This window comes from Schistocerca serialis, chromosome 6 (genome assembly GCF_023864345.2).
Source record: "Schistocerca serialis cubense isolate TAMUIC-IGC-003099 chromosome 6, iqSchSeri2.2, whole genome shotgun sequence".
In the NCBI taxonomy this organism is placed as follows: domain Eukaryota; kingdom Metazoa; phylum Arthropoda; class Insecta; order Orthoptera; family Acrididae; genus Schistocerca; species Schistocerca serialis.
Genome location: NC_064643.1, coordinates 161,574,351 through 161,718,529, shown reverse-complemented (window position 1 = coordinate 161,718,529; position 144,179 = coordinate 161,574,351). Strand labels below are relative to the sequence as shown.

The 144,179-nt window shown below is 43.3% G+C and overlaps 2 protein-coding genes and 1 pseudogene across 2 annotated transcripts in view; 1 reads left to right on the top strand and 2 right to left on the bottom strand.

The window, feature by feature from the left end:
• Positions 1–44,900, top strand: part of LOC126484224 (probable cytochrome P450 6a14) — a 54,656-nt gene extending 9,756 nt beyond the window's left edge. Inside the window, exons 3-7 of the mRNA XM_050107639.1 lie at positions 6,313–6,605; positions 10,592–10,782; positions 21,271–21,492; positions 36,243–36,494; positions 44,728–44,900. Of these exons, the coding sequence (XP_049963596.1) occupies positions 6,313–6,605; positions 10,592–10,782; positions 21,271–21,492; positions 36,243–36,494; positions 44,728–44,900 (1,131 nt within the window). The remainder of the gene's footprint in view (positions 1–6,312; positions 6,606–10,591; positions 10,783–21,270; positions 21,493–36,242; positions 36,495–44,727) is intronic.
• Positions 14,267–14,384, bottom strand: LOC126485283 (5S ribosomal RNA; annotated as a pseudogene).
• A 28,931-nt stretch (positions 44,901–73,831) lies between the features above and the next one.
• Positions 73,832–136,096, bottom strand: LOC126484364 (cytochrome P450 6k1-like). The gene is made up of 8 exons (XM_050107834.1): positions 135,967–136,096; positions 119,934–120,160; positions 110,895–111,133; positions 102,480–102,742; positions 95,877–96,076; positions 87,826–88,047; positions 84,973–85,224; positions 73,832–74,251 (listed from the first exon to the last, which is right to left on the bottom strand). The coding sequence occupies exons 2-8, from the start codon at positions 120,151–120,153 to the stop codon at positions 74,085–74,087; spliced, it is 1,563 nt and encodes a 520-aa protein (XP_049963791.1). The 5' UTR covers positions 120,154–120,160; positions 135,967–136,096; the 3' UTR covers positions 73,832–74,084.
• Positions 136,097–144,179: the final 8,083 nt, after the last annotated feature.

Below are 144,179 nucleotides of genomic sequence, written 5' to 3'. Positions count from 1 at the left end.
CTCTTTTATTCAGCTCTTACTCTATCGCGTCTGATTCGTTGTCTTTTTTTTCTGTAGAGGAATGCACAGATTCTTAGTCCCTAGCATGTTGGTGACATCTATGATGATCTCTTCACTCCCGTAATCAATGTACTACCGAGGCGTTTGTGGTGCATAATAGTGTAGGAAATTAATGTCCAGCCTTTTTTTTTTGTATTGGCCCTCTTGTATCTGTTGCATAGCGGCAATATGCGCCTCTCTATACAGGTGCCATATGTGTGGCTGTTCATGTGTACGGGCTTTGCATGCTGTATTGTAGGTTTTATGGACGGTTATTGATTAGTGTTTCCTTGGGTACTTCGTTTGTTCTACAACGGTGATCAACCTTATCAAGCCGAGTCTGTTCTCCACTCTGCGGATTACTTGTTCTGCGTATGAGGAATGTGATGGAATAACGTGCCTCGTCATTCCCAGTTATTTTGCCCTGCCTTATTATGAATTCCTTGAAAACTCCTACTTGTGGTAAAACATACTTGTTAACCACTTGTTAGGAGCCACTGTTTTAGGCCTTTCGTGGAATACAGTTGTAATTAACTCGGCCACCCGTCCTGGGACTCCGTGTTTTACGCTACAGAGACTTGAGTGCTACTAGTACATATTGTCGAACGCCCTCTATTTGTAAGTCAAGTGGTGAGGTGCCGCCACTGAGATTGAGTCTCTTGGCTTATGGTTGGCGATGTGGATTATGACGTCAAATGTGGCTTGTTTTTTCTTTGATCATTTTAATTGATGAAAGGATAAAATTTAAAAATGCAGCAAACTACGTAGGCGAAAGGGAATACAAACGCCTAAGACACTGACAGGAAGTGCAAATTTGCTAAGCAGGAATGGCTACATGACCAATGCAAGGATTTAGAAACATACTTCACTAGGGCAAAGACACATACCGTCTACAGGAAAATTAAAGAGACCTTCGGGGTATAGAGAAGCACTTGTATAAAAATCAGGAGCTCAGATGATAAGCAGGTCCTAAGCAAAGAAGGGAAAACTGAAAGATGGAAGCAATTTATACAGGGCAATGTTATTGCAAGGAAAGTGGACGTACTAGAAGATGAGTTGAGACTTATTACAATGCGAGAAGAATTTTACAAAGCTGTGAAAGACGTCAGTATAAACTAGGGCCCAGGTGTGCAAGATATTCCCTCAGAACTTCTGGAAGAGCCTTCGATGACAGAGCCATGACAAAATTCTTCTATCTGGTGTGAAAGATATACGAGACAGGCGAAGCACCCTCAGAATTCAAGAAAAATGTAGTAATTCAATTCCAAAGAAAGCAGTTGCTGACAGATGTGAAAATTACTGGACAATCAGTTTATTAATTCATTGTTGCATAATACTAATACGAATTCTTCACAGAAGATACGGGAACACGCTAGGCAATACCAACCCTCCGACTTACCTTAGAGGATTGGTTACGGAAAGACAAACATACATTTATAGCAGTTGTGCACTTGGAGAAGCCATTTGGCAACGTTGACTGGAATACCATGTTTGAAATGCTGAAGATAGCAGGAGTAAAATACCGGAACCAGACGGCAGTTATAAGAGTCGAGGGGCATGAAAGGGAAGCAGTAGTTCAGAAGGGAGTGAGATACGGTTGTAGCCTGTCCCTGGTGCTATTCAGTATGTACATTGAAAAACTAGTACAAGAAACCAAAGAAAAATTTGGAATAGGAATTAAAGTTGAGGGAGAAGACATACAAACTTTCAGGTTTGCTAATGACATTGTAATTCTGTCAGACACTGCAGAGAACTTGGAAGAACAGCTAAATGTAATGGAGAGTGTCTTAAAAGGAAGGTATAAGAGGAACATAAAGAAAAGTAAAACAATGATAACGTAATGTACTCGAATAATGTCCTATGATGCTAAAAGAATTAGATTAGGAAACGAGACATTTAAAATAGTAGATTAGTTTTGCTATTTGGGCGACAAAATAACTGATGATGGCTGAAGTGGAGAGGATATAAAATGTAGACTGTCAACGGCAAGAAAAGCATTTCTGAAGAAGAGAAATTTGTTAGCATCGAATACAGATTCAAGTGTCAGGAAGTCTTTTCTGAAGGTATTTGTCGGGAGTGTAGCCGTGAATGGAAGTGAAACATGGACAATAAACAGCATGGACTGAAAGAGAATAGAAGGTTTCGAAATGTGGTGCTACAGAAGAAAGTTGTAATTTAGGTGGGTAGATCAAGTAAGTAATGAGGAGGTATGAATGGAATTAGGGAGACAAGGAATTTGTGGCCCAACTTTTGTTGAAACGAAGGGATCGGTTGACGGGACACATTCTGAGACATGCAAGGGATCACCTATTTAGTATTGGTGAGAAGTGTGGGTGATAAAAATCGTAACGGGAGACCAAGAGATGAAAACAATAAGCAGATTCAATAGATGTAGGTTGCAGTAGTTACTCGGAGATGAAGAGGCTCGCACACGATAGAGCAGCATGGAGAGCTACATCAAACGAGTGTTCAAACTGAAGAGCACATCAACAATAACAACTTCTTTTCGATTTATATTTGTATTAGGTCACTTTTCACTATGTACAATCGGATTGTTAGTTAATTCACTGGTCGGTATTGGCTATAATCACGTAGGCCTACCAATAAGCTGTGAAGTACTGCACGCCTGGGAGTTATATAGAGCTGAGTGCTGACAGAAAGGGCAATGCGGGCAAGACATTCCTCAGAAGCCACATTCGGCTGAAGAGGGGCTGGGAAGGCAGTTGTCATGTCCTGCAGGGGTGGACATTTACTGCCCTGAGAGAGAGCTGAGCGAGGTGGCGGTACTTTACAACGCTGGAGGCCACAGAACTCTTGTAGCATGGACAGTGCAGGTGGGAGATTGCATTCTGGTAATTTCAGCCCTACGAGGTTGCCGACTGCGTATTGCGTCCACTGTGTAGGCAGAAAATTACAAGTACGCCGCATTGTCTGCAGTGTGACCAACGCACCAACGAGCAGATCATCGGTGCTGTATAAATGCTAGCCATACTGCAAAAGGAGATATGTGCGATTCGGTTCGGCAGATAGGAAAACACTCGCAGTAAATGTGTTGAATTACACCCAATTGTCCACTGAGCTACTTCTGGATGTGCCAGTCAGGGTTTACGTCTTATCTTTCTCACAGCTTATCAGTAGTTGATAATAGAAGCATGACTAAAGAAAAATTAAGACACGTTCATAGAATTTTTCGACCTGGAAAAAGCGTTCGACAATGTAAAATGGTGCAAGATGTTCGAAATTCAGAGAAAAATAGGGGTACGTCATAGGGAGAGAATAATAATATACAGTATGTACAAGAGACAAGAGGGACTAAGAGTGGACGAATGAGAACGAAATGTCGGATTAACAATGGTATAAGACAGGGATGTAGTCTTTTGCCCCTACTGTTCAATCTGTACATGGAAAAAGTAATGATGGAAATAAAAGAAATGTTCAGGACAAGAATTAAAATTCAAGGTGAAAGGATATCAATGACACTTTTTCGCTAATGGATCACGCTGCTGTCCTTAGTGCTGGACGGAATTAACCGTCTAATGAGTACTGAATACAGACTGAGAGTAAATCGAAGAAAGACGAAAGTAATAAGAGGTTGTAGAAATGAGAAGAGCGAGAAAGTTAAAACCAGAATACATGGTCACGAAGTAGATGAAGTTAAGTAATTCTGCTACCTGGGCACCACAATAACTAATGACAGACGGAGCAAGGAGAACACCAAAAGCCGACTAGCACTGGCAAAAATGGCATTCCTGGCCAACAGAAGTCTACTAGTATCAAACATAGGCATTAATTTGAGTAAGAAACTTCTGAGAATGTACGTTTGGAGCACAGCATTGTATGGTAGTGAGACATTGGAACAGAAGAGAATCGAGGAATTTGAGATGTGGTTTTACAAAAGAATGTCGAAAATTTGGTTGGCTGATAAGGTAACAAATGAAGAGGTCCTGCACAGAATCGGAGAGGAAAGGAATATATGGGAAACACTGATAAGGAGAAGGGAGAGGATGATAGGATATATGTTAAAACTTCAAGGATTGACTCCCATGGTACTAGAGGAGACTGTAGCGGGCAAAAACTGTAGGGGAAGACAGAGATTGGAATACATCGAGCAAACAATTGAGGATGTAAGGTTGCAAGTGCTACTCTGAATTGAAGAGGTTGGCACAGCAGAGGAATTCGTGGCGGGCCGCATCAAACCATTCAGAAGACTGATGACTCAAAAGAAGAAACATCAGCATCAACTCTCTTTGTGTCCGTCTAATGAAGGGGAGCCCGCTCTAATGTTCATCCAATCTCGAAACTACATTTAGGGTAGAATCTGTCATTTTTTCATATTTCTGCTACTTTTGGCACCCCTTTTTTTTTTTTTTAAATTGATCAGTTACAGTAGTCAAGTTGTGATTCATTTTGGTAGCTCCCCGATAGGAATAATTGGTTTCATTCGGTAGACTAAAATGAAGTAAAACCATAACACAGCATTTCGTTATTCGTTTTATGTAAGTCCCTAGGTGTAGGCTGTCGATGGCAGGGTCGATTTAATCATTTACAGGTGTGAGGATTCAGCTGCAGAGACAACATTAGCAAGCCACGTATACGCACTGTATGTTACAAAAGAACCATGGGGGTTTACACACGTATGGACAGCAGGTGGAAAAAAGGGGCTGTACTGTGCAGGAATTACCCTTCTAGTGACTGTACTGCCACCGACAGTTAGAGAAAAGTGTTGCAGACTTGCAACTGTAATGATGAGTCACCCCACCACGAACGATGGGAAAAAATAAAGTATAAAACAATTTCGGACGCCCCTAGAATGATGAAACGAAAACATCTGCACTGATGGGCCAAACCGTTGTAATAACGGGTTGGTCGACTTATAGAACGCAATACATCAGTGATTTTGTGTGGCGTGGTTGTGACAAGCCCTCGTTAGGTTTCCAGAGGGACGTGCCGACAGACGCCTACACACAGGTCACGCAGTTCCTGTCAGTGGTCTGAGGACGCGGATAGTTTACGACAGCTTCCCAAATGTATGTCACCAGGTCAGGCTAATTTGGAGGCAAAGACAACAATGTGAATTCACCATGTGCTCCGCTAATCCGCGCAGTACGATTCTGCCCTTCTTACACAGACAGTTGTCCTGCTGAAAGATGCCATAGCCATCGGAAAATACACCAGTTATGAAGGGATGCAGGTGGTCCTCGCCAATGTTGACGTAGTCTACAGCTGTCTCGCTGTTTTCGGTTACTGCCGAAAGTCCTACGGAAGCCCAGGTGAATGTCCTGCGTAGCATAAAGTTGACGTTATCAGGCTGCGATCTATGGTGCACTTCATGTTTGGTGCAGCTGCTCACTGGGATGATGGCGTTTCCAGTCACGACCATCAATCTGGTGTAACACGAAACGTGATTCATCTGACTGTGCGATACGTTTCCATGTCAATGATAATGTGTCCACTACAAACATAACTGACGATGTGGTTGGGTCAACATGGAAGGACGTCGGAGTCCTGTTATACAGAGAAAGCAAACATCATCAAAGTTCTGCGATGAGGCATGGGCGTCCAACGCCTTGTTACCTTCAACCATTTTCCTTGACGGTCACGACAGAGTAGCTCTAAGTGCCGACTAGCTGTTTGCTCGAAGTTCGTTCCCAGTCGGCGGCTGCATACCAATCTTCCCTTTGTTAAAGTCTCTTATGTCAGTCGATATCCCCATTCGCGGCTCTTATCATCACTATTGTGATTCCTCATTTGTCTCTGCCCAGGTTATATACTTTTCTTATTACGACATGTGCCCACAACGCCACCATGGAACTGTCGGTCTCGTTCTGGAAAGTAGTCTTATAGATTTGGCTCAGTCCGTGTACATACTTGGCTGTTTCTGTTAATGAAGTCGCAGGTGTCTATGGCTCGTTTAACGAGGAGGGTGACAGCAAGTTATATTTTCGATGGGGGGAAGTGGAGAGACAGTAACGAACTGTTGACCCTCACAACCAAATCGTGGATCCGTGACAGCAGGTAGTTCACACCCTGGCACAGGTGCAACTATAGTTCGTGTGTCTTTTGATTTTGTACAGTTGGGTGCCATACGGGCCACGACCAGTCTGTTGTCAGGGAAAAATTCAAATGCTCTCCTGTCTGTGCCTGAAATGTCGCATTCATTTCGGTAGAGTTGTAAAATGCTGTTTTGCACAGTATTCCATTTGCGGTCCGCCCAGGTATTGGTGATGAAAAGCTTGACATAGTTACTATGATGGTGCGCCCTCGGCCTTGCAGACGCTAGCGGACTGCGGCCGCGAGATGGGGGAGGTGATGGAGGAGCCCGCGTCCAGAGGGCAGGTGGTCGAGATGCGCGAGCTGAGTGCGCGCTTCACCACTGACGTCATCGCGTCCGTCGCGTTCGGCGTCGAGGTGAACTGCCAGCGCAACCCGGAGGCGGCGTTCAGGCAGTGGGGCCGCCGCATCTTCAAGCAAAACTTCCGCAACACGCTCAACTCCGCCCTCACGGCCATCAACCCCAAGCTGCTCACCCTCACACTGGAGTGCTGCAACGCTCTGTGTTTGACGAGGTACGACGCGGCTGCGCCTGCTGAAGGGGAGTCCTAGCAGTTAGTCGCCGGTCCCACATGACTGCTTGCTCTGTCACACACTCGCTTCATGTCTGTTGTCCGGACTCCGGATATGCGAATTACCGAGCACGACCGCTCTTTGCTGACGTCACGCCTCGCCTCGTCGCACAGTGTTGCACAAATTCAAGGCCATTCTTTCTTTCTCTCTCTCTCTCTCTCTCTCTCTCTCTCTCTGCCCACCCCTCCTCCCCTTTCTTTCTTCTGTTTTTCTCTTCCCTTCCTCCCCTTTATTTCTACTCTCTCTCTCTCTCCCCTTTCTTTCTTCTCTCTGCCTCACTCCTTCACTCTTCTCCTTCTTTCCCTTTATTTTTTTCTCTCTCTCTCCCACTCCCCCTTCCTCCTTTTTCATTCTTCTCTCTCTCTCCCCACTCTTCCTCCCCTTTGTTTCTTCTCTCCTCCCTCATTCCCTGTGCGTTCCTCCCCTTCCTTTCTTCTGTCTCTGTGTGTCCTTTTCTCTCTCCACTTTCTTCTCCTTTATTTCTTCTCTCTCTTTCACTCTCACTCTCTCCCTCTCACTACCTCTATCCCAGTCTCCCTTCCTTCCTTTACTTTCTTCTCCCTCTCTCTCTCTCTCTCTCTTTCTCCACCCTTCCTCCCCATTCTTTCTTTTCCCTCCCTCTGTCTCTCTCTCCTCTCCTCTCTCTCTCTCTCTCTCTCTCTCTCTCTCTCTCTCTCTCTCTCTCTCTTCCTCTCTCTCAGTCTCTGTCCCTCTTAACATAAAAGAAATGTTTCCAAGAGTGCATTGTGGACAGGGCCCTCCAATGAGCTCGCGATTCTGACGATCTAAAGCGCCAATTGGAAAAAAATTGGCACAGTATTCCTAAGGTAGACATTAAGCAACTCTATCAATCAATGACAAGCGGAATAACGGCTTGCAAAAGTGCGAGAGGTGTCCCAACGCGTTATTGATTTGCTCAATTTGTGAAGCTATTTTATTTAATTTTATTTTAATGTTAAAATTTATTTCGTGGTACTTATAAGCTACAGCTAGAAATTCAGGAAACGATCTTATTAATAGCTTATGTCAGTGTGGTCAAGGGTTTCTCACTAGAATGTAGATGAGAAATAGTTGCATTAACAAATGATCTGTCAAAGCAAAACAAGATGACCATGCATAGAAAGAAGATTCTATAGGAATAGGAAACGACAGGTACTGTATTTCAGTTTCTGTAGTAATGTGTGCCATCACCAATTACTTTAATCTTTGCACAATTGAGAGCTCCTTTAATCCGTACAGACACAGACTCTGACTCATTTATTTTACGATGATTCCTCGTCCTGAGAACCAGCGGTATAGTAGACATATAATAAGGTATACCTCTATCTCTGTTATAGACTTCACGTACCTGAAATGCCTGATATCCTGCTGCTGCAACACATTTGATATATATCTTCGATATAACAGTATACTACGCGTATCTCCGATACTCAAGAATATAGTATTAAAGGTGGCCAGCGCGGCTGGTTGAGCTCGCTATTATTACTTGAGTTCTGTCGGGCTAAAATTCACTTTGGCGGTTGCGTAAGCCGCGCTGCGGTTAGATAAGGAAGTGCTGTGCAAGTGACGTTTCTCTTAAGACGGCGTCAGTCGTGGAGCAGCCGCACTGGCAGCAGTATCGACACAGACTAGTGATGCCGCGTTGTTATAGGAGTAGAAGGCGTTCGCGGCTTACTGTATATAAAGCTATTGATAATATTGCTATTAGTACGAAGAATGGAGTATGGACCCAAGTAATTTTGCATGGCACTCCATTCTTTTGCGGACGCGTATTGAATTTCAGGCTTACGAACGCAGACGCTAATGGACATGGTAATGGTTGGTTTACTATGGCCGTAGTCTGTGATCCTAAAATAGACACTGTAGCAGGGCTGGAGACTTTTGTCGATAAATTGTTGCCTATCGGACATTTCAGATATGTTAAGTCTATAACTGACATAGAGGTACATCTTATTATATGTCCACAATGCAGCTGGTTCTCAGGACGAGGAATCATCGTAATATAAGCGAGTCACAGTCTGTGTCATTAGGGCTTAAAGCAGCTCTTAATTCTGCCAAGATTAAAGTTGTTGGTGATGTCACACATTACTACAGAAGCCGAAATAAAGAACCTATCCTTTCATTGCCTCCTGTGAGCTGCAGAAGCATCGACACAGACTGAGCGTGCCACGATCGACATGTAAGAGTGTAGTGTAGAAACAGATGGGAGTGTAGTGTACAACATGTCTTACTGCATTGCTGACAATGTAGGATGCGTGGTAGTTATCAGTCTGTCCAGTGACAACCTGCTTGGAAGTATTACCTTCAATTAAAGAATTCGTCTTCTTCCGCAGTTTTTCAAAATAATGCAACGTGGGGAAGCACTTGTAGCTGTGCTTTATTTTCTTTACTGACCGATTGGAATAGCTAGTGGTTCCTGGAACCCTGTCATTCATAGTCTTATATGCGATTTATTGTTTCCTCTTTTGCCCCTACCGTTTGGCTCTACTGCAACGGCGTTGCATACAGTGACACGTGCCAGATTATGCACAACTTTCCCTGCACATGTGGTGCCACGCTAGGTTGAAAAGAGATAGCAACAAGAACGTTCCAGTTGCACAGCAAGTTGGCAGTCGACACTGAACTGGGGTGGCCACCCTTTCGGAACAGAGGGATGGACTGGACCGGCACTCACGAAGAGGGTGCGTTTCTTCGTCAGTGCCGTGTTGTATCTGAGGAGCCCTGCCAACAGGGCACTTTCACTGTCTGCACAAATGTTCTTCTGATAGCGTCCTTCTCAGGCCATCCTGTGTAATCTACTGATAGCTTACATTCAATTTAGCAGCTGAAATGCAACGATGTTACTGTAAATGAAACACTAAAACTACAGGCTGACAATTACTGAATTATATAAAAAAAACGTAAATTAGTTACAAACTACGGCGTGTATACACTTTATTCGTGCTCCTCCCGGCGGAGGTTCGAGTCCTCCCTCGGCCATGAGTATTTGAGTCGTCCTCAGCGTAAGGTAGTTTGAGTTAGAATAAATACTGTGTAACCTTACGGACTGATGACCTCAGCAGTTTCGTCCCATAAGACCTTACCACAAAATTCCAAATTTTACACTTTATTCGACATTTAAACGTTACTATATATTCGGATTTAGGTCATGACATGTTCTCTATGATTGACATCATTGGCGATGATGTGGGGCAGACGAATAGCGAAATTCTGCATGACCCGCTCAAGTGTCAGAACATCGATGCTGTCGATGACCTCCTGTATGGCTGTTCTCAGCTCGAAATTCGTTTAGGGGTTATTGCTGTATTACTATCCGGAGAATATGATGGCCAATCGAGGTCCAAGCCAGTGGCCTCTGGATACCCCAGAGCCAGAATGCTGTCACCATAGTGCTCCTCCAGGACATCAAACACTCTCCTGCTTCGATTTGGTCGAGATCCGTCATGCATGAACCACATTTTGTCTAAATCAGAGTCAATTTAGATAAAGGGGATGAAATCGGTCTTCCAGAACCTTGGCGTACCGATGATTCCGTGACTGGACATTTCACACCACACAGCCACCCGTTAAAGGTGAAGAGACTTCTCGAACGCGAAATGCGGATTCTCAGTCTTCCAAATGCGCCAATTTTGCTTATTGACGAACCCATCCAAATGAAAGTGGGCTTCGTCGCTAAACAAACCATACTAATTAACATCACGCCCCACGGCCAACCGTGGAGCTTGAACATCCTAACGCAAACCGTTCAAAAGTTATGACGATTTGATTTCGCATAGTTGAATAATTGTCACCCTGTATGTCGATGTTGCAAACTACGGAAAACGGTGTCGAGTTCCATAGACCTTTTTTTTTAAATTCTCTAATTTGCAGCACCGCGGTAAGAACAGTTGTAGATCACTAAAGACAAATTTCCTTGTGCTTCCTACAGTCCCAAGAGCAACTTGACTGAGGTGTCGCACTACTTCCGCAAGATGGTGAGCGACACGGTCAAGTACAGGGAGGACAACGGCGTGACGAGAAACGACTTCATGCACCTGCTGATCCAGCTGAAGAATGTGGGCTGCGTCGACAGCGACCGGCCGGGAGCAAACAAGCAAAAGGACGAGGACGACAAGTTGAGTGAGTGCTTTTCTCCTCTTTTTTTTTTTTTTGTCCTCAACTGTGACTGCTAGCGCTCCAGTAGTACAAAACACGAATGAGTTTCAGAGTATGGGACTTGCCACAGAAGAGATTTTGGATAAAAGATGAGTTGTAGTTAAAGTACGTCACTCTCGTATTACAAAAGTTATACTTGATTAATATATTAGCCGGCCGAAGTGGCCGTGCGGTTCTAGGTGCTGCAGTCTGGAACCGCGAGACCGCTACGGTCGCAGGTTCGAATCCTGCCTCGGGCATGGATGTGTGTGATGTCCTTAGGTTAGTTAGGTTTAACTAGTTCTAAGTTCTAGGGGACTAATGACCTCAGAAGTTGAGTCCCATAGTGCTCAAAGCCATTTGAACCATTTTTGATTAATATATTAGACACTAGTACTTTTCAGACCCCTCCGATTGTGAAGTCTCTTGGAGTATTTCAAGGGTAGGTCGGCAAACAATCCATCTTCCGTGCTATGTAAAAGAGTAGATAAAGATCAATCAAGTACCGGACCACTTAGTTTACTTAATATATAGGACTTAAACAGTCAACGCTACCTATCTTTGTTAAAAAAGCTTCCAGTTTTCAAAAGAACTGATGATAGTGGACTAAAACACTAAAAAGCTTACAAACTAGAGTAGAAACGAGGGAGAAACAAACAGAGGAAAGGGGCGCGCTTACTACGTACATTTTTCGACAGCCTTGCAGACCTAACTGACTGTCAAGTCACTAGAGAGGGAAGCTGCGTGTGCAGGCCGCAACCCTAGCTGTAATTTCTGGAAGCATGTTAGACATGAAGGTTAAAGAACCTTAAAGGCAGATAAAACATCAAAGTAATCGTCAAATTAAGGCAGTTAAACACATTAACTCGACGTTACAAGCGAGTCGTCGTCATTACAAGTCGTTGTGCTCACTGCTGAGCGTTGTGACCTCATTAACCATGCTTCTCTATCCTGGACGGTTACCATCTCCTCTTAGAGCCTGCTGAAGAGGTAGGTAAGAGATGTTCCCGATCTGATCCACCCATCTGCTGTCCGGCCTTCCCATTGCTCTCTTGCCCTCGATCTTCTCTCCCACGACTATTTTCTCTATGGTTTTTTTCATCTTTTCTCACAATGTAGTTTAAGAACTGGAGAATTTTTTGGTTGACACAAGATGAAAGACACCTGGAGATACTGAATTGCTCAATAATGGACATATATGTTCTTCTTTCGGGCCACTACATGCGCAGCTTTCTGCGCCAGCACCAATGCCCTAAGGGTCCACGTTTCCCAATCATAAAAGAAGACGGAAAACACGAGTGTTTCACGAAGCCGGACCCTTGTGTTTTTCGTTATTGCTTTGTTGTCAGATCTTGGTGAGCTTCTTTCTTGCCACTCGCTCTGGCGTGATCCGTCTTCTTACCTCATCTTCTCAGCTTCCATGTGTAGCAAATGGTTGGCCCAAGATAGATGCAAGATTGCACAACTTTCAGTTTCTTTAATCGACCTGTGAGTTGAACCTGGGCTCCTCAGTCAATTATCAGTATTTTGGGTTTTTAGAGATCAAGGTCCAGTCCACATGATAATTAACCTCCTTTACCTTTTATTAGTAGCTCAGCTAGTTCATCTTCCTTGGCAGCTAAAAGCACGGCGGCTTCATCAGCAAATTGGAGGTTGTTAATAGTTTTACCACCAACGTAGACCTTACAGTCCAGCCAGCTAGTCCCAATGACAAGTTCTTTGTAGCTGTCGTACAGATGGAGGTGGGGAAGATTGAACATAACCCTAACACCTTTTGATACACTGAAGAAATCAGACGTGCCAGCTCTTGTCTTCACAGCTGCGAGGTGATTATTCTACGGACTTCTGATAAGCGCTGTCAAGTGTGTTTGGACACTGAACTCTGCAAGCACTTCCGACAACTTATTAGACAAGAACACAAATCTTCCGCGATTTTTTCATTTTTCTTCTGATGTTGAGAATCCGTTCAAAAGTTCTTTTTCCTTCAACCAAACCTGCTTGTTCCCTGGATGTGTCAGGCTGAATGTATGGCCTCAAACCCTGGTTCAAGATGTAGAGCAAAATTTTGCTTGGGTGGGATATGAAAGCAAAAGCTCGTTAGTTGGAGCAGTTCCTGGTTGACTCTTTCTTGTATAGGAGGATGGAGAGACTTCAACTACTCTTCTGACCGCTCCCCAGTTTCCCATATTCTTGAACACATCGAATGCAGCACATAAACACTTTCCTGCCCCATTCCTTTGATAACTTTACTATATATACTGTCTACAAGGAGGAATTTATAGTTCTTGAGATACTGAATTACAGTGTCTGTTTCACTGCGTAATATTGTCGGTTACAAGGTAAGCTGCTCAATTCAAATGGTTCAAATGGTTCTGAGCACTACGGGACTTAACATCTCAGGTCGTCAGTCCCCTAGACTTAGAACTACTTAAACCTAACTAACCTAAGAACATCACAGACATCCATGCCCGAGGCAGGATTCGAACCTGCGACCATTGCAGCAGCGCGGTTCCTGACTGAAACGCCTAGAACCGTTCGGCCATAGCGGCCGGCGGTAAGCTGCTCAACTGTCTGGCTTTCCATACTGTTGTTAATCCCAGAATACATAGCTTTTAACAATACTGTTTCCACCTTGCAATTGGCAACAGCCAAGGAGAAAAAAGAATGGTAACTGCAAGCAGGTTTCGCGAAATGAGGGTTCCATGGAAACTTAATTACGTATATGGGTAGTTCATCCATCCCAGCAATCAAGAACCTCGCCGATTTTGCCTGTCCCAAGAATTCTAAGGCTTTGGAGACTGTCTTATAACTACAAACTAACAATTTTAGAATTTTTTTCCCTCTACTTGTCCCGTGAAACGTTGCGTCCTGCGAAAATTCATGATTCTAGGACAATGGGAATTACTTTATGGGTTTCGACATGTGAGTTTGCGAGTATCAAAATATGTGACAGAAATGGCCTAGCTTTTGACTGTGCTGACATAGATTTTTAACACCGCCAGTGGACTGTAGACCTTAGTATGTGACATAAATTTTCTGAGAGAAAGGGCTCTTAACAGTCGGAAAGATTGACAGACGGACAAGACAGTAATACTATACGGGAACCGGTATCTGTCCGATCCTAGACGGCTGAATAAAACATGCCGCCTTTGTTAACTGTGAGGTCTACATCTGCAGTCCTGCAGTAGCCTAATGAATATTACTCTCTAGCACCAAAATCCCATACGAAGAAGATCCGGCGCACGGATTCATATATAGCACCCAAAAATTAAAACTCCTCCCGAACAGGTCATGAAGGCCCAACGGCTCCCTACCGGCCGCCGTGTCATCCTCAGACCATAGGCGTCACTGGATGCGAATATGGAGGGGCATGTGGTCCAAGCGGTATGTCAGTTTCCGAGACCGGAGCCGCTACTTCTCAATCCAGTAGCTCCTCAGTTTGCCTCACAAGGACTGAGTGCATCCCGCTTGCCAACAGCGCGTGGCAGACCGGATGGTCACCCATCCAAGTGCTTGCCCAGCCCGACAGCGCTTAACTTCGGTGATCTGACGGGAACCGGTGTTACCACTGCGGTAAGGCCGTTGACCACGTATAGCACCTAGGCTGAAAATTAAAGGTATTCACTTCTCACTACTCGCTTTTCAGGGCAGTGCATAGCGGAGTAGATACATGTCTAAGCAATCGACTAATCCCCGTACCTCACTCTAGCTGGCACTGTTCTATCCCTTCAGCTCCCCTGCCACATGCCATTGTCCTCCACACCTTCACGATGACGCTGCATCCCCCCCCCCCCACACCCCCTGTTTTCATGTCCCCTCAAACGTATTTCGTGCGACCTTGGCACAGAATTATCGGTGAGAGATTATATTTGTTGAAAGATGGATCGGCCAAATTAATGTGCTGGCTGCTACACGATGTGTCTCACCCTGTTGTTGTATAGGTGTTAACTAAAGTCTTCACAACGGATTAAAGTGAACTGTTGAATTCTAAATGCCTCCTGTAATGTATTGTGCGGAAAAACTCGAATAACCCCGTAGCCGCCCAGATAAAGATAGATAAGCATCCTAGGAAGCCATCGTTAGGTACACGGGACTGCTAAAATCAGCTTCTGCAGAACATTGTCTGCAGACTACAAAAACACCGAGATTCTCATTACGACTTCCCCTTTCTGGCCTCACCACACGATCCGCAGCACTGATGATTTAATTAACAAGAAGTCTGACACAACTCGAGAAATACGCGGATTCTGGCATTGACGGTGTTACTCAGATCCATAAAACTGCTGTCCAATGTCCTTGAGGTGCATTTGTTGTAGAATCTTAGTGCATATTCTCAGCTCGTGTATATCCTGAGCAAAATAGAAAAGACGCACTACAAAGGAATTATCCGAATCAGACGAAATAGGTAGGTATGACGTACAATTACAGACAAACAAATGGTTATAATTTCAGAAAAATTTTGTGATTTATTTAAGAGAAATAGCTTTACAAATTGAGCAAGTCACTAACGAGATGGTTCACCTCTCTACCTTATGCAAACAGGCAATCGGTTTGGCGTTGATTGACAGGGATGGCAGATGTCCTCTTGAGAGGTATGGTAAAAATTCTGCCCAACTGCCGCGTTATAAAATGTGAAAAGGAAAATCCTTAGGCTCAATCTACATATACTTGGGGCAAATCAAGTGAAACGGAAAGAACGTAAGGATGTATAACCAGACGAGTATAGAGTAACAACAACAACAGAAAATGGTATAATGAGGATAGGATACGCTGTGAATGAAAAAGTAAGGCAGAGACCGAGTTACTGTGAGCAGTTCATTGACAGGGTCGTTCTCATTAAGATCGACAGCAAACCAACACCGACGACGATGATTCACATATACATGCCGACGTCGCAAGCTGAAGAAGAAGAATCAGAGAAGTATACGAGGATACTGAACTGGTAATTAAGTACGTAAAGGAAGCTGAAAATCTAGTAGTCACGGGGGACTGGAATGCAATTGTAGGGGAATGAGCAGAGGAATGGGTTACAGAAGAATATGGGCTTGGGACAAGGATAAAGACTAACTGAGTTCTGCAATAAATTTCAGCTAATACTAGCGAATACCCTATTCAGGAATAATAAGAGGAGGATCTATAATTGGGAAAGGCTGGGAGATACGGTAACATTTCACTTAGATTTGATCATGGTCAGACAGATACTCCGAAATCAGATACTGGATTTGTAAGGCGTACCTACGAGCAGATATAGACTCAGGTCTCAATTTAGTAGTGATGAGGAGTAGGCTGAAGTTTAGGAGACTAGTCAGGAACAATCAATGCACAAAGAAATTGGATACGTAAGTACTAAGGAATTAGAGGTACGATTGAAGTTCTTTAAGGCTATAGATATTGCGATCACTAATAGTTCAGCAGACACTTCTGCTGAAGAGGAATGGACGTCTCTAAAAACGGTAATCACAGACGTTGGAAAGAAAAATCTTAGATCAAAGAAGGTGACTGCGAAGAAACCATAGGTAACAGGAAAAATACTTCAGTTGATCGATGAAAGAAGGAAGTACAAAAATGTTCAGGGAAATTCAAGAATACAGAAAGACAAGTCACTTACGAATAAAACAGATCGAAAGCTCAGGGAAGCTAAGGTAAAGTGGCTGCTTGAAAAATGTGAAGAAATCGAAAAAGAAATGATTGTTGGAAGGACTGACGCAGTATATAGAAAAGTCAATTTAAACCAAGGGTGGTGACATTAAGAGCGCAGTGGAAATTCCTCTGTTAAATGCAGAGCAGAGAGCAAATAGGTGGAAGGAGTACATTGGAGGCCTCTATAAGGGGGAGATTTGTCTGGGAGAAGAAACGGCAGTCGGTGTGGAAGAGATAGGTCACCCAGTATCAGAGACAGAATTTAAAAGAGCTTTGGAAGACTTAAGGTCAAAGAAGGGATACATAACATGAAATCAGAATTTCTAAAATCATTTGAGGAAGTGAAAATAAAACGACTACTCACGTTGGTGTGTGGACTGCATGAGTCTGGCATTATACCATCAGACTTTCGGGAAAAGATCATCTATACAATTCCGAAGATTGCAAGAGCTGGCAAGTGCGAGAATTATCGTACATTTAGCTTAACAGCTCATGCATCCAAGTCGCTGACAAGAGTAATATACAGCAGAATGGAAAAGAAAACTGAGGGTGTGCTCGATGACGATCACTTTAGCTTTAGAAAAGTTGAAAGGCACCAGAGAAACAATTCTGACGCTCCAGCTGATAATGGAAGTAAAACTAAAGAAAAACCAAGACACGTCCATAGGATCTGTCGACTTGGAAAAAGCTTTCGACAATGTAAAATGGTGCACGATGTTTGAAATTCTGAGAAAAAGAGGGGTACGCTTTAGGAAAAAACGGGTAATGCACAGTATCTACGTGAGTCAAGAGGGAACAGTAAGAGTGGTCGACCAAGAAAGAACTGCTCGGATTGAAAATGATGAGCCGGCCGGTGTGGCCGAGCGGTTCTAGGCGCTTCAGTCTGGAACCGCGCGACCGCTACGGTCGCAGGTTCGAATCCTGCCTCGGGCATGGATGTGTGTAATGTCATTAAGTTAGTAGTTCTAAGTTCTAGGGGACTGATGACCTCAGCTGTTAAGTCCCATAGTGCTCAGAGCCATTTTTTTGAAAATGATGTAAACGAGGGATGCAGTTTTTCTTCTCTGTTGTTCAATATATACATCGAAGAAGCAATAACGGAAATTAAAGAAAAATTCGAGGGTGGAGTTAAAATTCAAGGTGAGGGGATATCAGTGATAAGATTCGCTGATGACATTGTTACTCTCAGTGAAAGTGAAGAAGAATTACAGGCCCTTCTGAATGGAATGAGTAGTCCAATGAGTACAAAATATGGATTGAGTAAGTCGAGAAAGACGAAAGTAATGAGAAGTAGCAGAAACGAGAACAACGAGAAACTTAACATCAGGATTGAGGATCACGAAGTAGATGAAGTTAAGAAATTCTACTACCTTGGCAGCAAAATATCCCACAACCGACGGAGCAAGGAAGACATAAAAAGCAGGCTAGCGCCGTCAAAAAGAACATTCATGGCCAAGAGAAGTCTGCTAGTATCAAACATGGACGTTAATTTGAGGAACAAAGTTGTGAGAATGTATGTTTGGTGCACAGAATTGTATGGTAGTGAAACATGGACTGTGGGAAAATCAGAACAGAACAGAATCAAACCATTTGATATGCCACAGAAGAATGTTAAAAATTGGGTTAACTGTCAATAAGAGCAATGAGAAAGTTCTGAGCCGAATCAGCAAGGAAAGGAATATATGGAAAAAAACCGTAAGGAGGAAGATACACAATGGTAGGACATCTATTAAGATATCATGGAATGTCTTCAGTGGTACCAATACTACTGCGGGTTTTAAACTGCAGAGAAAGGCAGAAATAATTCTCTTTCCATTCAATGGAGGTAAGAAACATTTCACTCTTTCGTATTGTCTGGTTATCTATCTCTTTCCAAGCACTAATCCCGACATGCGGGGTCTGCTGGTTAATTGGATGTACCATGTTAATTTGAAGGGGTGGCCAGATGCCCTTCCTGACTCAACACCATACCCCTCAGGAAGGAATGAGTGTATCCCATCTGCCTGTGTCTAGTGTAATCCATGGAATAGTGCAAATGTGTTCAGATGTCCGTGAGTCGTGTAACTGAGGCGGAACGTGGGAACCAGCCTAGTATTCACATAGCTGGATGTGGAAAACCGCCTAAAAACAACATCCAGGCTGGCTGGCCCACCGGCCTTCGTCGTTAATCCGGTTTGCGGATTCGATGTCTGGTTATAACCCTGTTTATTGACTCGGGAAAGCTGGGTCGATTTCTCATCAAATTACACGTTTTCTGTGTTTTATTTCATGAGGTCTCTTTTTATTTTCCTGTATGCAGGATCAGCTAATAGTTGCGGGGCACCTCCGTTGTCCGGTTTGGTGACCACAATACGTTTGTCGCTCTTTATGAAATGAAGACCCTCTCCTTCCCGCACCGATGTGTTGCTTTTGAGCGGTTTCGTTTTCCGTAGGATTCTCAATACGTCCTGTCTTACTTCTACCTTCGGAAGTGAAAACAGGGATGCATCGATACCACTGACAATTTCTTCAGCGAGGGATCTCATAGATTTGGCTGCGGAATTCACACTTTTGCCCACAACAGAGATGTCTCCTGCATCGAGCTCACCCAACAATGACTACTCGTTTTTGATCCAGAATACAGTCTTTTCTGCACACTTTGTACGTCGGTTTCTTGAACATCCCGTTTTGGTTTGTATCTTTTTAACCCCGTAGCCTTGTAGAATGGTTGAACGTTGTACTGTCCCCTTTATCCAAGTCTTGAGGAGAAAGAATTCTCGCCAGTGGTAAATGTAAAGCAATTAAAATAGAGCAGAACTGTGTAAGCTTCTTTCCCGAAGTTCTTCCCTAGTCCTTTTATAGATCGTCAAGGCATGGTTTGTCTGAACTTGACGATTAGTTCTGATGAAATTGGCGATAACGTCGTTATCACGACAACAGGAGAAAAGAACCTGATCATTAAGTAATTTACGTCTTGTTCTTCGGAGGTTCTCCTGCCCTCCAAGAACGGTCTAAACATCTTGCCCATACGAGCGTTCTTTGTTCGTCTGCAGGTTTTCGTAGCAGCCCTCATTGAATGGAAAATAATGTAAGTTGTCAGACAGCTTCAAGTTCCTCTTAAAACTCTTTCTTCACAATCGACGTTTCGATCTTTCTGTTTGGATGGTTCTTCTCAGGGTCTTCTGGTATCTTCAGTTAGCTGAACATTTTCAAGGACGATTATCGTGTTCACTTATAAACGAAATTGCCATTTCGAACGTCTGTTTGTCGAGAGAAAGGTATCACATGTTTTTCAGATACCTTGTACAAAGAAAGGAATCACAGCTTCAAATTCAGCACATTTCCCAGGTTTCGGTCCTCTGTAGAATTTCCGTGATGAAACGACAGCTTGCAGTTTATTCTCCATCGTATTTGGTTTATCCAAACCACACTTAGGCGTACACTTCACTAAACTGATAATTGCGAGTTTGAAACTAATTTCATAAATGCGCTAAACTTCTAAGTTTGTAGATGATTTTCTTTCAAAGTTACCACTCACTGGTGCGCATTAAGTTACTCGGAGAAGATTGTGCCTCCATGACCGTGTAAGATATCGGAACTGAGATCACTATAACAAATATTGCCTAAACGAAACTTCAAAAAGAGGAAACAGTTATATCGTTACCTTAATTACAGGAATTTATTTCCAAACACCAGGGATATTCAAAAAATAATCGTGCAGAGACGACACTGTGTAATTTTTCGCGACTTTTATTCGGGGCAATAAGAGATTTGACAGAAACGAGAACCGTCATTCAAAACATTAAAATGACGAAAACAAGTGGAAGCTTCCGAGAAGAACTTTGCTTTATCAATGGAATTGACTGTTATAGAAAGAGCTTACAAAACAAGAGAGTAATGGTTGAATGAATGTACATTTGTTTAGTATTCATTTGTTTCGACTCATGCGTATTGTGAGAAAGGTGCCGGCCGCGGTGGCCGTGCGGTTCTGGCGCTGCAGTCCGGAACCGCGGGACTGCTACGGTCGCAGGTTCGAATCTTGCCTCGGGCATGGGTGTGTGTGATGTCCTTAGGTTAGTTAGGTTTAAGTAGTTCTAAGTTCTAGGGGACTTATCATCTAAGATGTTGAGTCCCATAGTGCTCAGAGCCATTTGAACCATTTTTTTTTTGTGAGAAAGGTAATATCAAAATTTATGTTCTTTGAACCTTAAAACTAAGAGGTGTATAGTGTTAATGCTTACTCTTACAAATCTTATTTATTTACTTATTTATTGTTCCGTGGGCCCAAATTAAGAAGAAGTCTCCATGGTCATGGAACGAGTCAATACATGGAATCATAGCACGATTGTAGAATCAGATAAAATGAAATATAAAAAACATATTTAGGCGATAAGTCTTATGTTTAAATAAAGAAAATCAACAATGTAACACTGGAATTTTCTTAATTTTTTAGCTCTTCATTTACCAGTTCTTACATTGAAGCAAAATGACATTAGAAATTCTTGCAACGCTGAAATGTCAGTACAGAAAATTTTTCTGGACACCGTGAGATGCCGGCCTGTGTGACCGAGCGGTTCTAGGCGCTTCAGTCGGGAACTGCGCTGCTGCTACAGTCGCAGTGTGACCGACCGGTTCTAGGCGCTTCAGTCGGGAACTGCGCTGCTGCTACAGTCGCAGGTTCGAATCCATGCCCGAGGCAGGATTCGAACCTGCGACCGTAGCAGCAGCGCGGTTCCAGACTGTAGCGCCTAGAACCCCTCGGTCAGATGTTAAGTCCCATAGTGCTTAGAGCCATTTGAACCATTTGAACACCGCGAGATGGGAGAGTGAAAGAATCCCGGCGGACTGTTCCAGGACTGTCCATTGATGAAGTCGCTGCCCAGGCGTTCGTCTTCTTCATCGCGGGCTTCGAGACGTCCTCGACTACCATGAGCTTCGCCCTCCACGAACTCGCCTACCATCCGAAGGATCAAGCGCGTCTGCAGACGGAAATCGACGCAGTTCTGAAGCAGCACGGTGGGCAAATCACCTATGAGGCAGTTAATAGCATGCCCTACCTCGAAAAAGTCGTTGCAGGTACGTAGGAATTTCTGCCGCAACATTTTTGACTCACATCACGCTGGTCTGCCTTGTAGCGGATAAGTGTAGCACTGGTTCTGGTACTTTACACATGAAAACATTTCTGCTGTAGAGTCTTGTACCGTAAGGAATCAAGGGAGAGGACGTTGTTATGGGTGGCCTGCATCCTCTTTCTACAACACAAATGCGCACGTGGATTAATATGGTTCTTTACTTACCTGAAGCTGCTACTTAATTTTAATATTCATATTTAATTTTCATATTCGTGTTACCAGTTCCTCAGCAGTAGTACTATTGCAGACATATCGGTAATCTTGGTACTAAAAACTTTAGTCTCAGTGGTATAGTCACACTTCTTGTCGTTATGCACTGTCGTAGCCTGAGAGAATCAGTGAGGCGCTCCAATCAGCGGGGGCGGTCTAAATACCTGCTGTCGAGAGGGCGTTGGCGGCGTATTGTTTGTCGGTGTGTCTCTGGCCTCTCACGTGATAGGCGCGCTTCATCCAGCGCCTACTATCGATCGTCGAGCTGTATCTTTGCCTACCGGTATGCTGGCGACAGCTTACGCCAGCACAATTTCTGTATATTACCTGCATCTGAACAACTGTATTAGTCTAGGCGGTACGTAAGCATACGGTGAACCAGGACTGTGTTGCGATTCTTCTAGATAATCTAGGAGCTAGTGTCGAATGGTCGCAGATGTAGTCCCTCTTGAGGAAAATAAACGAACTAAATGCAATTTGTTAGCGTATTAGTTCATAAGAAAATGCAATATTTTCGATTAAAAGCAACACGCTACACGGTTTAGGGCATACGGTTTTATTTTTCGTAATCTTTTGCGATTTACGAAGTGGTGGTAAAGCTGCCACCTAAGAGAACAGTTAAAAGTTTTTTTGCTCATTTCGCTGTGTATAATTCGTGCATATTTATACGAGGGGCGGTCAATAAGCAATGCAACAAATTTTTCTCCCTACCAATTTCGGTTCAAAAAATGCGGAATTTGTTGTGGGACGTAGTGGAGTCTACCCGCTTCAGCCCCTATAGTTTCACGAAGTTCGTGTAGGTAGCGACTCTATACGCAGACTTCGAAATGGCGTTTGTAACCTACTTGCGTTCCAAGCAGAGAGCTGTCACTGAGTTTCTTTTGGCGGAAAACAAGAGTATCGCTGATATTCGTAGGCGCTTGCACAATGTTTACGGAGACCTGGCAGTGAACAAAAACATCGTGATTCGTTGGGCGAGGCGTCTGTCATCATTGCAACATGGTACGTGTAAACCTGTCCGATCTATCGTGTGCCGAATAGCATCACGCAGCAGTTACTCTTGAAATGTTGGAACGTGTGGACGCTCTAATTCGAGATGATCGACGGATCACAATCAAACGCTTCGCTGCACAACTGAACGTCTCTGTTGGTAGTGCTGACAATCTCATCCACCAGTTGGGGTGCTCAAAGGTACGTGCCCATTGAGTTCCTAGCTGCCTAACTAAAGACCATAAAGATCAACGAAGGACGATCTATGCGGAATTACGAGGGTGATCGTGACAATTTCTTGTCGAACATCGTCACGGGCAGTGAAACCTGGGTTCATCACTTCAGTACCCCACTCTAAGTGTAAATGGTTGCGCAAAAATACTTCACCTCTTAGGAGTTAAAAAATCTCAGCAAATAGGGAGCATCATGACAGATACAGGGATTAATGACCACAAGGTCCACCGCAACATCCACATCCACCAAAAGTCAATCCGAAATATATCTATTTAAAAAATTCTTCCCAACTGACTATATAATTGCAGACCAGAGGTGTCTTACGTTCAAAGAAACAGTACCTGCAGCAGTAGATGACTTATACCGAATAAATTAATAAAACATGCTGCTGATTCCCCATGGTACACAAAAGAGGTCAGAACACTTGCAAAGGAACGAAAAAAGCAGCCAGATTTAAAAGAACACAAAATCTCCAGCATTACGGATATTTTACTGAAGCTCTTAACTTAAGGCAGACTTCAATGTGAGATGCTTTTAACAGCTTCCGCAACGAAACTCTGTCTCGATATCATATAAAGTACACTATCAGCAACACATAATCAATACCTTCGCTGCGCGATTAACGATGGGAATACGACCGATGTCAGCGCCACCAAAGCGGAGTTACTAAACACAGTTTTCCGAAATTCCATCTCCAAAGAAGTACATATTCCAGAATTCGAATGAAGAACAGCTGTTAACATAAGTAACTTACAATTAGAAATAAATATACTAGGTGTAGCGAAGCAGCTTAAATCAATTAAGAAAGGCTTAGTATAATTAAGCACTTTAAATCAACTAGTAAAGGAAGGTCTTCTGATCTAGATAGTACAGCAGTTAGGTTCCTTTGCAAACATATACAACCGCTCGCCCGTATCTAAAGACTGCAAAGTTTCACAGGTCACTCCAATACTCAAGAAAAGAAATAGAGGTAATTCGATGAATTACAGACCCGCATCACTGACGTGGATTTGCAGTGGGATTTTGGTACATATACTGTGTTTGAAAATTGTGAATTATTTCGAAGATAATGGATTGTTGACACACAGTCAACACGAATTCAGAAAGGAGTTACTGATAGGAGATCTCAAATTGATTCCATGTTTCTAGATTTCCAGACAACTTTCGGCACCATTCCACCTGAGAGGCATGTAATTAAATTGCGTACCCATGGAATATCGTTTCAATTGTACGACTGGATTCGTGGTTTCCTCTCCGAAAGGTACAGTGCGTACTAATCGAGGGAAAATCATCGCGTGAAACGGAAGATATATGTTGCGTTCCCCAAGGAAGTATTATAGGTCGTCTGCTGTTTATAATTCATGTAAACGTTTTGGAAGATTTTTGCAGATAATACTGTCATTTACCGTCTAATAACGTCATCAGAAGACCGAAACCAATTGCAAAATGACTTAAACACGATATTTGTATGGTGCGAAAAGTAGCAATTCCCTCCGAATCGGGCCGGCCGGTCTAGCCGAGCGGTTCTAGGCGCTACAGTCTGAAACCGCTCGCCCGCTACGGGTGCAGGTTCGAATCCTGCCTCGGTCATGGATGTGTGTGATGTCCTTAGGTTAGTTAGGTTTAAGTAGTTCTACGTTCTAGGGGACTGATGACGTCCGAAATTAAGTCCCAAAGTGCTCAGAGCCATCTGAACCATCTCTCTGAATCGGGAAAAATGTGAGGGCATGTACATGCGTACGAAAAGAAATCCATTAAATATAGGCCACTCGTTACATCACACACACACAAATTTAAAGACTGCCAAATTAAACTAAATAACTAGGAATTACAATTACGGACAATGTCAACTGTAACGATGACATCGATGGTGTTGTGGAGGTGGCAAACAAAAGGTTGCGTTGTATTGAAGATGGAACAAGTCTACTAAAGAGACTGCCTACACTACGCCTGTCCATCGTATCCTACGTATTGCTGTGCAGAATGGGATCCTTACCACATCCGATTGACTAAGGACATCGAAAAAGTCCAAAGAAGGGCAGCTCGTTTTGTATTATGTGTCACGGATATGACAAACGAGTTGGGGTGGAAATCATTAAAACAAAAGTTCTTTCGTTGCGGTGAGATGAAATTTTTAGCATCAATTTTCTCCTCAAAATGTGAAAATATGTTATTTACTCCAAGCTACATAGGACGAAAGGATCATCGTAAAAAAAAAAGTGAAATCATAGCACGTACAGAGAGATGTAAGTGTCGATTTTTCCCACGCTCTGCTGCAGACTGAAAGATAGAGAAATAGTCTGAAGGTGGCTCGAAGAACCGTCTGCAAGGAACTTCAGTGACAGTTGCAGAGTACTCATGTAGATGCAGATGTAGATATACCTCCGGACCATTTCCGTACCCTGATGAAGACGCGGAAAGGAAACCGTATTTGATAAACACTCCCTCGCTATTTTCAAACCGGAGCTGCAGTTCATAAACTTGTCAACTTTATTTACGTCTCTGTAAGTTTTCTGGAATGCTTCGGATGTTTCTATGCGAAGCCGTATGGCACAGGAGTCAATAAATTTGACACAGAGAACAGTCCGAAATGAGTCTTACCACTGGGTACATACCGCTGCTCCGCTAAACATTTGGAAACGCACCGTTTGTTTTCGAGATAGAGTTACCAATCCATTCTGCTCCCACCCCTTTGGCGTTTGGACAGGAATGAGAAGTGCATGCAGGTCGTGACATATGGGAGGGATCAGGCAGGAGGGGCGTGAGAGAATGTCAAACAACGATCAAAACTTGGGGAGAGCTGGCGACAACTTAAGAAATTCTGAGAGAAATTTACGAAATTTATACCGATACTTCATACTGCTGTGACAAGAACTACCCTTAACAGAGAACATAAATTTTAAAAAGTCACCTTTTCAAACGTGCCTTGTTTTCCAGAGTGAATTTTTCACTCTTCAGCTGAGTGTGCGCCGATACGAAACTTCCTGGCAGGTTAAAAGTGTGTGCCAGACCGTAACTCGAACTCAGGACCTCTACCTTTCGCGGGCAAGTGATCTACCGACTCAGGTATCCAAGGACGACTCACAACCCGTCCTCACAGCTTTACTTCCGCCAATACCTAATCTCTCACTTTCCAAACTTCACAAAAACTACGAAGCTTCGACTAGCATTCCTGGAAGAAAGCCTATTGCGGATACGTAACTTAGCCACAAACTGGTGTGGGGGTGGCGGGGGGGGGGGGGAGGGGAGTTTTTAGAATGAAATTTTCGCTCTGCAGCGATTTGTGCGCTGATAAGAAACATCCTGGCGGATTAAAACTGTGTGGCGGATCGAGACAGGAACTCTGGACCTTTGCCTTTCATTGTCAAGTGCTCTACCGACTGAAGTTTGGAAGGTAGGAGAGATGAGGTACTGGCGGAATGAAAGCTTCGTGAGTCGTGCTTGAGTAGCGCAGTCGGTAGAGCACTTGCCAGCGAAAGGCAAACGTCCCGATTTTGAGTCTTGGTCCGTCACAAGGTTTTAGTCTGGCGGGAAGTTTCATGCCTTGTGTTGTTGTGACTTCAGTCCGAAGTCAGGTCAGATGCAGCTCCCCATACTACTCGTCCTTTGGAAGCGTTCTCAGTTCGAGAAAAGTACCGCAGCCTACATCCATTTTCATCTGCATACGGTGTTCAAGCTTCGGTATCGCTCTACAGTTCTTAGCTCCACAATATTGTCCACTATCAAACTGACGATTCCTTGCTGGCAGAGGATGTGTACTGTGAACTGATCCCTTCTTCTAGTTATGTTGTGCCATAAATTTCTTTTCTCTTCAGTCTGGTTCAGTGTCCCGTCCTTAGTTACTACGCTGTATTCTTTTGTAGACAGTAATCTTATCGGATATTCATCCATATCTGTTAACTGAGTGTCTTGCTGAGTATTTCGAAGACTTACTACCCTCTCTAATTGCAGCATTCTTTGATGATAGGAGAAAAAATATCTGGTAGGTTGCAACCTTTAAGCAGTCAGTACACGCATTTAATCAGTTTTGATATTTTGTATGTTGTTAATATCTGCAATATTCACTCTCAGTTACTAGTTAATGTTGCTCGTCCTGTAGACATAAATACACTCCTGGAAATGGAAAAAAGAACACATTGACATCGGTGTGTCTGACCCACCATACTTGCTCCGGACACTGCGAGAGGGCTGTACAAGCAATGATCACACGCACGGCACAGCGGACACACCAGGAACCGCGGTGTTGGCCGTCGAATGGCTCTAGCTGCGCAGCATTTGTGCACTGCCGCCGTCAGTGTCAGCCAGTTTGCCGTGGCATACGGAGCTCCATCGCAGTCTTTAACACTGGTAGCATGCCGCGACAGCGTGGACGTGAACCGTATGTGCAGTTGACGGACTTTGAGAGAGGGCGTATAGTGGGCATGTGGGAGGCCGGGTGGGCGTACCGCCGAATTGCTCAACACGTGGGGCGTGAGGTCTCCACAGTACATCGATGTTGTCGCCAGTGGTCGGCGGAAGGTGCACGTGCCCGTCGACCTGGGACCGGACCGCAGCGACGCACGGATGCACGCCAAGACCGTAGGATCCTACGCAGTGCCGTAGGGGACCGCACCGCCACTTCCCAGCAAATTAGGGACACTGTTGCTCCTGGGGTATCGGCGAGGACCATTCGCAACCGTCTCCATGAAGCTGGGCTACGGTCCCGCACACCGTTAGGCCGTCTTCCGCTCACGCCCCAACATCGTACAGCCCGCCTCCAGTGGTGTCGCGACAGGCGTGAATGGAGGGACGAATGGAGACGTGTCGTCTTCAGCGATGAGAGTCGCTTCTGCCTTTGTGCCAATGATGGTCGTATGCGTGTTTGGCGCCGTGCAGGTGAGCGCCACAATCAGGACTGCATACGACCGAGGCACACTGGGCCAACACCCGGCATCATGGTGTGGGGAGCGATCTCCTACACTGGCCGTACACCACTGGTGATCGTCGAGGGGACACTGAATAGTGCACGGTACATCCAAACCGTCATCGAACCCATCGTTCTACCATTCCTAGACCGGCAAGGTAACTTGCTGTTCCAACAGGACAATGCACGTCCGCATGTATCCCGTGCCACCCAACGTGCTCTAGAAGGTGTAAGTCAACTACCCTGGCCAGCAAGATCTCCGGATCTGTCCTCCATTGAGCATGTTTGGGACTGGATGAAGCGTCGTCTCACGCGGTCTACACGTCCAGCACGAACGCTGGTCCAACTGAGGCGCCAGGTGGAAATGGCATGGCAAGCCGTTCCACAGGACTACATCCAGCATCTCTACGATCGTCTCCATGGGAGAATAGCAGCCTGCATTGCTGCGAAAGGTGGATATACACTGTACTAGTGCCGACATTGTGCATGCTCTGTTGCCTGTGTCTATGTGCCTGTGGTTCTGTCAGTGTGATCATGTGATGTATCTGACCCCAGGAATGTGTCAGTAAAGTTTCCCCTTCCTGGGACAATGAATTCACGGTGTTCTTATTTCAATTTCCAGGAGTGTACGATTACTGGGTGTTTTGCGACTGAATTTTAGCTGAGCTCGTTGAGGCAACAAGTATCTTCTAAGCGTCTCAGGTATTTTCTGTAATCTCTAAGTAAAATGCTTCTTTTAGTAACTATTTTATTAACTGTGAATATTTTACTTTGAGACGTTTTCCTTATACGTGTGGAGTGTCACGGCAACACATTTAGGTTCACTCACTATGTAGACTATTTGTAAGGTCTCATATACAACTTCAGGAGTTATTTTTATACGTTATTTACACTTAGTTCGGGAGATATGACGTCATGAACAGTGAGATGCGTGAAAAACTGCCGCATCGTGCGTGGAGTTTAATTTTATTACTTCTTTACTACTAACTCCATTTGCAACACATTCTGCAGACAGTATCCACAAAAGCCATTGAATGTACCTACAAATTATATCACTGGACGATACGTAGATCAGCAGTTCAGGAGTGTCGACGTCGTGAACATTAAGCACAAGACTGAACGCTGCGTGGTGTGGGCGTGGACGCACTGCTACAAGTAAATACCTGGGCAACACCTGGTTTCTCCGCTAGTATTTAAAATAAAGCATATGGTTAGAATATGTTGTGTTGGCAGAAGAGCCAACACCGTGTTACTAGTGGAGGCCGAAATGCACGCGTTGTAGTTCACGCAGGCTGACATGAGGGGGGAAGAACTATACTGACGTGAGGTCTGGAACATGACAAGGAATTAGAATTTAGAAAGCGGACGTAATTAGTTTGATACTTAACATTAATCCATTAATGATGAACGTCGCTCTTGACGGTACATGATACACAATATTATCTGTTCAGAATACATTCATAGTAACTGAATATGGCGCCTTGCTAGGTCGTAGCAAATGACGTAACTGAAAGCTATGCTAAACTGTCGTCTCTGCAAATGAGAGCGTATGTAGACAGTGAGCCATCGCTAGCAAAGTCGGTTGTACAACTGGGGCGAGTGCTAGGGAGTCTCTCTAGACTAGACCTGCCGTGTGGCGGCGCTCGGTCTGCAATCACTGATAGTGGCGACACGCGGGTCCGACGTATACTAACGGACCGCGGCCGATTTAAAGGCTACCACCTAGCAAGTGTGGTGTCTGGCGGTGACACCACAGAATAACTGCGACTTCTTTTACAGACCACTGAAAATGAGTAATGCAATTAGAAGAATATTGTACATAGAACAGAGGTTAGAATACGGTACTAAAAGTTGTCACTGTAGTGTGGATCCTTTCGTAAAATGGCGGAATATGTCTACCTTTTACTTGTAATTATGAGTGATTTGAAAATGATATGAAACACAGATGTTAGAAATTTGACTGACAATGACGTAAAGTCGAAATAAGATAATCGCACGATTAAATAAACCTCACATTACAGCCTACTGCGGACCATGTTTACGTTTGTTAATAGAGAGAAGAAGGAAGTTTGAATAAAAAATGAAATACACTGGTGTCCAAAATTAAAGGAACAAATAGAAATTTTTCAAGGTTGGGTTTCCAGAATAAGATTTTCACTCTGCAGCGGAGTGTGCGCTGGCATGAAACTTCCTGACAGATTAAAACTGTGTGCCCGACCGAGACTCGAACTCGGGACCTTTGCCTTTCGCGGGCAAGTGCTCTACCATCTGAGCTACCGAAGCACGACTCACGCCCTGCACTCACAGCTTTACTTCTGCCAGTATCTCGTCTCCTACCTTCCAAACTTTACAGAAGCTCTCCTGCGAACCTTGCAGAACTAGCACTCCTGAAAGAAAGGATACTGTGGAGGCATGGCCTAGCCACAGCCTGGGGGAGGCTTCCAGAAAGAGATTTTCACTCTGCAGCGGAGTGTGCGCTGACATGAAACTTCCTGGCAGATTAAAACTGTGTGCCCGACCGAGACTCGAACTCGGGACCTTTGCCTTTCGCGGGCAAGTGCTCTACCATCTGAGCTACCCAAGCACGACTCACGCCCGCTACTCACAGCTTTACTTCTGCCAGTATCTCGTCTCCTACCTTCCAAACTTTACAGAAGCTCTCCTGCGAACCTTGCAGAACTAGCACTCCTGAAAGAAAGGATATAGCGGAGACATGGCTTAGCCACAGCCTGGGGGAGATTTCCAGAAAGAGATTTTCACTCTGCAGCGGAGTGTGCGCTGACATGAAACTTCCTGGCAGATTAAAACTGTGTGCCCGACCGAGACTCGAACTCGGGACCTTTGCCTTTCGCGGGCAAGTGCGCTACCATCTGAGCTACCGAAGCACGACTCACGCCCGGTACTCACAGCTTTACTTCTGCCAGTATCTCGTCTCCTACCCTCCAAACTTTACAGAAGCTCTCCTGCGAACCTTGCAGAACTAGCACTCCTGAAAGAAAGGATACTGCGGAGAGCTTCTGTAAAGTTTGGAAGGTAGGAGACGAGGTACTGGTAGAAGTAAAGCTGTGAGTACCGTTCGGGAGTCGTGCTTCGGTAGCTCAGATGGTAGAGCACTTGCCCGCGAAAGGCAAAGGTCCCGAGTTCGAGTCTCGGACGAGCACACAGTTTTAATCTGCCAGGAAGTTTCAAGGTTGGGTTTATTTTGCCACAAAACAATATAAACAGGTGATAGTAAAGTAGAAACAATCTAAAGAATGCAGAACCTCAACAATGGCAATACGCATAACGGTAGACAAAAATGTTCTGCGTTTTATCCAACTTAACTGATTTGCACCCACATTCCAACAACTAGTTAACGTATTTTATAGAGTGCAGCAATCAGTCGTCCATTTTTAGACTTTATTATGCAAATCCAGATTTCAGCTGGTAACTACCCATTCTCAATGCACTATTTTCTATTCTCAATGCATGTACGTCTCTGTTATTCGGGCGTCAGTCACAGTTCTTTGAATATTCTTTGAGTATTCAAAGAACTGTGACTGACATCCGAACAACAGGGACTTACATGCAATGAGAATAGAAAATAGTGCATTGAGAATGAGTAACTACTTGCCGAAATGTGGAATTGTGTAGTAAAATCTAAAAAAGGACGACTGATTGTTGCACTCCATAATTTATAAGTCACATAACAGTTACTGATAGCACCCACTTTCCGAATGGAAGGTAACCTGTGGAACTGGTTAATGTGCTGAGCGTGGGGTGTTACCACGTCTGGCTGTAATACAAGCCTGAAAACGACGGGACATGCTTTGAGTGATGTCATCCATTCTCATGTTGAGGCCATAGCACCCAGTCTTCCCGCAGAGCTGCTCGTAAGTCTTGGAGACTGATTGGTGGATGCTGACGTGATGCAGCCTGTCTCCCTAGTGCATCCCAGACATGAGTCAAATCAGGAGAGCTAGCAGGCCACACCATGCCTGCAATATCTTCCGTTTCCAAGAAAACATCAACCACCCGTGCTCTATGATGTCGAGCATTATCGTGCATCAGATCAAGTCTGGACCAACAGCACCTCGCAAAAACCGCAGTTGAGGTCCCAAGATCCCCTCACGATACGTGACAGCAGTTAAACCCTGCTGATTCACCCGTACAGTTTCATGAAGAGGTGTTCGAGTGATCAACACACCATTAAGCATCCTCCTCGATATCGGTCTCTTTCCACAATGTTTGAATTCCGAAGTTGTGTCCCACGTTCCCTCCAGATGCGAATGCGTCGAGAATCAAATAGAGACTCATCTGCGAAAAGAACATTGGCCCACTGTTCTACGTCCAGGTGGCGTGTTGAAGACTTCTGTCTAGATGTTCCCGTCTGTGAACACGTATCAGACATATACATACAGAAGGTCTCCGAAAATAAAAGCTACTCTTCCGAAGCCTTCTGTGCACTGTTTGTCTCGATACAACGCCTCCAATGGATGCTGCAAAGTCAGATGCGAGTTGCCACGCGGTACTAAGGCGATACCGTAGGCCCTTACGGCCAAATAACGGTCCTCTCCTTTTGATATCACACGTGGTCGGCCCTGCCCTGGTTTTCGGGATACTGTTTTGGTGTCTATGAATTGTCACCACATCCGAGAAACAACAAAACGGTTCACAATAGGCCTTCCGGTAACATCAGTTTGCGTCTGTCCTGCTTCCATTCTTCTCATGGTCCTCCACAGCAAGGTTTTGTAGGCGTCTTCTCTGCGCAATACTGCAGCGTCTGTCACTGTGTACACACCGATTGAGGATATGGGACTAAACGGCAAACAGTACCCCATTTGATAGGTGTCCTGAACGTCATCGATAACGTGGTCGTCCATGGACCGGAGTGCCATACTCCGCGAAGAACACGATTGAGGAAATTTGTTGACATTTTGTATGGTTATACCGTGGTTTGGACAGAACACGGGGAAATAGCGGTTTGTTACTTTAGTTGTGGATACCAGTGTAAAGTTATGTGGCGAAATACAAGTAGTAGAATACACTCCTGGCCATTAAAATTGCTACACCGAGAAGAAATGCAGATGACAAACGGGTATTCATTGGACAAATATATTACACTAGAACTGACATGTGATTACATTTTCACGCAATTTGGGTGCATAGATCCTGCGAAATCAGTACCCAGAACAACCACCTCTGGCCGTAATAACGGCCTTGATACGCCTGAGCATTGAGTCAAACAGAGCTTGGATGGCGTCTACAGGTACAGTTGCCCATGCAGCTTCAACACGATACCACAGTTCATCAAGAGTAGTGACTGGAGTATTGTGACGAGCCAGTTGCTCGGCCACCATTGACCAGACGCTTTCAGTTGGTGAGAGATCTGGAGAATGTGATGGCCAGGGCAGCAGTTGTACATTTTCTGTATCCAGAAAGGCCCGCGCAGGACCTGCAACACGCGGTCGTGCATTATCCTGCTGAAATGTACAGTTTCGCAAGGAACGCATGAAGGGTAGCGCCACGGGTCGTAACACATCTGAAATGTAACGTCCACTGTTCAAAGTGCTGTCAATGCGAACTAGAGGTGACCGAGACGTGTAACCAATGGCACCCCATACCATGATGCCGGGTGGCACGCCAGTATGGCGATGAGGAATACACGTGTTCCAATGTGCGTTCACCGCGATGTCGCCAAACACGGATGGGACCATCATGATGCTGTAAACAGGTTCGTGCAACCAGGTTCGTCGTTGAGTACACCATCGCAGGCGCTCCTGTCTGTGACGCAGCGTCAAGGGTAACCGCAGCCATGGCCTCTGAGCTGATAGTCTATGCTGATGCAAACGTCGTCGAACTGTTCGTGCAGATGGTTGTTGTCTTGCAAACGTCCCCATCTGTTGACTCAGGGATCGAGACGTGGCTGCACGATCCGTTACAGCCATGCGCATAAGATGCCTGTCATCTCGACTGCTAGTGATACGAGGCCGTTGGGATCCAGCACGGCGTTCCGTATTACCCCCCTGAACCCACCGATTCCATATTCTGCTAACAGTCATTGGATCTCGACTAACGCGAGCAGCAATGTCGCGATACGATAATGTGCAATCGCGATAGGCTGCAACCCGACCTTTATCAAAGTCGGAAATGTAATGGTACGCATTTCTCCTCCTTACACGAGGCATCACCATTTTCTGAGCATTGCTGGTGAATTAAATAAAAATTTATTTTCGACAGGAAATCATGTAAATTTCTTAACAAATGCCTTTCCGAGATTGACGTCTGTGATACAGACAAGAGGGAGATTGAGTCAATAATTAAATCACTGAAGACTAAGGACTCTCATGGTTATGATGCAGTGTCTAGTAGAATATTAAAGTACTGTGCTGCACATGTTAGCCCTATATTTAGCCATATTTGTAATTTTTCCTTTAGGAATGGTCAGTTTCCTGAGAGATTAAAGTACTCAGTAGTAAAGCCGCTTTATAAAAAGGGAGAAAGGGATAACGTAGATAATTTTAGACCTATTTCTATTCCATCAGTGTTTGCAAAAGTTATCGAAAAGGCTGTGTATGTAAGGTTAATTGATCATTTTATATCACACGATTTGCTATCAAATGTACAGTTCGGCTTTAGAAGTCGTTTGACAACTGAAAACGCTGTATTCTCTTTTCTCTGTGAGGTACTGAATGGGCTAAACAGAAGGTTTCGAACGCTTGGAATATTTTTTGATTTAAGAAAGGCATTTGACTGTGTTGATCTCACAATATTGCTCCAGAAGTTGGACCATTACGGAATAAGGGGAGTAGCTCACAATTGGTTCACCTCTTACTTTAGCAACAGGCAGCAAAAGGTCATTATTCACAATGTTGATAACGGCTGTGATGTGGGATCTGAGTGGGGTACTGTCAAGTGGGGGGTGCCCCAGGGATCAGTGTTGGGGCCGCTCCTGTTCCTTATTTATACAAATGATATGCCCTCTAGTATTATGGGTAACTCTAAAATATTTCTGTTTGCTGATGACACTAGCTTGGTAGTAAAAGATGTTGTGTGCAACATTGACTCGGTTTCAAGTAGTGCAGTACATGACCTCAGTTCATGGCATGTAGAAAATAAACGAACGTTAAATCACAGTAAGACTCAGTTTTTACAGTTTCTAACACACAATTCAACCTGACGTTTTAATCTCACAGAACGGGCATATGATAAGTGAAACTGAACAGTTCAAATTCCTAGGGGTTCAGATAGATAGTAAGCTGTCGTGGAAAGCCCACGTTCAGGATCTTGTTCAAAGACTTAATACTGCCATTTTCACTATTCGAACGGTATTGAAAGTGAGTGATACTTCGACACCTAAATTAGTCTACTTTGCGTATTTTCATTCACTTATGTCGTATGCTATTATGTTTTGGGGTAACTCTTCCCATTCTAGAAGGAAAATTTTGGCTCAGAAACTAGCGGTTCGGGCAATAATTGGTGTGAGTTCACGAACCTCTTGTCGACCTCTGTTCACGAGTCTGGATATTTTGATATAGGCCTCTCAGTATGTATATTCCTTATTGTATATTCCTTATTGTCGTTTCTTGTTACCAGTATTAGTTTATTTCCAACAATAAGCAGCTTTCACTCGGTTAATACTCGGCAGAAATCAAACCTCCATTTGGATCGGACTTCCTTAACTCTTGTGCAAAAAGGTGTGCAGTATACTGCTGCATCCATTTTCAATAAGCTGCCACTCGAATTCAAAAACCTTAGCAGTAGTCCACGCGCTTTCAAATCGAAACTGAAGAGTTTCCTCATGGGTCACTCCTTCTATTCTTTCGAGGAGTTCCTTGAAAAATTAAGCTGATTCTCATTGTATTTCTGATAGCGTTTGCTTAAATTTATGGACTGATTTTCTTTCAGGTTCATGAACATTTCTTTTTATCTGTTATTACTTTTATGTTGTAAGTTCATGTAATGACACGTTCCATGACCTTGGAGATTTGCTCCTCAATTTGGTCCTACGGAACTTGACATGTAAATAAAAAGTAAATAAATAAATCACAACAACGTTTCACCAGGCAACGCCGGTCAACTGCTGTTTGTGTATGAGAAATCGGTTGGAAACTTTCCTGATGTCAGCACGTTGTAGGTGTCGCCACCCTTGCGTGAATGCTCTGAAAAGCTAATCATTTGCACATCACAGCATCTTCTTCCTGTCGGTTAAATTTCGCGTCTGTAGCACGTCATCTTCGTGGTGACACAATTTTAATGGCCAGTAGTTGAGTTATTCATATCTAAATGGTAAACAGCTACTAGTGTCCAGCTTGGGAATGCTGTCGTGACTGTCAAATGATAGGGAGAAGGCTTACGGAGTCCGACGCCTGTTGCAGAGACGCTGAGGAAGTACCCGCCGGTGATGATACTCAACAGGGAGAGCAACGCCGAGTACCGGATTCCCGACACGGACGTAGTGCTCGACAAGGGCACCCCCATCATAATTCCGGTGTACGGCCTGCACCACGACCCCGACATCTTCCCGGACCCTGAGCGCTTCGACCCCGAGAGGTTCTCCGAGGAGCAGAAGGCCCAGAGACACCCCTACGTCTACCTGCCGTTCGGAGAGGGGCCTCGCATCTGCATAGGTGAGTCCTGCAGCTGTACCAGCTGACCTTCACCTTCACGACAACACCGCCCAAACTTTACAAATGTCAGTTTCCGTCATAATAAAATTGGTTCAAATGGGTCTGAGCACTATGGGACTTAATATCTGAGGTCATCGGTCCCCTAGAACTTAGAACTACTTAAACCTAACTAACCTAAGGACATCACACACATCCATGTCCGAGGCAGGATTCGAACCTGCGACCGTAGCGGTCGCGCTGTTCCAGACTGCAGTGCCTAGAACCCGTCATAATCACCTCACAAGCAAATAACATGTTCAGGCTAGAACAAACATTAAGAGTACACACTCCCGCCATGAGCAGTGTTTAAGTTTGTCTTTAAATTCCAGATTACAAAAAGGGTAAACCTTTCCTCTACGCGAAGGTTGGTTTCAAAATCACAGTGCTCCAAGAGGCACGGTCCTATTGCAGGTACTATGCTTTCGCGTTCGTTCTACCCTAGAACCGACTGAAGCAGCCAGTTATAAGGGGACTTGTAGTATAAGGTGGACTCCCATTTACTGTGCAACATTTACCAAATGATTATCAGAGTGTAAAAAGGCGGTAAACGACCAAAAAATGTCCTGGGACCAACCCACGACCCGCACCTCTAGGTTATCAGACTGGCACTCGCTCACTTCTTTTTCCTCTGGCGTCTAATCGACCCTTTCGTCCGAGCTTACGCTCGCTACTCCACCTCCAAAGGCAGAGTCTCTTAGATGATCTGCACCTGCCATTAGTGGCTCCAGCGTCATCCTCTCGCAAACAATCCTTTATCCGCTCTTAAAACCAAATTTATTTTCTGTCGGAATCAGAACTGAAGGGACAATTCTTGTCTTTGAGAAGTTAAAATGTTTCCCTTTTAACATTATCACCTAGCCTAATTAACGCAGATAATAACTAAAATATCAATACAATATTTTGCTCGATGACTTTCTGTCAATTACTACGAACTGTGACCGTTCTGTCAGAAAATTACGATTCCAATCGCGCAACTACATCCACATCATTTGCGAAGTATTGATGTGGATGTAGTTCCGCTATTGGATTCCTAATTTTCTGCCAGAACGGTCACAGTTCGTAGTAATTGACAGAAAGTCATCGAGAAAAATAGAACTGATATCTGGTCTTGCCCAAGGGCCCAGCACGACATTCTTCATTTCCATGACTGCTTCACAACCTGTGCCGTCTGGGTCCTTCCCACCAACACCAGCTTTTCTGAACTGCGCAGGTGGGAACTCTCATTGAAATGTATTCTATGTTCCCAAGACCGTCCTAGCCTGTTGTTATGAATTACTACATGTATATCAGAACAGTACAAACCGGCGATGGGGGCGGAAATGTTAAGCTATAAAATTACGAATTACTCAATTTTCCTACAAGGTAAACTGGTCCAAGTTCTTCCCCAGATAAATAACTTTGTGCTTTTAACTTCCATTTAGTTTATAAAACTGCAGGACGGAACATGTAGTCGGTCTGTCAACCATTGCCCACAGAGACGGTCTCTCACGAATCCTGACTTACGTCATTTACATTTTCATACGAATAATACAGAACTTTTTTTCACCATTACAAAGATCGTTGGAATCAGCTTGAAGACTTACATTTATTTTACATGTTTTCCGTACTGTATTATGTTCTGCCTTTCTGTTTAAAATCAATGACATTTCAATAACTTTTTTTTGTAATTCGGGCCATTTTTGTTGAAATTTAACGGTTTTTTGTTCCAAGGTTTTAGGGTCAAACATTTTTACCCACACATCCAAGGACTTTTACGATGATTCTGATCTGTGAACGCAGTCGCTTTATTAAATATCGCCATCTTTTCTACAGTACACACAGAATTTCGTAACATTGAACAATGAACTACACATTATCATTATAGCATTACTTGCTACTATATGTACAGTGCGAAAAACGCATCTTCAGATCGCAAATCAAACGGAAAAGCTCTCTCTACATCCACATTTACCTTTCTGGCAGTCAGTTCTTCAGAACACAATATGACTCTTTTATTTCAGAAATGGCAATATTTTTCTTCTTGCATGTGTAAGTATCAGGCAACGGCCTTGCCACAGTTGATACACCGGTTCACGTGAGATCACCGAAGCTAAGCGCTATTGGGCGTGGTCTGCACTTGGATGGATGACCATCGAGGCCGCCATTCGCTGTTGCCAATTTTCGGGGTGCACTCAGCCTCGTGATACCAACTGAGGAGCTACTCGACCGAATAGTAGCGGCTTCAGTCAAGAATACCATCATAACGACGGGGAGAGCGGTGTACCGACCCCACGCCCCTCCTATCCGCATCCTCCTCTGAGGATGACCCGGCGGTCGGATGGTCTCGATGGGCCACTTGTGGCCTGTAGACGGAGTGTCTTTTTTTTATCATGTGTTAATACCCGTCAGCGTATTATCTTCCTATTGTGCCAGTTACATTTTATTCTTAAGATTAAAGTTTACAGCATTAAACACTAAATTCCTGCCATCTTCACAACTACGAAGTCTTCGTTCTTTACAACGCAAATTCTCGTTTTTCGATCCTAAAACGTATACTTTCTCATAATTAAAATTCTTGTTATTCCTTCTCTAAAACTGTAATTTTTCGCCCTTGAAGCTATCAGCGCCATTCAATAATTAAAGAGACAAATTGGTCTGGAGAAAAAAGCGTTTATTTTTGCAAAAAAATACTTCTTCAAATTTTCAATATAATCACCATGAACGTATATGCACTTGTTCCAACAGGCTACAATATTTTTATTCCGGCTGCAAAGAACTCTTTATCTTGATGTTTGAACCAATTTCTCACAAATGTTTTCACGTTCTCATTGTCCTGGAACCTCTTCCCAGGTAAATGTCAATGTCGTGTGACTAGGGCCTCCCGTCGGGTAGACCGTTCGCCTGGTACAAGTCTTTCGATTTGACGCCACTTTGGCGACTTGCGCGTCAGTGCGGATGAAATGATGGTGATGAGGACAACACAACACCCAGTCCCTGAGCGGAGAAAACCTCCGACCCAGCTGGGAATCGAACCCGGGCCCTTAGGATTGACACTCTGTCGCGCTGACAACTCAGCTACGGAGTGCGGTCGCTTCCCAGTTGTTACCTCCATCAGTGCATTAAAAAAATGCAAATCACTTGGTGCTAAATCAGGACTGTATGGTTGATGTGGCAGTACTTCCCTGCCCATTTTGTCGATGTTTTCACGTGTTAGTTGAGCAACATGAGGACGTGTGTTGCCTTGGTGGAGAATCACACCTCTCCTCTGACATCCATGACGTCTCTCTCTCATGGCTGGCTTCACCTCGTTTAAAAGCAAATACTAGAATTATTGACAGGTGAGTTGGTGTGCTTTCACTCCATGATTTGCCTTTTTGATCCTGGCTCATAGTATTGAACCCAAGTTTTATCACAAGTTAAAATTTTGTTGAGGAAGTGCTCACTTTCTCTTTCATAATGTTCTTTTAGCTCTCTGCACACTCTCAACCTTATTTCCCTGTGTAGGCGCATCGACTCCTTTGGGACCCATCTTGGACATGTTTGGCGGTACTTCAGCTTGTTACAGATAATGTTATGAACTGTACCAGTACTAACTTGAACGTTATCAGCTATCATTTCCAAAGTCACACGGTGGTCGGCACGAATAATGTCATCGATTCGACTTTCAAGTGAGGGAGTTAAAATTGCAAATGGTCGGCCAGAAGGTGTCCGTCAGTCACTGAGTCGCGACCATTTTTGAACTGCTCTGCTCACTTGTAAAAATTTGCACGATTCATACAACCTTCACCATAATCTTTAGATATTCTACAGTATATATTCACTGATTTCTCGCCTTCAGCAAGTAAAAAACGAATAACAGAACGTTGTTTAACTAAAGTGGACGTTCCAGGCGGACTCGCAATCTAGAAATGTATTTTGGAGGTTATAAACAAAACATTGTTGGTACATCAGCTGATTAGGGCTCATCCCGGTGATGTCGACTTAATAAAGCCATAAAAGTGCCAAACTTGCGCTGCTAACAGTTTTTTCCCCAGACCAATTTGTCTCTTTAAGTATTGAATGACCCTCGTACAATTAGTCATTCTTCGTTTTTTATATTCTATGCTGAAGACTTGAATATATTTTAGTTTGTCTGTAAAGAAAGTTTCCCGTGAAGCTGGTCATCCTGCCTCCATCGAGTCGAACGAAACTTGCACTTCTTACTGCTTCAAACGAACTATCAGAACGAGCAAGACAGTTCATTGCTGCTGATCCACAGGGTCCCACTCTTCTGGCAGTCAAGCTCATTCAATTCTCTCTTGCTATTTCTACAGCATTACAATTTTTCAACTGTATTCTTGTTCCGTTTCACACAAAAGTTGCATCTACATGTGTTTATAAATGGGTTTCTTCACGTATTTTCAAGTATCTATCAATTGACTTCACATCCCCCACAATTTCTTCCGTTTCACTTAACGTTGTTATTACTTCAAGTTAAGGTAGGACTTATATAGGAAATTAAAAGGACGCACGGATTGAATTCAGTCACAAGCAGGGAAAAATATCTAAAATGTACTTATCCTGTGAATTGTTATATTTTAAATATTGTGACGTCCTTTTTCGGACAGAGGTCCACACGAGACTTATTTCTGCATTACGAATCTCTAAAGTGTTTTCTTGTGTCATCAGCCCATATTCCGTCAGTTCGGTGCTCCATTATGTTCTTACCTCTTGGAAACACACAGGTATCTTCACTGGTTCACCTTTCATACAGCCAGCTGGTTACATGTCACGCCTATCTCTGATTCATCGTCAGTATGATTGTAATTTGGTTTGCTGCTCCTGACCATCCCGTGATCCATTTGCCTCCTTTCCACCCTCTCCTCCCCAGAGATTCCACACGTGCATGTCTACATTGTTCGTCAAGTAGTCCTCAGTTTTTAAAATGATTTTCTCGTGAAAAATTCAACTGTTACTGCCTTTCATCAGTACACAGTGACTGATCGTAGAAGGTTCTTACTAGACACACGGGAATGTTAGTTTTGAAACCTATGTTTAATTTGTCAATACATTACAGAGCATTTATAATCTTTTATTTCTTTCATTGTACCTCCAGTCATTGTCTTCAACATCCCCAATTACAACAGGCCATTAGTTGGCCATAGGATCGTATTGTTAATTTGTGCGATTCCATCTTAATGTGTTGATTTCTCATTACTTATGTATCCTTATTACATTTACACGAACATTCATATTCTGGAAGTCACCGTAAAGTACACGGCGATGGATTGTTCCACACAGTAGTGTTTTCTTCCGTTCCAGTCGTGGGTGGAATGCCGGAAGAGTGGTTGCTCCACGCTCCTCTGATCACTACAGTTCTTCTGATTTTCTTACTAGTTTCATTGGGAGCGACATTCAGAGAGCTGCGACGCGTTTCCATCTTCCTCACTTAACTGATAGTGGCTCATGGGACATCACGAGATCCGAAATCTGAAAGTGGGACTATTTTATCACCGCAATGTTTTACCCAAGAGGATACCATCATCATTAAGCTATGCAGTAGTGCTTCCTGCCCTTAGGATAAATAATGTCTGTAGTTTCCCTTGCTTTCAATAGTTTGTAGTATCGACAAAGCAGTTGGCCAGTGTTACACGGTCAATCGCTCACACAGACTGTTGCCCCCAAAGCTGCTGCCCCTCTTGAGGAATCACGTGACTGACTGATGTGGTTGTTGGCGCTTCAGTTCGGAACCGTGCTGCTGCTACGCTCGCAGGTTTCAATCTTGCCTCGGGCATGGATGTGTGTGATGTCCTCAGGTTAGTTAGGTTTAAGTAGTTGTAAGTCTAGGGGACTGATGACCTCAGATGTTAAGTCCCATAGTGCTCAGAACCATTTGATCACACTCTTTGCTACACACACACACACACACACACACACACACACAAATACACATACACACATTACAAGTGTCAATTGTCTTTCTTTATGTGTATTTTTATAATTATTATTTAAAACTCGATTTCCTTACCTCGGCACATTCTTGTTTCTTGGCGCCCTCAATGTGGCGAGCTCTCTCTCCCAGTTCGGTGTGGTTTTTTACTGTATCCATAATTAAGCTAGAGGCGAGTCACAGTTAGGAAAAATCCTGATCGTACACGTCGTTTAGTATAGCAGTGGAATGCTGATGTACATGGATATACTTAACTACAACGATATCCTGTACACTGACGAGAAAAAAATCTCGCAGCACAAAATAAATAATGCAAAGTAATGAAATTTCGGAATGCGATTGTCTGGCTGACATTCGTAAACGACAAATATTCCAAGATCACAGGTCAATGTAAGCACGAGATAAGCCATTCCAAATCTGAGATGCTGGTACATTAATAACCGATGTAGCCAACAGAATGTTTCATGTAAGCGTGGCAAACGTGCATCAATTGTGTTCTACAGGAGCCGGATGTCAGTTTGTGGGACGGAGTTCCATGCCTGTTGCACTTGGTCGATCAATACAGGGATTGTTAATGCTGTTCGTGGATGACGCTGGACTTACTACGATGATGTCCCATACGTGGTCGACTGGAGACAGATCAGGTCATCGAGCACGCCAAGGCAGCAAGTCGACACTCTGGAGGGCATGTTGAGTTATAACAGCGGTACGTGGGCGAGTGTTATCCTATTGGAAAACACCCCCGGAATGCTGTTCATGAACGGCGGCCCAACAGGTGGAGTCACCAGATTGATGTACAAATAAGAGTCAGGGTGCGTGGGATGAACACGAGGGTGCTTCTTTTGTCATGCAAAATCGCACTCCAGATCATTACTCTGGGAGTAGGACCAGTGTGGCTAGCACGCAGACAGGTTGGCTTCAAACAAAGAACTGGCATCCTTCTAACCAATACACGGCCACCATGGGCTTCCAGACAGAATAAGCTTTCATCAGAAAACACAACAGAGATCCACCCTGCCCTCCAATGAGCTCTCGCTTGACAACACTGAAACCGCAAACGGCGGTGGTTTGGGGTCAGTGGAATGTCTCGGAGTTGTCCTTAAAGTATCCAATTTGTAACAGCTCGTTGTGTCACTGTGGTGCCAACTGCTGCTCAAATTGCTGCTGCAGATGCAGTACGATGGGCGAGAGCCATACGTCGAACACGACGGTCTTCCCTCCCGGTAATGACATGTGGCCGTGCGGAACCCGTACTTTCTCGTGATCATCGCTGTCAACAGCCATGTATAGTGGCTACATTCCCGTCAAGTCTAATACCGCAGGACGAACATGTAGCTTCTCGTAGCCCCATTACATGACGTCGTTCAACCTCAGTGTGGTGCTGAAAATAGCGTCTTTCTCGTCTTTAAGGAATTCTTGACTACTATATGTACACCACGTCCAATCTCAAAGCTTACTAACTCTCACGACCGTTCCAGTGTGTATTAAAGCAAACCTGATTTGCATCCTCATACTGGCGGTACTACCGCCACTCGTATGCGATTGGCACGAAATCTGAATAGACTTCATCTTTCAGATGAAAAAACACTCCTGCCAACTTTCGTTTATGTCGCACAGCTCGTTCTTGATGCTGCGATTTTCGTCTCCGTCAGTGTAGTAATGCTAGGTATTTTCCTTTCACGGCTCCTTGCGTTTCTTAACGCATTCTTGAACTGAATTATTAAACCTGAGTTCTCGATGTTGTTGTGCTCCTGACTGTACATGGTGATCGCTTCTTTCACTAGTCTGTCAGTCACATTGAGGTAAAGGCCAGAATGGCATGTTATAGATGCATAAAAGTATTTCGAGTTTCCTCTCTCGCGAGTGCTTCACGTGTTGGGTTGTATTATACACCAGGGGGTTGTTACGATGAGTATATGAGCGTGTGTAGAAAAATAACACGAACGTGACTTTCGCATATAGGACATTTGGTTGCGCTCGATGTTGGTTACTGTGTGTTAACAGCTGATCTTCAAACAGTTATAGTCTCCTTTTGCTTAAACTGTACGTAAAATTATAGCTCTCGAACGTACACGGGTTTTTGGAACATTTAAAAGATTTTCATGGGCCAGAACAAAGTTGACCGCATTTAAATAAAAACCGACTTGGACTGTTTGTGATCTCATTTTTTTCATGATTCAGCAAGTTCAGATATTACAGACTTCGCATTTCGCGAGACAACACCTGCCTCTTGTTACAAAATGTGAGAGGGTATTTTTGTACTCTAGTAAATGTTTCTTGTTTCAGGCATGCGGTTTGGCCTGGTGCAAACGAAGGTGGGCCTTATAAACATACTGTCGAGGTACAGCGTTGAACCCAGCGAGAAGAGCGTTCGCCATCTGTCCCTGGAACCGAGGACTTTCCTGATGACACCCAAGGGCGGGATACAGCTGAGGCTCAGCAGGAGGCCTGCAGCGTAGCGTCCTGCCACAAGACACCACTTCCTCTGTAAAAGTCTGCCACCCAGAGATTCCCAAAACTGTACATCGTGTATATAATACTGTATTTTTTCGTTACTGAACGCTGACTGATTGTTTTTAATAAAGAGATTGTCGTGAAACCTCTAGCCTCTCGAGTAATCACAATGTCATTCACACCTGACGTACCCCTCGTATCAAGCTTGTAATACTAAACCTGAGAATGATATTCGAAAGATATTAGCTTCACAATTTCCGCCTCCGGCAGCTGAGTGGACAGCCGGCACGGTAGCTCAGCGTGTTCGGTCAGAGAGTTAGCTGACCTCTGTAATAAAGAAACTGAGTTAGAGGATCAACGCTGGAACAAGTGTCATAGGACATCCGCCCCGAACAAATACAACGATCAGTTACGAACAAAACGAGGTCAACTAAAAAAAAAAGTGGTCAGCGCAATAGAATGTCTATCCTAAGGACCTGGGTTCGATTGCCGGCTGGGTCGAAGATATTTTCGCCTCAGGGACTGGCTGTTTTGTAGTCCGAATCATCATCATTTTCATCCTCATCGACGCGCAAGTCACCGAAGTGGCTTCAAATCGAAAAGACCTGCTCCGGCGAACTGTATACCCGACGGGAGGCCCTATTCGCACGACATTTATTTCTTTACAACAAGTATTGTAATCCATTGAGTTGTCAATCTGTGATAGACATGTCTGTTTATATTATCAATACATAACTGTTTTTCCTTTTTGCTCATTACTTTCTTTTACATAAGGCATTTTATTCTGAGTCTTTTTATGGCTTTATTGTGTTCGATGTAGTGTGACCCTTTTTACAAATCCATACATGCTATAGAAGTGGATGTATGTACACCCATGTTCAGAAAAAAAACAGAACACCTTGAACGACCAGAGATGGGACGTTGATATCCTCAGAACATGTACATTACTATCTTCTGCAGAAATGATTAGCATTTGAACCATGTGGAGTTCAAGTCCTTCATCGATATCGCGATGCAACAGAGTCTACCGGTAAAATATGCCTGCGGCGCTTGTTGTCGCTATGAACCGAGGAGAACGGATCAGCGTGACTTGAACAGATATACAGGATGCCTCACAGACGTATGCCCTAATCGTACCGTCAAATCAGTGACTTCGAAAGAGGGCGCTTTTTTGGTATGAGAAATGTGATGCATCCGTCCTGAAAACTGCTTCTCGTGTGAGACCAACTTTTTCGGCAGTGCAACGGGTATGTGCAGAATGGTTCACATAAGGCCGCAAAACACGACGAGACTGGTTAGGTCGCACCATCTACACCCCCCCCCCCCCCCCCCCCCGAGAAGATAAACACCTCATCCGAATATCATTGCAGGAGATGTCTGCGTCCTCCTCGGCTCTGGTGCAACAGTGGAACACATCGTAAACTATCAGCGAAGACAGTTCATAGCAGTTTATTACAGCATGGATTACGTGCGCGCCGTCCACTTCTCTGCCTACCTTTTACGAATGTGCAGAAACATGCTGGACGGCAATCGTGAATGAAAAGACAGGGGACGGGAATGGCATGAGGTAGTGTTTTCGGACGAATCCAGATTCTGTTGGTTCGCCGCAGACAGGGGGAGCGGCATCACGGTGACTGCTTCCGGACAAGACATAACAGCGCCAACCTAAGGCCTTATGGTGTCGGGTACTATTGGCTACAACCACAAGTCACAGTTGGTGCGTGTCCAGGGCAATGTGACCAGTCTGTCCTACGTGAATGACATCTTGCGACCAGTAGCCATACCATTTCTGCACAACAGCCCAGACACAATTTTTAGTAAGACAATGCACGACCACATGTTGCTACACGAACGCATGCCTTCTTGGTGTCATAGCATGTGAGCCTTTCACCCTGGCCAACGAGATCTCCAGAACTGTCGCCAATCGAAAATGTGTGGAATATGGTGAAATGACGGATGTTGCACTGTGTCCCAGTCCCAACCACCACTGACGAACTTTGGAGCCAGGTGAATGCAACATGGGTAACTACACCACAGAACGCCATTCGCACCTTATACGCGTCGATGCCATCACGCATGGAACAAGTTATCAGAACCTATGTCGCACCCTCTTCCTGCTAGGCAACAGGACACATGCTGAACCGAGTTGCCTGAAATGCTAATCATTTCTGCACAACATACTAATGTGCATGCCCTGTAAATATGGACCTCCTATCTCTATTCGTTCAGGGTGTTCTATTTTTTCTGAACATGAGTGTGAGTGTGTATTTTCCACATCTCCTCCTTTTAACAAAACTTGTAAATCTCAAGGAACAATAGTTGTGAGGGAAGAGCCACTTACCACTCATGGTTCAGGGGATATAACGTCATAAACATTGTCATGTATTAAAACATTTCCGCTTCATGCATGACGTTTAAATTTATTACTTCTTTGCTGGTGGGCCTGTTCGCAACATACTTCGCAGACAATATCCATATGCGCCGCTGAATGTACCTACGTAAATATACCATTATTGTACGACACGCAGGTCAAGGGATATTACGGCATAATCACTGAGATCCGTGAAAAAATGCTGCATCATGCATGAAGTTTTTATACATTTAATTTTCACTACTAAGACACTCCTACAGTCGAGTCAACTTAAGAGAAGACCCTGACACCTGGCAACGCTTTTGACAGCGTTCAATTTCGAAGTGCAAACGGCTGTAGGCTAAAACAGTCCCCTCCTACAGAGCTACGAAGAGGCGTTACGATAGAGACATTTACAGCATGGCGTTGTAGGCAGGCGTAGCAGCTGCGCCCAGCATACAGAAATTGTTCCTAACTTTGTACGACTGTTTCTTAATTTCAAACGTTTTTACATGAATACGTGGAAAGAAATATTATTTCATTATTTCACCACGAACACAATTCATATTCTGTTTCCATTTTTAATAGAATGAAGATGCTGGCAATGTCTGCTTTGTCAACTAGTTATGTACACCTATGTGGCAATTGACATGGGTTAGTGTTATGCACACATATACAGTGTATTTCCGTAAGAGCGTGCAAAAATCTAACAGGAAGTAGAGGGTGCTCCACTGAGCAATTCGATTTAGGGAACCTGCGGTCGGGGAAGCCAGCTTATGGAGATAATAGGAATAAAGTCACACAACTGTGTACTTCTTTATTTGCATAAGTTACAAAACTTCCTGGCAGATTAAAACCATGTGCCGGACCGAGACCCGAACTCGGGACCTTTGCCTTTCGCGGGCAAGTGCTCTACCATCGGAGATACCCAAGCACTACTCACGACCCCTCCTCACAGCTTTACTTCTACCAGTACCTCGTCTCCTACCTTCCAAACTTTACAGAAGCTCTCCTGCGAACCTTGCAGAACCAGTACTCCTGGAAGAAAGGATATTGCGGAGACATGGCTTTGCGCCGGCCGCGTGGCCGTGCGGTTCTAGGCGCTCCAGTCCGGAGCCGCGCTGCTGCTACGGTCGCAGGTTCGAATCCTGCCTCGGGCATGGGTGTGTGTGATGTCCTTAGGTTAGTTAGGTTTAAGTAGTTCTAAGTTCTAGGGGACTGATGACCACAGCAGTTGAGTCCCATAGTGCTCAGTGCCATTTGGACATGGCTTAGCCAGCGCACACTCGGCTGTAGAGTGAAAATCTCGTTCTGGAAACATCCCCCAGGCTGTGACACAGGCGCAGAAGATCTTCTACAGACGTCGAAACATCCACATAGGAATGACTCTGGGGAGACGTTCAGACAGTCTGTCCCGAAAGTGGAATGCAAGGCAACAGGACGAGGCTCGCAATGAACCTTAGTAGTATTGAAACTAAGGTGATCGCACGCACAAACCCCAAAACACACTTGAAACTGCAACTTACAGAGCACACGTATTCTTAACGATACCAAAAGTCACCCATAGAATTTCGGATTAGTGCTAAGCAACGGCACACGATGCTTCGTGTGATAACGGATAGTTGTGGACGTTAACTTGATACTACATTAAACAGTACCGCTGAGATCTGAAGACTAAACAGAAATGCTTCACCGGTCATATGTCGGTTATCATCACACACGGAAAGAGTTAGGATGAATCTTAAATATTCGCAGACCAATTTTTCTTGGAGAACAAGACGAGGGCGCTTCTCAAGGACGCAGATTTACCGGAGGGTGACGCTAAGAAATTGTTACCCCAAAGTCCGGTACCGCCTAGACTATATGGACTCCCGAAGGTTCACAAAGAGGGGGTACCATTACGCCCCATTGTCAGCAACATCAGGGCACCTACATATTTGTTGGCCAAATACCTGACGGGAATATTAAGTCCTTATGTGGGTTAATGCCCTCATCACATCCGTAATTCCGTGGATTTTGTTAAACGCCTTGATAGCTGCAGGTTGGATGAGTCAGATATCATGGTGAGTTTTGACGTCGTTTCCTTGTTTACGAGGGTACCCCTGCGAGAGTCACTAGAATTGATTAGTCAGAAGTTTGACGAGAAGACCACTGAACTTTTTAGGCATGTCTTGAATTCCACGTATTTTCTTTTTAATGGAGAATTCTACGAACACACGGAGGGAGTCGCCATGGGTAGCCCACTCTCACCGGTGGTAGCGAATTGTACATGGAGAACTTCGAGGAGGAAGCCCTGTCGTCATCCGTATGGAAACCTACTTGCTTTTTCCGTTACGTGGACGACACGTTCGTCATCTGGCCACATGGTATGGATAAACTCCTTGACTTCCTTACACATCTAAACTCCATACACCCCAACATCAAATTCACTATGGAGACTGAAACGGAGGGTAAATTACCTTTCCTTGACGTCTTGGTCAAGAGAAGGGCTGACGGCAACCTAGGTCATGGGGTGTATCGGAAGACTACGCACATTGATCTGTATTTGCACGCAGACAGCTGCCACCACCCTTCACAGAGGAATGGGGTACTTAAAACTCTAATACATAGGGCGCGCACTATCTCTGACGCAGAGAGTCTACCCCGGGAATTGGAACATCTGAGAACTGTATTTCGAAAAAATGTGTACTCAGAGTGGCAGATTCAACATGCTCTCCGCCCAACCACTGCAGCACAACCTGTTGAGATGGATGAAGTCATGAGGGAGGAGGTAGGCACTGCATTTATTCCATACACAGGCGCACTCTCTGGGAAAATCGCCCGCATTCTGAAGAAACACCGGGTCGGAACTGTGTTTTGTCCTCCAAATAAAACTCGTGCACTGGTGGGGAGCGCCAAAGATGACCTCGGTTTGAGGAAGGCCGGCGTATACCAGATTCCGTGTCAATGTGGCAAGTCGTATATTGGTCAGACGATGCGTACCGTCGAGGAACGATGCCGTGAACACCAGAGGCACACTCCAATGATGTATCCGAGCAAGTCGGCGGTCGCTGAACATTGTTTGTCGGAAAATCACGCCATGGAGTATGACCGCACGAGGATTCTGGTACAGACGTCGAGATACTGGGACAGCGTTGTTAGAGAGGCCTTCGAAATTCGCACAAAAGACGACCTCATAAACCGTGACTGTGGCCATAATCTTAGCAAGGCTTGGGAACCAGCGATCGGGTTAATCAAGAGTAAATCAAGCAAACGTATAGTTGTGACGACCACGGCGGACAGAGCCATCACACCGACGTCATCTCAGACGCCGTCGCAATCTGTTCCACCGCGCGACCGTGGCGCGGGGCGCGGACGACGGAGAGAGCGCGCTGCGGGTGGAGGGTATTTAAATCGGCCGCCGCCGCGACCGAACCCAGTTCCCTCTGAGCAGCCATAGCGTACGGATCTCCGTGCCGGCACGTCCACAGGAGCTCAGTCCGTCAGTTCACCTGATGATGGCGACATGTATGATCGCCGAAATATTGTGCCCGTTGGACACTATAGACCGGCAGCATACCAGTGGATATTTTGGTTTTTCGATGTCCTCCATCAGTCCTGTCCGATGCGCATCCCACACCGCACAGCAATACGCCCGAAGAGGGGGGGGGGGGGCAAGCCTAGTGTAAGCAGTGTCTTCAGTAAACCTGTTGTATCTTCTAACTATTCTGCCAATATATCGCAGTCTTTGGTTCGCTTTCCGTACAACATCAGCTATGTGATCGTTCCAATTTTCGTTATTCGTAACTTTAATCCCTAAGTATTTACTGTAGTTGAGTTTACAGCTTTTAGATTTCTTTTTTTGTGCTCATTTGAATGACTTCACACTTTTCATGATTAGAGTAATTGCCGCTTTTTGCACCATACAGATGTCTGAATCATCCGTTTTAATCATCCGATGACATTACATTACGGTAAGCCTTCTGGGAATCTAAAAATATGGAATCAGTTTACGTTCCCTGTTGATGGCACTCATTACTTCGTGAGAATAAAGAGGTAGTTATGTTTCACAAGAACGGTATTTTCCCAATTTGTGTTGGCCATTTGTCAATAAATCGTTTTCTTAGAAGTGATTCACAATGTTCGAGCTCAGTATATGTTCCAAACCCCTATTGCAAATCGACGTTAGTGATATGGGTCTGTCATTCAACGGATTACTCCTAATACTTTCGTAGGTATTGGTGAGACTTGGGGAACTTTCCAGTCTCTGAGTGAGGGTCTTTCTATGATTGCTAAGTACGGAGCTATTGTAACAGCATAATCTTAAAGGAATCTGAGTGGTATACAACACTGAGCGGAAGCCTTGCCTTTCTTAAATTTAAAGCTGCTTCGTTACACTAAGGATATCTATTTCTAACTCACTCATGTTGAAACCTGCTTTTGATTCCAATTCTGGAATATTTACTTGGTCTTCTTTTATCAAGTAATTTCGAGAAACTGTGTTCAGTAACTCTGCTTTAGCAGCGCTGTTGACAATATCACCATTGTCATCGTTCAGTGGAAGCACTGATTGCGTCTTGCAACTAGTGTACTTTACATATGACCAGAATCTCTTTAGGTTTTCCGCTAGATTTCGAAACAGAGTATAGCTGTAGAAACTGTTAAAAGCGTTTCGCAATGAAGTTCGCTCTACATTTCGAGCTTCTGTAGAGCTTTGCCAATCTTGGGGATACGCCTTTTTTTAAAGTTAGCATGCTTTTTTCGTTGCTTCTGCAATAGTGTTTTGACCTTTCTTGTGTACCATGGGAGATCACTACCACCTCTTATCATTCTATATGGTATACATCTCTCAATTTCCGACGATACCATTTCTTTGAATTTAACCGACATCTGGCCTACACTTTCATTGTCAGATTGGAAGGAGACTGTCTCTTAGCAAGATGTCAAGCAAATTTTTATCTCCTTTTTCAAATGTATTTTGCGTTTATTATTGTTGAGTTTGGATGTTTCGGCAGTCAGTTTAGCTATAATAACCCTGCGGTCACTAATTTCTGCATCTGTCGTGGTGCTCCTTGTTTGGTGATGATTATTTGTTGCTAAGAGGTCAACGATGTACATTTCTAATGGTCTCCTGCTACAGTTGTTCAAAATAATTTTCTGAGAAAGCATTCAGTACGATTTCGGACGACGTTTTATGTACACAACCGACTTTACACATGTATTTGCGCCCACGTATCCAGGGTAGATTGAAGTCACCATCAACTATAGATGTTGAAAGGAGGCTACACTGAGCCACAGCGCCAGAGATTGCGCCAAAGAATTTTATTCCGCCGCCTCCACTGGCAGTGCTTGTTGAGATGTTGCAGTAGCGAGTCGTAGTTGAGAAGTAGCAGTAGGCAGTGTTTGTTGAGAAGTGGTAGTGGAGAGTGCTTATTGAGAAGTAGCAGTAGGCAGTGTTTGTTGAGAAGTGGTAGTGGAGAGTGCATATTGAGAAGTAGCAGTAGGCAGTGCTTGTTGAGATGTAGCAGTGGTGAGTCGTTGTTGAGAAGTTCCCATGGAAAGTGCTTGTTCAGATGTTGTCATATTGTTTTGATGGGCTAGACACCAGATATTGTTGGATTGGGGATGCTGTAATGATCAGAGTGTGCTTTTCGTCAATATATATTGAAAGGTGGCTACACTGAGCCACTGCGCCAGAGATTGCGCCAAAGAGTATTATTAAGCCGCCTCCACAGTGCTTGTCGAGAGCTCGTAGAAGTCAGTGCGTGGGCAGAGCTCGTAGTGTCAGTGCTAGGAAAGAACTCGTAGCAGTCAGTGCTTGTCCAGAGCTCGTGGTAGTCTGTGTTGAGATGTTGTAGCACAGAGTGATTATTGAGACGTAGCGGCAGGCAGTTCTTGCCGAGAAGTTGTGGTGGACACTGCTTGTCGTGAAGTTGGCGTGAGATGTGGTAGTAGGGAGTGTTTGTTCCATGTTTTATCCAGTTATTTGATGGGAGAGATAGCAGATGTTATTCTAATGAAGATATTGTAATGATCAGAGTGCATTTCGTCAATATATATGAAGGTAAAAACCACTATGTTCTTCAGTATAAATGGTATTTAAAATTTCTTGTCTTGTTGAAGAAGAACCGTGCCAGATGTGCGTTGAGTCATACTACCACATACAGAACAGCTACACTTGTGCTTTGTTGGCTTTGTAGATTTTATAGTTGCTGGGGACTTAATTAATTAATTGTGTTAACGAAAACTTTCATTTCATTCTTTGTTGTTGTTCTAAGCAGTCAGATTGCGTAATAATAATAGTCAGGGCCAACCGTTTACGAGACTTGCATAATCGGACTTACAGCTACGAAAAACTAAAAAAAATATTTTCAGTTATATTTAATTAAGCCCCCATGCACGTGGCGACCCTGCCAGGATCGTCCCTTGGAATCTTCTGATTGTAAAAATAGTAGACCATAGTATTGTTGTAGTAATTTGAGTTTAGTAATTGTAGTTTATATTGCATGTGTAGATTTGGTAATTGGCATTCTTCTAATGGTATTTTTCAAAATTTATTTAAATTTGTTGTCTTGTCAACGGGTTTGACAATTTAGTGCAATTATTTCAATTGTTCGATTGATCGTGTTTGAGGGAGTCATTGCATGTGAATGGTATTGTTGAGATAAAGAGTCACCGTGTGTAATTTTCGTACAGTGACGAATTTTTTGTATGTTTTGTAAATGAATACGCGATCGATGAAAAAGGCAAAAATGATGAATAGTGAGAATGACGAAATTGTTGACATGGCGAACTCGCCAACACAGGACAACAGTATGATGAATAATGGAGTTGAAAACAATTTAATAAGTCGGGAAGACAGTCCGGAACCATTTCAAAATTTTTCTCAATCAGAAAATTCACAGAATACGAGATTAACGATAGAAGATTCTGAAATAGTATCGAACACAGATAGCCTTACGGCTATGACAAAGGAAGTTGGTTTTGTGGGAAATGTTAGGGGCGAAAAGAATTTCGAACAAGTTAATACGGAGCAGTTGATGAATGCAGTATTAAATTTACGATCTGAATTAAAAACAGATAGAACAATGGAAACACGGTTTAGATCTGAATTAAAAACACAGATGGGAACAATGGAAACACGGTTAGATTCACTTGGATCACAGTTACGATCTGAATTAAAAACAGGGTTAGACTCAGTAGAATCACAAATAGGAACAATTAAAACTGAGATGGGAACTTTGGAAACACGGTTAGATTCACGAATAAGTACATGTTTCAAAAATATGAAAGATGAATTAAAGAAAGAAATCAGAGACGAAGTACAACCGATTTTGAATTCTCACAATAATAGATTAATTGCAGTAGAGATTAGACAAAGGGAACAGGATAGAGAACAGGAAGAAAGAGATCGCGTGATAGTACAAAAATTTTCAGAGTTAAATTTACAACGTGCACACGATAAGAAAGAAATATTTGAGAGAATCGAGGAATCCGTGCCAAATGACAGATTAAATAACCTAACGCAACAATATGAACAGTTAACTACCAAATGTGTTAATACTGAAACCCGAGTCGCGACACTTACGGAAGACGTAAATAAACAGAAAGAACAAATAGGTGATTTATCGGAAAGAGTTGAGTTCAAATAAACTGACAAGTCTTAGTTTACATGGGGACAGAGATTCGGATGATACAGCTCCATTACCATTCGCAGAAACCGAAGAGTACCAGAACATAAATAAACATGTTGAAAATCAGGGAAAATTTAATGAACGCGTGAAAAGGGAATTTGAGGCTTTAAAAAAGCAAGTCAAACAGATTGAGGGCGAAATTGTAGGAAAAGACAGCAAAAGAAATTTGGAATCACAGATAGCAGAGGGGTATGAAGAAAGTAATTTATTTCATTTTCGAGAAGCAACAAGAGAGCGCCAGGCGCGCGAACTTGATAATAATTGACATTCGGACTGGGACAGACGCGGTAGGTCTTTGTCGCCACGAGGCGAAAGTTTTGACTATAAACACTTTTTGACTGTTCGGAAATTTAAGATCTTCTGCAATTCTATGAATGACATACATCCATGTGCATGGTTAGATCAATTTACGTACGCACTTCCGCCAATTTGCCACTAAGTCACAAACTGGAAATTATGTGCGGCTATTAAAGTCCTCAGGGGATTCACTACTCTAAGTGAATATGTGCCGTAGCGAGCATAGGGCCCCGAGCTGTAGTGGTGCTATTTCCCTTTTAGTTTTCTGTACCGCTGCCTACTCTTTTACTATTCTTTGCATCTGTCAAAACAACTCTTCGACTATCAATCTATCTAGTGAGTAAGTAAACAATAACCGGATTTGACTAATTTACCCAAATGTGATTTTGGAATTTACCGTTTGGACTTACTATATTTTTTGCAGCATTCATTCGTAGCTTAAATGAAATTTTACCTGTTTATATTCGTGACAAATTTATTTCCTATGTTGACGACATTCTTATTGCTAAACGTTCTTGGAGTTGAGCATAACAAAATTTTGGATTCATCATTACGTATTTTTTGCAAAAGTTGGCATTACAGTGAACTTAAAAAAATTTGAATTTGGTCGTTCACAGGTGAAATTTCTTGGTCACATTATTTGTACAGAAGGTATTCTTCCTGATCAAAAAAAAAAAAAAAAAAAAAAATTAGACGCTATTCGTAATTATGCTGTTCCTACCACAAAACGAGAGGTTCGTAGTTTCCAAAATTTTTGTGGAATGATATACTTTCAAAAAAAAAATTTGTGGAATGACATACTTTTGAGAAACTAACAGCTAGATGTAAACATGCGGAGAGTACAAGGATACCGCGCTGTGTTTTGGCGGCGGCACATACTCAAAGCAACAGTCAAGTCTGCGCGCCGCACAAGGCAGTCGTTGACCGCGAACAATTGCTTCCTACGTCACGCGCCTACAGCTGATCGAGCGCTCAGTGCGAATGCACTGACAGTCGTAAACAAATACACAGTTTAATTTCTCCGATTAAATTCAGTATAAAGCTATAGTGACTTGATGAATTATGTTATTAACATTCAGTATTTTTCAGGATACGGTTGTATAAAATATTTAAGACCTTCAGGTAAATTCTGTGTGTCTCCGACGTTAAGACGACTTGCTATCGAAAAATTTTCAGGACGAATGTAATTTCCAAGAAGAAACTAATAAACTAAAAAGGTAACTATTAATTGAGTTTATTTTTCAGGTAACATATTTCCACTTAGGTACGTACTTTAGACGTAATTTGCTGCTCGCGATTACGTGATTCATACTTTGTGCTAATTTCATGTTCTATGAATTTACGTGTGAAGCGACGTGCTTGCGTACATTTTCTGATTTTTGTCAATGTTTTATTAATGAACAGGATTGTTATTTGTATATATTATGCATCGCTTGGCTGCTATGCTTTTTCACTGATGTCATATTTTTTTTAATTCTGTGCCTGCTGTGCTTATTTATTTAAATTATAATTGTAACCTGATTTATTGTGCTAATGTGTTTAGGTATGTAAGTTATACTTTGTGATTTATCTGCTTGCGCCTTCATGTTTACTTATTAAGATGACATATGAACATTTATTTGCTTATGTTGATATGATGCTAATGACCTGTTTATTATGTTAGATAACATATTTGCTGCCTTGCGTATGGATTGCATATTTATACATATCTGTTGTTGTCATAACTACTCTTTAATTTGGTGTATAGAAATGCTGATATACTGTGTACAAACAGAGAGTTTAGGTCACACTATTGGATTAATTATAGATTGTTCGCTTGGCAGAGCCTCGTTGTAAGAATTGTGCTGCATCCACTTGTTGACATTCTGTTCTCTACTGGTATATTTACTCGCTAGTGCTTGTTTTGCTTACGCTCAGTGCCTTATATTTTTAAGATTAGATAATGAACTGCTATAATTCGACGAACGACATTAGTACAAGAAACTTTATAGAAGCCACATGAGCTGAGGTTTTATGGAAGCTGTATAAATTTATGCTAATAGGAAGGAGGCTAACGACATGACATACGAAAAATAGGTTTAGACCATTGACAATTATTATACTGCATTTTTCGTGAGCAATTGAAATAGGAAGTGACACTTGACACAAGAAATACTCCACATGTTTGCTTCTGTTTGCCATAATTCTTGAAGTGGTGTGCACACTGTGAAATATTATGATTATTCACACTCCGTAATCGTACTTAATTACTGAGAGTTATTCGAACTAAGTCTGTTAGAGGTCATGTATGCATTTCTTTGTTTATAATTCATAATGAGCAGAAGATTTGGGTCAGATGGATTACACAGAGGTTGTGTGTTGACAATGTGTCTTCAGATTGTATGGGATGATGAACTGAAGTTTGCACTATGATTTTATCTGTACTTGTTCGAGGAGACTGGCTAGAGGAAAGAGTTGTGTTGGAAGTGAGATGATATTGGCAATAAGGTTCATATGTATCGACGTATTGAAGAGGTATTATTGAGGTATTATTGAGGTATAGAGATTATATGAAGTTGATGATTATTGGAGTTTTTGTGGACAAGAGGTAAGGTAAATGCTATTAATGATAAGGCTTATATGTATCGATGTATTGAAGAGGTATTATTGAGATTATGTGAAGTTGATGATTATTGGAGTTTTGGTGGATAAGAGGTAAAGTAAGTGAGATGCATATTTTTTTTTGTTGGTCTTAATGGAACAAGGAGGATGATGATAGCAGACTAGAACACTAAAGTAGAAGGAAGATAGTCTATACACACTTTGTTAAATCACTAAGCAGTATATACTTTTTTTTTGAAAAGAGGAAGTATTTGCATAAGTTGGCTCACTGACAGTTTTTCAACAACAGTAAATTTGATCTGGCTCCGCAAACATTGGTCTTGACATGATGACTATGACGTTGACTTAACTATTATTGACTGTTATACATTGCTGCCACTACTACTTGATACACAAGATAAACATCAGATTTTGACAGAATTGCATTTACACAGTTAACACTATTCAATTACACAGTAGTACTTAATGTGGACGAAAGATGAATGAGTGTGTTTTGTGTGTTTTCCTTTCCTAATCTTACCCACCTATTTCCTAAATATTATTTTATTTGTTTGTAGTGGCTTGCACTGACACCCATAAATATTATAGGTTTACTGGTATTTGTGTATTTGTAATAGTTAATATGACATTTATCTGATATCATTTTTGTATTTATTAGAATTTATATGTTTAGTGTGTAAAAGCATTTGCATGTGTATTCAAACTATTGTTCATGCTTGAACTGTCTGATTAGTGATGGTGAATATTATGGACTGTTACCTGCACTTTTTCAACGTAATGTGTGACACTTAGGAATGATTAATTTCTGCTGATGAACTGTGTGATCAGTGATAGTGAATATTATGGACTGTTACTTGTACTTTCTCTACATGATTGGTAACACTTAGGAATGATTAATTTCTGCTGATGAACAGTGTGATTAGTGATAGTGAATATCATGGACCGCTCTCTGGACCTGCTCATCACTGCTAGGTGCAACTGATGGACTACTTGTATGGAAATGAAGTCACTTGTTGGTATCTGCACCTGCTCAACATTACTGGGTGCACAGATGAAGCTACTTCTATGGAAATGATGTCACTTGCCGGTGTCTGCACCTACTCAACATTGCTGGGTGCCACTGATGGACTGCTTCTACTGAACTAATGTGACTTGTTGCTGCGTGTACCTCTTCAACTTTACTCGGTGCCACTGATGGACTGCTTCTTCTGAAATGATGTCACCTGATGCTGTCTGCACCTGTTCCGCAATGCTGGGTGCCACTGATGGACTGCTTCTTCTGAAATGATGTCACCTGATGCTGTCTGCACCTGTTCCACAATGCTGGGTGCAACTGATGGACTGCTTCTACTAAAATGATGTCACTTGTTGGTGTCTGCACCTGCTCAACATTGCTGGGTGCAACTGATGAACTGTTTCTACTGAAATGAAGTCACTTGTTGCTGTCTGCACCTACTCAACATTGCTGGGTGCCTCTGATGGATTGCTTCTACTGAACTAATGTGACTTGTTGCTGTGTGCACCTCTTCAACTTTACTGGGTGCCACAGATGGAACTGCTTCTACTGAAATGATGTCACTTGTTGCTGTGTGTACCTCTTCAACTCTACTGGGTGCCACAGATGGAACTGCTTCTACTGAAATGATGTCACTTGTTGGTGTCTGCACCTACTCAACATTGCTGGGTGACACTGTTAGAACTGTTTCTACTGAAATGATGTTACTTCTTGCTGTCTGCGCCTGCTCAACATTGCTGGGTGCAACTGATGGACTGCTTCTACTGAAATGATGTCACTTGTTGGTGTCTGCACCTGCTCAACATTGCTGGGTGCAACTGATGGACTGCTTCTACTGAAATGATGTCACTTGTTGGTGTCTGCACCTGCTCAACATTGCTGGGTGCAACTGATGAACTGTTTCTACTGAAATGAAGTCACTTGTTGCTGTCTGCACCTACTCAACATTGCTGGGTGCCTCTGATGGATTGCTTCTACTGAACTAATGTGACTTGTTGCTGGGTGTACCTGCTAAACTTTACTGGGTGCCACTGATGGACTGCTTCTACTGAAAAGATGTCACCTGTTGGTGTCTTTTTTTTTGTATCAACTAATCATTGAAAGCATTTTATGTGAACATTTGTATAAACTGATTTTTTGTGTATTGTGTGAACTATTATGAAAAGCCACATGTATGAAAAGAATTTGTATTGCCTACTGTATTTTATATATTAGGCTATTGTAAGGTCAGTGCAAAGCCAAAATTTTAACTAATTATGTGATATTTAGGTATTAATATTATCTTTTATTTTTGTCTGTATTTTTGTGGACGAATTTGGTGGTATTTTCACCACCAATGCTGGCAAAAATACCATCAAATTCTGGCCTGTGGAGGAGGGGCATATGAAAGGTGGCTACACTGAGCCACTGCGCCAGAGATTGCGCCAAAGAGTATTATTAAGCCGCCTCCACAGTGCTTGTCGAGAGCTTGTAGAAGTCAGTGCGTGGGCAGAGCTCGTAGTGTCAGTGCTAGGAAAGAACTCGTAGCAGTCAGTGCTTGTCCAGAGCTCGTGGTAGTCTGTGTTGAGATGTTGTAGCAGAGAGTGATTATTGAGACGTAGCGGCAGGCAGTTCTTGCCGAGAAGTTGTGGTGGACACTGCTTGTCGTGAAGTTGGAGTGAGATGTGGTAGTAGGGAGTGTTTGTTCCATGTTTTATCCAGTTATTTGATGGGAGAGATAGCAGATGTTATTCTAATGAAGATATTGTAATGATCAGAGTGCATTTCGTCAATATATATGAAGGTAAAAACCACTATGTTCTTTTATTATTTGTGTGTCTCAAATAATGCATCATTACAGGTTCAGTCAACAAAGCATCTGGCTTGTGTTCTTGTATTAGAGTGTAATTCTGGTTTTCTTGAGTAATTATGGTATTTTTATTTCCTTTAGTTACTTCAGTATAAATGGTATTTAAAATTTCTTGTCTTGTTGAAGAAGAACCGTGCCAGATGTGCGTTGAGTCATACTACCACATACAGAACAGCTACACTTGTGCTTTGTTGGCTTCGTAGATTTTATAGTTGCTGGGGACTTAATTAATTAATTGTGTTAACGAAAAATTTCATTTCATTCTTTGTTGTTGTTCTAAGCAGTCAGATTGCGTAATAATAATAGTCAGGGCCAACCGTTTACGAGACTTGCGTAATCGGACTTACAGCTACGAAAAACTAAAAAAATATTTTCAATCATATTTAATTAAGCCCCCATGCAATATAAAGGTAAAAAATTCCCCTTTTTTATTATTTCAATGTCTCAAACAATAATGCCTCTTGGTCACAGGTTCAGTCAACAAAGCATCTGGCTCGTGTTCTTGTATTAGACTGTATTTCTGGTTTCTATGTGCAATTATAGTATTTCTGTTTTTTAAAATTACTTCAGTATAAATGGTGTTTAAAATATCTGGTCTTATTGAGGAAGAACCGTGCCAGATGTGTACGTTGAATCACACTTCCACACACAGAACAGCTACACTTGTGTTTCGTTGTTTCGTAGGTTTTATAGTTTCTGGGGACTTAATTAATTAATTGTGTTAACGGAAGATCCCTTTCACTCTTTGTTGTTATTCTATGCAGTCAGATTGCGGAGTAATACTAGTCAGGGCCAATCGGTTACGAGACTGCGTAATCGGACTATCAGCTACTAAAATTAAAATTATTTGAATACTATTTAATTAAGCCCCCATGCAATGTATGAGTGGGGTACCTATTTGAAATGACATTCAAGTTTTCTTTGAACTGTTCAGCAACTGCGTCATTTGAGTCACGGAGTCGGTAAAAGGAACCAGTTAATTTATTCGTCAAGCATAACCTCTATCCACAGTAACTCACAGGAACTGTTTACTTGAATTTCACTACAAAAGAAACTACTTCTGACAGCAAAAAAACCTCTAACACAAACTGTACTTCATCTATTCTTTCTGAATACGGTTAGGTCCTTTGTAAAAATTCCGGCTGGACATATTTCTTGCTTTTGTGAGCTTTCTGTGCCTATAATGATTTCAAAGTCAGTACTTTCTGTTAGTGCTTGGAGCTCTAGTTCTTTTCCAACACGTCTACAACAATTTACAGTTACAATATTGATTGTTCCTATGTCTAGCCTCTTCCTTTGTTCCTCCTGCTCCCTTTGAAGCCTTTTCTGTACGTTCCTAAGAAAAATGTTCAAATGTGTGTGAAATCTTATGGGACTTAACTGCTAAGGTCATCAGTCCCTAAGCTTACACACTACTTAACCTAAACTAACCTAAGGACAAACACACACACCCATGCCCGAGGGAGGACTCGAACCTCTGCCGGGACCAGCTGCACAGTCCGTGACTGCAGCGCCTCAGACCGCTCGGCTAACCCTGCGCGGCTACGTTCCTAAGACCTCCAGCCTAAAAAATCGTCCAGTCCCCTCCACACCGCCCCCCGCTTCCTGCGTGTAGTGGGGTCCTGACCTATTTAGTGGAATCCGTCTCTCTGACACTAGTAAATTCAGTTGTCTTCTCAATACTTTCCCCCAACTTTGTCTTTAGAAATCAGCTCTAGAGTCTTCAGTGCTGATTTTCAGTCGACTCTGAAGGTAAAGCATCAGGTGAGACATAAGCAAGGAAAGAAATTTTTCATCTGTCCCTATTCTCTAAGGCCGTTCAGGCCCCTCAGGAAAAGTATCCATCACTGCCTTTTTCTGTCATAATAGCAGGTGAAATGCGTTAGACTTATCTGGGTATCGAGAACTGTGAAAAGTGGTATAGCAGAGCAGTAGAACAGAACATGAAGAAAGTGTCAATACCCTTTGGGCCGTAACGAGCTACTGCCGGAAGGTCATATAGAATTACGGTGAAATCTTGCCTGGAGATTCATTAATTCATTAACTCGTGGTGTTCCATATGTGTCATCGAAAAGATGGGATGTAGAAAGAGGCAGGTATACATTAATATGAGACAAAGACATCATAGCAACCTGTATACTGTATAGAGAATTAATAGCAGACCCTCATTGTACAACTTAGCACAGTTCACACTTACACCATCTAAATTCAATCGAGTAAATGAACGAGGAATCTACTACTTTAAAAACAGTTACATCCTCCTCATTTGTACTGTACAGCTGATGTTTATCTGCTATTATTTGCTTAGCATTTACCTGGATACAATACTATTTTTCAAACAAAATATTTACCCACATACTTATCTACGAAGACAAAATTGTACCAAAATACTCCTTGTCAAATAGCTTTATAACAAACACCGCTACTTGCCATGCAATTAACAGACCTTGTGAATCCCTGAATCTAAATATTAAGGCCAATTGTAGAAAGACTGTCTAATGAGGTAGTTTTTGATTTTCTTTTCAATTGGTAGGACTTACGAGTTAACATGCTGCCTTACGTTGGACCGGAGTGTAGTTGAGTATCTTACTAGAATAGAACATAACTGCTTTCTGAGCGCTCGTCATGAAGACAGGTAACATGAAAATTATTTTTGTGTAGTTCATTACGACTGTGTATATCATAGTTCAGTTGAAGCTTCTTGTTATGACGGCAATAAACATCATTAAGGAGTAAACGTACTGGAAATTCAGTGTAAGAGTTGGAGTGTCTTCACAAAAGCTTCTGCTGAAGAAACCCTTTATTTACTGTAGGGGCGCTTGCCAGTATGCTACTGTATTTCAATTAAACGACAGAAAGTGTAAATAAGAGAACATAATTGTCCTAAGGTTAACACAGAGGGAGACACTTCTAAGGCATAATATGCTGAACCGAGTCCTTAGGAAAGTTTATCCAGTCGGGGTTACCAAACTGTGGACAAAAAAAGCAACGGTGCTATCGTGAAGTTTCCCCTTCTAGGCGCGAAGACGATATGAGGTCACTCACAGCCTTTACGACCAGAGGTTAAGACAACTCGAATATCTTTAAAAAAATCGGCTCACTACCTGAAAAACCATTATCCAATATTTTCGTGAACAAGAAATTGCTACTGACGGAGTCAAATACATCGCAAAAAGAATAGCAGTGCCAATATAGAGGCATTGCATTTGTAAAGGGACTACTTCAGCTCATGACGTGTTTAACTTTCGCAGTCTTGGGCGTACGAATCACCAGATGCCACGTTTTAACAGAGTGGATTTTTTTGTCAGAGGTAAACTTACGTGGGGACCTGCTCGCTGTTTAGTTGACAGTGAGATAAGCGTTACAAAGGCTTTAAAATTTTATCAGTAAACTCTTCCGGGTTAAGTTGCCGTGGTCGACCTGTAGAACTTCTTCTCCCTGACGTTTCGTTCTCAACTACGGAGAACATCTTCCGAGGTGAGTCGACGACTGGCTGCTAGGAGCTGGGGCCGCCGCTTATATAGAGATCGTAGGGGGCGCCACCACACGTCACTTGGCGTCGATGTGCAGCTATCTCTGGCTATCGTCTGTTCTCTCGATTGCAGGCAGTCGATTGTCACGTGATTGATGCAACGTCGACCGCCATATCTTATCCAATTTTAATCCTTCTTCTTTACGATTAAAATTGTATTGATGTTTGTGGATTTCAATTGCCTCTCTATACATACGTGTGTGATAGTGCGACGTCCTCGCTAGCACGTTTGTTTCACCAAATTTTATGTCGTGATCTCCATCCTTAAAAACATGTTCCGCTACTGCCGATTTGTCGATATGTCCCAAGCGACAGTTTCTTTTGTGCTCCGTCAACCGTGTATTGATGCTTCTTTTTGTAGTTCCTATGTAAACCCTGCCGCAACTACACGGAATTTTATATACCCCTGGGGTGGCTAGGGGGTGACGAGCATCTTTTGTTGATCTTACGCATTCACTAATTTTCTTAGTAGGTTTAAAAATGGTCTCTACCTGAAACTTGGCTAGTACTTTTCAAATGCGATCCGTGATATTATGAATGAAGGGAACAAATACTTTTCCAGCTGATGGTTGTTGCTGTCTCCTATTTTTAGGCATTTTTCTATTTGGGTGAAGTGCTCGATTAATCTCGTTTTTCGTATAACCATTTTTCGCAAAGGCCATTCGTAAATGATTTAGTTCTTCTTGTAAGTAGCCTGGTTCACAAATATTATTGGCCCTATCCACTAGTGTTTTTATGACCCCCCTCTTTTGCCTAGGGTGGTGGTTTGAGTTCTTATGGAGGTAGCGATCAGTATGTGTACCTTTCCTGTAGACCTTATGGCCTAAGGTCCCATCCGCCCGTTTGATAACTGATACATCCAAGAAGTTAAGTTGTCCATTCTTCTCCTTCTCCATAGTAAATTTAATCTTTGGGTTGATGCTATTTAAGTGTACCAGAAAATCATTCAAGTCTTCTTCCTCATGATTCCATATTACAAAGGTATCATCCACATACCGATACCACTTCGAGGGGCTTTTTTTGGCCGACTGCAATGCTTGATGTTCAAAATATTCCATGAATAAATTCGCAATTGCGGGACTTAGGGGGCTTCCCATGGCTACCCCATCGATCTGTTCATAAAATTCACCATTGTACTGAAAATAGGTTGAGGATAGACAGTGTTGGAACAAGACTACTATATCAGTAGGGAACATATTGGCTATATGGGAGAGAGCTTCATCAACTGGAACCATCGTGAACAAAGACACTATATCAAAACTGACAAGTATGTCATTAGGACCGACAGTAATTTCCCTCAATTTCTCAATGAAGTGTAGAGAGTTTTTAATATAACTCTCAGTTTTGTCTATGTGAGGTTGTAACAAAGAGGCAAGGTGTCTGGCTAGTTCTTGGGTAGGAGCTCCAATTGCGCTGACTATTGGTCTCAAAGGAACATCAGGTTTATGTATCTTTGGTAATCCATATAATCTCGGAGGATAAGCCTCCGTTTCACAAAGATACTTTTTAACTTCTGTAGGAATTGAAGACTGTTTTATCAGACGATTGGTGGCATTCAGCACCTTCGTTGTGGGATCCTTTTTCAACTTCTTGTATGTGCTGGGTTCCAGGAGATCACTGATCTTCTTGTGATAATCCTCAGAATTCATTAAAACAGTAACATTTCCCTTGTCAGCGGCAACTATAATAACATTCTTGTCTGCATTGATCTCCCGCAATGCCTTCCTTTCCCCTTGAGACAGATTGCTGCTGGGTGGCTTAGCTTTGCGTAATATCCTGGAGGTTTCCATTCTAATTTCATCAGCAGAATATGATGGTAACTGACGAATTCCTGCCTCTATATTAGCAATAATGTCCTCCACAGGAATCTTGGATGGAGTTATTGCAAAATTCCCTCCTTTAGACAGAACAGAAAGTTCTTCCTTAGACAATTCTTTTTCCGATAAATTAATAACCGTTTGGGAATTGTTTGGAACCGGTGTTTCCTGTCGACCCTCTTGTAGACGATCAAACTTGTCCTTCTGCCTATTGGAAGACACTTCTGCACTAATCTCCATAGATCTAAATGTTAAACTGTCCACTTTGTTCCAATGACAAAACTGCATAGAATTGCTAATAAGTAAATGAAGATTTAGCAGTTGGCCATCACATACCGCCAGTCCTCGTCGTGTCTGATGTATCCGCTCACGTAGTAATGCCAGTTCCATACGAGAATAAATACGGTTAGCTTGTGCCGAATGAAACATTCTTCTCACTTTTAAAAACTTGGGAACTATACCGGTATCACGACAGCGTAGCAGAAAAGTGAGTGAGCAAAGTTGTTGACCTTTCTTCTTGCGTAGGTTCTCCAGTCGTCGTACCCTAGTTGACATTTCCTCCCCGTAGAGGCGTCGAATCATTCCATGTAGGCTTTCACGGCCGGCGTCTTTATCAGTAAACTCTTCCTTTTGCTTTTCTTGTAGGTTGGAGGATTTAATGTGTCGCAGTGCGATCAGCTCATCCCTTTCTAGTTCAGTGGTTTCTTAATACGTTAATCACCACTTCGATGGGCATTATACAGGGTGTTCCTTGCACCGTGTACAAACTCTTAAGGACTGATCGATGACTGGACACGCAACCAAAAAGATCTAATGAATTCATGTCCGGAAATGCTTGGCTTCCATGCTGGGGGCCATTTATTTAAACATACTTTGTTAGAGAGACTGTGTAGTGTTGGCAGAAGAACCAACACTGTGTTGCTAGAGGAGGCCGAAATGCACGTGTTTAAACTCACGCAGGCTGGCGTGAGGTCTGAAACAGGATACGTAATGAATGCTATAAAGAAAAGTACGTAGCTGCTGGAATACTTAACTTTAATCCATAATTGGTGTACATCGCTCTTGTACAGATATAATCTCCATTTATATATATACACTGGTAATGGCGCTTTGCTAGATCGTAGCAAATGACTTAGCTGAAGGCTATGCTAACTATCCTCTCGGCAACTGAGACCTTATTTGTCAGTGAACTGTTGCTAGCTACGTCGGCTGTACAACTGGGGCGAGTGCTAGTAAGTCTCTCTAGACCTGCCGTGCGGCGGCGCTCGGTCTGCAATCACTGACAGTGGCGACACGCGGGTCCGGCGTATACTAATGGACCGCGGCCGATTTAAAGGCTACCACCTAGCAAGTGTGGTGTCTGGCGGTGACACCACAGACTGCTGTCTTGCGGCCACAGTGACAGCATGCATGGTTTCCTCCTAGAGGTTGGTACTGTTCCTCATACGTCATGCCCTAGCGTCCTCTCCGACCATAGTAGTTGTTAATGTTGTATTCTGCTCACTTCTCTTGCTGACTAACCTTGTAGTGGATGTAATACAGCGTTGTATACAATGGATTCGAAACTAGAGCTCGCCGTCATGCTCTTTACTTATAGAAAGGCAAACGGTAGCGGGCAGCAAGGTTGTATCAGGAGACCTGTCTCCGCCAACAGCAATCACAGCATTCAATGTTTGCAACAGTGTTTCGCCGTTTGCCAGAGACAGGGTCGTTTCAGGAAGCTGGAAATCATGAAGGACGTACCCGAAATGCGCGGATACCAGACTTGGAGGCAAATATGATTAACACTTTGGAAGGCCCGCCAGTACGGGGTAAGCCAGACAACGGTGTGCAATATTTTCCATTCCAATTGTTACTACCCTTATCACTTACAGCGTGTGTAGGGATTACTAGCGACATATTTTCTACATCGTGAGCGGCTTTGTCACTGGTTTCTTCACCAGGCAAGCACGATTCCGGGCTTTGTGGCATCCATCATATTCAAAGATGAGACCACCTTTACGCTGAATGGTATCTGCAACTTTCATAAGTCATCTGTGGGATAGTATTCAGAGCCCCCATGGTATGGTGACAGCGAATCATCAGCATAGGTGCAGCCGGAATATGTGGGCTGGGATAATTGGCGACCGTATTTTAGGACCAATTCGCCTAACAGGCCGGAACTATCGGAGTTCCTTCCGGGTGACTTTGCCTCCCCTGCTGGAAGAACTGCCATTGATGATTCGAACGGTTGTATGGCTGCTACAAGATACACTCCAGCCCACTTAACATCCGGAAGCGTCTCTACCGTGTCTTCCCTGGTCGATGGATCGGACGAGGGAATAGAGTTGTCCGGTCTGATCATTCATCACGACGCAACCTGTGATATTTCTGCTTATGGATCCATCTCAAAAGTATCGTGTATGGAGTGCACATTCCAGATGTGGAGACACTGGAGCAGCGAATCCATGCCGCCTTTGATACTGTTCGGATGCAGCCTGGCCGGTATGAACGCGTGAGACAGAACATGCTACGGCGCGTACACGCATCCGTTGAGGCACATGGAAACCATATCCAACAAATTCTGTAAATGTGACAGCATGATACAGAGCGTATTAGATCGCAGTCTCCGAAACAATGTATGATTTAATAAGTGGGAACATGGAACTCATGCGTTTCCGGACATAGGACCATTGGACCTTTCTTGTTCCGTATCCTCTCATCGAAGAATGCCTAGAGCTTGTACACGGCAGAAAAAGTCACCCTACTTAAAAATAGAGGAAAATGTTTAGTTGGTGTGTGTGTACACAAAAGAACTTTTAGTAATATATTCCCTTTTTTGAGTTGAAATATGTTTACTTGTATTCAACACACCGTTTATCCACAGTAAAAGTGAGTCTCTTTGTGTCATCACTCATGTTTAAGGACATAACAATGTGTTTGTATCAGTCACTATGTTTGGTCCTTTCTCCGTCGCTGTCCCTCTTATAGTTCAATTCTTTTATCTTGGAGGCTCGCGCATGCCCGCCTACACGCTGGAGATTGCTGCGTTGCCAGTTGCACACGACGCACGCGCCAATAGTAGCAGCGCCATAGTATAGCATAGTTCGCAAGCTTACGTGTAGGGGGGAGCGCGCAGTTCATGAAGTAAAGCCACCACGGCCGCATTAACCCTTTCGCTGCTACAAAGACGTGCTCCCTGCATTCCGCGCTGTCCGCGATTTTGTCACTGCACTGCTCGCCTGTGCAGACACATTGTGTTCCGACTGCTTTGACACTCTTTATCATTCGATTCCACAAAAACTATTTGGCTCAAAAATTAGATTTTTACCTATCTTCTTGACTGATACCTTCCCCCCATAAATGACTTAATTTTGTTTCGATGTTCAACGCAGTTATTATGCAGCATTAAATATAGTAAACCTTTGCACGAAATTTTGAAGAGTTTGCAGAGGTAAAAGTCCATAGAGTATACTTTCCGTATGGTCGATTTTAGTTGCCACAATGTTGAGAATGAAATGTGGACAAGATACCTATATATTTCATGTAATTTAAGTACCACATAAGTGTCGTATGTAATATTGAGAAATATTTCACCTTTCGCGACTGTAACAAAAGTTTTCCTTACACTGGGCACGTTTGGCTTTATTTTAAAGCACTTCAAGTCAATCAAAAGGAAGTAGACAAAATACATTAAACAAAACTGTGGACTTACAAAAACATTAGGACTTGAATATACCGTCTGTCAGTGAAGTGCTCAGAGCTATGTCAAATATAATTTTGTGTGTGGCACACACAAACAGCATTTATTTGCTAAAACACTGATGAGCCAACACAAACGTTGAATATTGTGCTACCGCAGCCCAAAACTACGAAAGGTGACTTGGCAATGGAGGACACAAAATACAGTCCTCTTATGATGCTTCAAAAGAGAGAAACGCGTCTGGTCTAAATAAGTCGCTTATTTCAGTTGCAGAAGAGGGATATATTTCAATACCATTGGTAAAACTGCGACTGTGGAACAAAAACAAGAAATAGAACATGAATACCATTGCGTATGTGCCATACCTTTCACCGATGGAAGTGCTTTAAAATGAAGCCAAACGCACCGTGTGTATATAAAACTTTTATTACAGTCGCGAAAGACGGAATATTTCTCAATATTACATACGACACCTATGTGGTACTTAAATTAAATGAGATATTGTTATACAGTAAATATTATATGAAATTTAGGTATCTTGTCCACATTTCATTCTCAACATTGTGGCAACTAAAATCGACCATACGGAAAGTATACGCTATGGACTTTTACCTCTGCAAACTCTTCAAAATTTCGTGCAATGGTTTACTACATTTAATGCTGCACATCAAAACAAAATTAAATCATTTATGGGGGGAAGGTATCAGGCAAGAAGACGTGTAAAAATCAAATTTTTTGGCCAAATAGTTTTTGTGAAATCGAATGATAAGTGTGTCAAAGAAGTGGGAACACCATGTGTCTGCACAGGCGAGAAGTGCAGTGATGACAAAATCGCGCACAGCGCGGAATGCGGGGAGCACGTGTCTGCAGCAGCGAAAAAGTTAATGAAGAGGCAAAGCACTAGAAATTTCATTCAAGCGAATAAAATTCGTGAAGTAAGGCACTCCAATATTGTTTTTAAATAAAGAAAATATTAAGCACTGCAGAAGGTTTGAACTCATAACCTTTCACTTGGCAGCCCAACAACTTAACCGTTCCGCTACCTCAGCTCATCGAACACTGTTACCCCGTAACGACTGTAACACCTCACGCAACTACTTATAAACACTGTTGGTATGACTATGAATTACTCACGCTTCGTCGAAGTACAATAGGAAATAAACAATTACCGCTGTTCTTTATTGCGAAAAAGCAGTTCGTGAGATTGAAACAAATACCTTTCCTTGCTATAGCCTGAATTAGGAGTCTTATTGCTTGTTTGGTTTAATTAATTAATAGAATAGGAAGCAATTGGTATAAAGAATGCTTTTTCCAAACTTTCTGTAAAAGAAAGTCTGCTATCAAGACATTGCTTTTGTTCTATTACTTTATTTATGACTGAACGTTTCCAAAACTGAAGACACTCGTCCGTGCTCTGCACTACTGTCGAGATCTGGCAACGTCGTTCTCTGTTCATTGGCTGACTGTTTTTTGTGACGTCAGATGCGCAGAACGAACCTAAACTCGGCCGCCAAGATATATGACGCGCACTTTAGCATCTTCAAATTACGGTTGTTTACTCACTTTGCACTTTGGTCTGTGGATAAACCAGAAAAGAGGGGAATCTAAGCGTTTGAAGTGTGGCGTTACAGAAGGCAAGGGTTGCGAAAGATCCGCGCAGAATGTGTGAAGCAAAAAAATAAGTGAAAAACTCTGATTAGAAAAAGGACAGGACATGTGTTAAGACACGATGGAATAGAGTACCTGGTACTAGTCAGAGTCATAGAGGGTAAGGAATGTAGGAGAACACAGAGGCTGTGGTTATCGTCATCATGAGACACTAAATGAATGACTTGTTGATCTATCTCTATTTTCCCGTCCTTCACCGATTTGCTATTCGGCTGTGGTTTCTGCAGTTCATTTTATTGGTGACACTTTGTAACTTGTTTTTATGAAGATGGTACACTGAATAGATAAATATAACAGACAAGTGAGAGCAAACATTATAATACGAAACAAAATATCAATGTGAATAACTTAATTTTGTACTTGGGAAGTACAGAAGCCGGCGACAACTGGAATATAGCAGATATTACAAAAAATAATTGCAGTGACTAAAAAGGCACTCATAAATACGACTGATTTATTAACAAACAACTAACTCAATCGAGAAGCAAGAAATAAATTCATGAAGATATTTATTTGAAGTTTTTTAAGAGTTGGTCCTAAAAGGTTGACTCCAGAGAAACGAGAAAGGGAAAAATTAGATGCAACAGAAATGAGGATATGGATAAGTGCCACGAAACACCCTAACCCGAGAAAAAATCTAATTAACGAATGTTAAATTAATTACTTTCTGTTTTTCATGGTGCAGAAAAAAACTAGATTAACTGTACACCTACCGAGCGAGGTGGCGCAGTGGTTAGACACTGGACTCGCATTCGGGAGGACGACGGTTCAATCCCGCGTCCGGCCATCCTGATTTAGGTTTTCCGTGATTTCCCTAAATCACTCCAGGCAAATGCCGGGATGGTTCTTCTGAAAGGGCACTGCCGACATCCTTCCCCATCCTTCCCTAATCCGATGAGACCGATGACCTCGCTGCCTGGTCTCCTTCCCCAAACAACCCCAACCCAACCCAACTGTACACCTAATTCCACATTTTTTTGGGTTGTCGGACATTATCACCAGTGATTGGAATACATACCACAAAATTTAGGGGTGTTAAGTGTAACTGCTGCTCTTTGATAAGGAGACACAAGAGATGAAATAATGGTGGACCGATTCAAACCAGTTAAAACATTAACGGGTTTGCAAGTAAAAATTGTGTCTTAGACTTTAAGTCCACTTCTTCAGTAATCCTCCAGACAGCCATATAGCCTTTCTTTGGGCTGCACTGTGAAATACCTGTCTCTGTGATTCTTTATAGAGGACATTTATTTTCTCATCAGAGTGAATGTATTGGTACACGCACTTCAAGATCTCTAGACCTTTCGTTGATTTTAAGTCTCTTTTCAGCGTCTGTAATATTGTTTACAACTGTTTTGTTTACTAAACTGCATACCTTTGAATTTCCTTCCTGACCTGTTTCTTTGTAATACGAAACATATCCTGATTTTAAATGTATTTTTTCTCAGTTTTCTACGCACTACTTTTAACGTTATTATGTTCTAAGAACTAACAGTATACAATGATATTTCATCTATTTTGCCTTTGATTGCAACTTGGTTTTCTTACTACTACTGTGACTTCCTCAAAATGGTACGTTAGTAATCGCTTTTCTCCTTTCAAAACATCTTTACAGAACTTCCCCTTCTTTATTTTTACTTCATACGTTCCTGTGTCGAGTACGGTGTTTATTTCATGCAATTGTCCTTTTGCATCTTGCTTACTTTCGGCATTACGATATGCCGCTTGGAGTTACATTTCCACACAGGAAGTTACGCTCTTGGAGATGATGAAATTAATGTTATCCACATGCTCGTAAACGTCTAAAGCGAATAGAAAAATATTATTTCCTTACCTTACATATTATTCCAGCGTTGTAGAAGGTAGAAATACATTGCAACAAATTAATCTGAGATTCAGTCTAGGTCGATCAAAACACAAAGGTAAATCACACTAAGGTGGAGCTTCGTGATGTATAGCACTCAGGCCAACTTGAGTGCAGTTTTTATGCGTTTTTCCACTGCCGTCCAGGAAAATGACGGACTTTATCGGTTCCCGTCCCCTGTCGTGTGCACAAAACATCACAAACATCGTTTATTTATTGCAATTTCATCCCATATGGCCTTGGTGGCAAAGGCGTCATTTGGTTTGACAAAGAAAAATGAATTTTAAAAGTAGTAACAGATTTTTAAAATAAATTGTAAGTACATAAAATCGTGTCATACAGGTATTTCACAAAACCATAGTTCTGTGTCAACCAAATGTACCGGTTTTGTACCATAGCTGGATCTCAACCTTGCAAGTGACATCTATGGGATGGGCACTCATCCAGGAGGCTGTTGTCTAAAGCCGGCACTGGATGAGAACACCTGAAAATGGCCGCTGTGATTTTCCTTCTCGATAATCTTGCGAATAGCAGTTGTAGTAACAATCATCAACTTACAAATGTTTGAGAGAAGAAGGTAGTGATATCTGCACCTGGTAGACTTGTTTATTTATTTACATTATGTACATAAACATAATACATGCTGGTACAGGTACAATAATGAAGATTTCAGGGTCACACAAGGATGTACAGTTGTCGTTCAAATAGTAAAGCCACTATGTAAGCATTTTCTGCGAGTCATAATGCTTGATAACGTACAAAACGCAAAACCACTAATTACAACTTCAGACACGAAAACTCATGATGTTGGACGTGACGATTGTTCTTCAGTGCTGTCCTCCTAGGAACGCTTTACAAACTTAAGATGGATTCCACTCTTAGTCATAAGGATAAAGGACCTAGGATGGTAATCCAGGTTAGTTACTGTCTTCTCTGTGGGTCGCACGCTGTACTTTGACAGGATGTTCACGAGACCCACTTTGGTTTGCAAAAGACCCATCCTCATACCTGAAATATACACAGAAATGTAATTATACAGCTGGATGAAGTGATTCTGAATCAACTGCCCCTATTCATTATTAAGTAAAGGCCTTTCTTTTTCATGTCCCTTAAGTAGGACGACAGGCTTCAGAGAAAATATAACTGGAGCTACATTTCGACATGTAGATACACTTAGTCAGTGAATTCTCTAAACTTGGCAAAACCATCAAACTTTACTATTAGTTTTCCGCAAAGCATATAAGAACAAGTGCCCACATGTAAGATCTCATGAAATTACATAAGACAATAAGTGTCTGCCGCAGTTGTTAGGTCGGTTACTGCCGCTAAAATGGCAGGTTATCAAGATTTAAGTGAGTTTGAATATGGTGTTATAGCCGTCGCACGAGCAATGGGTCACAGTATCACCGAGGTAGCGATGAAGTGGGGATTTTTCCGTACGACGATTTCACGAGTGTACCGCGAACATCAAGAATCCCGTAAAACATCAAATCTCCGACATCGCTGCGACCGGAATTAGATCCTGCAAGAACGGAACCAACGACGACTGAACAGAATGGTTCAACTTGACAGAAGTGCAACCCTTCCGCAATTTGCTGCACATCTCAGTGCTGGGCCATCAAGTGTCAGCGTGCGAACCGAACATCATCGATATGGGCTTTCGGAGCCGAAGACCCACTCGTGTACCCTTGATGACTGCACGACACCAACATTCGACTGTTGATGACTGGAAAGAAGTTGCCTGGTCGGACGAGTCTAGCTTCAAATTGTATTGAGTGGATGGACGTGTACGGATTTGGAGACAACTTTGTGAATCCATGGGCCCTGAGTGTCAGCAGGGGACTGTTCAAGCTGGTGGAGACTTTGCAGTGGAGTGGGGCGTGTGCAGTTGCAATGATATGGGACCCCTGATGTGTCTAGATACGACTCCGACAGTTGACACGTACGTAGGCATCCTGTCTGATGACGTGCATCCCTTCACGTCCATTGTGCATTCAGACGGACTTGGACAATTCCATCAGGACAATGTGACGCCCCACGTCCAGAATTACTACAGAGCGGCTACAGGAACTCTCTTCTGAGTTTAAACACTTCCGCTGGCCACCAAATTGGCTCTGAGCACAATGGGACTTAACATCTGAGGTCATCAGCCCCCTAGAACTTAGAACTACTTAAACCTAACCAACCTAAGGACATCACACACATCCATGCCCGAGGCAGGATTCGAACCTGCGACCGTGGCAGTCGCGCGGTTCCGGACTGAAGCGCCTAGAACCGCTTGTCCACCGCGGCCGGCTGGCCACCAAATTCCCCAGACACCCACATTATTGAGCATATGTGGGATTCCTTGCAACGTGCTGTTCAGAAGCTCTCCCTTTCTACTCTCAAGGATTTATGGAGAGCCCTGCAGGATTCATGGTGTCAGTTCCCTCCAGCACTACTTCAGACATTAGTCAAGTCCATGCCACGTCGTGTTGCGACATTTCTGAGTGCTCGCCTGGGCCCTACACGATATTAGGTGTACCAGTTTCTTTAGCTGTTCAGTGTATATGACAGGCAGCTTGTTAAACCAGGGTCCCTACAGTTCAGAAGTGTTAACCAAAGACTCGTCCCAAGATAAACCGAGGAAACGAGAACGACGGTGACCCAACAACCTAGGCTGCATAAGTAGTGGGGAATCAAACGGTGAGTGTCGATAAACATGTAGGAACCGTGGAAGCACTGAAAAATGACACAGCATCAAACCGCAGAACCACTGATAACCGAGAGCAGGGCATTTCCGGTGAAGTCTGCAGAGGAAGCAAACAATGAGAGCAACCATAGGCAGGAGCAAGTTGTTACTGGGAGCTGGTCAATGGTGACAAACGACGCAGATCAACAACCGTCGTGATATAATAACTCAAAACACGACCAGGCAGGGAAGACCAGAATAATATGCAAGGAATGATTGAACGCAGATCGCAAGACATACAATGGCCACCGTTAACGAGTCCTGAGCGAAGCAACACTGCAATTAAAACCAACAGTTCTCGAGCAAGCAGTGTGACAAGCAAAAGTAGCAGCGTGTGATGAAAACCGGGAAAACCAAACGCAAGTCGGGTAAACTGTCAAAAGGAGACATACATGACTTGAAAGGAAATGTAAACAGAATGAAGCAATTACTGAGAAATGATGAAGGATGTACACGTCACAGGTCCCAAAGTGGCGCTGACGTCGAAGTGGAAAATGAAAGACAAGATCCGGATCCAATGGAATTAAGAACACGAACCCACCTGTGAACATTGGACATTGGGCAGATGAAACGAAGAAATGTCCAACCACGTACTTAGGAGAAATGACACAAGATTGTAAAACTGCAACACTAAATACAGAATAGAATCGAAGACGAAAAAGAAGTTTCAAGCAATGCTTATATGTGGCAGATACACACATCACTCTGGTACAGCTAGTAGTCACATATAGAACAATTGAAATTACCGGGTATGACGAAGCTACCAATACAGGGAGTGCATGCGGAATAGGCGTCCTATACAAACAACGTATTCAGTATACGACACGATCGTTACTCGAATCCCGAAGAGATAATATCAGCATAAAAATTCATGATATGTTAATCATAAAGTATATAAACCAAGGGACAGTGTCGTTCGCAGGAAGAGAAATGAATTTCTCAAGTGATCAGTTGCAATTTTAATAATATGGACTTATAATAAAATTATTATCGAAGGCGATTTCAATTGTGTTTTAAACAATTACGATCAAAGTTCCAATTTCAATTTTTTTTCAAGGACTACACATTTTAATAGAAGGACTTAAATAATTGGACACCCGTATGTAAGTTCATGCCAGTGCTACCAGTGCACCTACATCACCAACGTCGCTAAAATCGGGTTACATAGAATCTACGAGATGTGATCAAAAAATACGGTGAATAAATTTTCTTAGCAGCGGCTGCTGACGCTACAACCATTTCATGTAACTTGTCCGATAACTTGATCCGTTGAGACAGACAGCATCTAGTTGGAGCACGTTCTGACTTGTCACTCAGCGTCCAGCGACACTAGAGTGAGGTTGTGTTTATCGACTCTGTCACGCGTCATGAATTTAACAACGCGTGAACATTAAATTCCGTTTCAAGTTGCAAGGAAATGCCCAAGAAAGTCAAGAAATATTAAAACTGATGTGTAGCGGTAATGATGTAACTCTGAGGACTGTTTACAAGTGTTACGAGCATTTTAAAAGCATAAATCAGTCGGTAGAAGACGAGTATACAAAAAGTGTCAAAAATTGTCCATTCAAGCAGGCGAAGAACTATTCGAGAGCTTACCGAAGAAATTAACACCTTGCACGGTTCGGGGCAAAGCATTCAACTGATGATTTGCAAATGAGACAAATGATTGTAAAATTTGTTCCCAGACTTTTGACTGATGAACAGAAGAAAAATGGTGTGTCAGTTTGCACGGAGTTGAAGCATCGTCTATATGCAGGACCGCAGTTCACATCCAAAATTCTAACTGGAGATGAAACTTGGGTTTATGGATTTGACCATGACACGAAAAACTGATAGGAAAACTGAATTCCCTCGCTCTAACATGCCACGTCAGCCAAAATCGAATATCATAGTCATGCCCATTCTTTTTTTCGTTTTCAGGGCATAGGGCAATCGGAGTTCGTTACAAGGGAAACTATTGTAAACACCGAATTTTGCAAGATCGTACTGCAACGTTTGCGAAACGATATATGAAGAAAGAGTCCAGGAAAATGGGCCAATGGCTTCCTTCTTCATCATGACATTACGCCGCGCCACACTTCGCTTTTGATTTCCGAGTTTTTGGCCGATGAAGGTTTTCCAGTCTGGGTTCAAAATGGCTCTGAGCACTATGGGACTTAACATATGAGGTCATCAGTCCCCTAGAACGTAGAACTCCTTAAACCTAACTAACCTAAGGACATCACACACATCCATGCCCGAGACAGGATTCGAACCTGCGACAGTAGCAGCAGCGCGGTTCCGGACTGAAGTGCGTAGAACAACTCGGCCACCGCGGCCGGCTTTCCAGTCTGGGCACATCCGCCTTACTCACCATGCCACGCGGGATTAGCCGAGCGGTCTCAGGCGCTATAATCATGGACTGTGCGGCTGATGGTTCAAATGGTTCAAATGGCTCTGAGCACTATGGGACCTATCTTCTCAGGTCATCAGTCCCCTAGAACTTAGAACTACTTAAACCTAACTAACCTAAGGACATCACACACATCCAAGCCCGAGGCAGGATTCGAACCTGCGACCGTAGCGGTCGCGCGGTTCCAGACTGTAGCGCCTAGAACCTCAACGGCCACTTCGCCCGGCTGTGCGGCTGATCTCGGCGGAGGTTCGAGTCCTCCCTCGGGCATGGGTGTGTGTCTTTGTCCTTAGGGTAATTGCGGTTAAGTAGTGTGTAAGCTTAGGGACTGATGACCTTAGCAGTTAAGCCCCATAAGATTCCACACACATTTTTTACTCACCAGATTTAGTACCATGCGAAATCTGGCTCTTCTCAAAACTTAAAACTAAGCTTAAAGGAAAACGTTTTGACACTATTTCTGTCATTCAGAGGGCCAGGACAGAACAACTGAACGCCCTTCCAAAAGTAGCCTTCGAGAAATGCTTCCAGTCAGGGATTCAGCGTTGAGATAGGTACATTGCCAGCCAATGAAAAGACTCTAAAGAAGATTAAATCAAATTCCATGTAAGCTTACACTTTGTTTCTAATAAAATTATTTACCATATTTTTGATCACACTTCTTATGTTTTTGACAATGCCAAGAATTATCTGGTGGATAGAAAAATATGGCTATTGGCCAATGAGGTTCCCTGATCACTCAGCTTACCATATCGAACTAAGTGATGTACAGCAGGAAACGTTTCTAGCATATGAAGTATGGCATATGAACACAGATCTCTCAAACCAACCAGATATACAGAAATACAGAACAAGTGCCTACACATTCAAAACAAATATATCTATATATTAGGAACCAAGGTAGCTTGATGTGAAATAGTTTATTTGATGACCAGTTTCGATAGTAACAAGCTTTCAGCCTCAAATCTACAATGTACAGATAGAATAACGTCAATGGAGTAATCTGCATGGTCGTACAACAGTTATACACAAGGAACCATAATACCTGAATAATAAAAATTAAATTCATCCCAGAAACACAATTAGACATCAGTCTAGTCGACATACTGAGAACATGCTCCAACTGTAGTAATACAGTTCCATCCTCGTTTGTCAAAAATATAAAACTTGCTAAATAAAATATCTATAGCACCAACAAGCTGTACAGGAAATACGGCAGGTGATGCGTCCGCGACTACTCAGGAAGACTGGAGCCGCTATGCTGTAGCGCCCATGTTGCGTGGTTTCAAGCTTGGTCGCCAGGTGGTTCCACCGCACCGAGGCAACAGTATAGACAAAAACGTAGTTCCAACTGGACAATAAACACTGACTCGGCTCATACCACAAAACAGATGACAATAACGTAGACCGAGATATTTTCTTATAACATTCTTGACAGTCTGTGATCAGCTTTTTCACAAGGGTTATTGGTGTTAGTACCAAAAAGGCTCAACGCTTTCAAAATCCAAACACTGTGCAGTACTGGTTTCAAAATATGGACACGACTGTTGAATAAAAGGCTAATAGGAATTCTCGCTAAGATACAACATCGATATAAAAAAAGTGCGATAAAAGGATACAATATTCCGAATATCGGGATATAGCACTCCCAACATGGGTAGAAAAGCAAAGTTAGTATTAGCTTTAACGGTTTTGCCAAACTCTGCGAAAGAGTTAATCAAGACTTATTAATTAATGTAATGGGCAAAATGGGATCTGAGGGAAAGTTCGTTAGTATAACACAACAGTACGTCCCTGACACTCAGTTTACAAAATAATGGTGAAACAGCTCGACCAATACTGGAGAAATGAGCTACACGACAGAGCTGCCCATATCCTGTAACTCTTTATGCAATTACAGTAAAGCCATGAAAATCTGCATTCTCTATAAACCCTCAATAGCAAATCCGCATGTCACGTATATGTGGATGACATGTTATCAACAACAAACAAGGTTCTACATACAAAAAGAAGAATCCTACAAAATTACACCAGTGCAACCGGCGCTATCTCAAATCAACCGTTGTCCTGAATGGAATTTTCACTCTGCAGCGGAGTGTGCGCTGATATTAAACTTCCTGGCAGATTGAAAGTCTGTGTCGGACCGAGACTCGAACTCGAGATCTTTGTCATTTTCGGTTCAGTGCTCTAACAACTGAGCTATCCACGACTCACGATCCCTTATCACAGTGTATGAAATGGTAAATTTAGAGCCTTTGCCCGCGAAAGGGAAAGGTCCCGAGTTCGAGTCTCGGTCCGGCAAACAGTTTCAATCTGCCAGGAAGTTTGACATGTTGGCCTACTAGGTCCACTGAAGACTACATTCAGGACACGTTTTTACCAACAAAAGAAAGAAGGGAAGGGTAGGAATGACTATAGCGGGTAACCCGTATGAAACGGCAATGCATACTGTCAGGACAGGACAGCAATGAACGAACACACGGCCAGTGAATTAGACCGACTGCAGAAGACAGCACTTATAAATGCAGATATGCATAGTAAGGTATAGCATATTGCAACACACAACGCTAACTATATCCATCGATACTGCACACAGACTCTTCGGAAGCGCCGGATGCTTTGCATGGAGAGACAACATATTTAAAACCCCATTCCATACGACACATCTGCACCGTCAACGGGCAGCATTTGGACTGCGAACCATACAACCGCAATGCATGACATTATGGATCAACAGAACATTAAAGATTCTTTAAAGCTGTCCAGATTTGATAACGAGCAAGTTATTAAACAGCCTCGAAACAGATGAAAAAGAAAAAAACCCTGTAAATGCGGGTCAAATAAATATATATATGGTTTACGTGAGAAGGTATTACAGTGAAATCAGCTATATTGCAGCTAACGATAAAGTCCGCCGCCTAACCTAGACATTTTTCGACCACATTAGACGTCAACATCGATGCTACACATGTAGCTCAAATGGCTCAAATGACTCTGAGCACTATGGGACAACAGCTATGGTCATCAGTCCCCTAGAACTTAGAACTACTTAAACCTAACTAACCTAAGGAAGAACTACTTAAACCTAACTAACCTAAGGACATCACACAACACCCAGTCATCCCGAGGCAGAGAAAATCCCTGACCCCGCCGCTACACATGCGGATCAGTTGTCTTTTGTTGTGAGGTATTTATCGAAAGATGGAGATCCTGCCGAAAGATTTATCTGTTGTCTCAAATTGTTTCACAAATAGGAAGAATTAGCTAATTCATTAATAAATTTACTAGGCAAGACCTATGCAGGGATCAGTCACACTGCAATGGAAGCAATACGGCTGGTACTTAATCTGGTCTCCAAGCTAGAATTAATCAGATTAGCCCTCTCGCCTTGTCTGTTCCATGAGCGGCTCACTCTCTCTTTACTTGTCAGGGTCGTGCAGCAGAATGTTGTCCTCAATCAGTTTCATTTTTCCGTTTGTTGCAACACTTTCTTCCGTTCTTCGAGACCCGTTGGAATATTTTTCAGTCAGAATTAAATTATTCTGTCTCTGTAAAACTACTTTCATAAACACGCCAGGCAGAGCGACACGATACAGAAGAGATCTAATGCTACAAATAAACTGTTACCAATTGTTGATACTGATATTGGGACTCTAATAAAGTTGTACGATTCTCTGCTTGAATACTTTCGATACACTCGTTCAGTGTACGACACATGTGAAAACACTGGCGTCGAAAACATAACTATATAGGAAATAGTTGAGAAAAAGAAAAAAAGTTAAGAAAACTGAGACGAAACAGCGGACCTTGATACTACTTTTAAAGAAAAGCATGATTTTCTGGTGGATATCTTTCTGGTTATTCCACACAGGCTGATATCTGAACTCGAGAAAAGAAAAAATCGTTGGAAGTGAAATTTGGAGTTCCTAAGTAATTTACTTGAAAAAGACAACACAAAGATTACTTGGAAGAATTTTTGAGTGATGAGGTTATTTATTTTAAAGCATACGGGAAGGGCAACGGATTGAAAACCGCCTCCCCAGATACTCTGAACAGTGTGTTGCGTGAAAGCCACGTTCAAGAAGTGTTTATTAATTTGGAAATGACGCTACAAGTACTTTTGCAAAGCGCTGCTACCAGTTGTTCTTCTCATTCCTCAAAAAAATCAAGAATTATTTGCGGTTACCGATGTTGCAGGATTGAGTCAACAGTCTTGCTGTACTCTCCATGTATTCTGATATAACACAGCAGCTAGACTAGGAAGATCTTGTGCACGACTTTGCTACATTAAACATCATTGCCTGATTTACAGTCAGTTCCACAAGAAAGTCTACACCACAGTTTTAAATGTCACTTCCGCAGCGACATCTTGCTGGTCTCGAATCTGTACACAGTGAGCTTTCACACAGTTTATAGAGATAGACTGTGAGAGTTGAATGTTTTGTTTTGTCGGTTGCAGTTTTGGCTGTTTGCACTTACAGCCAGTTTAAACGCTGAAAATATATGCAATATCAAAAATGTCTTGTGAGGTACGGTAAGAAGCTATATGGTTCGAACAAAAAAAACTGGGTGCTTCAATAGGATAATGATGCGAAACATCGCATCCATCTCCGTACAGCGTGGAAACAAGACAACGGGGTGTCAACGATAGACTGGCCTGCGGTGTCTGTGGATGCAAACCCGAGCGCAAATATTTGATCTTATATGAAAGGCTTATTTCAATACTGGGACAAGTCCATTTTTGTTCATGTTGAAATACAGAGTCCTAAAGTTAAATGAGCGCTGAAAAATCTGCAGTTGAGATACCAGAAATATTCAAGCATAGGGTTTCTTGAAACTTACTGGCAGATTAATACTGTGTGCCGAACCGACACTCGAACTCGGGACCTTTGCCTTTCGCGGGCAAGTGCTCTACCAACTGAGTTACCCAAGCACGACTCATGCCCCATCCTCACAGCTTGGGTAGCTCAGTTGGTAGAGCACTTGCCCGCGAAAGGCAAAGGTCCCGAGTTCGAGTCTCGGTCTGGCACACGGTTTTAATCTGCCAAGAAGTTTAATATCAGCGCACACTCCGCTGCAGAATGAAAATCTCATTCTGGATATGGATTCTTGCTAGAGATGAACCTCTCTTTCTGTTTGGATCATTAATTTCAGAAGCATTATAGACAGAAAAGTGGAAGTAATGGACTTGTACCACTATTGAAATAAGCCCTTCATATTAAGGTGGAGCTTAAAGGAAAGCCAATATATACTTTGAAGCACCTTTCAAATAAAATCAGGACGATATAGACATCGTTACCGAGAGAATATGCAGAAAATCTCGTGAAAAGCACGCCAAAAAGGTGCCAAGCTATAATTGATCATGACGGCGATTGGATTAACTATTAGGTTACTGTACGATTACAAATAACATGTATTTTCATGTAAGTGTGATGAATTCAATATGCTTGTATTTATTATTATTACTATACATTATTATTCGCAGCAGCAGCAGTCGTTGTATTCAGTTACGTACAGATGCAAGTAACTTGGTGGTACATATATGTCGAAACGAGGGGCAGGAGCAATTTTCTCCCTCTCGGCGCGGCAGATAGCTACTTTCTCTCCCACCTGTAACCCCAGACTTTTCGTAGATGATGACGTTATCAATAATGAAGTATTGTCTACAAAAACTTATGCATATATTCGGTCAGATCTTGGCAAGATTTTCAAGTGGTGCACGATTTTTTGGCTACTTCCGTTAAACGCCCAGAAGTGTAAGACTGTGCACATAATACAACTTAAAAAACGACTTATCGCATGGATGCAGTATCATTTAGCTACAGTTGGGATGTGTCAACTCATTCGAATATGTAGGTGTAACAATTTGCAGGTATATAAATGGAATGATCACATAGGTTCTGCATGTCGCTGACTTTGGTTCATATGTAGGATAGCGCTGCAGTCTGTCCACAAAGCAGATTCCTTACAAGACAGTCGTGTCACCCACCTTAGAATATCATTAAAGTGTGTAGGACCATTACCAGACAGGAATAGAGGGATATACCAAACAGGCTGCATGAATGGCCACAGGTTTGTCTGACACATGGTGGGCGCCACAGAGATGATGTAAGATGTAAACTGGCAAACGCCAGAAGATGGGCTCCAACTATCCCGTGAAAGACTAAATAGTAAGTTTCAAGGACCAAGTTTAAGTGATGAATGTAGGAATACGTTGCAGCTTTCTACGTATCGTTCCTGTGGGAACCGCTAAGACAAGATTAGATTCGTTGCAGAGCACACAGAGGTGTTTAGACAGCCATTCTTGTTGGGTTCAATACGTGTATGAAACGGGAAAAAGCTCTGATAGCAAGCATCATTGGAAATACCGCCTGCCGTGCACTTCACAGTGGTTTGCGGCATATGGATGTAGACGCAGTTCGGTAAACGGTGTATGGAGTAACAAAATTTTCCTTTCTATGACTGTGTAGTGAACAACAGAACCCACAGTGTGAGGTTAACAATACGAAAATATGTCAAGAATGGTCGCAGTGTAAATATGTGGTAGCATCAGTTACCAACATAGCTGTGAATATTAGTGCGTGCAGCAGCCGACAACGTACTCACCTATGCAAATGCGTGGTCCCTCCCCGAAAGGCAGGTAGACATAGGGGTGTCGCTTAGCTTTGGCCTCTTCGGAGAACCTCTCAGGGTCGAATCTGTCGGGGTCTGGAAAATATGCGGGGTCATAATGGAGGCCCAGCACAGACAGAGCTACAGGTGTTCCTTTCTCCAGAATGACGTCACTGTCTGGAATCTTGTAGTCTTGGTTGCACTCTCTGTTCAGCAATGGTACGGGTGGATATTTCCTGAGAGACTCTGAAATGAAAAAGAAAAAAAAATGGCAATTATGCTATGTCATACAGATCATAAAAATTCCGTCTTTTGCAACGGAATTTCTTCGAGTGTGCCATTATTGCCCATATCTGGGATGCCTTGCAACGTGCTGCTAATAAGAAACCTCCACCCCTCGTACTCTTACCGATTTATGGAGAGCCCTGCAGGATTCATGGTGTCAGTTCCCTCCAGCACTATTCAGATATTAGTCGAGTCCATGTCACGTCATGTTGCGGCAGTTCTGCGTGCCAGGGGGAGCCCTACACGATACTGGACAGGTGTAACGGTTTCTTTGGCTCTTCAGTGTAGGGTATGCAAATATCGCAGATTATTAAAAATCGCAGAGTATTAAAAATATTGTTTTAATGCTACAAAATTAATGTTTATCTTTAAATGATGTGGGTTAAAAACAAAGTAGCACATCTAAGTGTGGTAGACCAGTATTTCGGGGGGGGGGAGAGGGGGGGGGGTGGGTAGTAAATTGTGTTCCAGGGATGTCACAGAATGGAGGGGCAAACGTGTGGGGTAGAATTGGGAGGAAAGGTAGACCACTTGACTGTGGTCATGCAGATCCCTGCTTCAGAGGTGTGCAGACTGAAGCCCGAGCAGGTAATTCCCCACTCTCTTTATGCCACTACGTCACAACAAACAACTACAGGGCGTTTTAGAATGCTATACGTGGCACTCACAGCACGCCTTATGAATCACTGGCAACGTAGTGCGCAGACATACCCCGGCGAGTGTTTATTTTTCACGAAATGGGTTAACACTGGAAGGAATACAGGTACGAGTTACTGATAATACTAATTCAGGTAATGCATATGGACAGAATTTCCGTATTGTATTGTATGGGACTGAGGACCTACAACCGGCGGAGAGGCTTCATCCCCGCCGTAGCCCGCAGTGGTTCACAACCCCACAACAGGCTACAGCAGTCACACCACCGCCGCCTCACACCGACCCCAGGGTTATTGTGCGGTTCGGCCCCTAGTGGACCCCACCGGGAACGTCTCACACCAGACGAGTGTAACTCCAATGTTTGCGTGGCAGAGTAATTACGGTGTACGCGTACGTGGAGAAAATGTCTGCGCAGCAACTTAGGCGGAATAAGGGGAACCAGCCGGCATTCGCCGAGGCAGATGGAAAACCGCCTTAAAAACCATCCACAGGATGGCCGGCACACCGGAACTCGACACTAATCCGCCGGGCGGATTTGTGCCGGGGACCGGCACGCCTTCCCGCCCGGAAAGCCAAGCGTTAAACCGCATGGCTAGCCGGGCGGGCGAATTTGAGAAAGTCGCTGCACACTGTTGTACCATGCTAGAGGAGAAATTGAGTCTTAGTCGTCCTGTACGATAGCAGTAGTGTTCCCCCTGCAAAGGCAACGTCCTCTACCGAGAGTACTGCCCACTTTTCAGTTTACACACAGACTACACCTCCCCAGCATTTCCTATCCAGTTCTCTTATGGGAGTAGACACTCAGCTAGTCTTTATGTAGTGGAAGTACTTTTAGTTTATCTGTAAAGAAAACAATCCGGTACATTGTTTTGTATACGTTTTTTGTTTGAAATTTGTATATGGAAAAAGAAAATAATTGGTGTCTCTCCTAGGGATCGTCAAGGTGCTTTTTCTCTGTTATTTCAGCTGGTACCTGCAGTTTCGTTTTTGCATTGTATAGCTAAAATCTACCCCACCGAATATTGCTTCACACGTGTTTCATGCGTCACGCACCGTTTTTCCTATAACACATCAGCACACCACAGGGTTAATACAGTATAATTATTGCATCCAGGTTAAATTTTCTGACAAATGCTGCCTATATCAGTGAGGATTGTACTTTGGAAAAGAAAAATTTGCTGCAAGTAGGCTGCGTGGCTAATTTATTACAATAACATGGTAATGTTTAAGGTACGCCAATAAAAATCTGATGGAGAGTAAGATGACATACAAAGATTTTCAGTGTCTTTTTGCTCTCCTAAGAATGTAAAGTGTTGAGAAGTTCTATGGTTACGGGGTTTTAGCACTGCATGGTGGGACAACCAGAGTTCAAATGTCGGTCTTTGAAAACACTGCAGATTGGCGAATTTGTAAATGTGTAAATGTTGTCATTTTACGCACTGTTTTGGCAGATTCTCTGGTTGCTTTCCTTAGATGGGTCGGGAGCAGACATGTATTGCTCCCAGTCTGAATCGTAGCCAACACTTTGCATATATTAACGAGGCTGCAGGTTCGAAACTTTGGAGAGTTTCTTGAAATTTGCTTGTATTATTTGTGAACGGGATTGTTCTTCAAGTAAGACTAAATGTGAATCCCTTCTTCAAGCATTTCAATACGAGATAAATGTTTACATCGAGAGGACTTTCCACTGGTAGCCTTTTAATCTGTGATTTTTCTGCACGTGGGTGAACTGCCTGACTCTCTCTAACTTGTATGCTGACAGTATATGGTGAGAAAGGCAAACACAGTTAGCCAGTTGCTATAAAAACCTGAGACAGGTGGATCTGTTTTGTTCTTATTTATTTGAACAAGGTGTAATAAATGTAATTAAAAGTGGAACCCAAATTGAAGACTGATTTTCCTTACCGGCTACAACCTTGTCGAGGTAAGTCATTTTGCCGATGGCGTCGTAGGATATTTCGCTGTCGTTTTCTTTCAGCACGGAGTCGATTTCGTCTTGCAGCTTGCTCTGCACGTCAGGGTTGAGCGCCAGTTCATGCAAAGTGAAGCTCGTCGCCGTTGAGGACGTCTCGAAGCCTGCAACGAAGAAGACGAAGGCCTGCGCTGCCAAGTCATCCATCGACAATTCTGTGGAAAGGTAAAAGAAAGTTAAGAATCGCAGCTGACTGCACCAAAAATGTGAAAGAGAATAACGTTCGGTTAAGTAATAGCACTCATGCAAATCACAATGTGTAAAAAGTGCCAGGAATTTTTATTGTAGTCTAAAATCACACCTTCAAGCAAGTTTAATCAACCAAATCAGACATGCCACCATTGTCGTTGAGGTAGTAAAAATATCAATTCCTTCATTATTTTGCATTATTCTCCGGAAACTTGTATGATTTTTTAAAACATATGTGAGCAATCAAAAAGAAACATTGCAGTACGGCATTATTGACAGAGAGAGCCCTAGGGGCAGGCACAGCTGTCTAATCGGAAAGTCTTTGTTTCCTCCGAGCATAATGGATTCTTTGCGCAAGGTTTATTTGTGTTTCATCTTAGGCGAATCTGTTGGTTAATTTCGTCTCGCTCAGCGGCTGAGTGCAAGTATTTGAAATGGACGTCACTGTGGGCGACTTGTGTGTTTCTGATCTACGCCAGCTATCCAGTGGGGGAAAGGTTGTTGCGACGAGCTGTCCGTGACTAAGTCACCTCAGGTGACTCCACAATACAGCTGCTACGGAATACTTTGAAATAGTGTTACAGTCCCATCGTATTACAAATCCGAGCATATCAAGGCAATCACATCACTGAGGAGTGTGTTTTGCTGTTTTGATAACAATTTTTTCGTAGAAACTATAGGAGTTACTTTCAGATTGCTTATGAATGGCAGCGTTACACAAACCTTTAAATACTTATATCTCACAGAGACTACGAATTATATTTACAGCCTAAGTGTTGGACGATTCGTGCGGTCCCTAGCAACCAATACTTAAGATCTCACTTCAATATCCATTTTACATTCTGTTCTGAATCATACGATGTTTGATTCGATGTTAATTATGCAAATGTATTAGGACATCAATTTTTCCACAGTTATACTTAAAGTGAACGCAACGTGATATACCTTGAACCTCTACCTACACTGGTGTCCAAAGTTAAAGCAACAAACCTTAATTTTCCCGACCTGTGTCTAGTTCACGAAATAGTCACACAAACTATCAACCAGGTTATTTAAGTTACAGGAGTAACCTGTCCAATTCAGCAACTTTCACATGCTACGTCACATAAAAAAAAATGTGAAAGTTGCTGAATTGGACGGGTTACTCCTGTAACTTAAATATCAGATCTGAAGATGGTTCTGAATGAACCGAAACCGGTCATATGAATAATAAAAAAAAATTGCAATCAAGACGGATTTAAAGTAACATTATAAAATCACTGATTGCTGTTATCCCATAAGACATTATGTCTGTTTTTGCAAATATCAACCAGGTGTCCGTACAATCTTCTGCACGGAAGATGGCATTCGGTCAACAGACAACCATGCCAGCGATGACGCCAGGACACCTCTGAAACGAAGGTAATGTTTGCCAAGTAGCCCCACATCCACAATCGCCGTGTACACAGTCACAGGTGGTACAGTATGGCGCAGAGAAACTCTCTGCCGTGGAGAGCCATAGAAAGAATGGAAGCAGGGCACTCACAAACTGATGTGAGCCGATGGCTTGATGTGAATCGTTCTGTTGCTTCTCGGATGTGGCAATAGTTTGTAGAAACCGAAACTGTATCCCGAAGACCAGGTCAGGGCCGACCACGTGTGACTTCATTTGGTGGTGAAGGCATGACAGTACCGCCTTAGTACTGTGTGGCAACTTGCATGTGAGATCGCAGCATCCACTGGCTGTGTTGTACCGAGTTAAACAGTGTGCACAAGGTTTCGGCAGAGTGGCCTCTTTTGTCGGCAGACCTGTTGTATGTTTGCCTCTGACGCGTCTTCACAGAAGGGAACATCTAGAGTGGAGTCATCAACATGCCACCTGGGCAGTCGAACAATGGGCCAATGCTGTTTTCACAGATGAGTCCTGAATTGGTCTGGAAAGTGATTTTCGATGGATTCGCATCTGGAGGAAATGTGGAACAGGATTTTGGAATCCAGACATTGTGGGAAGAGACCGACATCGACGACGATCCCAAATGGTGTGGGCAGGGATTATGTTTACCACTGGAACTCCTCTTCATGAAATTGTACGGGTGAATCAACAAGATTAAACTGCTGTCATCCGTCGTGACAAGATCTAGGGACCTCATCTGCGGTTGTTGCAAGGTGCTGTGGGCTCAGACTTCGTACTGATGGACAATAATGCTCGACCTTTTAGAGCACGGGTGATTGACGTATTCCTGGGAACGGAAGATATTGCACGCATGTTAGGGCCTGCGATGGTCCTTAACAGGAATGGAAGCAGGACAGTTCCAAACTAATGTGACCCAATGGCTTAATGTGAATTGTTCTGTTGTTTCTCGGATGTGGCGACAATTTATAGAGACCGAAACAGCATTCCAAGACCAGGACAGGGCCGAACACGTGTGATGCCAAAAGATTGGACCCTTATTAGGTCGTAAGGGCACGACGGTAACGGATTAGTACTGCACGGCAACTGGCATCTCACCTCGCAGCATCCACTAGACGTGTTGTATTGAGACAAGCAGTGTACTGAAGGTTTCGGAAGAATAGCGTTTATCGCTGGAGACCTTCTGCTTGTGTACCTCCGATGCGTCTTCACAGAAGGGAGTGTCTAGAGTGGAGTCCTCAATACGCCAACTGGACGGTCGAACAGTTTGTCAATATTCTGCTCACACCTGAGTCGATTTGGTCTCTAGAGTGATTCTCGACGCATTTGCATCTGTAGGGAACGAGAAACACGATTTCGGAATCCAAACATTGTGGAAAGAGACCGATACCGAGGAGAATCCTTAATGGTGCGAGAAAGGATTATGTTGACCACTCGAACGCCACTTCATGAAACTGTATGGGTGAATCGGCTCAGGTACCGCGACGAGGTCTTGGGACCACATGTACAGTTGTTGCGAGGTGGTGTAGTCCCAGACTTCGTATTGATGGACGATAATGCTAGACCTCATAGAGCACAGGTGATTGACGTTTTCCTGGGAACGGAAGGTATTGCATGCATGGGATGGCCTGCTCGCTCTCCCGGTTTGAATCCCATAGAGCATGTGTCGGATGCGCTAGGGAGAAGCTTTGCATCACGTCAGCATCCACCGACCACTCTCCAAGACTTGTGAGCAGCTCTGCAGGATGAATGGGCGGTATTGCCTCAACATGAGACTGATGACATCATTCGCAGCATACCCCGTCGTTGTCAGGCCTCTTTTGCTGACAAAGGGAGTCAACCCCATACTGAGCAGATTAACCAGTTGTCGGAATGTTTGTACAAATCCGTTAAGTTGGAAGAAACGAAGAAATTTTTGTCCACCGTTATGCATGTTGCAGTTGTTTACGTTCTAATTCAATGTATTGTTTCTACTTTACTATCACTTGTTTATTCTGTTCTGTGACAAAATGAAAGCAACCTTGCAAAATTTTCGTTTGTTGATCTAATTTTGGACACCCGTGTATATATATGCGTATTATGTATATATTTTATAAAGTGATTCCTTTATTAGTTGATTAAATATTTGTTGTAATGAAAAAAATCACTCTAGATCGCAAAGTAGAAGATAACTCGTGCTGAAAGATTTCAATGTATCTATATCTTCTCCAGACCAGATGACAAATGTGAATTCTGTCATACAGTTCATCTCCACTCAGTGAACCTATAACTAATTATAGTAGATGTCTTATGGTCTGAAGACGATCTGTGTGGATTGAAACTAGTCTCAACTAATAAATTATCTTTCATTTTGCGATGGAGACTGATTTTTTTCATGATGACTGAATTTATATCGCTATATCCCAAATATGTTATCGAGAATCATTAATTTAATATTCACTTCGACTCTAACAAAGATGTAAAAGTGGCACTTAGTACCTAAATTCTGATAGCATCATTCAATTGAGCACAATGAGCCGTTTCTATTGACCATGTCATCCATAGTGTTCATTCTTTATGTATAATGTTTTATTTGTTATTAATGTTGACCATATGTCCTCAGAATTCATGCTTAAATTGTGCCAAAAATATTATGCCTAGAATACTGTGTGTGGTCTGAAGTGCACCGGAGGAGAGAGGCGTTTCTTTCAACATATACATTGTATCTGTAAAATCTTTATATTTTATGTGCTTCTCCATTGTTGATTTTGTTTATTCTTGTAACTTTTGGCTTGCTTAGAAGAAGCACAAAAAGGTGAACGAACTGTCACTTGTCTTGCTCTTCAGAGGCGTGGAAGAGGCGACTTCTGTATTGAAGATCTTTGTGGGTGGTTTCAGACCAGTGAATTTTAGGTTTTAGGTGGCCATGTGAATACTTTAACTTTCGTAGAGAACTGGAATATTTTGGTGCTAAGCTTACAATTTGCAAGTATTTAGGTCAGTAACCTCTCACAAGTGTCTGGTGATATGCTGCCTTTGGACTTGCTACAGATTAGCATTATAGGATATACCACTGTTTACGGGAATTCTGATATTTTAACTGCACCACTGAACTCTGAATAGTTATGAATTTGCAGTTCCATTAGTGAACAGTTAAGTGGCATGGGACTTTCTACGTTGTTCACTGCAGATGATTATTTGAACTCTGGGGACCTGTTACCACTTCATTTCCGTTATCAGTAATCTTAACTGCACTTATTTTATTAGTGTTATTTATTTTATGCTTTATAAGGATACATTGTGGGACCACCATATCGTTGTTGTATATTTTATTAAACAAATATATCGTCAGTTTGTTAGGATCAGATCATTGGTTTAGACTGTAATTAATCCATTGCCGGCCGGTGTGGCCGTGCGGTTAAAGGCGCTTCAGTCTGGAACCGCGTGACCGCTACGGTCGCAGGTTCGAATCCTGCCTCGGGCATGGATGTGTGTGATGTCCTTAGGTTAGTTAGGTTTAATTAGTTCTAAGTTCTAGGCGACTGATGACCTCAGAAGTTAAGTCGCATAGTGCTCGGAGCCATTTTGAATTAATCCATAAGGAAACAATCATTTATCATAACCAGTTATTTTACTTTTTATCCAACTTGTCATTTTGATTAACACTAAGAACTTTCTGAACATAAATAATTTAGCACGTAGGAGTTAATGTAAAGTATCAATATTTTGCAGAAAGCTTACGTTCTGGGCATAAAGCACACACGAACGTCTCACCGCTGTGACAGTAGCGAGCAACTGCTTGAAACTCTGTCATGTACTTGCCCAAAGGTGAATATAAAATCATACCATCACAAGGGGAGCGACAATTTAACATGGAACCATGTGTTCTTCCTGGGGACTCCTCACACCATTGATAAGTGAAATCTAGGTTGAAAGCAAAGAGGAAATTTCCAGAGTCGAATTGTGTTCCAAATGCATAGCCTCTCAGTTCCCAGGCACACCTTTATCACTAGACCAGCAAGGATGTAGGAGACTATAATGGGTGCATGCAGAGTATGGTGTCACATTTGTGATATGTGATAATGAAAGAAAGGGAGAGTGAAGACGATGATGAGAAGAGGAACAGGGTGAAGATCATAATGAGAGAAGGGAGAGGGTGAAGATGATAATGAGAGAAGGGAGAGGGTGAAGATGATAATGAGAGAAGAGAGAGGATGAAGATGATGATGAGAGAAGGAAGTGGGTGAAGATGATAATGAGAGAAGTCAAAGTATGAAGATGAGAGAAGGGAGAGGGTAAAGCTGATAATGAGAGAAGAAAGAGGGTGAAGATGATGATGAGAGAAGGGAGAGGGCGAAGATGATAATGAGAGAAGGGAGACGGTGAAACCAAATGCCGACACACAGCCCAGTCCTCTCGAATAGCAGCAATGGGCTGCCTGGCTTAACGTCCTCATCTGATGAACAGATCACCACCGACAATATCACGTGCTCTCCCTACATGAAATGTGGTGAAAAGGTGGGGAATTAAATTGTGGTACACTGGAACATGGCGCAAAGTGTGGTCATCAGGAACCTTACGTCATTATTATATCAAAAATCCGCCTCAGTTGCGAAATGTTACTGGTCTTTACCTAGGTTTCAGCTAGAGTAGTCTAGTCTTCTTCAGAAGCATAAAATAAACTAATGCATCCCAGAATAAGGCACGGTCAAACATAAAAAGCTTGAGTACCGTGGTACCATGTCAGGCTACGTTACTTAGCTGAGGAACAGCCCCGGTCCCACTTTGTGGAAAGCGGTCGGTTAGCCGCGGACGCTACGTTGGAACTTACTGTGGCACGCGGATATGTACCGAGCAAGACGGCGGATAACGCGTATACGAGCACGGAAAGTCAAAGGTGCCTGCCATTGGCTGTCTTTATGTTATGTACTGGGAAATTACCTATAATGTTAAACAGTAAATTTGTGAGATAACAAGGCACTAAGTGGATAGAATCCCCATGAGCGTTAACTGTAAGCCGAGACCTTATTAACAAATAAAAAATTTTACTTAGACGCTAAGTTAAGCTTGTTAGATTAAGAACCCACATATTATCACCGCTATGTTGTATGGTTCTGCACGATCTCACGAGGGGATGAAGAAGGTTAAACTTCTCAGGGTCAGAAATTAAGGAATCTGAAGGAAGACTGCATCATGCAGGTACACATAAGATGAAAAATTAAATACTAATTTCAGTGAAAGTAAAAACTTGTTTAGTGACTACAGTTTGTCTTACATCCATATTTGCGTTTATACTCCTCAAGCCAGCATACGGTGCATGGCGGAAGGTACGGGGGGAAATCGACTGTCTATATGCTTCCAAACGATCCCTGATTTCACCTATCTGGTGTTCGTGCTACTTACGCGAGATGTATGTTAGTGGCAGTAGAATCGTTCTTGAGGCAGCCAAAATAAACCGAAGTCGACCGTTTACCTTCCTTACAATCTGTCTTACATGCTCGTTCCACTTCATGTCGATTATCAGTACCATGTCTAAATATTTAATAGACACAACAGTGCCATGTAGGACAGCACCAAATACAGTTTTCTAACGTTACAGGATTGTCTTTCCTATCCATTTGTCTTAACTCACTTTGTCCGACCTTAAGGGCAAGTTGCGAATCCTCACACCAAACAGAAATCCTCCCCATCACTTCCTGTATCCTGTAGCTGCTCACTTTCCCGTACACTAAAGCCTCATCAGCTAACAGCCGTACTTTCCTCCTCATACTGTTCGTAGGCTTATTTCTGGCTGCAGAGAATAAGAGTTGTTCCGTCGCAATAAGAACAGTACGTTTCACAGTTCGCTTTTAGAACAACAATCCAGTGCCTGAAATTGTTTGGACTTATAAGTGAGCGACACCGTGGCAAAACTAACCACCCATTCTCGATAGTGGGAACGGTATTCTGGGTAGTCTGTGTGTAGTTTTAGGTTCCCTACACGTGTTAAGCCAAACACTAGCCAGGCCCATCATTTCAAGAACTGAGTGGAAGAAAATGCCAACCCATAAGAAATTATTTTTGGTTATGCATATTATATATTTGGTTATATTCAAAGTCAAGAATATAAATACAACAATACGGAGCAGTTTATCTAGTAGGCAGCATTTTCCAGTTGTACATATAGAGCTACTCATTCCTAGCATGTGATGCAGTCAGAAACGCAACAGAGAACGTGATCAGAACAATTCTTACTCAAGTTAAAGCTAGCACTTTGTCCACCTGACGCAATACACCAAAATTAGAACATAGAGTGAGGAATTATATGATTTGTAGGCTCATGGCGAATAAGACAACACCTCTCTAAGGTAATTACGTCAATGTGCCATCAAAGAGAGCGGGCACTGTGAGTGTACCTGAACAGCAAGAAGAAGAAGGAGGACTTACTCTCAGGAGTGCCGATGCCTTTCTGATGCCCGTTCTCCACTGTCTCTCCTTTGTCGGGGTCGACATATCCTTTGTTTTTTAGCTGAATAAGGAGATCCATGAAGTCTTTCCTTCTGTAGTTATTCTTCTCTCTGTAAGCAACGGTGTCTGCAACCATTTTTCGGAAATATTTGCTGACAGCCGTAAATCCTCCTTTTACCCTACAAAAAAAGTAACAATTATTTGATGTTAACGCAAGCACTCCTAAAAATAGTTGCCTCTTTTCACTATGGAAGGAGATTACTGTTCTAACATTTCCAACATATTACGTATTACGGGCAATGAAAAAGACATGGTGTCGCGCTAGTCACAATAAACCTTCTAGCATGCCGAGGTCAACGAGGAGTGTAGAAACGTTTTCCTCAAGACAAATACACAGTTTTTGGTTACTTATCCACTCATTGGAAGTCCAGTATCTATTGTATGACTATGAGATGTATCATGGGCAGATTGGAGTTTGGCAACTATTTTTCCCCTTTTTCTTAGATACTGTCATATTAGAAGGTAGTTCATAATTGATAAATGTAAACACGGTTTGTAGTAGGCTCTAACGTGATTTTTATTTAGTCGTTCTAATTTCGACTACTTGTCATTGTCACGCACTTGTAAAACCGCTTATTGTCTGCATGCATCGCAAGAAATGATTTAAAATGTGTCCATTGGAGGCACCTGTAATTTTGGCCAATACAAAAACCAAGATTAAATAAAAATCACGTTACAGTCTGCTACGGACCATGTTTACGTTTATTAAGCATCTGGAGGCTGTGGATCTCCACAAATACAAAATTTTAGTTGACAATTAAATCGACTTCGATCAGTCTTCCAAATGCAGTGTGGCTGTATATGAAAATGTGCTGTTCTCTTGTCTACTTCTTCGGGAAAACAGGTCCTAGGCTGGCGAATATCATGGTCTTCCTGTACATCTCTCGTTGTCACGGAAGCAGTGATGTGTCTACGGCACTTAATGAATTTTTTTCGTGAGACGTGCTATGAAAAGAGCAGAACATTTAAAGTTCGTGCGCCCAGTTTCTCTTGCTGTTTGTATTGTCCAAAATTTCAGGCGCTTATTATGGAAACATTTTATTTCATTCATTGATATGCCAAATTTGGGGTGGCATGTGTTATTTTATCACTTGTTCTTTGATTTCCTGGAAATGGATGTTCATATGACCTTTTTTCTCCACATCATCAAACATTATTTTGATGTTTGATAGGCTTGGATGTCTCTTCAATAATGAGATGCACGTCACAACTTAACGAGGAGACGTGCGTTAATGATTATAAATACATTCAAAATGTTATTTCGAAAATTTTGTTAAAATACTAACAGTATTGGACTTAGAAAGAGATTTTCACTCTGCAGCGGAGTGTGCGCTGATATGAAACTTCCTGGCAGATTAAAACTGTGTGGCGGACCGAGACTCGAACTGGGAACCTTTGCCTTTCGCGGGCAAGTGCTCTACCACCTTAGCTACCCATGCACGACTCACGCCCCGTCCTCACAGCTTTACTTCCGCCAGTACCTCGTCTCCTACCTTCCAAACTTTACAGAAGCTCTCCTGCGAACCATGGAGGACTAGCACTCCTGAAAGAAAGGAGATTGCGGAGACATGGTTAAGCCATCTGCCAGGAAGTTTCATATCAGGGCACACTCCGCTGCAGAGTGAAAATCTCATTCTGGAAACATCCCCTAGGCTGTGGCTAAGCCATGTCTCCGCAATATCCTTTCTTTCAGGAGTGCTAGTCCTGCATGGTTCGCAGGAGAGCTTCTGTAAAGTTTGGATGGTAGGAGACGAGGTACTGGCGGAAGTAAAGCTGTGAGGACGGGGCGTGAGTCGTGCTTGGGTAGCTCAGTTGGTAGAGCACTTGCCCGGGAAAGGCAAAGGTCCCGAGTTCGCGTCTCGGTCCGGCACACAGTTTTAATCTGCCAGGAAGTTTCAGTATTCGATTTCATCTTTTGTGAAGGCTCATTGTCACTAGAACTGCTAGTTCCTCTTCGAGGAGTACTGTTTCCGTCACTGACACTTGTCCTACAATCGATTTATCGTCTGTAAAGTCGTTTTCTTCATTCGCTATCCTATCCAATGGGACTTCAGTTGAGTATCCAAATGAATAATCATGTTTCTGAATAATCATATTCACGAAAAAATATTGCGAAAGTTACATTACCCTGTCCTAGATGGTCTTCTTAAATGCCACAGTATTTAAAAGACTGCAAAAATTAATGGCTTCGTTGGTTTTTGCTATGTACGACAATACTGACACACGTGTACTAAGGATGTCAACTAGGTGCGCTGTTGCGCAAAGCCTAAAAGCAACACTATCACAATCCGTGGAGGGCGTGGTTACTAATTGGGGAGATGGGTTTGTGTAATGTTTAAATGTTTAAATACAAATTTCCTTCTGAGTGGTAATTGTAACATCCACACTCAGGCCAGTACACATTGATTTTTTTCGTGACGTGAGTCCCTATCATTTGTTGTCCATCCGGCCGAAGTGGCCGTGCGGTTCTAGGCGCTGCAGTCTGGAACCGCGAGACTGCTACAGTTGCAGGTTCGAATCCTCCCTCGGGCATGGATCTGTGTGATGTCCTTGGGTTATTTTGGTTTAACTAGTTCTAAGTTCTAGGGGACTAATGACCTCAGAAGTTGAGTCCGATAGTGCTGAGTGCCATTTTGAACCATTTGTTGTCCTCGTTCTTTGCACCAATTTCTTTGTTTCCGGTACGCAAACGTTTTGCAGAAGAGTGTGAAACTCTGGTACACGGAACGATACGACGTGTCAATTTCTCTAAAGGTTCCATTTGATTGTCCGTGGACAAAAATCATGTCGGCTGATCCCGTAAATTGGTGGGTCGCTGTTTAATTTAGGTTTACCGAGTGAACACTTCAACTTGTAAATTCAGACTGCACTCTAATAACCCTTGATATCAGGCCTAAACACGCGCATTCTGTAGTGTGGTTTCCTGTGTCAATTCCTAGAAAGTCGCTTTTTCTTACAGTAGTTTCTGACATAAATGTTATGGGATTATGGGACTAATTTCCGAAACTCGTAGTGAAATTGCGTGTTTATGGAATATCGTCCCAGTTATGTGATTTCCTGTCGGAGAGGTCACAGTTCGTAGTAACTGACGGAAAGTCATCGAGTGAAACAAGTGATTTCTGGCGTTCCGCGAGGTAGTGTTATAGGCCCTTTTCTGTTCCTTATCTATATAAACGATTTTGGAGACAATCTGAGCAGCCGTCTTCGGTTGTTTGCAGATGACGCTGTTGTTTATCGACTGATGAAGTCATCAGAAGATTAAAACAAACTGCAAAACGATTTCAAAAAGATATTTGAATAGTGCTAAAAGTGGCAGTTGACCCTAAATAACGAAAAGTGTGAGGTCATGCACATGAGTGTTGAGAGGAACTCGTTAAACTTCGGTTACACGATAAATCAGTCTAATCCAAAAGCCGTAAATTCAACTAAATACCTAGTAATTACAATAACGAACAACTTAAATTGGAAGGAACACACAGAAAATGTAGTGGGGAAGGCTAAGACTGCGTTTTATTGGCAGGACACTTAAAAAATTAACAGACCTACTAAGGAGATTGCCTACACTACTTTTGTCCGTCCTGCGCGGTTGGGATCCTTACCAGATAGGACTGACGAATTACATCATAAAACTTAAAAGAAAGGCAGCGTGTATGGGAGAGAGCGTCACAGAAATGATACAGGATTTGAGTTGGAAATCATTAAAAGAAAGGCGTTTTTCGTTGCGACGGAATCTTCTTACGAAATCCAATCACCAACTTTCTCCTCCGAATGCGAAAATATTTTTTTGACACCGACCTACATGGGAAGAACGATCAGCACGATAAAATAAGGGAAATCAGAGCTCGTACGGAAAGATATAGGTGTCCATTCTTTCTGCAGCTATACGAGACTGGAATAATAGAGAATTGTGAAGCTGGTTCGATGAACCCTCTGTCAGGCACTTGAATGTGATTTGCAGAGTACCCATGTAGATGTAGATGTAGAAACTATGTGGTTACCGAAGTTGGGCCGAGCTGGGAAGTTCGATGAGTCTATAAATACGTAAACAGCGCATAATCGGAAAAGTACGTGGAGCAATTAAGTGAATCCAAGTAACACTAGCCCACACTGTAGAACAGCCAGTAGAGGAAGAAGAAAATAGCGCAGTGAAGGTCGATGGCCGACTCCAAGTTCCTGGTCGAAGTCCAGGTGATGGGGAACGCAGGCAGCAGAGCCGGCTACCTTGGTTGGTGACGGCCTGTGTGGCACGAAGTCGTACGTAGAGGAGGTTCCGATCGCGACACTGATTGAAGAACTCGGGTGCAGGCTCAAAGCTTGGCGGAAGATGCATTGGAGTGGCTTTGCGTCACCCTAAATAGCCAGGCGGTATAGAGATACTGGAGGAGCTATATGTGATCACGTGGCCTGCAGAGGCAAAGAGATCCGTGGGGCCAGCGATCTAACCTTCGACGTCAGACCGTCGATCCACCATTGCTGCGAGAAGGATTGCTCGTTTATGTGATGTACAGCCCATACACAGCAACTTCCATGGTCAGCTTCCGTTTCATCCAGTGTCAGAAACTTAAAACACTGTGCGTGCAAAGTAATACGTCAATGAACTGTGAACTTAAGCCCCAGACAATGTAGTAGTTTGATTAAGAGATAGTACCACTAAGAAAACGAAATTATTGAAACCATTAAATAATGTAAAACCATGTGTAGCAATATGTGCAAATCATTACAAATGATCGTCATCGGAGATGCACCCCTGGAGATAACGTCAAGCAGAGCAGTTGAAGATAGTTAGGAATGAGAGGAAGTAGGGACTGGATGTTGTGAGTGGGAAGTGGAAAGTGCCGAGGAAGGTCGAACTATATGAAGGAATAATGTAGCAATCAACGAATTGAAGACAGAATATTGAGGGCGGAAGGTAGTACTGAATAGCGAATATCAAAGTACTCCAATAAGCTTATTTTTGACAAAGTGCAACGTAGTAGTGTAACAGGTAATAACAGTATATGGTAACGATAGGTGTGGTATTGTAAGTAGGCCGTTCAGGTTTTTATGTTGGTGACGCCACGTACTGCTTTGTATGAAAATCACGGACTGTGCTGTGTGCAGTCTGTGGCTGGTTTGCATTGTTGGAATTTTTGCTATTGTAGTGTTGGGCAGATGGATGTGAACAGCGTGTAGCGTTGCGCAGTTGGCCGTGAGCCGCCAGCAGTGGTGGATGTGGGGAGTGAGACGACCGAGCGGACGACCTGTACGTGTGTCCGTCAGAAAAAGGAAATTTGTAAGACTGGATGTCATGAACTGAGATATATTTTATGACTTTTGAACACTATTAATGTAAATACATTGTTTGTTCTCTACCACAATCTTTCATTTGCTAACTATGCCTATCAGTTGTTAGTGCCTTCAGTAGTTAGAATCTTTTATTTAGCTGGCAGTATTGGCGCTCACTGTATGGCAGTAGTTCGAGTAACGAAGATTTTTGTGAGGCAAGTGATTCATGAAAGGCATAGGTTATTGTTAGTCAGGGCCATTCTTTTGTAGGGTTTATTGAAAATCAGATTGCGCTGAGGAAAAACAAATATTGTGTGTCAGTTTAGTGATGATCAGAATAAGTAAAGAGAGAAATGTCTGAGTACGTTCAGTTTTGCTCAGCTGTTTGAAAATCAAATAACGTAGAGGTTTTCCAGCACTGTCATTTATAAATTTTTCTAAGCGGATGTTTCAGTATTATAACGGAGAAAAAATAGGTGATAACTCAAAGGCAATGTTTAGGTCTCTCTTATTTCAATAAATCATTTACCTACAAACTTACCTCAGGAAAGGATCGATCCACTCCATCGCAGCTGAACACATCTTAAAATTGCAAAGAACTGATTTGTATAGCAGGGGTTGCAGCATAGTTCTTCGGACGAAGGAAACGTCTTGGGTCTGTAAGCGTTGTTTGCATGTCGCAGAATCTCTACTTAGATTTCCTTGCACTTAGATTCCATTGAAAACCGCAGTTAGATTCAGTAGCAAGGACAGACGTATAAATTAGCAAGGCTCATAGCCATTAAAATTTAACAGACAGAGAACAGTAGACAAGCAACCGTCTGACTTCATAACTTCGACTTGGACATTTCCGGAACCTCAGACCACCAGATTTCTCTCTGGCACTGTTCCTGAAAGCCTGGACCATTTTCAAGGAAACCTCCTGTAGGTGGAGACGCTGCTCGCTGAAGTAATGCTAGACTGTAAGAACTCAGTTTTACGATCAGGTCCAGTCTTTATATAATAACTGACAGCCCTGTAACAGTTCGTGAAACGGTGAAAACTTGAGAACCCAGGCATGGCGAGTGAGAGCATACGAAATGTTTCGTTCGAGGACCTGAGAAGTGGTATCGGTAGCAAGGCAGTGGAGGTGTTCTAAGTTAATGGTGTGCAGCGTTTTGCCTTCAGCATATCCAAGTCATGATAGAAGACTATTAAGGCTTAACGTTCCATCCACAAAGAGGTCATAACAGACGAATTGATAGTTGCGGGTCTTACCGTGCATAGTTCATCACCGTTGGACTGATGAAGTTCAGAATGGACACGATGCCTGCACGCAAAGAGGGCTCGAAGACCTTGCGCCCCCATTGGCGGAACTCGTGATCCGGGTTCCGCTGGCAGTTGCACTCCTGGCCGAAGGCGACGGAGGAGATGACGTCAGTGGTGAACCGCGCAATCAGCTCGCGCACCTCCACCGACTGCCCGCGGTCCACCATTTCCCCCACCACGTCTGCCATCTCGCGCCCGTTGTCCTGGATAGTCTATCACATAAATGCATACACCTTGTCAGTGGCCGTAAGAGAGGAGCGTGTTTCAGCAAACTACCGTGTTCCTATTGCTGGATTCAGGACTTTTTAGGAGATAGAACTTGAGACGTAATTTTTAACAGAACAAAATCGACAGAAATGAAGGTAATTTCCGCGTTACCCCTTGGGAGTGTTACAGGGCCATTTTTGTTTGCAGTGTATAAATATGATCTTGTGGATATCGTCGGAAGCTCCGTCAAGCTTCTTGCCGATGACGCCGTTGCCTACAGCAAGATGGTAACGCCATACGACTGTAGCGAAATGCAGGAAGATATCCGGAGGGACTACGGCTGTTTCGGGGACTGGCAGTTGATACTAAACGTAAATAAATGAATCGTAAGTAGGCGGAGAAATCAACCACTATCCGATTAGGACTTCTGATGCGACCTAAAGTGAATCGCCCACATAACAGAAATTGTAGGAAAAGCCGATGCCAGGCTGAGATTCAGTGGATATATACACCGAAGAGCCAAAGAAACTAGTGGCTGGGCTGTTTGGGGGAGAAGACCAGACAGCGAGGTCAACGGTCTCATCGGATTAGGAAAGACGGGGAAGGAAGTAGCCGTGCCCTTTCAAGGGAATCATCCCGGCATTTGCCTGGAGCGATTTAGGGAAATCACGGAAAACCTAAATCAGGATGGTCGGACGCGGGATTGAACTGTCGTCCTCCAGAATGCGAGTCCAGTGTGCTAGTCACTGCGCCACCTCCCTCGGTGAAACTATTGCATCTGCTTAATGTCGTGTAGGGCCCCAGCGAGCAATCAGAAGTGCCGCAACACGACGTGGTATGGACTCGACTAATTTCTGAAGTAGTGCTCGAGGGAACTGACACCATGAACCCTGGAGGGCTGTCCATAAATCCCTAAGAGTACGAGGGAGTGGAGATCTCTTCTGAATGGCACGTTCCAAGGCACCCAGATGTGCTCAATAATGTTAATGAGTGGGGAGTTTGGTGGCCAGCGGAAGTGTTTAAACCCAAAAGAGCGTTCCTGGAGCTACTCTGTAACAATTATGGACATGTGGCGTGTTGCATTATCATGCTGGAATTGCCCAAGTTCAACAATGAACATGAATGGATGCAGGTGATCAGATAGGATGCTTACTTACATGTCACCTGTCAGAGTCTTATCTAGACGTATCAAGGTCCCATACCACTCGAGGTGGACGGGCCCCACACCATTACAGAGCCTCCACCAGCTTGAACAGTCGCCTGATGATATGCAGGGTCCACGGATTCATGAAGTTGTCTCCATAACCGTGCACGTCCATTCGCTCGACACAATTTGCAACGAGACTCGTCCGACTAGGCAACATGTTTCCAGTCCAATGTTGGTGTTGACGGGACTAGGCAAGGCGTAAAGCTTTGTGTCTTGCAGTCACCAAGCGAACGCGAGTGCGTCTTCGGCATCGAAAGCCCACACCGAATATATTTCGTTGAATGGTTCACACGCTGACACTTGTTCATGGCCCAGCACTGAAATCTGCAGCAATTTGCGGAAGGGTTGCACTTGTGTCACGTTGAACGATTACCTTCAGTTGTCGTTGGTCCCGTTCTTGAAGGTTCTTTTTCCGGCCGCAGCGATGTCGGAGCTTTGGTGTTTTACCGGTTTCCTGATATTCACGGTACGCTCTCGAAATAGTCGCACGGGAAAATCCACACTTCATCGCTACATCGGAGATGCTGTGTCCCATCGGTTCTGTGCCGACTATAGAACCACGTTCAAACTCACTTAAACTTTGATAACCTGCCATTGTAGCAGCAGTAACCTATCTAACAACTGATATTCTGCCTGTTTACATATCTCTGTATTTGAATAGCATGCCTATAGCAGTTTCCTTGGCGCTTCAGTGTAATTTATCCACGAAACAAAGGCTGAAAAAACCCTTGTTTGACAGATTTTTGGATAATGTTCATTGACCTGGACTCTTTTACCAAGTAGGATTAAGGCAACCAATGGCGAATATTCGACAAAGGATTCACGTTTCGCGCTGGGATCGTTTAGTCGGGGCGTGTCCGTTACGGAAATGCCTTGTGCATCACGGAGAATTTTACTGTCGAAATTCCCAGAAATCAGAGCTCGTACAGACTGCAACTGTTCCCAAGCGCCGTTCGCGATTCGAACAGAGAAGCGGGTAAGCGATCGTGGTCTGAGATCTACCATCTGCCACACAGTATGGGGTGACTTTGAAGAGGATAGACGTAGATGTTGCAAAATTAAAAAGAAGTCTGTAAATCTTTTTATTACAAAAATTTATGCTTTCATACGCAGTGTACCTCACGTAATGTGTTGAGGATTTTCTGACGTCCCAACTACATACAAACAACAGGAGGCACGTAAAGCTTAATGGTGACGGCGCAACGGAAACGAAATCTCTCCGTGCAGAACAGACATCAGAGAGGATCAAAACAGGTAATTAGTGCAACTGAAGAGGTAGCTCACGTAGTAAATACTTAATTTTTTTACGGTAGTCTAGATAAAGTTGCAATCAGATGCCAAATAGTTCAACCACACTATGAACTAGGAGAGTTGAAAAATGATCGATAAATGCGATTTCGCTAAAATTTGGTTACTTGCATTGTTGCTCCTCGTTTCACAGCTTCGAGAATTATAATGTTCTCGAATTGCAAGGATACTGTATTTCACGTTATCAAAGCTATTACATTTTGAAGAACAAGGAACTAAAACTGGGAAACAGAAGAAAATTCACCACCTGCTTTGCTCAACTCCAACATGGAATAAAGACATTATGAGAGTTACTTTTCTCGTGTTGCACTTGAAGGGTATGGTTCGACAAGGCGTTAAAAGCCCGCAGCATACAGTGTTCGCATTTAACGAGTTACCTCTCGGGATAGAACAAGTTTATTTGGTTCCTTAAATTCCTACAACCCACAAGATCCATGTGTCCAGGCGGCAGCGACATACCCCTACACGAGGCAACAAAGTGCCTGAGCAGGATAAGAAGCGGGCCCGAAGCGCTCTTTGCTTGTGAATTTTTACTGTCATTTGCTGTATTCCTGTATCCAGTCGAGCACAGATTTCCTTGAAATGCAGTTCTAACCAAGTACGACACGCAGTTCGCTGTGAACGAGCTCTGCGAACAGTCTCCCGGATTACAAAAATTGCGTTTGTTTAGTCGGGGACACACTTATAACACGCCTGCCACATTCGTCTGACTTCAGATCATTAACTAATGGCCGCTGAATACGGTGTATCGGCTATCTTCCACCCAACATGTGCTGCGACCTTCTAGATAAGTATAGGCGTGAAATTTAAAACGATACGCGGTATTTTGGAGTTTGTGACTTACTTACGACTCAACCTCTTAGTACTACTCTCATGCTCATAAATTAAGGATAATGCTGATACATGGTGTAATAATGCTCTGGTTGGCGGTTTGCGGGTTTAAATCACCTCGGGGTATAACTACGTGGTGCATTTGAGCTGCGGTCGTCACACGGTGGCGCTGGCAGCGGTCCACACACGCAGAGGTATGGTGGTGCATGTCAGAGTACAGTGCAGCGAGTAAGTGTGCTGACGTTTCAGACGTGCTAATGGTGACTGTGCGTTGAAAATGGCTCAAAGAACACATATTGATAACGTTGTGAGGGGTAGAATATTGGGCAACTGGAGGCTGGTCAAAAACAGCAGGTCGTAGCTCGGGCCCTCCGTGTGCCACAAAGTGTGATCTCAAGATAATGGCAACGATTCCAGCAGACAGGAAACGTGTCCAGGAAACAGTACGGGATGTCCACAGTGTGCAACATCACAAGAAGTCTGATATCTCAGCATCAGTGTCCGCAGACGGCCACGGAGTACTGCAGGTAGCCTTGCTTGGGACCTTACTGCAGGTACTGGAACAGTTGTCTCCAGACACACAGTCTACAGACGACTGAACAGACATGGTTTATTCGCCCGGAGACCTGCAAGGTGCATTCCACTAACCCCTGGTCACGGGAGCCTGGTGTCAAGAACACAGCACATGGTCATTGGAACAGTGGTTTCAGGTTACGTTCACGGACGAGACCAGGTATAGTCTGAACAGTGATCCTCGCCGGGTTTTCATCTGGCGTGAACCAGAGACCAGATACCAACCCCTTAATGTCCTTGAAAGGGACCCGTATGGACGTCGTGGTTTGAAGGTGTGGGTTGGGATTATGACTGGTGCACGTACACCTCTGCATGTCTTTGACAGAGGAACTGTAGTAGGCCAGGTGTATCGGGACGTCATTTTGCACCAGTATGTCCGCCTTTTCAGGGTGGCAGTGGGTCCCATCTTCCTCCTGATGGATGATAACGCACGGCCCCACCGACCTGACATCGTGGAGGAGTACCTCGAAACAGAAGATATCAGGCGAATGGAGTGGCCTGCCTGTTCTCCAGACCTAAGCTCCATCGAGCACGTCTGGGATGCTCTCGGTCGACGTATCGCTACACGTCCTCAAACCCAGAGAACAATTCAGGAGTTCCGACAGGCACTGGTGCTAGAATGGGAGGCTGTACTCCAGCAGCTGCTCGACCACCTGATCCAGAGTATGCCAACCCGTTGTGCGGTCTGTGTACGTGCGCATGGTGATCATATCCCTTACTGATGTCGGGGTACATGCGCAGGAAACGGTGGCGTTTTGTAGCACATGTGTTTCGGAACGGTTTTCTCAACTTATGACCAATACCGTGGACTTACAGATCTGTGTTGTGTGTGTTCCCTATGTGCCTATGCTATTAGCGCCAGTTTTGTGTAGTGCCACGTTGTGTGGCACCACATTCGTCAGGTATCCTTAATTTATGAGGATTAATGTAGTAAGCCCCTATGACCAATCACTGTTATATAAAGAAAAGTTGCACGCAAAAGTACGTTTTGTACTAAACTACCTGGATAATCCCTTGACCTTCAGCCTAGACTACCATTTTGCAAAGTAATATTTTAACAAGTTATCATGTCGCTATTATGACATATAGCTGGGCGCACAGTTCCGGTCAGTAGTCTGTGTGCCACCGTCCAGCGTTACATTGCAATCCAGACTTTATAGTCATGAGGATTCACCGTTATGGGGTAACAACAGGGTGAGGGTGGAAAAAGCTCTCGATTTTTTTTACTACGGAATTCCAATGTATATACAAAATATTTAAAAAGTAGCGATTCTGTGAGCGTTTGAAGCTCACCGTTCACGGCACGCCTGGGCGATAGAGAACCGGTTCCCCGCTCACGCTCCCCATTTAAAGCGATTCGAGTAAACCTGATTTCCTGGAGCGTCGTTTGAGCGGTTTTACTCAAAATGTAAACGAAAGTTTCAATAGTCTCATTTGAAGATACGCTCTAAAAATCAGCGTTCAACCGTAGCAAAATTGTCACCATTGCTTCCAATTTGGCCGTATGTACATTCAATGTAGACCGTACTGCATTAATGCACTTGGCAAATGCTCTTCAAGTCAAAATCGGTGACGAAATGCGGCGATTCTGTACGAATAGAGACGGTAGGGGCGATACGTTCAGCGACGAAAAGACCGTTGAGGACGAAAATGAGGGTTTATCAGGTAAAAGTAACAGAAATCGGCCATCCGCTAGCCGGGGCGACAATTATGTGGAGCAGGCATCGATGATATCCCGTAAGTTTCAAGCTTTGTCCCTTTTCATATATGATAAATACCTGTCAAACTTTAAACGAGTTTTTCTCAAAACCATGTTTTTCGGCATGATTGTCGTCGCCCACCCTTCAATTTTCATTCGATTTTAATGATTTTTGGCCTTTCTTGAAGAAAACTGAATGCTCTTCATCGTAGCAGATTTTTTTATGCTCATATTTTGTATTTTTTTCGACCAAGAAAGAGGTGTCCAAAAATGGCCACATTTTTCAAATTTGACCCCTTTTTTCAAATCCTTACGATGAAGTGAAATTACGTCTGTAAGGATCAGGGTGATATGCAATTTTCGTGTTTCAGAAAATCACAACGAGATTTACAGCGACAACCGTCTATCTACCTCATTTCAGAGCTAACTCGGGAAAATCCCAATTACGGTGAAGATATTAATATTTTTCAATAAAAATACCAATTGTAGCAAATCACATTTCTCTACTACATTCCAGTACGAAGAAACTCCTGAATTTGAGCAATATTTTCGTCCATCACCCTGTCCTTCGCCCTTGAGGTTTGTGAATGGAAGAACATGGATAGCACGGGAACGTTACGCTCTGTACGAGACTATCAGCCTCCTGAGAGGCCCTAACTGTGAGCGGGCAGTTGGCGAGTTTTTGACGTAATATTAAGTGAAACGGTGAATAGTCAATACTGCTACATCTTCAGCGAGAACAATCAGATCAGACGTGACGTTTGAAACTACAGGGCTATTACAAATGATTGAAGCGATTTCATAAATTCACTGTAGCTCCATTCATTGACATATGGTCACGACATACTACAGATACGTAGAAAAACTCATGAAGTTTTGTTCGGCTGAAGCAACACTTCAGGTTTCTGCAGCCAGAGCGCTCGAGAGCGCAGTGAGACAAAATGGCGACAGGAGCCGAGAAAGCGTATGTCGTGCTTGAAATGCACTCACATCAGTCAGTCATAAAAGTGCAACCACACTTCAGGACGAAGTTCAACAAAGATCCACCAACTGCTAACTCCATTCGGCGGTGGTATGCGCAGTTTAAAGCTTCTGGATGCCTCTGTAAGGGGAAATCAACGGGTCGGCCTGCAGTGAGCGAAGAAACGGTTGAACGCGTGCGGGCAAGTTTCACGCGTAGCCCGCGGAAGTCGACGAATAAAGCAAGCGGGGAGCTAAACGTACCACAGCCGACGGTTTGGAAAATCTTACGGAAAAGGCTAAAGCAGAAGCCTTACCGTTTACAATTGCTACAAGCCCTGACACCCGATGACAAAGTCAAACGATTTGAATTTTCGGCGCGGTTGCAACAGCTCATGGAAGAGGATGCGTTCAGTGCGAAACTTGTTTTCAGTGATGAAGCAACATTTTTTCTTAATGGTGAAGTGAACATACACAATGTGCGAATCTGGGTGGTAGTGAATCCTCACGCATTCGTGCAGCAAATTCGCAATTCACCAAAAGTTAACGTTTTGTGCAATCTCACGGTTTAAAGTTTACGGCCCCTTTTTCTTCTGCGAAAAAAACGTTACCGGACACGTGTATCTGGACATGCTGGAAAATTGGCTCATGCCACAACTGGAGACCGACAGCGCCGACTTCATCTTTCAACAGGATGGTGCTCCACCGCACTTCCATCATGATGTTCGGCATTTCTTAAACAGGAGCTTGGAAAACCGATGGATCGGTCGTGGTGGAGATCATGGTCAGCAATTCATGTCATGGCCTCCACGCTCTCCCGACTTAACCCCATGCGATTTCTTTCTGTGGGGTTATGTGAAAGATTCAATGTTTAAACCTCCTCTACCAAGAAAAGTGCCAGAACAGTGAGCTTGCATCAACGATGCTTTCGAACTCATTGATGGGGACATGCTGCGCCGAGTGTGGGAAGAACTTGATTATCGGCTTGATGTCTGCCGAATCACTAAAGGGGCACATATCGAACATTTGTGAATGCCTAAAAAAACTTTTTGAGTTTTTGTATGTGTGTGCAAAGCATTGTGAAAATATCTCAAATAATAAAGTTATTGTAGAGCTGTGAAATCGCTTCAGTCATTTGTAATAACCCTGTACTGATTTTTAGTAAAGTCTATAAACACGTCACGAACGTCGGTTTTTCATTATTGTGTCTCCCTCCATAAAGACAAAAATTCCGTAAGGGTGAGGTTCCATTTACACGACTGGAACATATAGCGTAAATGAAGTTTCCAATATGAAACATCAGTGTGTGATGAAACAAAACGTTCTGTACGGAGAAAAATCCAAGAAGACTAAACGGCATTGTTATGAAGTCATGTTTTCTTAATGTAATGGTAATCGATTGTGAACCTATAGGCTGTGACAGTGTTCAAACTAGTCTGTATTGTCGTCGACCGCTTTGGTGGCCATCTCCACGTAAGGGAAAGATTTGTAGCTTTCGAGAGACAATTTTCGCACCAAAGCCGTTGGGTTTTTAGCACAAAACGATTACGCTGTGGAGCCGCATCACGCATCAACTCACCTTGAACATCACCTTTAGTTTTCCAGATGTGAACGTAGGGCTCAACTTGATTCTCAGCTGTCGCCACTTCTTTCCTCCCAACGCAAAGAGATGTTGGTTGAGAGGTTCTTCGTCGTCGATGAACAGTCCCCTGTCGTGGAACGTCCCGAAATCCTTAACAAGGACGTGACGAATGAGTTCAGGGTCACGGATAAGCAGCAGTGGTCGACGGAATCCGTAAAACCCGACATACCTCTCTCCTGAAATGAAAACAGATCATAATTACGACATAAACTGACGGCGCACATCTTCCTGATGTAATAAAACTTAGATGCCACCACAAGGATTGTACCGATTCTCAGTGTTAGCTAGATCCGCAATTGAGACAAATAGAAAATTGTGTGGAACGTGACGCGACATTTCGAAGCCCACACGAGCTCTATGGTGAGGATCCCGTCTATGCTTGATACGACTTAGGCCAACCAGATCTGATGTTGACTTTAACTGGCCTGCTTTGTTATCTAACAGCGACACGGATAATGGAATACTGGCTTTTATGCTGGCATTACACTATCATATTGCTGTGTCAAAGGTGATATGTCAAATATTTATGTCAAAGAAATTTGATGGTGTAATAGGGAACTTTGTCAAATCTCGCCTGTCGTCAAATAAATATGATCAAATCTAGCGCCTCGCGATAGATTTGATCATAAAAGTCGTTTGTCGCCTGTTCACTGCAATGTGACATGTAACCGCTTTGAGCGCTGGCGTCGCTGCAGCTATTTGACGTCTGTGTATTATGTTTCTAAATATGGCTTCAAAGTTGGTGTGTTTCTTCGACTCTTATGGATTTTTTTTATATAAACTTACTCCGACTAGTGTTCGGAGTGACAAAGGGGCTCAGTGTATGCTATTAATTGTGTCTTGATGGGCAAGTGGAATACCTGCAGGCAACTTCATGTCCACAATCACAGATACAGCCATCCACCTCTACATCTCGAAACACCCAGGTTGCTTTTCAACAAGCCAGAATAGAGGATGTGGTCACACTCTGAAATAAAAAGTTCTTTCTTAGCTTTCTCTTCTACTTCGTTTATGTTTGAATTCTGAATGCCACAAGCTAGAAAGCGCTTCATCCGTTTCGCACTTTTTATTAATTTTATATTTGTTGGAACACGGATTCCATTAATTAAATTATTCAAAAATAGAAATAGTTCTTATAGCTCATATAGTGTACTAAACATTTACTTATCTTCACGTATTTCTCCTTCCGTGCTTTATAAATCGCTTCAAACGTTTCTGGAATTACTTTGGTTAATGTGCATTGTAATATTCGAGTGCTGTGTTGTGAACTAGAGTAACTCTCTCTGCATCAAGATATCGCAGTCTCGCAGTTTGTCTGTCTTCCGCACACATAGCATTTCTCAAGAGAGTACTCTGTTTTGCAATATGGGAAGCCCCTTTACCGAGTAAATACTGAAATACTCTCCCGTCCACTCGTAAGTAATTTATGTATTAATACCTGAATTCCTCCACTTGTAGCTCTCATAACAAATTTTGCTCAATGCTTTTATTATATCGAAGTAATACCTAAGGCTTCATCCGAGTATGTTTCCTATTTTCTCCGTTGCATTCATCCAAATACACACACAATGCAATTGTGGTACTAAAAACTGCAACGCATAATAGCAAGCTGTTGTCCACCATCTCGAAATTTGACGAAATATTTGACGACAGTGTAATACCCCTTTTTAGCGCCACGTCATAGATCTTTGTCAAAGAAATTTCGCGAATGTTTTATCATATTCCATTGTCACCGATGTTGCGAGTGCGCTAAACACCTCTACAAGAATAGAAAAAAAAACAAACACAAAATGCGCTGCACGTCGCTGGAGTGTGCGGCTGCTAAGGACAAACAGTCGTTAGCAAAACTACTTCTGGACCACCATCCGGATCTCAGTTGTAGCTGGCTTGTTCAGGTACGTGGGGCTCTGACCGAGGGTAGTGTTTACCTAGGTAATAATGAGACCAAAACGATAATGTCGCTACTGCATCGAGACTATCTCTAAGATTCAAAATGGTTCAAATGGCTCTGAGCACTATGGGACTTAACTTCTGAGGTCATCAGTCCCCTAGACTTAGAATTACTTAAACCGAACTAACCTAAGGACATCACACACATGCATGCCCCAGGCAGGATTCAAACCTATGACCGTAGCGGTCGCGCGGATCCAGACTGTAGCGCCTAGAAGCGCTCGGCCACTCCGGCCGGCTATCTCTAAGGACTGGAGCAGATATCGTTATGGTGTTTTGAGGCCATTCCATGTATTTGTGGTCTGGTTCACAGCAAGCCTGCCGATCGCCTGTGTAGGCCGAAATTTTGGACAGGCTAGTAACCATCGACACTGCCTCTTAGTTCCAGGTGTCTACGAGAACATGTCTGCTTTTCTTTAGCTATCTGTTACTGGTCTGTAGTCTCCCTCTCTTCTTTAGATTAATCATTTAATTTCAACCAGATCGAAATCACTGCAGCATGTGAAGAAGAAACGGACGCCGTCACAGTTCAGAGAGCAAGTGGTTGGGATGGTTAGGACGACTTTGACAGGCAAAATTCATTAATTCAGATCCCTCCAAAGAACAAGAAAGCAACAGCTCCGTAAACAGAACACTACCTTATCGAAGGTAAACTGAAGAGCCAAAGAAATTGGTACACCTGCCTAATATCGTGCAGGGCACCCGCGAACACGCAGAAATACTGCAAAACGACGTGGCATGGACTCGACTAAAGTCTGAAGTAGTGCTGGAGGGAACTGACATCATGAATCCTGTAGGGCTGTCCACAAATCCGTCAGAGTACAAGGGATTGGAGACCTCATCTGAACAGCATGTTGCAAGGCATCGACGATATGCTCAATAATGTTCATATCAGGGGAGTTGGTGGCCAGAAGAAGTGTTTAAACTCAGAACAGTGTTCCTCGAGCCACTCTGGAGCAATTCTGGACGGTGGGGTGTCGCATTGTCCTGCTGAAGTTGCCCAAGTCCGTCGGAATGCACAATGGACACGAATGAATGCAAGTGACCAGACAGGCTGATTACATACGTGTCACCTGTTAGAGCTGTATCTAGACATATCAGGTGTCCCATATCACTCAACTGCACACGCCTCACAGCATCACAGAACCTCCACCAGCTTGAACAGTCCCCTGCTGATTTTTAAGGTCCATAGATTCATGAGGTTGCCTCCATACTCGAACACGTCCAACCGCTGGATAAAATTTGAAACGAGACTCATCCAACCAGGCAACATGTTTCCAATCATCAACAGTCCAATGTCGGTGCTGGGCCCAGGAGAAGCGTAAAGCTTTGTGTCGTACAGTAATTAAGGGTGCACGAGTGATCCCTCGTGTGCGAAAACCCATATTTCCATATAGATGATATTTCTTTCAATTCTGCCTGTTTACATATCTCTGTATTTGAATACGCATGCCTACACCAGTTTCTTTGGCGCTTCCTCACTGCTGCACATCTGCGGCTGTGTAGCCATTTTCAGGGGTAGGCAGTGTACCTGCCAATAAAAAAAAAATTGGTTGCAGACAAACTATCGTGCAATCATACGTTCATAAAATGTAACGCTCTGGCGATGGCACATAGCTGGCGGAACATGGAAATTAGCAATGAAACAATAACAAATAATAAGTATACCGTAGCTGAAACACCATATCTGCGTGCAGCAATCGCTCCTGGATGGGTGTATTATAATTTGTGCCAGATGATTTCAGTCAAAGTGGAATGCTACAGCCATCCATTACTATGTTTTCTAAAATATGTTTGTATCTGATTTTTTTGTAGATATCTGATGATCGAACATACACGATTTGATCGAAAGTATCCGGACTCCACCAAAAACATACGTTTTTCATATTAGGTGCATTATGCTGCCACCTACTGCCAGGTACTCCATATCAGCGACCTCAGTAGACATTAGACATCGTGAGAGCAGAATGGGGCGTTCCGCGGAACTCGTGGACTTCGAACGCGGTCAGGTGATCGGGTGACTTGTGTCACACGTCTGTACGCCAGAGTTCCACACTACTAAAAATCCCTAGGTCCACTGTTTCCGATGTGATAGTGAAGTGGAAAAGTGAAGGGACACGTACAGCACAAAAGCGTACAGGCCGACCTCGTCTGTTGACTGCAGAGACCGCCTACAGTTGAATTGGGTCATAATGTGTAATAGGCAGATATCTATCCAGACCATCACACAGGAATTCCAAACTGTATCAGGATCCCTTGCAAGTACTATGACAGTTAGGTCGGAGATGAGAAAACGTCGAACAGTTGCTCATAAGCCACACATCACGCCGGTAAATGCCAACGACGCCTCGCTTGGTGTAAGGAGCGAAAACATTAGACGACTGAACAGTGGAAAAACGTTGTGTGGAGTGACGAATCACGGTGCACAATGTGACGATCCGATGGCAGGGTGTGGGTATGGCGAATGCCCTGTGAACGTCATCTGCCAGCGTGTGTAGTGCCAACACTAAAATTCGGAGGCGGTGGTGTTATAGTGTGGTCGTGTTTTTCATGGAGGGGGCTTGCAGCCCTTGTTGTTATGCGTGACACTATCACAGCACAGGCCTACCTTGATGGTTTGGTTGGGTTGTTGGGTTGTTTTGCGGGAAGAGACCAAACAGCGAGGTCATCGGTCTCATCGGATTAGGGAAGGACAGGGAAGGAAGTCGGCCGTGCCCTTTGAAAGGAACCATCCCGGCAGTTGCCTGGAGCGGTTTAGGGAAATCACGGAAAACCTAAATTAGGATGTCGGGACGCGGGACTTGATGTTTTAAGCACCTTCTTGCTTCCCACTATTGAAGAGCAATTCGGGATGGCGATTACATCTTTCAACCTATGAACACCTGTTCGTAATGCACGGCCTGTGGTGGAGTGGTTACACGGCAATAACATCCCTATAATGGACTGGCTTGCTCAGAGTCATGACCTGAATCCTACAGAACACCCTTGGGATGAAACTTCCTGGCAGATTAAAACTGTGTGCCCGACCGAGACTCGAACTCGGGACCTTTGCCTTTCGCGGGCAAGTGCTCTACCAGAAGAGCTTCTGTAAAGTTTGGAAGGTAGGAGACGAGATACTGGAAGAAGTAAAGCTGTGAGTACCGGGCGTGAGTCGTGCTTCGGTAGCTCAGATGGTAGAGCACTTGCCCGCGAAAGGCAAAGGTCCCGAGTTCGAGTCTCGGTCGGGCACACAGTTTTAAACTGCCAGGAAGTTTCATATCAGCGCACACTCCGCTGCAGAGTGAAAATCTCATTCTGGCACCCTTGGGATGTTTTGGAACGCCGACTTCGTGCCAGGCCTTGCCGACCGTTATCGATACCTCTCCTCAGTGCAGAACTCCTTGAAGAAAGGGCTGCCATTCCCCAAGAAACATTCCAGCACCTGTTTGAACGTGTGCCTGCGAGAGTGGAATTTGTCATCAAGGCTAAGGGTGGGCCAACACCGCACTGAATTCCAGCATTACCGATGGAGGGCGCCACGAACTTGTAAGTCATTTCCCGTCAGGTGTCCGGATACTTTTGATCACATAGTGTTTATTGTGTTCGAACATTATGAATTGCCTCGAAGAAAACGGTCTATTGACACACAGTCAACACTGATTTAGAAAACATCGTTTTTGTGAAACACAACTAGCTCTTTACTCACACTGTGTTGAGTGCTATTGACAAGGGATTTTAAATTCATTCCGTATTTCTAGATTTCCGGAAGGTTTTTGACACTGTACTACACAAGCGGCGTGTAGTGAAATTGCGTGCATATGGAATATCGCCTCAGCTATATGACTAGATTCGTGATTTCCTGTCAGAGAGGTCACAGTTCGTAGTAGTTGACGGAAACTCATCGAGTAAAGGTAGTGTTATAAGCCCTTTGCTGTTCCTTATCTACGTAAACGATCTGTGAGAGAACCTCAGCAGCCGTTTTCGCTTGATTGCAGATGACGCAGTCGTTTATCGACTAGTAAAGGCATCAGAAGATCAAAACAAATTGCAGAACGATTTAGAAGAAATATCTGTATGGTGCGAAAATTGGCAATTGACTCCACATAACGAAAAGTGTGAGATCGCCCACATGAGTGCTAAAAGGAATCCGCTCAACTTCGGCTACACGATAAAGTGCAGCGGCAGCAGCCGAGCCGACAGGACGCAGCACTTGTCTGATAAACTGTAAACTAATGTAGTCTTTGTTTTTTGTTCACGTGCTTCTGCCAAGAAGTGAGCTGTACGTGTGTATTTTACTGTGTACATTAGTGGTTAGAAAATTAATCGTAGTTTTTGTTTTTGCGTAAGTCTTGTGAATATTCTTGTGCAGCGTAAATTTTCCCGTCGCCAGAAACTCTGTGGCGCTACTAAGTTTTAATTTTGTGCTAGTAGACAGCACACAGTTTAGATAAGTGCATTCTAGTTTGAATATTTATCTCGCGCAGTAACTTTTCGGCAAACAGAATTTCTAATAACTGGTATCTTTAAATACATCATCTTCAGTAGAGAATTTTATTTCTGTTTAATAGTTTGCGGTCCCAGAATACAGTGAGAAATCTGCACAGCAACTTTTAGTGTTACTTTGTTCTCCCTTGGTACATTTTCAAGCTTAATAGCGTCATTTGAGACCTTATATCTAGTTTGTACACAGTACGATATGGCTAGGGACTGTGCTTGTTGTGAGCGGATACAAGGAGTGTTGGCTGCTGTCCGTAAACAGCTAGAAGCTGCGTTGGCTTCCGTCGAAACGCTTCTAACTAATGCTCAGAGTTGCGGTGACGTAGGGGCACCAGTGACGAGACCCGCGGCACCTTTGGTGCCACTGGAATCCCATGCCGTATTTGGTGATGTGGCGCAGACGCATAGCGAAATTCTGCATGAGCCGCTGAAGTGTCGGAACACTGATTCTGTCGATGACCTCCTGAATCGCTCTTTTCAGCTCAGCAATGGATTTGGGACTATTGCTGTACACCTTGTCTTTAATACAGCGCCACAAAAAGGCGTCCCACGTGTTCAGATCAGGGGAATATGGTGGCCAATCGAGGCTCATGCGATTGGCCTCTGGGTACCCCAGAGACAAGTGCGGTTCCCAGAGTGCTCCTCCGAGACATCACTCTCCTGCTTCGATGGGGTCGAGGTCCGTCTTGCACCAACCGCATCTTGTCGAAATCTGGTTCACTTTGGATAAAGGGGAGAAATCAGCTTCCGAAACCTTCACATACCGTTCGGCAGTCACAGTGCCATCAAGGAATATCGCACTGATTACTCTCTGACTGGTTCAAATGGCTCTGAGCACTATGCGACTTAACTTCTGGGGTCATCAATCGCCTAGAACTTAGAACTAATTAAACCTAACTAACCTAAGGGCATCACAAACATCCATCACACACAACCACTTGCTGTTCGCCGGCAGGTTTTCCAGGAAGTGGTGGCAAACTCCTTCCATCCTCTGGCAATCACTCACTCTACAGCCAGTCCTGTCGGCCACCACCGAAACTCGTTTAGAAGTATCCGGAGAAGTCCGTGATTTTCTGGCTGCAGAGAGCCTCCCCCTCCCTAGATACCGGTGAACCAGCTGTGGCATCCACAATACCCACAGGACGAACTCATAGACTAAGCAGAAAATGGTGTGTTGCAAATGCACAAAGCATGTCTAGAGGGGATAGGCAAAATAATGTGAAGAGTGGTAATAATGGGATGGTTGTGTTTGACGGTCAGCAACGCAGGTAATGCAGGTGTCGCACTGGACTGTGCGTGTTCAATACGGACTACGCATCAGTGCAGGTTGTTTACGAGTAGTGCACACTTCGTATTTCCATCCAGAGGCTGAGGTCGACGTGCAATGAAAGACCTAACAGAGTTCTCAAGAAGGCAGATTGTGGAGGTCCGATTAGATGCAGCACCAGTAACCAAGACAGTCAACTTACTGAATGTTCCAAGAGCAACTGTTTCAGCAGTCATGAGAGCGTACACAAAAATATTACAAACGTCATCGTGTAAACGCAGTAGTGGGCGCAAATGCAAAACTAAATGTCAGAGATCGTCGTACACTAACACGAATTGTGTCAAAACAACACAAACCTACAACGGTGAAAGTGACTGCAGAGCTCAGTAGCCATTGTAGATACCCCGTATCTATCGACACTGTCCGCCAAGAACTCCATAAAACGAATATTCATGGACGAGCTGCTATACCGAAACCATTAGTGACGACAAGCAATGCAAAGAAGCGTAAAACATTGTGTCAGGGACATAAATCTGGACGTCTGACCTGTGGAAATACATCATATTTTCCGACGAGTCGACGTTTTCGTTATTTTCAACACCGGGCCGGATTTACGTCTGGAGAACCCCAAAAGAAGCCTACAATCCTGACTACTTGATTCCAACAGTTAAGCGTGGAGGTGGTTGCGTGATGATGTAGGCAGCCATATCATGGTATTCTGGTGGTCCCAACATTACTCTCAAAGGCCGTGTTACAGCCAACGATTACGTGAACATTTTAGGTGATCAGGTGCACCCCATGATTCAAATGTTGTTCCACAACAATGATGCCATATTTCAGGACGATAACGCACCCATTCACACAGCCAGGACAGTACAATAATGGTGTGAGGAGCATGCAGCTGAACAACGTCTTCCCCACCCAGCCCAGTCCCCGGATTTGAACGTTATCGAACCCTTGTGGGCGCTATTGGAGAGCAGATTCCGGAGCAAATTTCTGTCTCTCTCGTCACTAAAGGAATTAGAAGAGTCTCTGATCGAAGAGTGGCACAACATTCCACTGGAGACTATACAATCGTTATATTCCAGTATTCCAAGAAGAAACGCAGCTGTATTACGAATAAATGGGCGTCCAACTCCCTATTAACAAAACCATTCCCAAGTAAGTATGGGTGTTCACATAGTTTTCCCTATCCCCTGTTTATTATCACAGCTTATAGCACAGACTCGCTTAATTAGTAATGAACAGTTTCGTATAACTGACGAAAATTTAAAATTCCTTACTTGGCAGCTGATTGTACATTTTCTGCAATGTCTCGCCGAGAGATTCTTGGCCTAGGATGCTTCCCCGGAAGTTTCCAAACGGAACTGTAGGTTCCGCGTACGGCACCCCCTTGTTCTTCCAGTATCTGTAGCTACTGGAGAACCACAGGTAGAGGGAGAGCACGGCCGCCGACAAGACGACCACCAACTCGGCGATCCAAGAGTCCAGGAGCAGCGCCATCTTCAGTCTAAAAAAAAAGGAAGCAGGGAGCGTGTAACACTATTATAGAGTATGAGTGGTTAGTACAGTGTAATTAACTGTATATAATTATGAAGTGTTTATTCTTTACGTGTTAAGTTCTTTGAATTGTTGGAGAGAAATGGAAAATTGTGATGCATTTTTTGATTTAACTTAACAGTGTCCTAAAATAATGAAACTTTGTTAAATATGTCTGTTTGTGAAAACAAAATTGTATGTCGAAAACTGGTTCATACTTAGGGATCTTGCATTGTGAAACAGAAAAGACGTAGGGAACCCCCTCCACTACCGAAGGGGTTGGCGCGCGAGAAAAGGTGGAAGTGGTGGTCAGTTTGGGCGGCAACAGAGAGACCACGTGACGCAGTCAGTGGCTAGCAGTCGCATAAACACCACAGGTGCCAAGTGAGGTATTCCGAAACCAAATCTATGATGGAATGGCCTCGGATAGTGCTCCGGCTTTAAAAAGGTGCTGCCGCATTTGAAAAGGCGCTAAAGGTAATGAATACACCGCCAAGAAGAATTAAATAGAGTTTAAAACCGCCAGAAGGAAATCTGATAGCCACCACGTGCTTGCCACCACTATTGCTCCACGGCTTCTCCTACTTTGGAAAACCTATGTATGCCAATATGAACCAGTGTGCTTGTGTGTGCTTTTGCAATAATAATTCAAGTGTTGTAAAATTTGTGTTTGGATTTTGAAACTGTTCTCTTCATGATACCAAGCACGATCCTATCCTAAAAGCAATAAAGACCGAGTATCCTGTTTATGAAGAAATGCAAATTTGTTTCTATTTAAATGTGCCTAAATTTCAGTTTTAAAGTATATAAAAATTGTTAGTTAAATCATTTGTTTTATAGATAAAGAGAGAGGCACATTACTTTAAACTTGTTAAAAAAGCTTTATTTTGCTTTGAATTGCTACTACTTTGATTGTGCCAAAGTTAGTGCTAAAGAGTTTAAATGTTGATAATTAAAATCTCTTGCTTACCAAGTAATGAAAAAGGCACATAATGCTAAACCTATTTGAAACTTTACTTTACCTTGAATTTATTTCCGAAGCTAAATAAGAATACTGCTAGTGTAAATTGTTATAAAGCATTGAGGACTAAATAATCTTAAGTGGGGTTGTAATTCAGCATTTATGTGATGCAAATTGTTTCTGAAATGTGTACGTAGTTGCTTATAAAGGAAGGGACAGTTTAAGCGCCCCCACTTTAATCTTTGCTAGTAGGAAAAGGTTAATTTCAATTTTGTTTCTGCTATTTAAATCTGAAACATTACTAGAGTGAAATGAATATGAAATGTGGTAGTATAGTGTTATTTTATTGCATTTGTGATGTGTATGTTTTTGGTCCAACTTGAACTCTTGTCTGGTGCCACTTAGTCTTGTGAGATATTTGATAACATTTAGTGCTGACTTAGTTAAAGGTTGAGGTAATGACTGCTATTAATAAGGGGAAGTCTCATTTACATTGCTGCAACTGATTATCTGCACAATTGATAACTACTGCTTCCAACTGTGCAGTTCGGCTCGTTGTTGTGTGTGTGTCCATTGCTCTTTACTAATAAAAAATTTATGAAAGTCCCTTTTGAAAGAATATATATACAGGGTGGTCCATTGATCGTGACCGGGCCAAATATCTCACGAAATAAGCGTCAAACGAAAAAACTACAAAGAACGAAGGGGGAAACCAGATGGCGCTATGGTTGGTCCGCTAGATGGCGCTGCCATAGATCAAACGGATATCAACTGCGGTTTTTAAAATAGGAACGCCCATTTTTTATTACATATTCGTGTAGTACGTAAAGAAATATGAATGTTTTAGTTGGACCACTTTTTTCGCTTTGCGATAGATGGCGCTGTAATAGTCACAAACGTATGGCAAACAATTTTAAACGAACAGTTGGTAACAGGTAAGTTTTTTAAATTAAAATACAGAACGTAGGTACCTTTGAAAATTTTATTTAGGTTGTTCCAATGTGATACATGTACCTTTGTGAACGTATCATTTCTGAGAACGCATGCTGATACAGCGTGATTGCCTGTAAATACTACTTTAATGCAATAAATGCTCAAAATGATGTCCGTCAACCTCAATGCATTTGGCAATACATGTAACGACATTCCTCTCAACAGCGAGTAGTTCACCTTCCGTAATGTTCGCACATGCATTGACAATGCGCTGACGCATGTTGTCAGGCGTTGTCGGTGGATCACGATAGCAAATATCCTTCAACTTTCCATACAGAAAGAAATCCGGTGACGTCAGATCCGGTGAACGTGCGGACCATGGTATGGTGCTTCGACGACCAATCTACCTGTCACGAAATATGCTATTCAATACTGCTTCAACCGCACGCGAGCTATGTGCCGGACATCCATCATGTTGGAGGTACATCGCCATTCTGTCATGCAGTGAAACATCTTGTAGTAACATCGGTAGAACATTACGTAGGAAATCAGCATACATTGCACCATTTAGATTGCCATCGATAAAGTGCGGACCAATTATCCTTCCTCCCATAATGCCGCACCATACATTAACCCGCCAAGGTCGCTGATGTTCCACGTGTCGCAGCCATGGTGGATTTTCCGTTGCCGAATAGTGCATATCATGCCGGTTTACGTTACCGCTGTTGGTGAATGACGCTTCGTCGCTAAATAGAACGCGTGTAAAAAATCTGTTATCGTCCAGTAATTTCTCTTGTGCCCAGTGGCAGAACTGTACACGACGTTCAAAGTCGTCGTCATGCAATTCCTGGTGCATAGAAGTATGGTACTGGTGCAATCGATGTTGATGTACATTCTCAACACCGACGGGTTTGAGATTCCCGATTCTCGCGCAATTTGTCTGCTACTGATGTGCGGATTAGCCGCGACAGCAGCTAAAACACCTACTTGGGCATCTTCATTTGTTGCAGCTTGTGGCTGACGTTTCACATGTGGCTGAACACTTCCTGTTTCCTTAAATAACGTAACTATCCGGCGAAAGGTCCGGACACTTGGATGATGTCGTCCAGGATACCGAGCAGCATACATACCACACGCCCGTTGGGCATTTTGATCACAATAGCCATACATCAACACGATATCGACCTTTTCCACAATTGGTAAACGGTCCATTTTAACACGGGTAATGTATCACGAAGCAAATACCGTCCGCACTGGCGCAATGTTACGTGATACCCCGTACTTATACGTTTGTGACTATTACAGCGCCATCTATCACAAATCGAAAAAAGTGGTCCAACTAAAACATTCATATTTCTTTACGTAATTCTCGAATATGTAATAAAAAATGGGGGTTCCTATTAAAAAAAACGCAGTTGATATCCGTTTGACCTATGGCAGCGCCATCTAGCGGGCCAACCATAGAGCCATCTGGTTTCCCCCTTCAAGCTTGACAAGTTTCGTACTTTGTAGTTTTTTCGTTTGACGCTTATTTCGTGAGATATTTGGCCCGGTCACGATCAATGGACCACCCTGTATATATATCCATTGAGGATAAGGTTTTCACCTTACTATGCCTAATTAATCTGGAGACCGTTTTTTATTGTTTCATTTACGTAAATTTTCACTACTTTCATTATTTTCTAAATTATAGTCTTTCTGCTTTCTGCTAATTACCACAGTACGAAGTTCACGTTCGATACCCTCTATCAGTTAGGTTAGTGCACGGTCAAATTTTCAAAATTCCTCCCAGAGGGTAACACTTACTGCACGTTAAGGCCGTATTTGTCATTTTACATTGCCCGGTAGTGTTATACTTGGCTTCCTTGTGAAAAGAAAAAGTCAGTTACTTGGGAGCACCTTTGCCATGTAGCACGATAGCATTATGAGCGGCGTCAACATCCAATGTAGGTACAGCAAAGAACCGCATGACATGGAAAGTCACTGTATTGGTGTCAGAGAGAATGCAGTGAGCGACTGATTCTCTGCTGCAGGTGGCTGGGGGGTAAATACCGTAAAAATTCTTTATTATTAACCACAAACGGCAGCACTGTAGCGTGCCCATAGCAAGCAGAGAACAGGGTGACGGACATCGAATCCCGCACCATACTTCAGTATTGTCTAATCTTCCTGAATGTTAGTCATTGCCCGGAGAGCACGGCCGCTATTGACGAAGTTGTCAATATAATTAAATCTCGTGTCAACCGGCTGTGTTCCGCGCCTTGGATACAGCACTGAGACCCTATCTGGGCCCCTAGCGTTACACTACCAACGGTAAAAAAGATACAATCCTCTTTTCAGCCCCGTCCGTAGACTGTTTTCGACTACCTTTGCACTTGGCCATGAGCTCACGACAAGCTGAATCACTGAATCTATGGATATAAAGAGCAGTTAACTGTTTGCATGTAGGGGCTGTAAGAATAATCAGCCCTGAATGTTATGCAATAACTTTACCAACAGTAATCGACGAAATCATCGAATGAATGAACACTTCACTTCATTCTACACGATAACAGTTCTGGCTGTTTACATGACACGTTGAACAGTTTAATTTATGACGGAGAAAACCATCGAAGTAACGTCTCGTTGCCTGGATACAACTCATTTAAGGACTAAGTATTTTAGTTTGTTCCCATACGTCAAAAAAATGATTCGTGGGCAGCAGCTTTAGTCAAGCTTCCAAACCCAAGTATATGTTCGACGTCTCTAACGCGAGGAAAATTTCACTTATTTTAATGACGAATGTTTTTAGAACAAATGACATGATTTATACTAGAATTGGTTTTCGTTTAATGGTTTTTTTAAATGTTTCAAAGGCATCCCTTGTACTTACTTCAGGTCAGAATCATCTCTGGCTTACTGCACTTTTCAAAAACGCTTATTCTGTGGGTAGAGTTCTGCTGAATAACAGACTACACTCGCTGAAACTTCCGCATTGCACTTAAAATATTCTCGTTTACGAATTTCTTTGTACACGTTTATTATAGATATCAGAATGTTCCGAGTGTAGTGAACTGTGTGAAGGTTTCATCTCTTTGTACTTTGAATACAACGGGCTTTCCACTGAAAAGCACCTTTTTAAGTTATCATTTGTTCTTTTCTAATCCAGAAGTCTTCTCATGTCTCTTTTCGTTTGTCCAGTAGTAATACGAAGTATTCAACAATTTCTGTTTTCCCTTTGGTGTGAATAATAAGAACTTCTTCTGAACTTTTCAAAACACCGCCCATAACCTTTTATGCTGCTCATGTTATTTTTTCCTGTTTTATTTGTGTGAAGGACACCGACTTTTACGCAATACTTAAATCTCTTTTTCGTTTCTGTCATTACGTTAAGGACACACGTCACATTCAGATTAAAATATCGCTACCCAAAATTAGTTCTATTATTTTTTTAAAACAGTTCAAACATCGCTGATAAATTCTTTTTCGTTTAAGCTTTTAGTTAGCTTCCAGCGAAAACAGCGTCCATGTTGTATAATGTTGCGTGGGTGATTCTAGATGCAGAATGTGCCACACCATTTATTCTAATGTGCCTCAAGCTTCATCTGTTTGATAAACTCTTAACTGCCAATCGGTCAATAACGTATTACATATTTTCTTACCAGTTTTTACCTGCAGTCGGAATAATTGGTAGTCCTGCATGTGGACCATCTCCAAACTAGGTATGGTCTTCAATGAATTCGGCCACCTATTTATTTACTACGAAAATGATGCGGTTTACTGGTTACAAACCTTCACCAACGTTCGATAAACAACAGTCATAAACAGTTCGAAAAATCATTTTATCACGCCACGACATAACGCTTTATCCATTAAGCGAAACCCACAGGAAATGGGTAATTTAAAATACCATTCAAGCATAGCTATTCCGTAAATCAGTTTGACGCTTGACTTACACAACGAAAGCAAATTTGCATTGATGTCACCTTCATTCGGATAGCTTTGGCTACGTATTTGTAAGTATTTATTCATAGCTTTAAGTGTGAAGGAGCATGATGTTTGAAGGTGAAGGACGTCCAGATACTTAAAAAGTACGACGTTCAGTAACGAATCGTCATTCTGCTAAATGACACCCAAATGAAGATTAGAAATAAACTAGGAGTTACTTTGTGTCGCATTGTTTCTCATATATCGAGCAGCTCGTGGAAAATCCCCAGCCATTATCACATGTACATCTACGTTGCAGACGATATCTGTATTGTAGTGGAAGGGGGAATTGCATATGATAAGCATGATACAGCGCAGTACGTAGCATCGGCCTATCTCGTAAAAGTTACTGACAACCATGTACGTTGGTTCATGCCGATTTGCTTTCAAAGGTATCGCTAAGTACGTATACTAGAGTGGAAAAGTCGTTGTTACTTTGAGCACACTAACATTAACCAGAAAAAGTCAAATGCCACAAACGAGTTGTTGTGATGCCCTTCTGAAGAAACTGCTATTTTAACGGAAAATAATATCACCCCCAAGTTAAATCTGAACTATCACAACCACCTTATTCTCTACACACACACACACACACACACACACACACACACACACACACACACACACACACACACACACACCGATGAGCCAGAAAATTATAGAGCTATGTTAATTCAACTTTGTGCCGCTGAATAACTGCAGTTGTTCAAAGCACGACACAAAAATACACACGACATGGCATCCCACGTGTATTCCGTAATGTTGGTGTTGGACAGTTGTGGACCAGAGTTCATACTGGAATTCAGTGTTACATACGTCTGTCCAGATTGGCACGAGCCTGGTGTTAATGAATGTACAACACGTCGTCGGAAATTCTCAGATTTATTGTGGACGACGTTAGTCATGACTAGCTGTTGCAGAAGCAGCAAAAAAGCATGCCAAATTAAAAAAAAACTCAAAATTCCCAAGACTGGCAAAGTTTTGCAGAAGTTCGAAATATAGCGCGTACTTCAATGCGAGATGCTTCTAATACCTTCCACAACAAAATTCTGTCTCGAAATCTGGCAGAAAACGCAAAGAGATTCTGGTCATACATAAATCACACCAGTGGCAAGACGCAATCAATACCTTTACTGCGCGATAACAACGGTGAAGTCACTGATGACAGCGTCACTGAAGGTGAGTTATTAAACACGGGTTTACGAAACTCCTTCACCAAAGAAGACGAAGTAAATACTGCTGAATTCCAATCAATAACAACTGCCAAGATCAGAAACATAGAAGTAGATATCCTTGGTGTAACAAAGCAGCTTAAATCACTTAATTAAGCCAAGGCCTCCGGTCCAGATTCTATACCAGTCAGGTTCCTCTCAGAGTATGCTGATGCAATAGCTCCATATTTAGTCATTATATACAACCGCTCGCTCACAGAAAGATCCGCACCTAAAGACTGGGAAATTGCCATAGTCACACCAATACCCAAAAAGAGAAGTAGGAGTAATCCGTTGAATTACATGCCCGTATCACTAACGTCGATTTGCAGTAGGGTTTTGGAACATACGCTGTATTCGAGCATTATGAAGTACCTCGAAGAAAACGATTTATTGACACGAAGTCAGCACGGCTTCAGAAGATATCGTTCTTGCGAAACACAACTAGATCTTTATAGTCATCAAGTAACAAGTTCTATCGACAGGGAATGTCAAATTGATTCCATATTTTTAGATTTCCAGAAGGCTTTCGACACCGTTCCTCACAAGCGTCTTCTAACCAAACAGCCTGCCTATGAAATATCGCGTCAGTTGTGCTGCTGGATTCGTAATTTCCTTTCAGAAAGGTCACAGTTCGTAATAACAGACGGAAAGTCATCGATTAAAACAGAAGTAATATCCGGCGTTTCTCAAAGAAGTGTTACAGGCCATCTACTCTTCCTGGTCTGTATTAACGACATAGAACACAACTGAATAGCCGTCTTAGATTGTTTGCAGATGATGCTGTGATTTACCATCTTGTAAAGTCATCAGATTACTATAACGAATTGCAAAATGATTTAGATAAGATATGTGAGTGGTGCGAAAAGTGGCAATTGACCCTGAATAAAGAAAAGTGTAAAGTTATTCGCATGAGTACTAAAAGAAATCAGATAAATTTCGATTATGCGATAAGTCACACAAATCTGAAGGCTGTAAATTAAACTAAATACTTAGATATTACAATTACAAATAACCTAAATTTGAACGATCACATAGATAATATTGTGGGCAGAGCAAACCAAAGACTGCGATTCATTGGCAGAACACTTAGAAGGTGCAACAGGTCTACCAAAGAGATTGCTTACACTACACTTTTCCGCCCTGTTCTGGAGTACTGCTGTGTGGTGTGGGATCCGCATCAGGTGGGACTGATAGATGACATCGAAAAAGTACAAAGAAGGGCAGCTCGTTTTGTATTATCGCGAAATAGGGGAGATAGTGTCACAGACATGATACGTGAATTGGAGTGGCAATCATTAAAACAAAGGCGTTTTTCGTTCTGACGGGAACTTCTCATGAAATTTCAATCACCAGTTTTCTGCTGCGATTGCGGAAACATTCTATTGGTACCCACCTACATAGGGAGAAATGATCATCTCGATAAAATAAGTGAAATCAGGTCTCGCATAGAAAAATTTAAGTGCTCGTTTTTCCCGCGCGCCGTTCGAGAGTGTAACGGTAGAGAGACAGCTAGAAGGTGGTTCATTGAACCATCTGCCAGGCACTTGTGAATAGCATAGTAATCACGTAGACGTAGATGTAAAGTAGACAGGCGAATGCGACTCGGTTCATAGGACGGGGCCGCCCTTCTAGAACGCTCCGAGCTGGACAAACAGAGTTGTAAAGTGAAGTAGTTTGAGATGAGAGAGGAGCAAAACATGTGAGCGTGTGAGGCTATATTAGCAACAAGGTGTACGTTTTGGAAGCCGCCATCTTGAATACACCTCGTAGTTTTCAGTGGTGAGGGGGGGGGGTCGTGTGACACATCAGAGAAAGAAGAATTACGAGAGAAAAAACTTGGTGCCTTTTTAATTTTAGCATAGCATTCGTCATTATAGACTTAAGACGGTTTCTTCCTTACAAATCAACATCAAGCGTGACCCACGAAGCGGTGGTGAAACTCGCCGGGAATATCCATGAAACTGGCTCTGTTGGAGACAAAACTGGACGATCGAAAACGGCTACTGATGAAGCAGCGGTAGAGTCCAAAGAGCATACTCGTCGCCTCTCGCGGGAAACGAGCCAGCCGCCCCCCAGGGAGCGGACTGTTGGTGCTAGTGCTAGCTTACCAGTACGTGAGTTGGTTAACGCCCATGAGGAATGGATGAAAGGGATAACAATGACACTACAACGTGCTGAAAACTCATGAAACATAAGCTGTAGCCTTTATGCGTTATCACCAACGTTTTGGAATGACTCTTGGTAGTACACTATCTTTGAGCAGATATCTCAACAAAAACTTATTGGAAAATAAACACACGGAAAAACCTTATAAAGAAACTTTGCAGTACTAACTGGGGAGCTTCAACAGAGACGCTCCGAACTTACGTGCTCGGTTAAGCGTATTGTACCGCCGAATATTATGCTCCGGTGTGGTTCAAGACTCCACACGTAAATAAGACGGACACTTGGCTCAATAGAACAATAAAACCATGAGGATTATCACCGACTGCATAAGAACTACTCCACTTCACTGGCTATCAACACCCAGCCTCGTAGCCCCTGTTACGTTAAGAAGACAACAACAAATATCTCCAACTTCCCATCCATGAAGATATTCCCTGGTTGACAAGAAACCGACTTAGTTCCAGAAATCCACCCGTGCGACTGCTCCAACAACTTGCTGATAGAAATTTGGTGTACGGGTGGGAGCAAGGCGAGGAAAATTTTAGGGAATTGGTTTAAAACAAATTATTTCAAAATACCCAATCAAATATTTAAAAGTTTTCTCCTAGAGCAACTCCCTCTGTACCTACGTCACACAAGTTGCCTGCCTTTCAGAATCGAGGCAGCTCTGCCCAGTTGTAGCTACTGACACGAGACGCCTTGAGCCCTCTGCTGAAACTGCTAGCGAATTCTCGCCATTGGTTTTAGTCAACAGCGTGCGTGGGATACAGATCACGTGTGTTGACTCTGGATGGTTGTGCAGTGCAGAACACAATTGCTTCGCTATCTAGTGATCCAAACTTCGACTAGAACAGACGTCATACTTTGGCTCTGCACGCCAAACCGACCCGCCATCAACAAGAACCGCCTACTCTCCCGTTACCCACTTTGTTTAGTTGTTCGTCCTCCTAGTCTGGCCTACACCCGCTAACTTCCGACCCTAGGTGCGCCCCTTGTGTTCCGTACATGGAAATATATTCCCTTTGTTTGACTTAATCCTGTTCTGTCATTTAACGGCAGCCCTCGATGCCCACACGATAATTCATGATCGCTCGAACTGCTGTACATTGTCGTCATAAGCCGTAGGCAACAACGTTCTTCATTATTCCGGCCCATGTACATTGGGGTCAAAAAGCGACAAACCATGGATTCTGACGATCCTGATATTGTACATAATTTACTATTGGTACTAGGCGACTTGAGGCCCCAAGCACATACACAGTAGTAATGACACGATTAGCACTTGTGTTGCCGAAATCAGTAGGACGCTGTGTGACATACTGGATTGCCGAACGAAAGAAATGAACTTTCTCTGCCTTCTCTTTCTCATCTTTCTCCTCTCTACATTCTCTTTCCCGACCTTTTATTCTTTTTCTATCCATGCTTTCTGTCTTTCGTAAGTGGTAATTGCTTGACTGGTTAACTCAATGCATGGAGCTAAGATCTGTTAAGTAATGTACCGCAATAAGAATTGTAATGTATGATGGAGGAGAATTAATCTGCTCTACCCCTGTAAGTTGTTAAGTGGGGATATGACGACTTTCAGTTGCTATCCCTCGGAGGACAGTTTTGTTGGTATGAACTGACGTATGTTGTTGTTTTATTGAGGTTCTATGGTTAATGTAGTTAAAGGTAATTATGTGCAGGCAAGAGCTCCTGCGTCAGTTGTTTTAAGTGATGTTATTTCAGTTGTAGAGATAATGTTTTGTTGTGGAAGCTGAGGAGGATCCGATTAATGCTAATTATATTTCTAATTGTTTGAAAGGAGATGATTCACTCATGTTAAATAGTCTGTTTTATGCTGTCGCCCCAAGACGTCAGAGTAGAACAGTTAACCATGATTCATCCTGCCATGCAGTGAGTTTCCAGTCGAGACAACTGTATTTTTGGAGTCGTTTTAAGTCGCAGCATCTGTCACCAGTGTACGCTTACCGTAAGCCTGGACTGCATAGTACAAACACGTGGACAGGCAGAGGTGTCACCTTGCGGTAAGCAAGCCACGTAAACACGCTACCGTTTCTCTCCCTCTTCTTCGTCTGGTCCGTCATAAATTAAGTCTAATTTTCATTTGATTCATAACTAAATTATTGCTTAGGTTTTGAGTGAGCATAAATTATAATGAATTTTGTAGGAAACTGTTTCATTACATTTAGTAAGATCTTTTGTTCACTACCTTTGTTTTCAGTTTTAGTTTTTAACTAAGAATTTATTTGTGACAAAGTACTTGCTCAGTTGATTCAAAAAATGGCTCTGAGCACTATGGGACTCAACTGCTGTGGTCAAAAGTCCCCTAGAACTTAGAACTACTTAAACCTAACTAACCTAAGGACATCACATACATCCATGCCCGAGGCAGGATTCGAACCTGCGACCGTAGCGGTCGTGCGGTTCCAGACTGCAGCGCCTTTAACCGCTCGGCCACTCCGGCCGGCTGCTCAGTTGAGTATTGATTAGTATATACTAAGTTCTAAGTGGTTATGGGTAAACGCTAAGAGTTTTGTGAGAAGGATGGTCCAAGTACGTATCTATTGTATTACGTGGAAAGGTATTTCTGAAGATTTTGAGGTGTTTAAAGGTACCCTCTCCCAGCTACTGCACTTCGTCATCGGATGATAGTACGTAATTTCTGTTATTAAACTTTTTGTACAAGGGTCACTTGTAAATCTCTTTTGTTGACAAGGACTTTTTTCTACCTTTCGAATGAATGCATTAAGCATACCTTGCTAAAGACTTTTTATAACGCTACTTTTTAAAAGTCCGCTTTGGTAAGTGTTTCGTTTGTGCCAAATACAGAATCAGCAGTCTCTCTTTGCTATGTCTATTCTGTTTGTCTTGTATTGTCCAATACTATGCCTATTCTGTTTATTCAACAGCTGCGTGATACGCCGAATTTTCATCTAATTTTTCTAACTAGTGTTTCGCTGCTCAGCAGGCAAACTAAATTCACTGTCGGTTCAGAGTATTTATTTCCCTATTTTCTTTCAAGGCGCCGCTCGTAAGTGTTAAAAATAATTGCGCGTTTTTAATTCTGATTGATGCCCGTTGAACTACCGTTTTCCTCCAGTGACTCTTCTTAAAACTTTCCTGCTCTGTCTCCAGTGAAATTACTAACATTCACTTTTTTTCTTATGTACGTGTTTACGCAGTATATTAAGTACTGCAGTACTATGCCACGCTGTGACCCTTGAGTATCGGAATTTTCGCATCTTGAGATGATTCTGTTGTAGTACGTACGCAAACAACAACTTCCTGAAACTACTGGACAGCGTCTTCTGATTTTTTTTTTTTTTTTTTTTTTTTTTGCTGAAAATTGACACAGAGATGGATCCTGTCGTCCTATTTCTGTTTCAAAATTGGACCAAATACAGTATTGACGGTCAGAACTAAGCCTTCCTAAACATTATTTTCTGTGCTGCCTTGCATACCGGTAACAAATCTAGCAAGTCAGCAGTTTCCACTAAAACAACAGAGAGTTGGTGCCCGCTCTGTGCTTGGTGTTTAGCCTGCTGGCAGACAGCTTTATCTCACTCTCTTTCTGCGCGTACTTAGTGTTATATATCGCCGGTGCACGCCACCAGTTGTGCTTCAGAAAACGTTTTCGTCAAGATCGCATTAGCAAGCATACGTGTGCTGTGCTGAGGGCTGAAAATCTCGTCTCCCCCTCTCCCCTTTCGTCCGCCCACCTCGCGTGCGCTTACCTCTCCGCTCTTTCCCCTCCCGCAAGACGTGCGATATGCCTGCAAATAATACCCGCCCCCCCCCCCCCCCCTCTTCCCCATCACCCTATTGGAGAGGAGCGCCATTACAGATTGTCGACGTCACACATGCTCTGCGTGGAAGCCACGTGCTCATCTCCCATCAGCTGGAAGTTTCTTTACAAACACGCGCTCCTGTCGCACTGAACACAGTCTACCTGCAAATCTTTTCGTATTTTATGAACTGGTTATAAACTCACAGCATTCTTTCTCCTTTTTTATGTGAAATTTTATGTATTGAACGAGGATATTGGCGTTTTCCGATGATGTATCGAAGCTGAGGCGGTGAAAGCTCATCAGATGTTCTGGCTGGTTTATGCTACAATTTTTCTACTTGAAACTACTGAGTAATTTTGAACTAAGTGTAATATATCGCCGCGCGGGATTAGCCGAGCGTCCTAGGGCGCTGCAGTCATGGACTGTGCGGCTGGTCCCGGCGGAGGTTCGAGTCCTCCCTCGGGCATGAGTGTGTGTGTTTGTCCTTAGGAAAATTTAGGTTAAATAGTGTGTAAGCTTAGGGACTGATGACCCTAGCAGTTAAGTCCCATAAGATTTCACACACATTTGAAACTTTTTTGTAATATTTCACTGTCTCTCACTCTTACAGTGTACTTCTAAGAGCCCCATTGTGTGTTATATTTTGAAGGACTCTTACTCTACGACGTGATATAAGGTATTTCAATTTGAGTAGGTAAACTGTTAATAATAGAAATTCATTAGTTCTGACGTGTAGCCTTTGCTATCCCCTGATTTCACCCATATTTACAATATTTTGTCAGCGCAAGAAAATGCTTTGTACTCTGTATTTTAGCATGGGCTAATACAGATAAAAGTTTTCATGTGAATTATGGTACATAATCTCTTCATCTTACCAATTACATTCTACATTTTACTGAATTATCTTAATATTTTGTAGCCTGTGGAACTTTGTGCAACTGTCACCCGCACAAATAGTCAGATGACGTAGAAAGATTTTACTTAGATTATCACTCTTTTTCAAATTTACTTAATCCAGTTCTAATCTACGTCAGGTGATAATGTTCTGCAGGAAGCTGATTTACAATGTTTTTTACCCAAATACTTTGATTATCATAGAAGTAACTATTCTGTTATGTTGTTAATGCATTTTACGTTTTGGTATTAGATCCACTATGTAGCAACTAGATTAATATTTGCCAGACACTAAAAAACAAGTTTACGTTTCTAGGGGCGCCTGTATACCATTAAAAGGTCAGTGCTGTTTAGTTTGGCCAGCATCTACTTTCTGTGACACTGAGTCTAGTACCAGAACAGTTAATTAATATTGGATTTTTCCCTTAAAATTAGCATGACGGTGATCTTGAATCGATTTCAGTATTTCATCTTCCAGTTTTGGTCATTTTGCATTCATTCCTCTACTTGCCCATTTAGTTTTCCTCATATTTCTCAGTTCTTCTTTACTAGCCCGTCAATCGCGAACGGTTTTTTTTTCTGTTGGCGGAGGGCCGAAATACCGCTCAGCTACACTCTTTCCATGTTCTTCTGCATATACTATTACTCTCAATTTACAGCCAGCGTCATATGAATTCCTTTTTTTTCTATTACGCATCTAGCTATTAACAAAAATATTTCACTGTTACCGATAACACAAATCACTTTCAATTCACGTTCACTGGCACCGTAGACTGAAATGCCGTGTCACAGGCTAGACAGTGGACAGTGTTCTGGGATTGTGATGGCGGGGTGGGAGAGAGACAGTGTTAGCAAGCTTGAGAATCCCTGCAACTCATGTTCGTCGCATCGGTGCACGGTTGTCAGATAGGCATACGTCTCCCACGGCACTGAATATATGGCCATTTTAAGACTAGTGGGAATTTCACATCGAACACTGGCTGTTTTTATTTTAATTTCGTGTGTAAGAGACACCGAATTTTGGACGCAATTTCTCGAAGGAAAAAGTGCGTTTTGTAGTCCGTAAGATACGGTAAATGAATCCGTAAGATACGGTAAATGAACCGGCGGGCTGCTGACAGCGAAATGTAGACTGAAGGGGTAACCCTGCCATAAGGTGCGGCGGGACATAAAGCGCAAACAGCGGCGACGAGCGAAAATGTGTACCGGACCGGATTCGAATACGGGTTCTTCTACTTACTTAGGCAGGTGCGCTAACCACTGCGCTTAGTAAGCAGGAGATCCCGGGTTCGAGTCCCGGTCCGTTACACATTTTCGCTCGTCGCCAGTGTTCCCGCTTACTGTCCCGCTACAGCTGATAGCAGTGATCTCCCTTCAATTTACATACAGTGTTGCGGGGTCAGCGTGGTGTCTGTTCTTTCGCAAGAACAGACACCACGCATTCAAATAAGTGTAGATTGACCTGTAAGGATGATGGTGATGGTGGTGGTGGTGTGGTGTGGTGTGTATTGGACGTCCAAAGCGATCTTCAGCGCCCTTACTCAACTAATTGTATACGATTGTGATTTTCTCTGTGGAAAGTATGCACCAGAAGGTAAAATGTAAAATACAAACCTCAGCCACGCTGAGGCACTTCCACTCACACTCACACGCGCGCATGGCTCAAGGCAGTTCGTGATTAAAATATGCAGACTATAACTACACGACACGTAAATCAGTGCAACGGGGAACTGTATCTCGTTGAACAATGGGAAAATAATAGATGAAGCAGTGACCCTGGAAACACATTAAAATTTTGTAGCTAAGATACTATTGAGCAGATCGGACATCACACAGAAGTAGGGTCAGGTACCTGGGTCTGTGACGACGACTTCTGCACTGTCCGGGGTGTGAACTGCTGCTGCAGCTGCCCGCGGATGACTGTGGCGGCGTCTGCCCGCCAACCGCACTTTTAAGTCTGCGAAGAGGCGTCGCGCTGTGACGTTTCACACGCCGTCGGCGATAGAGGCGGCGGATCACATCAAGGTCAGCGTCCGCGGGCGATACCCCCCCCCCCCCCCCCCCACGCACAGGAGGGACTGCGGGAACTTTAATAGTCCACACTCTCCTGAAATATCGGAACGAAATTCACTTGCCTTCACCTACACGCACAACAAGTACGAGGGCTATTCGGAAAGTAAGGTCCGATCGATCGCGAAATGTAAACCACAATGAAAATCCGATTACATTTTCCATACATGTGCTGGGCAGTATCTGTTGTACGACTGTAGAACGCGTCACGTCGCTCTTTTCAGTTCTGAGCGCACGTAAAAATGTCTAGGATGTAATGACTCCCGCCAAATATGAGTGCCTGTTACAGATTTCGCCTGATTTCATACAGCCCACGCAACGTGACTGTCACGCATTTCCTTCTTCACGACAATTTTCGGCCGCACACTGTAGGGGTAATGAGGACGCTGTTGCAGCGTTTTCGGTGGTTAGTGTTTGATCATCCACCATACAGCCAGGACTTGGCTCTCTCGATTTTCACCTCTGCTCACATGACATGCAGGCTAAGAAGACAACTTTCGGCACAGACAACAAGCTGCAGATCAGCACAGCGAACTGTTATAAAGCACAAGCGGTTGCCTTCTATGATGATCTTCTTCTTCCTCTTTTGCTGGTGCCTTTGTCCTGCAGTTTCGCAGGGTCAGCATGGTTACGATCGGATTTCGCATGGTTAATTGAAGGGTTAGCCAGGTGCCCTTCCTGGCACCACCCCGTACCCCCCCCCCCCCCCCCCCCCCAGGCGGGAAACAGCGTACCGCAGCAGTCTGCGTCTAGTGTAATCATGAAATAGTGAGAATGTGTTGCAAATGTCTACGAGTCATGTAACCGAGGCGGGATGTGGGGATCAGCCTGGTATTCACCTAGTGTGGAAAACCGCCTAAAACCACATTCAGGCTGGCCAGCATACCGGCTCTCCTCGTTAATCCGCCTGGCGGATTTGCACTGGGGCCAATGTGCCTATCCGAGACCAGATAGCAGCGCAATAGCGCTCTCGGCTAACCTGTCAGGTTTGCCTTCTTCTTCTTCTTCTTCTTCGCGGATGGATCACTTAGGACCACGCGTAATCATTTGTTGGCCTTCCTTTTCGCCCAGTATTCCTTCATAAGCAATGAATGGGCTGGATTTCTTTGCGTAGACCACGTATGTTGGTTAGTTTTTCTATCTTCTTCTTCAAAATCCCTTTTGCCTTCTATGATTATGATACTGGAATATTGCTACAGCGCAGCGATAGATGTCTAACTTAGAGCGGTTACTATGTAGAGAAGTAGCTCGAAGGTGTAGCTAACTGTTGCTAATAAAACATTTTTGAATGTCACTGTGGTTTCCATTTCGCCACCGAGCGGACCTTACTTTCCGAATAGCCCTCGTACTTGGCCTTAGTACAAAGCAGCGTTCCACCCTGCCTTCTCACTCGTAACGCTAAATACCTGCGACGTTGCCATAGTAAACTGTATACACAAAAATCCTCACTCGTGAATCAGTCTGTCTGTTACCGAAAACAACTGGGAACTGAGAATCATAAAAGCTCAAAGCACTGAAACAAAGTTGTGAGAAAAATAAAAGTCTGTGAAAATCAAATTTATAGACATAACACCAATCTCATGAGACTTTTGTCTTGGCTATAAATTTGATTTGGACTGAATTGTCTCAATTTCCCATAGTTCCCATGAAACAATACCCACTTTATTTCATGAAACCTTGATTAATATTTAAGATTGTATTTATTATTAATGTTAATTGACAAAATTTCCGTATCTAAGCTAGTGAACATACTGTCTTTTGACAGCTGTAAGGTTTGTGATTATGTGAAACTTCATTCAGAACATGAACAATAAATGCCAAGTGCACCAGACATACAATTATGGACCAATTCGAACACTTCATGGCCGTCGTTATCATTATTTTCATGAAGAGCATTCTGTGGCCTGAGCCTCAGATAAAACTGCCGATAAACATCTGATTATGAAACACTACTACTACGTACATAATGCAGACGTTAAATTAAGTTCTGTGCCCAGATAAGAAGTGAGAGGTGAAGTGAAACAAAATTATGCTTCGTGCTTTGAGCCTATATGGAAACGACTACCCGAGAAATCGGTGAGACAGCTCTTTCTGAATGTTCTCACATACAGAATGGGGCTAGAATACGGATTAAGTTGGTTTGCCATAAGACCACCAGATGTCAGGTGCATGCATGCGAGCTACAATTTCAAAATCGATGACAGAGCGCCTTAGGCCCTTATGGCTCTCAGCGCCTCAATTGTACTGATGCGCGGAGAGGACGTTTGGCTGATGTCTCTTCGACAATAGTCGCATTTGACTTTTTTAGCTCCGTAGAAACCAGTATGTCAATTTGTCGTCCACTTTTTGCAATCACTGATGGCTTCTTGGAATCGCCTCCGAATCGCTTCGTTGTGGCAGAAATCATGTAGTATCGTAAACATACATATAATTGCCTAGGAAAAGCAGACTGTTCCATTAACGAATGACCCATGTGGAGTCAGGAACTGTTTAGCCAAATACCAGACGAGCTTGCGATGGGAGAGTTTTACCAAATATTATGAATTAATTATGTACTGAGCCATTAATGACAAAGAAAGGAGTCTTACTTATAAATTATGAACTTACAGTGTTTGAAAATCTGGGCGAAAGGGTATAAATTACGATATATTTGTGATGTGATCTCTATAATTTGTCTGTCTTCCTTCTTCTCTCACTTCTGTTCTTCATTAACTTCCCTTCTCCTACCCTTGGTGTATAAGGATGTATGTATCATTGTAAACACATATAAGTGCGAATAATTATTTATTTCGTTCAAGGAATGACCCTTGTTTTGTTATTTCTTAACATTAATATCTTTAATATGTTACTGACAGGTTCCAAAGTGGAAATTCGGGTAAGTTGTGTTAGATGAGCGTGGATAACCGGCTAGAGCGATATTTGTTTAGCAGCCATTGCGGCCATCTCACCGAGATAACTACAAATTGTAGTTATTGATTATAACCAACACATCATTTGATTAAAGGATCCCGGTTACCCAGAGCGAATCAGTGAACATTAAGTATTCAACACTTCGATGACGGGAGGGAAAGTACAAAGCAAAGTGAGAATAACATTTTGAGTCTTGCAAAATTCAATCCGTAGGTCTTTCGTCAATTTAACTCCACCGGTTCTAATTAGGATAAGTTACAAGTTGTGGCTTCTGCCTTAGGCCCAAGCGAAATCTCCCGAAAATCTTGATCGGAACGAAGAGGTAGGATCTATTTTTAATCTATTTCCAAGACAATATGTTCCAGAGTAAAAAGAAAAGCCTAATTTATGTGAAAATGTATTTGTTTAGGAATGCAAACAGTAGACCACTCACATGATCATTGTACCCATTTCGCACCGTGATCGCGCAGAAACCATTCTCGATAGACAATGTTCTGCACCTGGCAGCTGCGAAGAATGCGTGCCCGAGGTGAGTCTGGGCTGGAAGCGGGCAAACAGCCCTTCGCTCTCTCACTTCAGGCTCACGGCTAGGCGTGGCGCTCCAGATGTGCACTTGTCTTACTCCGCACAATCCTATTCCCTGAGTAAGCAGTACACGACGTGGCTTTCAGGTCCTGAACGACTATGTGGTCATCGTGTTTCTCCTGTTGGGCGCTAGTCACTGGAGCTAATGCCATCTTGCAGGGGGTTGAGTACTAATACCTCTTGAGTCCATTGATTCCATATTTGTATGATGGTCGTTAGATCCAGAGAAGCAAGAGGATCAGTTATCTGGAACATGAAGAACCAAAAACACGTACACCTGCCTAATATCGCGTAGGGCCTCAGAGAGCACGCAGAAGTGCCGAAAACACTCCGTGGCATGGACCCGGCTAATGTCTGAAGTAGTGCTGGAGGGAACTGACACACTGAATAAATCAGTAAGAGTACGAGGAGGTGGAGATCGTCTCTGAACAGCACGCTCCAAGGCATCCAAGACATGGTCAATAATGTTCATGTCTGGGAGTGTGGTGGCCAGCGTAAGTGTTTAAACTCAGAAGAGTGCTCCTGGAGCCACTCTGTAGGAATTCTGGACGTGTGGGATGTCGCATTGTTGTGCTGCAATTGCCCAAGTCCATCGTAGTGCACAGTGGACATGAATGGATGCAGGTGATCAGACAGGATGCCTACTTGCGTGTCACGTATCAGAGTGGTGTTTAGACGTATCAAGGGTCCCACATCACTCAAGCTGCAACCGCCCCACAGCATTACTGAGCCTCCACCAGCTTGAACAGTCCCCTGCTGACATGCAGGGTACATGGATTCATGACGTTGTCTCCATACCTGTACACGTCCATCTGCTCGATACAATTTGAAACGAGACTCGTCCGACCAGGCAACATGTTTTCAGTCATCAACAGTCTAATATCGTTGTTGACGGGCCCATGCGAGGTGTAAATGTTTGTGTAATGCAGTTATCAAGGGTACACGTGTGGGTCTTCTGCTCCGAAAGCCCATATCGATGATGTTTCGTTGAACGGTTCGCGCTCTAACACTTGATTATGGTCCAGCACTGAAATCTGCAGCAATTTGCGGAAGGTTTGCACTTCTGTCATGTTGAACGATTCTCTTCAGTCGCCGCTGGTCCCGTTCTTGCAGGATCTTTTTCGGCCACAGCGATGTCGGAGATTTGATGGTTTACCAGATTCCTGATATTCACGGAACACTCATGAAATGGTCGTACGAAAAAATCGCCACTTCATTGCTACCTGGAGATGCTGTGTCCCATTGCTCGTGCGCCGGCTATAACACCACGTTCAAGCTCACTTAAATCTTGATAACTTGCCATTGTAGCAGCAGCAGCAACCGATCTAACAAGTGCGCGAGACCCTTGTTGTCTTATATAGGGGTTACCGACCACAGCGCCGTATTCTGCCTGTTTACGTATGTCTGTATTTGAATATCCATGCCTATACCCGTCTCTTTGGCCCTTCAGTGTATATGCATGTTTGATGTCTGTCTTGTCGATATGTCGGACAGAGCGCACCGCACTCCTACGGATATGCAGTACAGAGAGTTTATACATCAGTTATACAAAAGCTTGGTGTATATACACTTAAAGCAATATACACAATCCAATTACATTACTATGACTACCTGTCAAAAGTCTGAGTAGCCAGTGTCTGCAGCGCGGACAAAAGGAAAATATTCAGTGGCTTTTAGGAAGGTACCAGCAGGGATGTGGAGCCACAGCGAATCCAGTGCCGTGTCTAGCAGTGCTAGGTCTCTCGGTTGAGGATCCATGGCACGAACAGACTGATCGGAGTGGTCTCGATTAGGTTTAAATCCTCGGATTGTGACGGCCAGGGGAGTGCAGTGAACCCACCCCGGTGCTGTTAGAACCATGCAAATACACTGCAAGCTGTATAGACACTGCCTTCCCCTGCTGGTAGGAACCACCGTGCAGAGGAAAAAAAATGCATGTGGGTGTGGACATGGTCGTCAACGATAGAAACATACTTGCATTGATCCACTGTGCAGTCCACAATGAAGAAATCCCCTCGTCAGTGCAGTGTGTTTGCTTTGAGATGTTTCACGCTGTTCTGTCCGATAGAGCATAAAACGTGATTCACCTGGAAAGGTCAGCTATCGCCACTCAGTGGACGTCCAATTTCAGTATTAACGTGTATATTCCAGACTTCGTCGCCAATGGACAGCAGTCAGCGTGGGTGCATGAACCAGGCGCCTGCTACGGAGGGCATATGCAACAACGTTTGCTCAACGTTCGTTAAGGACACAATGTTAGTAGCCCTTCGATTCATCTGGGTGCTCAGTTGTTGAACAGTTGCACATCTATTCGCCCGTATAGGTCTCCACAGCTGTCGTTCCCCCCTGCCATCAATGGCCCGTGGTGCAGCACAGTTCTCTCAGGTTTGTTATGGACGGCACATTTTGCCATGCACGGTGTACTTTAATCATGGCGCCATGCGAACAGTTTACTAACTTGGCCGTTTCGGAAGTGCTTCCACCCTTAGCCTGAAAGGCCATTCCGCTTTACGCCAATGACTGCACTTTTTCCGTGTTCCCTCGACCCCCTTTATGTAATGTTTGTGGTTATAGCATGTTGACCTCGAATACAGGTGGCTGTCACATTAATGCTACTGTAGGGTGTATGTGACTGTAGCCCATTGTTCGCAATGTCCGGTATTTATGTTTTGTAACATTTCATTTCCTGGTTGGACCTGTGTGCTCTTACTGCATCTGTCATTTACGACGGGATTGGGCTGTGAGGGGAAAGAGCCGTTCTTCATCCTGGCGCTGATGGGCCAGTCTTTCCCTAATCCTCATGAATAGGTTGTGGGGAGAACATACATGGATGGCTTACCGGGAGAGCAATTTCGCCATGACGGCCAGTGTTTCCAAAATCCGTTGCAGAAAAGGTTCTTAAACTACTGCCATGAGCAGGGAATGGCCCATGAGAAGGCCTCCTTTTCTTCTCCGTTTCTGATTGCCTGAAAACCCAGTATGTTAAATAATTTCGTGGGGAAGTTTGAAGTTGTCGCTCGGCAGCTCTTGTTGTGTACCTTCTGGGGCGGAATTAGTGTTTTCTTTGTGTAGTTCTCAGCTCGGGAACAGGTGATGCTTCGTGATCGGCTGAGTTACTTCTTACGTGATGGAAAACTGAGAAAACGCGATGTGCTTTCTCAGACGTGGGCATAGAATTCTACTTAGATACTTCCCTTTTTTATTTGGCGAATGTTCTTGATGGGTGAGTGTGGACTTGTTCAGTAAAGAGAGAGGTACTTCAGAGGAGGACGTGAAGTCATTAGCTATCTGGAGATGGTATTGGGTAAGACTGTCATCCTTGGCTAGGCTCAATTCATACCAATAAGTTTCCTCTATCTCCATGCCAATTTGAAAGAATTGTTTTACGCGGTTCTTTCCCTCTTGACTTTGTTTTTGTGATTATCTGCAGAAGTTACTGATAGATAGTTGGAGGCGTTCACCGAACTGTTAGCGGTAAACATAATCCAGTCCCGTAGTATGCTCTTCGAATCTCACCTGAAGGACAAGTAGGTCAAGTGGGAGTCATCCTGTCGCTTCAATTGTTTTTATTATTATTATTCTCTTTTCTGCCATACAATTATTAGATTCGTTTTGCTTTCCCCTGTTCATTTGATGCAATATTTTTAATTGAAATTGGGACACAGATGACTGCAGAACCCATAAATTTCTTCCAGACAGACCATGAAGGCCCAATGGTACCGACCGGCCACCGTGTCATCCTCACCCCGTAGGCGTCACTGGATGCCGATGTGGAGAGGCATATGGTCAGCACACCGCCTTCCCAGTCGTATGTCAGTTTCCGAGACTGGAGACGGTACTTCCCAACCAAGTAGCTCTTCAGTTTGCCTCACAAGGGCTGAGTGCACCCCGGTTACCAACAGCGCTCGGCAGACCGGATGGTCACCCATTCAAGTGCTAGCCAGCCCGACAGCGCTTTACTTCGGTGATCTGACGGGAACCGGTGTTACCACTGCGGCAAGGCTGGTGCCAGCAGAAGTCATAACATACCTCTAATTACGTCACAGCGGTTAATCTGGTATTGGGTTTGCGTGTTGTAGTGGACTGAGGCTCGGCGAGCTTTGGCAGCGTCAGGGTGTCGTCTTGACTGGACGGCGTCAGGTCCCGTTGTGCCACCTTCCAGGGGACCGACTTTCACGACGCCAGGAGCTTTGCCGGGACAGAACCTGGCTGCCACACCTACTAGGCTGGGGACAGTGGGCAGACTCGTCCGCTGAGCTTTGCGTGCTGGGAACTTTTTCCACAGAAACGGAGCAGATGTCAGGCAAGAGGTCTCTACAAAGTACCCCACAGCTGCGTAGAACAAAGGAATTCTGGGAACTGCACGGGACCTGCCTGTTCCTTCACAATCTGTTGTATAGATCCAAACTGCAACCTGTGATGTTTGTTCACCACAAGCCAGACAGCAGTTATAGACAAACAGACTATGGGCGGCCATCTTGCGGGATAATATCGCCAGGC

Excerpts from the sequence above, each read along its gene's own strand:
- LOC126484364 (XM_050107834.1), bottom strand. The coding sequence starts at position 120,153 with ATGGCGCTGCTCCTGGACTCTTGGATCGCCGAGTTGGTGGTCGTCTTG. Across the intron at positions 102,743-110,894 it reads AACTAAAGGTGATGTTCAAG|ACTATCCAGGACAACGGGCG; the intron begins GTGAGTTGATGC and ends TTTATGTGATAG. Across the intron at positions 96,077-102,479 it reads ACGGTGATGAACTATGCACG|GGTAAAAGGAGGATTTACGG; the intron begins GTAAGACCCGCA and ends CTTTTTTTGTAG.